Genomic DNA, 131,723 nt, shown 5'->3' with positions numbered 1-131,723 from the left:
GGTCACCGACAGAGCCGAGCCGAGCCGGGCCCGGGCCCGGGTCACGGATAGAACCGAGCCGAAGCCGACTCGGGCCCGGTCCCGTTGGGGGGAACGGAAAGCAGCGGGCTCGGGCCGCACCCGGAGCCCCCAGCACAGGAGCACTTCCGGCGCGGCAGCCAATCAGCGCTCAGAGCCCCACGTGATCGGCGCGCCAAGATGGCGCTGTCCGGGGCCGCGGCCCGCGGGGCGCTCTGGCGCCTCGGCCCCGCCGCCCTGAGCGGCCTCCGGGGCCGGACGGAGCCGCGGCTCCTCCTGGGCGCCTCCAGGTGAGCGGGGCAGCCACGAAACCCGCGGGGGTTCCCGGGGAGAGCCGCTCCCCACCAGCCCTGACCCCCCACACCGACACGGACCCACCGGGATCTCTCTCCTCACCCTCCGCGTCCCCCCACCCATCCCCCAACCCTCATTACCGCCCAGACCCCCCAAACCCATCACCTGCCGCGCTGCCCTGACGGGAATTCTGCGCTCAGACCCTCCATCCCCAACCCTCACCCCGGGGTGGGGGCGCAGCTCCCAGCTGTGCTCCCAGCTGCGCTCCCAGCTGCGCTTCCAGCTGCGCCCGCTCTCCTCCCGCGCCCTGGCGGCCGCCGTGGCCTCGGCTGCGCGGCGGGTGAACGATCGCTACGAGCGGTGCCTGCAGAGGAGCTTCCCCGGCTTCTACCTGCTGCACAGCACCTTCAAAAACGGTGAGTGCCCGAGAACGGGAGTCTGAGACACCGTGGGGTGGGACAGACAGGGATATCCCAAAACTGGGGAGTCCAAACATCTGGGTCCAAAACGTTTTGGAATGATTTATCTAAATAAAAGTGATGTCTGATATTGGTACTCAACAAAAGACTCTCTAAGAACTTAAAAAAAAAAACAAAAAACTGTGTGTTTATTCAGGGAATTCTCACTGCAAAATCACAGGTGGTCACAAAGTTTATTTATTTATTTATTAGCAAAGGATTCAAACAAATACATATTTATTATAACATCCCCCTGTCCTGTAATAATCACCTGGAATGGCTGTTAAGCATTGATTGGCTTCCTAAATTAAGTCTGGGGTTGTTTTTGTGGGGAGGGGCCTTAAATAAAAACCAGATTTTGGGATGGGGGCAGTGTCTGCACCCCTGTCCCTGCCTGGGGGGGATCAGCAGCTGAGGCAGCTCTGTCCCTGCAGGGATCCAGGCTCTTTTCCTGGAGGTGAAGGAGATCAGGAGGATCAGAGCCAAGATGTCCCAGCAGAGGCTGAGCACCCAGCAGCTGCCCTACAGGGAGATGGAGAGGCTGCGCCAGGTGGGAGCTGCCAGGGGGGCTGGGGGTGCCCTGGGGCGGCTCCCTGCCCAAAACCAGGGTGGGGCAGCTGCAGGCAGCTCAGGGATGGAGATTTTGGGGATTTTTGGGGTTTTAGGGGGTTTGGGGTGCCAGGTGCTGCCATAGCAGGAGATGGAGCAGCTGTGCCAGGTGAGATCTGCAGGGAGGGGATGGAAATCCTGTGAGGGTGTTCCCTGCCCAAAATCCCCTGAGGGTGTTCCCTGCCCAAAAATCCTCTGTGGGTGTTCCCTGCCTAAATTCTTCTGTGCCAAATTCCCTGCCAAAAATCCTCTGTGGGTGTTCCCTGCCTAAATTCTTCTGTGCCAAATTCCCTGCCAAAAATCCTCTGTGGGGGTTCCCTGCCCAAAATCCTTTGAGGGAGTTCCCTGCCAAAAATCCTCTGTGCCATATAGCTGGAGCCAGCTCAGGGATGGAGATTTTGGGGATTTTTGGGGTTTTAGGGGGTTTGGGGTGCCAGGTGCTGCCATAGCAGGAGATGGAGCAGCTGCCCCAGGTGAGATCTGCAGGGAGGGGATGGAAATCCTGTGAGGGTGTTCCCTGCCCAAAATCCTCTGTGGGTGTTCCCTGTCCAAAATCCTCTGTGGGTGTTCCCTGTCCAAAATCCTCTGTGGGTGTTCCCTGCCTAAATTCCTCTGTGCCAAATTCCCTGCCAAAAATCCTGTGTGGGTGTTCCCTGCCCAAAATCCTCTGTGGGGGTTCCCTGCCTAAATTCCTCTGGGGGTGTTCCCTGCCTAAATTCCTCTGTGCCAAATTCCCTGCCAAAAATCCTGTGTGGGTGTTCCCTGTCCAAAATCCCCTGAGGGTGTTCCCTGCCCAAAATTCTCTGTGCCATATTCCCTGCCAAAAAAAAACAGGGACTGGGAGCTGCAGCAAGCACAGGGATGGGGATTTTGGGGAGTTTTGGGTGCCAGGTGCTGCCATACCTGTGCCAGGTGAGCTCTGTGCTCTGCCAGCAAGGGGATGGAAATCCTCTGTGGGTGTTCCCTGCCCAAAATCCTCTGTGGGTGTTCCCTGTCTAAATTCCTCTGTGCCATATTCCTTGCCAAAATCCCCTGAGGGTGTTCCCTGCCCAAAATCCTCTGTGCCAAATTCACTGCCAAAAATCCTCTGGGGGTGTTCCCTGCCAAAAATCCTCTGGGGGTGTTCCCTGCCCAAAATTCTCTGTGCCAAATTCCCTGCCCAAAAAGCCTCTGTGGGTGTTCCCTGTCTAAATTCTTCTGTGCCATATTCCTTGCCAAAAATCCCCTGGGGGCGTTCCCTGCCAAAAAAACCAAGGTGTGGCAGCTGCAGCCAGCACAGGGATGGAGGTTTTGGGGATAATTTTTGGGGATTTTGGGGATGATTTTTGGGGATTTTGGGGATGATTTTTGGGGATTTTGGGGATAATTTTTGGGGATTTTGGGGATGATTTTTGGGGTTTTGGGTGGCAGTGCCACTGACTGCTCCCCCCTGCCGGGGCAGTTCCGCAGGGACGTGCTCAAGGCCCTTCCCATCGGGATCATCGCCATCCCCCCCTTTGCCAACTTCCTGGTCATTGTCCTGATGTGAGTACTGGGCTGGCCCCACCCTTGGGCTGCCTCAGTCCCCAGTTCTGGGGTTTCTAGGGGCAGGAGTCTCTCCCTGGAAGGAGAATCTGAGGGCTGGATTGGCAATCCCAGCTCCTGGGACTGGTGTCTGACCCAGAGAAATGGTGGAATCAGTTCAAATAATTTAATAAAATAAATAATAATGTTATTACTTAATAAAATAATAATAAATTATTGATACAGAATAATACTAATTAAAGGAAATCTGGGATTTTGCAGTTCTGCTGTCCATCCTGCCCTCAGTTAATGTCCTCATAGCTCAGAGGGGATGTGGGGAATGCAGATGTGCTGGAGGGCAGATGCTCTGGGATGGAGGGGATGAGGCTGAGGGGATGAGGATTGACCTCCAGGCCAGGCCAGAGCAGCAGGACAGGACCTGGGGGTGGACATGAGCTCAGGTGGGCAGGGAGGCCACAGGAATGTGGCTTGTGCCAGCCCCAGTGTGGCCACAGGGACAGGCCTGGATGTGGGGTCACTTCTGGGTCCCCAGTGCAGGACAGGGAGGGGCTGAGGGGGCTCAGGAGGGGCAGCCAGGTGGGGTCAGGCTGTGCTCCCAGAGGAAACAGCCTGGGGGGAGGTTTAGTTTGGATTTTGGGGAGAATTCCTCATGGGGTGTCCCCACCCTGGGGGGTTCACATCTCTGTGGGTGTGGCACTGGGGACACGGTCAGTGCTGGTCACCTCAGGCTTTTCCAGCCTTAATTTGGGAGTGAACTCCCTGAGGCCTGGGTTGAGCTGTGCTCCCCAGCTGAGCCTTTCCCTGCTCCCTGCCCTGAACCCCTCCTGTCCCAGGTACCTGTTCCCCAGGCAGCTGCTGATCCGGCACTTCTGGACGCCCCGGCAGCAGCAGCAGTTCCTGGAGGCCGACGGGCGGCGGCGCCGGGGCCGCTACCCCGGGGTGCTGCGGGGGCTGGCGCTGGCAGCGGGGGCCCTGCCCGGGCAGGGGGGGCAGGAGCAGCTGCAGCGGCTCTGTGACCAGGTGTGTGCCCCTAGAAACACCCCTCAGCTCTGTGACCAGGTGTGTGCCCCTAGAAACACCCCTCAGCTCTGTGCCCAGGTGTGTGCCCCTAGAAACACCCCTCAGCTCTGTGACCAGGTGTGTGCCCCAAAACCATCACTAGTGAGCTCTGTCACCAGGTGTGTGCCCCTAGAAACACCCCTAAGCTCTGTGACCAGGTGTGTGCCCCAAAACCATCACTAGTGAGCTCTGTCACCAGGTGTGTGCCCAGGTTTGTGCCCCCAGAACCATCCCTGGGGGCTGTGCCCAGCTCTGTCACCAGGTGTGTGCCCCTAAACCACCTCTGGGGGCTGGTGCTGGCAGTGGGGGCCCTGCCCGGGCAGGGGGGGCAGGAGCAGCTGCAGCAGCTCTGTGACCAGGTGTGTGCCCCTAAACCATCACTAGTGAGCTCTGTGCACAGGTGTGTGCCCCTAGAAACACCCCTGCTGAGCTCTGTGCACAGGTGTGTGTCCCCAAAACCATCCCTGGGGGCTGTGCCCAGCTCTGTGCCCAGGTGTGTGCCCCAAAACCATCCCTCAGCTCTGTGACCAGGTATATGCCCTCAGCATCACCCCTACTGAGCTCTGTGCCCAGCTCTGTGCCCAGGTGTGTGCCCCTAGAAACACCCCTGCTGAGCTCTGTGACCAGGTGTGTGCCCCTAGAAACACTCCTACTGAGTCTGTTCCCAGGTGTGTGCCCCTAAACCATCCCTCAGCTCTGTGCCCAGCTCTGTACCCAGGTGTGTGCCCCTAAACCATCCCTCAGCTCTGTGCCCAGGTGTGTGCCCAGCTCTGTGCCTCTCCCCACCCCTGGGGGCTGTGGCAGCTGCTGTCCCCTCCCAGAGGTGTCACCTGCCCTCCTGCTCGTCCCCAGGTGCAGGGGGGTGCCCATCCCCAGCTGGCCCAGCTCTTGGCTCTCAGGGGTTTGTTCTCTGGCTCGGTGCTGGCCCTCAGCAGGCTCCCAGCGCATCACGTGGTGAGTTCAGCTCAGCCCAGGTGCTCACCTGCCCCAGGTGAGTCCCCAAACCAGCCCAGGTGCTCACCTGCCCCAGGTGAGTCCCCAAACCAGCCCAGGTGCTCACCTGCCCCAGGTGAGTCCCAAACCAGCCCAGGTGCTCACCTGCCCCAGGTGAGTCCCAGACCAGCCCAGGTGCAGGTGAAAAGCTGCAGAGGTGCCCTGGGCTCATCCCCACAGTGTGGCAGCAGGTGAGGGGGGCTCAGGTGAGACCCCACCTGTGGCACCCCAGCACTGGGAGGGTGTGAATTCCCATTCTTCACTGGGAATGAATCCAGAGGAGGATTTGGTGGGAAGGCGGTGGGGGGGATTTCCCCATCCCTGGGGGAGCTCAGGGCCGGGTTGGACTGGGCTTGGTGGAAGTGCCTGAGGGGGTCCCAGCCTGGTCTGGGAGGGCTGGACAGTTCTGGGCGGGGCTGGGCAGTCCCAGCTCTGGTTTGGGCGGGGCTGGGCAGTTCTGGGAGGGGCTGGGCAGTCCCAGGTTTGTTCCGAGCGGGGCTGGGCAGTTTTGGGCGGGGCTGGACGTGTCACACGTGCCCTTGTCCCCGCAGCGGGCCCTGAGCCGGGTGCTGTTCCTCACCCCGTACCTGCCGGCCGCGCTGCTGCGGCCCCGCCTGCTGCAGCACGTGCTGGAGATCCAGCAGCTGGACCGGGCCCTGCAGCAGCTGGGGCTGGGGCAGCTCTCGGGGGAGGAGCTGCGAGCGGTGAGCACACACAGGCCGCGGGGCTGGGGCACTCAGCTGGCACCGGGGGAACCCCAACTGGCACCGGGGGAACCCCAAATGGCACTGAGGCTCCTCAGCTGGCACTGGGGGCACTCAGCTGGCACCGGGGGAACCCCAGCTGGCACTGGGGGCACTCAGCTGGCACTGGGGGCACCTGAGATGGCACTGGGGCACCTCAGCTGGCACTGGGGGCACTCAGCTGGCACCGGGGGCACTCAGCTGGCACTGGGGGCACCTGAGATGGCACTGGGGCACCTCAGCTGGTACTGGGGCACCTCAGCTGGTACTGGGGCACCTCAGCTGGCACTGGGGGCAGGGGGGTGGTGGCAGCTCCTCATTTCTGCTCCTTGGGGGTGGTGCTGGGGTTCTGTGTGTTCCTGACCCTGTGTGTCTGTCTGTCTGTCTGTGTGTTCCTGACCCTGTCTGTGTGTCTGTCTGGCTCCCCAGGCCTGTTACCTGCGTGGCCTGAGCTGCTCTCACCTGAGCCAGGCTGAGTGCAGAGCGTGGCTGGAGCAGTGGCTCAGACTCTCCTCTCAGCTCCAAGGTACCACAGCCAAAAACCTTCTCTGCCCACAGGGAGGGTCACTCCTGGGGAATTCGGGGCTGATCTTTGTCCCCATCCAGGCTCACCCCCCACACCTGTGCCCAGGTGTCCCCAATCTGTCCTGGGGGCAGATTGTCCCGGGGGAAGGGAAACAGGGGTGGGATGGAAATGTGGGGCCAGCATCCCAGTGCTCCCCAGTGTTCCCAGTCTGCCCAGAACCCCACCAGTGCCCATCCCAGTGCCACTCCCCTCCCAGCCCCAGCTCTCCCAGTGTTCCCAGTCTGCCCAGTGCCCCCCCCAGTGCCACTCCCCTCCCAGCCCCAGCTCTCCCAGCTCTCCCAGTGCCAGTCCCAGTTTCTCACCCTGCTCCTGTGCTCTTGCAGCTTCTGAAGCCTCCCTGCTGGCCCACAGCATGGTCCTGCTGTCCCTCAACTACAGGCAGCCCCCAGAGTGACACCTGTGTCCCCTGGTGTCCCTGAGCTGTGTCCCTCGCCTCAGCCTCGTGCCCAAGCTGGAATTCCAGCCTGGGGCTGCCAAAAATCCCAGCTGGGCTGAACTGGGCTGGGCTGGGCTGAACTGGGCTGAACTGGGCTGGGCTGAGCTGGGCTGGGCTGAGCTGGGCTGGGCTGAGCTGGGCTGAGCTGGGCTGGGCTGAGCTGGGCTGGGCTGAACTGGGCTGGGCTGAACTGGGCTGGGCTGAACTGGGCTGGGCTGGGCTGGGCTGAACTGGGCTGAACTGGGCTGAGCTGGGCTGGGCTGAGCTGGGCTGGGCTGAACTGGGCTGAGCTGGGCTGGGCTGAGCTGGGCTGGGCTGAGCTGGGCTGGGCTGGGCTGAGCTGAGTTGCCTGTTCCCTTCTTTGCAGCCTTTGGAGTGCTCAGGCACAGGCAGCAGAGGAGGTTTTATTGTTGCAGTAATTAACTGTGCTCGTTAATTAGGGGAGGGAGGAGCAGCCCCTGCCCTGGGGATGTTCCACATTCTGTTCTCTGCATCCTCCTGGGGGTTCCCCTGGGTTTTCTCACTCCTTGCTGGAGGTTTTTCCTTTCTTTTCTTTACTGGACAGTCTGAAATGTCACACCCTGCCCTGGGGGGTGGAGGAGCAGCCTCGAGTTCCCCCCAGATCCTTCCTGAGAGTTTTGGGGGGTCTCTGGGGTTTGGGGGGTGCAGGGTTAAGTGGGGGCCCCCCAAATTCAGCCTCTTTGTGGTTTTTTTTTTACTTTTTCTCCCCCTTCATTTCCCACTTCAGGGACTTTAGGGGTTAAACCCCACTCCTGCACGAGGAATTCCTGGCAAAGTGAATTTACCCCAGATGTGGGTGGTTGGTTAAATCCCAAAGGAATTGGGGGCTCCAGTGGCTTTGGGGGGGCACAGGGTGTGGGGACACCTGGAAAATTCCCTTTTGAAGCTTTTTTGGGGTACAAAGGGGTAGGAGCCCCCCCCTTCCTCACCTTTTGTGGAGTTCAGAGCCCCCCTGAGGAATTCAGCCCTTTTCAGCCACAACTCAAATCCAATTCAACCATTTGTTTTCTTTTTCCATTTACATATTCCCCTTAAATACAGCATTATTCAGGAGAAAGAGGGAAAAAATGGTATCAAAGAGAAGCTTTGGATTGACAAAATTTGGGAAAATAAAAATGAAAAATCCAGTGTGAGCTTGGAGGAATTTATGGGGACATCTGGATTTTGGGGGGCAGGGGGACTCAAGCTGGATCAACCAGAATCTGGTGTTAATGTGGATTAATAAAAGTTGTATTAAAATGCAAAGATACCAGAGTAACACTGAAATTGGGTAAGAGCAGAAAAAATTCTGGTGGTTCCTTTATTTTGGGGAAACACCCAAAAAACTGTGGGGGCTGCACTGGGGTCAGGTGTGGAGTCACCCCCTGCAGGACACGGGGAGGGGGAGCAGGGGGGCCCCGGGGTGAGAAATTCGGGAGGAAAAAGATTGTGACCCTCAGTCCGTGTCACCCCTGGGCCCTTTGTCACCTCTGGGTCCTTTGTCACCTCTCAATCCTGTGTCACCCCTCAGCCCCATGTCACCTCCCCAGCCCTGTCACCTCTCAGTCCTGTGTCACCTCTCAGTCCTGTGTCACCCCTGGGCCCTTTGTCACCCCTGGGCCCTTTGTCACCTCTCAATCCTGTGTCACCTGTGAGCCCCGTGTCACCTCTGGGCCCTTTGTCACCTCTCAATCCTGTGTCACCTGTGAGCCCCGTGTCACCCCTGGGCCCTTTGTCACCTCTGGGCCCTTTGTCACCTCTCAGCCATTTGTCACCTCTGGGTCTTTTGTCACCTTTCAATCCTGCATCACCTCTCAGTCCATGTCACTTCTGAGCCCTGTGTCACCTCCCAGCCCTGTCACCTCTCAGTCCCGTGTGTCACCCCTGAGCTCTGTGTCACCCCTCAGCCCCATGTCACCTCTCAGTCCTGTGTCACCCCTCAGCCCTTTGTCACTTCTGAGCCCAAGTCACCCCTCACCCCTGTGTCACCTGTGAGCCCTGTGTCACCCCTGTGTCACCCCTCAGCCCTGTGTCACCCCTGTGTCACCCCTGTGTCACCCCTCAGCCCTGTGTCACCTGTGAGCCCTGTGTCACCTCTGTGTCACCTCTGTGTCACCCCTCACCCCTGTGTCACCCCTGTGTCACCCCTCAGCCCTGTGTCACCCCTGTGTCACCCCTCAGCCGTTTGTCACCCGTGTCACAGGGCTGGGCGGGGCTGCCCCAGTGAGGTCGGTACCCCCGGGGGGTTTCTGGGCTCTGTTCCACCCTGGGGGCTCTGGGGGTTTTTTGGGGTGTTTGGGGGGGGTCTGTACCAGGCTGGGGGATGGGGAGCTGCCAGTGCCATGGGGGGGCTCTGCTGGGGTGGGGGTTGGGCACCCAGGGTGAATAATGTGAATAATAATGTGAATAATAATGTGAATAATGTGAATAATAATGTGAATAATGTGAATAATAATGTGAATAATGATTTCCTTTCCCTGGCTCAATCCCAGAGCCCAGCTGAGTGTTCCTGGGGGGGCTCTCCTGCAGTGCTGCCCCCTCTGTGGTGACACATTTTGGAGATCAGGGATGCTGCAAAAAAAACTTCTTCACCAGATACAACACACTCACCGTGCAGTTCTTCTCTACTTTATTCTTTTAATATATCTCTCAAAAATTGTTAATAAAATGAAAAAAAAAAGTCAAAGTGGCCAAATATCTGTGCAGTTCTTCAACATCATTCCCCAAGCAAAAAAAAAAAAAAAAAAAAAACAGAACAGAAACAGCAAAAAGAAACCTTGTCCATAAAACCATCTACACCCACCCCAAAGCCCCTCCAAAGTCCATCTCATTTAATTTAATCTAATTTATTCTAATCTTATCTATCACCTGTAATCTATCATATATAATATATATTATATATCATCTATCTTCTATAATTTATATATTATATATTATATTATATATTATGTTTTATATTATATTTTATATTTTATATTATATATTATATTTTATATATTATATTTTATCTTTATTATGTAAAATCTATCAGTCATCTATCATTTGCCATCTATCATCTATCGATCACCTATCATCTATCAATCATTTATTAATAATCTATCAGTTATCTACCTTCTCTAATAAAGTCACTGCCCCTGATGGAGCCACAAGGCCCCAAATTTTCTCAGAGCATCTCCAGGACAGGGAGCAGCTCCTGGGTCTTCAACCTATCTTTTAAAAACCGTCAATAAAATTAAAAAATATAAAGCGGCCAAGAATCTGTGCAGTTCTTCAACATCATTCCCCAAGCAAAAAAAAACAGAACAGAAAATAGGAAAAAGAAACCTCATCCCTAAAACCATCTACACCCACCCCAAAGTTCCCCCTAAATCCATCTCATTGAAACTAATCTAATAGAATCTAATAGAATCTAATCTAATAGAGGTTTAATTGGGCCAGAGGGTCCCAGCCCGTGGCGCCCCCCGCGGGCAGGGGGCCCGGGGCGCCGGCGGGGCCGCAGCCGGGCGGGGTCTCTCCGCTCTCCTCGGGCCACGCCGCCTCCAGGAACGCCGTGGCCATCAGGGTCTCATCCAAGCCCGGCTTGCTGGGGCTGGGCTCGGGCAGGAGCGGCTCCTGCGGCCAGCCCGGGGGCTGCCCCCGTGCCCTGGCCGGGTGCAGGGGCTGCGCCGGCAGCTGCAGGTGCCCGAGGGAGGAGAAATCTCCCTGCTCCGGGGCGGGATCCAGCAGAGCTTCCCAGTCAGCGCTGCCCTTCAGCTCCGCCAGCTCGGCCGGCTCCTCCCGGGCGCTGCCGGGCGCCCAAGGGGCCTCTGCGGCCGCGGGGCGGCTCCAGCCGTGGCCGCTCTCGAACTCCTCGAACTCCCGCAGCAGCCGCTGCAGCTCCGCGCCCACCTCGAGGCCGCTGCGGGCGGGGCCGCGCCGGGCTCCGGGCTGGGCTCGGCGGCCGGACCCCGCCGGGATGTGCTCCGGGGGCGTCCTGCGCCCTTTGGGGGTGCTGCTGCTCCTCAGCCACTCGGCGTACTGCGGGTGAAGCTTCCAAAAGGCGCCTCTGCCCGGCTCCCCCTTCTCCCGGGGCACCTTGACGAAGCGCTTGTTGATGCACAGGTTGTGCCGGATGGAGCTCTGGGTGCGAGACAGAGCAAAGCCCGGGGGTGAAATCCTGCCGGGCCCCGGGCAGCCCGGCGGGGCTCCAAACCTCCTCCTACCTGCCAGGTGGGATGAGCGCGGCGGAAATAGCAGAAGTTGTCGCTGATCCACTTGCAGATGGCAGCCAGGGTGAGCTTGGGCTCCTTGCTGGCTTCCATGGCCATGCAGATGAGCGTGGCGTAGGAATAGGGCGGCTTGAGGTGCGCGTTGTTCTTGTAGTCGATGTCCCCGGGCAGGGGAGGGGACAGGGGCAGGGTGGCGGTCACCGCGCTGGCGCCGGAGGCCGCGGGCGAGCGGGGAATGTCGATGTAGTGGCCGAGCTCCTCGGCGGTCAGCGGGAAGCCCGGGCACTGAAAATCCACCAGGCTCACCAGGTTCTCCCAGATGCTGCAGCGATCCTCGGGGTCCTGCGAGATCGGGGCCAGCCCGATGTGCTCGCCCGTGAGGTTGGCGAGCCACAGCAGGTCTGGCTCGCCACCAGGGCTCTCGTCCTGGCTGGAGCTCGATTGCTCCTGAGCGCTGAGCGCGGGGCTGGAGCACACCATGGGAGGCGATGGACGGGGCCGGAGCTGCGGGGAGAGGCACAGAGAGGGTTGAGGTTCTGAGAGCGCAGGGTTAAAATGTTTCTAAAACAAGGGAATTTTATACAGTGGATTCCGGGGGTGTAAAGAAAGGTTGGGTCTGGCCGGCCTGGGAAAGGGAACCGGACCCTCCAACCCCCGTGCTGGGCTGGCACTGCCCAGAGCGGGTTTAGCCACAGAAAGAATGAAAGAAATCGATCAACATCCCCTCCCGCCCTTAAACACCACAAATCCAGTCCTGCCATCCACCGAGCGAAGTTGTTTCTCGCACCAGCCACGGGAAGCAGGACGGGAACTCAGAGCCCATCACCCCGAGCCTAAAGACTCTAAAATCTCATCCATCCCTCTCCCATCCCTGCCACCAACTTCCCTGGGTTCGGTGCTGTTTGTTTTTGCCATCCCTCCCTCCCCCGGTCCCCGAACCAACCCGCAGCAGCGGCGAGTGCCGGCAGCGAGCCAAGCGCGGCGTCCCTCGGGGCGAGCTCCGGGCTTCGGGGGGCGCCGGGCGGGGGCAGCGGGGCTGGCTCGGGTGCGGGGGGGCGGCTTTGGAGCCAGGAGAGAGAGAAGGAGAGAGACAAGAGAGGGACGGAGCGGCCGGAGGGCGGCGGCGGCCGCTGGCCCGGCGGGAGCGGCGGAACCGGGGGCTCGCGGGGGACGCGGCCGTTTGGGGCGGGGGGCGCGCGGGCCGCCAATGCCAGGAACGGGCAATTCCTCGCCCGCTCGCCAAACGGGCTCCTTGGGCGCTCCTCGCGAGGGGGGCGGTGGCGAGGGGCAGCGCCCAGCCCGGGCATCCCTCGCCTTTCCTCACCCCACATTGCATTTCCTCATCTTTCCCCACCCGACATTGCATTTCCTTCACTTTCCTCAACCTCACATTGCATTTCCCCACCCGACATTGCATTTCCTCGCCCGACATTGCATTTCCTCAACTTTCCCCACCCGACATCGCATTTCCTCGCCCGACATTGCATTTCCTCATCTTTCCCCACCCGACATTGCATTTCCTTCACTTTCCTCACCCCACATTGCATTTCCTCACATTTCCTCGCCCGACATTCCATTTCCTCGCCCGACATTCCATTTCCTCACCTTTCCCCACCCGACATTGCATTTTCTCACCTCACATTCCATTTCCTCATCTTTCCTCGCCCGACATTGCATTTCCTTCACTTTCCTCACCTCACATTGCATTTCCCCACCCGACATTGCATTTTCTCACCTCACATTCCATTTCCTCGCCTTTCCTCACCCGACATTGCATTTCCTTCACTTTCCTCAACCTCACATTGCATTTCCTCACCCGACATTCCATTTCCTCGCATTTCCCTACCCGACATTGCATTTCCTGGCCATTCCAAACCATCCCTTGTCTTTCCTTGCCATGCTCCAACTTGGAGGCAGCCACAGCTCTCTCCGCCGGCTCTTTTGTGACTTTGCCCGATGTTTTCAGGTTTGTAGTGACAATGAAAAAACTCATTAGAGCCGAGAGGCTCCTGTGTCCTCTGGAGTGCGGCGCGGATAAGAGCTTGTACTTGGAAGGGGAAAATCAGTTTTTCTGTCCGGACCCCGTGGATTTGAGAGCAAGTTTTCAACTCGGGTAATTCAGAGACGAGCGAGGTGCTTTTGTTTCCTTTGTAAATCCACAGCGGCATCGTGTGGTTGTTGTGATGAGCTCTGGCAGCGCCCAGGTAAACCCGAGCGCTTTTCCTGCCCGGCACCATTCGTGTGAAGCTCCTTTGTGGATAAACTGATGAGATCGTGCTGGGGAAAAAGAAGAATTATCTCATTGTGGGCTGGGCAGTTTATAGGCTGAGAAAGGAAAGGGAATTTCTCTTTTTCCGGGATTTACCTGGCGCTGCCAGAACTCGTCACAACAACCACACGATGCCGCTGTGGATTTGCACAGGAAGCAAAAACACCTCGCTGGTCTCTGAATCACCCAAGCTGAAAACGTCCCTGTCCTCAAATCCCAGTCCTGCCTCCGAGTTGGAGTGAAACACTCATCTTAGAAAATGAGGATTTGAGTTACCTTGCTGAAAATAATTCAAAGTTAGAAGGGAGTAGTTATCTGAAACTTAAATAATTGATTGTCTCTCGTTTTATGTTTGCTTATGGGAAAAGATGAAACTAGTGAGAAACACAGACAGTGCAACCAGAAACTCATTCTCTGCACAATTGGACTGTCCCAGAAATCATTTATTAGAAAAGGTCAAGAGTTCAGGGTGAGGAAAACTCCCCTTACTTCCTCCTTGTAAGACCCCTCCCCACAAAAACGACCCCAGACTTAATTTAAGAAGCCAATCAATGCTTAACAGCCATTCCAGGTGATTATTACAGGACAGGGGGATGGGAGGGGCTGTTATTATCAATATGGATTTGTTTGAATCTTTGCTAATTAAATAAACTGTGATCACCTGTGATTTCTCACTGTGTGTTAGAGGATTACCTCACTGCTGAACAAACACTCACTTTGTAACTTTAAATTGTTGGAGAGTCTTTTGTCCGTCACAGTTGAGTGTCGGTATTAGACCAATACTCTTAATTTGGTAAATCAGGAGCGTTCATGCAGCGTGCTCGTTTTCCTGCTGCTCCTCATTAGCGCCATGGACTGAGCTCGTGGTGAGCAGGGAGTTCTGCACCCGATATCCAAATGTTACAGAAAAAAAAAAAATTACTTTTGTCACTTTTTCTCTTGAGTCTCTTCAGTTGGGGGCCAAATTTTTCTTAGTTTAAGAAGATTAACAGGGTGGAGCCTGGCAAATAAGACACCTTTATTTCAGTTTAAAGCGTTGCCCTCTCACCAACAGGGAGAGATAAATGTGAAAAAATAGCAAATACAAAAAAACCAAAACAAAACAGCGATTAATAATGAAACAGCAATAAACAAAAATACAAAGTCTCTAAGGCAAGAGACTCCCTTCCCCAGTAACTATGAAAACAAAGGAGCAGAGAGGTCTCTGCTGTGGCCAGGAGACAAAGACAAGGTGGTGGAGAGGCCATTTCACCTGACCATGAGGTGGAGAGAGAAAACAAAGGAAAATCACCACAGCAATGCAACCTCTGCCATTACAGAGCTCCCTGTTCCCCCAAATTAAACAGCAGGATGAAACAAAAACCTGCAGGACAAAACTCTCCCTCCAAAAAGAGAAGAACCCTTTTTTTTTGTCCAGAACGCTGCTGGGTTTTGTGCTCCTTGCCCCGGGTTGTCCCAGCAGTGACAATTCCGTGGGCAGCAGCTGGAACTTGTTGACACAAGGGGCTCCGATTTTCTCGGCAGGGCTGCCCCAGGTGGAGACAGTGAAAAAAAAAGGGAAGAAAATGTAGAAGAAAAATCTTTCCCGGCTCCAAAAACATTAGTTACCACAGCAACAGTGGCCAGAAAGGTATTATGGGATTCTCCAACACGCAGAGAGGAATAAAAGAGGGTTTGTGCCTCAGGCTGACTCGGCCTGGGGAACTTGCCCCGGGAAACTCTCCTGATCTGGGCAAGAACAAAAGACACCAACCCTGTCTTTACATAAGTGTCTCAGAGCCTCCTGACTGCTCCAGGATTATGGCACATGGCTGCCAGGATGACTCCTTAAGCCCTAAATCTTCTCCCTGTCCCTCCCTGAGGTGAGGCAGAGCAGGAGGTGTCACAGCAGGGTGACACCGTGGTGACCACGCCGTGCCCAGGCTCTGGACATGCAGCATCAGGATTCTGATTTTCAGCGTTGGGATCCTCGTGTTCAGCGTCAGGATTTGGTTTTTCAGCACCAGGATTTCCAGCTCGTGCTTCCCAGCACAGAGGAAACAGCTGGGATCCTTCATCTAATTCACATTTTCATGTTCAAGATGCAGCAAAGTGTCCTTTGGGACTCTGCTGAAAACAGGGGGCACAGCCTCCCACGATTTGCCTTGGCACCAAATTCCTGCCATTTTTGGCAATAAAACAGCTGATCCAGGGGCTAGAAATGCCTTCTCACAGATCCCACAGTCCTGATGGCCCTTGAGCTTCAGAAACACATCAAAACCTACCAATAAAAAACCACGTGCAAACAACAACAGCAGCAAAAAAAAAAACTCTGTAAAGCTGAAGACAAGAGAACAGTCGGGGTTCATGTGGAATTTGGGGAACAATGTTTGCAGCTCCTGGGCTAAGGCTGCCCTGAGGGCTTTGGAATTCACTCCCAGGGGAGCAGGAGGGATGGAAATCCAAGGCCCCTTCAGGGGAAATCACGGAGTTTGTTGAAGGCACGTGTACAGTTCAGGTGTCCAAGCCCTCGGCTGGAGCAGCAGCTTCCCAGAATTATCAGCTCAGCCAATTCACCTGGATAGAAAATCAGGTGGAAGGAGTTTCTGGGGTTTCAGCTGAGCCTGTGGGACTGCTCAGCCCTGTCACACCGAAGTGAGACAGGTACAAAAATACAGCCCAGGGATCCCAGCAGCTCCTCGGCTCAAGACACTAAATCCTGTCCTGATCCTGCTCAGGGTGGATGCAGCCATTTAAAGCAACAGTTTAATTTAAGATCTCTTGGGTAGCTGAGCCCACGTCAACGTGCACGTTGTCACAGCTTTGGTGCCAAAAGCCACAGAGCAGAAACCTGCAGAGGGGACAGAGGGACATTCCATGGCTGCTGCTGGGATTTCCCTCCTGGCTGTGGCCAGGATGCTGCCCAGCTGAAGAGGGACCCGCAGGGAAGATCAAGGTGAGCTCCTCCATCCCCAGAGCCTGCTTGGGAGCATCCAAGGGGTGGGAAATTTAGTGGGATTCTGAGAGCTTTCCCTCTTCCTGGCACCCATCAGTTAATGGTTCTGCTTCAGAGTGAAGGTTTAATCCCTGCTGCCGGGCTCAGCCAGGGTGTCCCTGCCCACAGCTCCTGTCCCAGCCCTGTCCTGTGTCCTGGAGCTGCTCCCAGCTGCTCTTCTGCTGGGAAAAGTCTCGGCATCCATTGGGATGTGCCCTGGGTAAATGGGGAGGGGGCCTGGGAAGGGCTCAGCCTCAGTGGGGGTGGGTCTGTGCTTCCTGCTGGTGCCTGGCACAGCAGCCCAGCTCTTCAGCTCCCCCACACACCTGGAGCCTTTCCCACCCCCAGCACCCCCGGATCCCCCAGGCTGGGGGACACACACCCACCTCTCAGACTCCCGAGTGTCCCCGTTCCTCCCACTGCTGCTCCCAGAGTGTCACAGCTCGCAGACACCCCCGGATGGAGCCGGGGCTTCCCGGGGGTCAGGGAGGGTGTGTCTGACAGGGACAGGGACAGGGACAGGGACAGTGAGAGTGACAGTGACAGTGATAGTGATAGTGATAGTGACAGAAACAGTGAGAGTGCCCCCTCTGTGTGTGACAGGGACAGTGACAGTGCCACTCTGTGTGTGACAGGGGCAGGGACAGGGACAGTGCCCATTCTGTGTGACAGTGAGAGTGACAGTGAAAGGGGCAGTGACAGGGACAGGGACAGTGCCCATTCTGTGTGACAGTAACAGTGATTGGGACAGTGAAAGTGCCAGTGTCCACTCTGTGTGTTATAGGGCCAGTGCCAGTGCCCGTGCCAGTGCCAGTGTCCCCACAGGGGCAGTGACAGTGACAGTGCCCCCTCTGTGTGACAGTGCCGGTGACAGTGACCCTCTGTGTCCCGCAGTGCCAGTGACAGTGTCAGTGCCAGTGCCAGTGTCTCGCTGTGTCCCGCAGTGCCAGTGACAGCCCCCTCGCCCCTCGCCCCTCGCCCCGGGAGCGCCAGGCGGGCGCGGGGCCGGGCCGGGCTCGCTGCCCCCGCCCGGCCGGATGACCGATGCCTGCGGAGGAGCAGAACGCGCCGCAGCTCCCACCGCCAGCCTGGATGCCTCCGACCCGGAGCTGCACTATGAGGAGGAGGAGGAGGAGGAGGATTCATCGTCGGGATCCTGGGAGCAGTCGGACAGCAGCAGCATCTTCTCGGATGACTCTGTGTACCCCTGCTACGAGCGGCCCCCGGAGGAGGCTGAGGGCGCTGGGCTCCTCAGCCTCTACCAGTGCTGTGCCAGGAACGATGCCAAGCTGGTGTGGGAGAGGCTGGAGCGTGGGGTGACCCGCAGCGAGGCCACAGAGGTGGACATCAACGGGAGGGTGAGTGCCTGGGTGAGCACCCCGCAGGGCAGAAAGAGGATTTTCCAGGGAGGGACAAATCCTGGGGGCTGGTGGTTGCTGAAGCAGGAGGGAGAGGGTGGGATGGAACCTTGCCTGCCCTCCCACCCTGTGCCTGCCTGGTTTGGGTTTGGGGACACTTTGGAGGAGCCACGGCTGGAAGCTTTGCTGAGTGCTGTTCCCTCTCCAGAACGCTCTGATGCTCGCCTGCTCCAAGGGCTTTGTGGACATCGTGCCACTGCTGCAGAAGTGTCCCTACATCGACATCAACCAGCAGGACAACGATGGGAACACAGCCCTGATGATGGCTGCCCAGGCAGGTCAGCACAGGCAGCACCCCTCGAAGGGAACTGACCCCCAAAACCCTAAAACCACTGCTGTGAAAGGGATGTGTGTGACATCAGCTGCATCCGCGGTTCACCCCAGCACTGATGGGAAACTGGTGTGAAAATGGAGATTCCTGCAGTGGTGCTGCCTCAAATGTGCCATGACCAGCAGCAGAGCTGGGCTGGAGCTGCTCCATGTGCTCCAGGAGTCACAGGGAGTCAAAAGGCTCCGAGCTCTGTGCAGGGCCCAAACCTCCAGTCTGGCTCTGATTCACCAGGAGGGGAAGGAGAAGTGGGGATCACCCTTGATTCCCATTGTCTCCTTGCTAGATTCATTATTTTATGGGATTTTTTTTTGCATTTTTGGACTCTCCTGTGCTCTCCACTAGAGCAGCTGGTTCATCAGCACCTTTCCCTCCATACCCAAACCAAAAATAAACCCAAACCCTTTCCATCCCCATCCCTTCAACCTTCTCCATCCGCATCCTCACGGGGTGCAGCTGCTCAATCCTTCACCCACCAGCCCCAGCCACGGTCCCTGCTGACTGTGGGAGCTCTAACACAGCTTCTCTCTGGCTGCTAAGGACACATCACCATTGTTAACTACCTCCTCAACTACTACCCTGCCCTGGAGCTGGAGCAGCGGGACCCGCGGGGGCTGACGGCGCTGATGAAGGCGGCGGTGCAGGGGAAGAGGGACTGTGTCACTGCCCTGCTGCTGGCGGGTGAGAGGCACCCCAAAATCCCTCGGGGTTCCTGGGAAGGGGTGGCACTGCTGGGGTGGTGGTGATGCCTCAGAGTAATACTTAACAGCCCCATGTCCTGGTTTGAAGGACAGGTGTCTGCCAACAAAGGCAGGAGCTTCTCTTTAAAATGGAGACTGTAAACCCCCTCCCTCCAAATTATTATAATTTTGAAATTAAGGGACTCTCAGGCAAAGATATGGGAATTAGGAATAACAGTTCTTCACTAGGAAAATTAAAATAGCAATGCAGTATTACACAGAACAATCCCAACACTGCCAGAGTCAGAATCCAAGCTGACACCCGTCAGTCAGTCAGGGTGTTGGCACAGTCCCATTCAATGGTGGCTGCATCCTCCTGCAGGGGCAGATGTGGTTCAGCTGGAGCAGTGCTCCTGGAGAAGGTGCAGTTTCCTCTGAAGCTCCAGGGATGATGTGGAAAGGTCTGGTTTTCCTCTGGAATCCAGTGGGAAGATGGATAACTTGCTGTCCCAAATCTCAGTTTTTATCTGGGTAGGAAAGGCTTGGCTCCTCCCCTGGCTGGAGCATCTCCCAGTGGGATGATGGAATTTTATCAGTCATGCCCTGGGACTCACTGGCCATTAACAGGAGATATCTCCTGGAGGGAGGATGGGCTGTGGGAAGATAAAGATGATTGCCCAGCTGGTTTAAAGATGCCCATTAGCAGATAATGTGTGCCAGGAGATCAGGGTCACTGCCCCAGCTGGTTTTAACATTTGGTGGCAGAATTTACATTTCTGTCCACACCACCCCAACACACCCCACTAATATTTCCACGATAAACCTGCAGGATCTGGATTTCTCTGCAGTGAGACACACCAGGCTTCACAAACCCCAGCTTTCACTCCCAGGCTATGGGATCTTTTTCCCACTGGACTGAACCAACTTTTTCCCACTGGACTTTTACCAACAGGAACAGAGCAGCCTGGCACTGCCTTTGGCTTTGATGCCTTGGAGTGGCTGCCTAGAACACAGGCTAGACAAGGTTAGGAGAAAAAAATGGGTATTCATTAAAGGCCTTCAATACATACACCTCGGGCAGTCAGAACCCTCCCAGAGGCCACACCCAAGGTGGATGATGGTCCTGAGTCTTTCAGACAGATATGAGTTTGGTCTATTTACATATCAGGGGTTAATCCTCTAATTAGTTTCAGGTAATGAAGTCATATTCCTCCAGTTTGCTCCCCCACAATTTACTTTTGTTTACACTTTTTGTGGCCTGAGGCTGGAAATGTCTTTGACAGTTCCTAGAGGAATTGTTTTGTCTGATCAAAACGTGAAGACAATTAACCAACACTCCATATGGAGCTTAGTTGTGCACTAACGCAGCACAGCATTTGAAAAACACAAAAGCCGAAATCCTCGCGTGTCACGGCGCTCTCTGCCGTCCCAGGAGCTGACCTGCAGGCCGTGGATGCCGTCAAGGGGAAGACAGCCCGGGAGTGGGCGACCTTCACCGGCCGCTTCGAGACCACCGTGCGCATCCGGACGCTGCTGCGGCGCCCGCGGGCCGAGCAGTTCGCAGCCCAGTACCAGCCCGAGTGGCCAGCGCTGGCCACGCTGGTGGCCAAAGCCCTGAGCCCCAAATCCAGGAGCAAGCGGCTGTCGGAGAAGATCCGCTCCATCTTCACCTTCAACATCCCCCGCGATCCCGCGGAGGACGGCGTGCTGGACCACATGGTGAGGATGACCACGTCCCTCGCCAGCCCTTTCGTGGCCACCGCTTGCCAAACCATCTGCCCCGACAGCCCGCCCGAGGTGGGCAAGCGCCGGCTCTCGGTGCCGGAGATCCTCGGGCGGCACGTGCGGGATGAAGGAGCCGAGTCGGAAACCTCCAGCGCCGGGGGATCCTCCTGCAATGGCCACGCCGTGCCCGAGCTGCGCTCGCCGCCCCGGCCGCCGCCCCGCCGCCTCCTGAGCCTCCTGCCGCTCTGGCTGCGCCGTGCCAACAGCGTCTTCCCCGGGGAGCCCGTCCCCAAAATCAAAGTGAGCAAAGCCTCGGGCGCGGCCGCCGGAGAGAAGAAGCCGCGTGTGAAGGACAAGCACCTGCTGCAGCCGCCGCAGTGGAGGTACAAGGTGCTGAAGGAGGAGAAGAAAGCGGCCGAGGAGGCCAAGACGGAGGAGAAGAAGAAGAAGAAAAAGAAAAAGAAAGGCTAAGGAGGGAGGTGTCGGTGTGGGGACAAGGTTCTGGCTGTGCCCTTGGGTCTGCCAGCGTTTCTGGCGCAGGGGTGGGTTTGTTCCCGGTGGATGGGAATGTCCGAGGGAGGAGGAGGATGTGGCACACACGCCCAGCTGAGACATCCCCGAGGGCTCACAGGCCCCTGCCTGGCCTCTTGTGGGTGGCCACCCTGGTGTGGTACATGCTGTGCTGGGCACTGATGTCCTGAGGCCCTGGACCAAGCTCCAGGAATGCCAGGGAGCTGTGGCACAAGTCCTTCCTATGTTTTTTTTTTGTTTGTTTGTTTGTTTTGGTTTGGTTTTTTTTTTTCTCTCCGGTCTTCCCAAGCTCTCAGCTCCACGGCGTGCATTGGAATGTGGCTGAGCAAATTAAAATGGAAGTGGTTGCCATGTTAACAGGACTGATTCCATGAATAAAGCTCGGGGTTGCTGTGGGGCTGGCAGGAATGCTCCCCCTTTGTGCCAGTGTCACATCCTCAGTGACATTCCTGTGCTCCTGTGTGGGGGACGGACGCACCGAGGCTCAGCACAGGGAGGCAGCTCCATGCTGTGGAAGGAGCCGCAGCTGCAGGCACGGCTGGACATCGAGCTTGGGATAACTGGGCTCATCCCCAGCGCCGCCAGTGCTGCAGCAGCAGCGTCCTGGTGCTCCCACATTCCAGGATCCCCTCACACCCAGCTCCATCCCAGGTGAAGCTGGGATGCTGGATCCTGCAGCACGGGCACAGTTTGGCTCCGGGAGGGCGATGAGCGCTCAGACCAAAACTTACCCAGGTCATAAATAATTACTGGCACATCCTCGCACCACCCTTTCCACAGGAGCCCCCTCTCGCCGCAGCTCTGCCCTTTGCGGGGCGCTGGGAGGTTTGGGCAGGGAAGGATTCCCGCGGGGAAGGAGCCGCAGCCTCCCCGCCTGCTCCCCTCGGTGCCGTGGCTCGCTCGGGCTCCCCGCAGATGAGCCGGGGGCGGGCGGCACACGGAGCGCGAGTGGCAGGAGCCGCGCCAGCCCCGCAGGGGGAGGCAGGGACGGGCTCCCCATCCCTCCTGCCACCCTGGGGACGGCTCGGTGAGACCCAAGGGACGGCTGGGTGCGCCGGGGAGGGACCTGCGGTGGTCCGGGGATGCCCCTTCCCCTCTGCGGGATGAAATCGCAGCGATGGTGAAGGGGAGTCTCACCAGGGCTGGCAGGGGACTGACTGATTCACCCCTGAGCCCCAGACGAGGGCTGGAAGCGGGGAGGAGCCTCCGGTGGGGTTGGTTTGCACATCCCATATCCCTGCAGTCAGTCCCACTCTGGAGGAATTCACTTCCCCACCGCGGCAGCGCCGCAGCTGAGCCCAGGGCTCCCACCCATCTCTGCCCAGGATTAGGATTTAGCAACTTCTAGAAATTTTGAAGCAGCGTTTCTCCCCTCAGTGATGATTATGATTTAAAAAGGAGGGTGATCTATTTCAAACACGGAGTTTCAGGCTCAAAGCAGCCAGCAGCAGCCCTTGCTGGAGAGCTGGCCTGCTCGCCTGCCCAGAATAAATAACTCCAGCAGGATGCCCTGTGTCTGCTCCATGGGAAGGATGCAAGAACCATCCAGGAATAACCCCGGGAGGGGCCGATCCGGCCGGATCACTGATGGTCAGGACGATAAGAGTGTGCAGGCACCGGCTTCCTCCCGGGCAGCTCGTATCTGATGGAACCTGCCCGTTTCCCCCGGGTCCGCACGGGCAAAGCCGCCTGTGAAGGTCCTTCATGTTTTATCCTGGTTTTGTGCTTTTGTTTGCTCAAACTTCCCAGATGGCGGCCGATAGCCGGGCGAGACTCGGCGGTGCCCGGCGCGGGGAGGCTCCGGGTGGGTTCAGGATGCGGCTGGTGATGCAAGGGCAGGGGGAGGTAAAGCGAGGAAAATCAGGAACGGGTCACCGTGCCAGGGATGGGGTTTGGGATGGCACCGGAGGGAGAAGCAGCTGGGAGCCCAAAAAACGGCGCTGAAAGTGGCAAAAGGGAAGCGGCGCTTCCTCTGCCGGGGTCCCGTGTGCTGGGGGCAGAGGGAAGTGCCCAGCCCGGCGTGGGAACGGCCCTGCCGGCGCTGTCCCAGCGCTGCCACCGCTCGGGGCTGTGGGGACAGCGGGGACAGCGGGGACGGGCAGCGCGAGGCTCCCAGTGAAGCCCTTTGGCCACCGTGCGCTGCTCCGTGGCCACTGAAAGGGCTCCACATCCCCATCACATCTCCATCCACTGCACCCCAGGGGAATCCTCTCCTGCCCTCCTGGTGCCTCCCTGGGGCTCCAAAAAACAATAAAGGGAATAAAAATCCATTCTATGTATTGAAGTACATTTGGGTCACGGATTTTTGTTACTCTATAAGGGTTACACAGTGGTGAAAGGACACAGTAACTGTTGAATGATGCAAGAAAGAACAAGAAAAGCAATTTATTGAAGGAAGATATGGCTTTAAATAAGTCACTTCGTGCATAACAAAATACAGACAGTCAGAGAAGGAGATATCTCTTGTCCCAGGATTTCTGATGGGTCCAGCAGGTATTTATTTTTTGTTCTAATTCTTTCTTTTGTGTTTACAATAAAGCAAGTGCTCCTAGCTTGAGAAAAATCCTAGCTGAGCCTGAGAAAGCTAAACTAGAAAAATCCTTTAAAATTCTCCCTGGGCGTGTAATGACCACAGATTTTCATACTTTTATAAGTTTGGTCCATTTTTGGGTGTAGCCCCAAGGGGGTTTATCTGCCTGAAATGTACCTAAAAGCTTTTCAATACATAGAAATGCTTTTTATTCCCTTAATTTTGCCTGGCCTCTGTTTTTAGGTAGCCCAAGAGGCATCACTTCACACAGCACCCTGGAATTGCTGCTCCAGCCTGGAATAACCAGGGCTCTGCCACAGAGAGCAGGAGCAGGAGGGGTGGTCAAGGAGGTCAAAATCATTCCCACAGCATCTCTCTAGAACATTCCCAGCCCTGCTCCATGCATGGTGGGATGCTCAGGGTGAAGTGGTGAGGCCATGGGATGGGGTTTCCCATGAAAACTGAGAAACTGGGTGGGAAAAACCTCGGTGAAGGACGAGGGAAAGCAACCAGGATGGAGCTGGGGCCCGGTGAGCAGGAGGAAGGGAGGCTGGTGGTGGCTGTGTGCTCAGCAATAGGAAATGCTTTATTAGCTGGGAGTGGTGGAGAGAAGCCAGGCAGGAAGAGGCAGTAATAAGAAACTTTTTTTTGACTTCTCCCACATCCAGAGCACAGAGCAGCTGCCAAACGGCTGCGTGGGACAAGGGGGTGGGCGAGCTGAGCCCCTGCTGCCAGGCCAGCCTGGGTGACAACCCACAGGGGGACAGGGGGAGCCCCCAGGGGGGCAGGATGGGCGGTGGGAGGGCAGCAGATCCATGAAGACCCTCGGAGCTGGGGCTCAGGGCACGGAGAGGAGCTGCCCCGGATCCGAGAGCGGGACTGTGGCCGGAGAGCCTCGCCAGGGCCGGGCAGTGCCGGGGGCTCCTGCAGGACCTGGATGCTGCAGGTGAGTGGGGAAGAGCTCGTGGGCTCTGGGCTTCCTCCTGGTTTACCCCCAAAATCAGGGTTTGGCCCCGTTTCCTTCGTGTTCCGAGGGGGGTTGGTTGACAGCAGGGTTTGAGGTGCTGGAGTTTGGGCACAGCTCAGGGCTCACATCAGTGTGGTGGTAGCAGGGTCTGGCCCCAGTTCCTTGCTAGAGAGCTGAAATAATAAGCAATTGGAACAGAACAGCTGGAATCGACATGGGAAATGGGGAATTGGGTGTATTTTGAAAAGGCAAGGGGGAAAGTGAGGGAAAGTTGGCTCAGCTAGCCAGGGCTGCAGCAGGGAGTGGGGTCCAGCAGGATGTGCCACCTCAGTGCCCCCCTGGGCACTGCCAAACTCCCCCTCTCGGAGCAGGGTGGGCAAGGGAAACCCAAATGGTGCCTGAAGAGGCTCCATGCCCAAAACCAGGCTGGGGAGAGCCCATGGAGCTCCTCTGGGGGGGTACAAGGCACAGTCCGTGCTCTGCAGGAGCCACAGGTGATGCCATCCCCACCCCAAGGTGAGCCTGGAGGGTTCTGCTGCTCCCTTGAGCAGGTTTTGCTGCTCTCTCTTGGTGTGTGGTGCTCATGCCATGGAAATGCCCATCAGTGAGAGGCTGCTGGATGTGTGACCCACCTGGAAAAGCTCCAGCTGTCCCTGAGAGCAGCCTGGAGCCCGGGGATCTGTGCCCACCATCCTCCAGCCCCGAGCAGCCCGGCTCACCTGGCTGGCAGGAGGGGCTGGGCTGTGTGGGAAAAGGCAGCACAGGGAACTGAGCCCTGGGCCACATCCCGTGCCTGAGCCCCACGTGAGCAGCAGAAACCACGGGGGAAGGAGGAAGAGCTGGGGTTGAGAGCTGGGCCAAGCTGTCCTGTGAGAGCAGGGCTCCCTGAACCGCCCCACACATCCCAGGTTGTGCTCAGCCACCCTTCCCTGAGCTCCTGTGGTCTCCTGCTCCATTTGCTTCTCTCCATGGGGGTGATGAGGAAATTCCCCTTCCCTGGGGTTTGTTCTTGCTCCAGACCCTGCAGCTCCCAGCAGCTCTGCCACCACCATGTCCCACCCCAGACGTTTCCCTCAGGGTTTTCCTTCTCCTGATGCTAAAATCCCAAAGGAGAGAATAGAGCACCAGCCAGCAGGGTAAGAGGCTGTGGATGGGGGGAGCTGCAGCTCCTGATGGCAAAGGAGGAGGGAAGGGACAGGGATGGGTTTGCCAGGACTGGTTTGTGCCATTACTGAGGAACCTGGGGTGTTTTTCCTGTGGGATGCCAGGAACAGCTCTGGATTTAGTTTTGCTCTCAATCCACGGGATGTTTCACACAGAGCAGAGTTCTGGGTGAGGCCCTGCCTGCTTTTGTATTTCGTGTCAAATGTCCTGCAGCTGTCTAATGGCTCAGGATTTTGTGGAAGTGGCTCCAAGGAGGGAATTCACCACCTGGGACACTCAGCCTCCCTGGTGCATCCTGGATCTCCCAGCAGTTCAAGGAGTGTGGTGCTTGGCAGCAGCCCAGCAGCCAGGAATCAGCAGCCCAGCCCCAGAGGGGCTGAGTTTAAAATAAAGAGGATCCAAATCCAGCTCTGGGGGAGTTGGGATTTTACAACAAAGCTGATCCTGGCTGGGGGTCGGATGGGTGAGCCTGGCATCGCTGCCCACACCAGCACCAAGGACCAGCCTCAGCACCCAGCACCCGACCACTGATTCCTCCCCTCCAGCAGCAACCCAGGAGTTATTTTGGGGAGGAAAAGCCCGATTCAGAGCAGGGCTGGAGCTGCCGGGGTCAGCCACGTCCCGAGGGCTGGGCTTGCGTGACTCCGCTTCCCCATCACGGCCAGAATCTAAACAATCTTGATTCCTGTCCCAGCAGCCCTGGGCTGGGCTCTTCAATTGCAGGAAACGGAGCCTTTGGCATGTTTGTGTCGGGAACACGAAGAATGAGCTGCGGAGGGGCCGTGAACGAGGCGGGGGGATCGCCGTGTTTGCCTTGGCAGAAACGTCTCTTTCACGAGGAGGAAAAAAAAAAAAAAAAAAGGAAGATTAAAAATAGCCAAACTTCCCCCAAAGGCTCAGCGAGGAATTTTTGGCTGTCCCAGCCCCTCTGTTTGTGTCATTGATAAGCTCCACATAAAAGCAGCCCCAGGACTGAGCCCCTGCCCGTGGCTCTGGTGCTGTTGGGGCTTTGAGCTCCACCCCACAATCAGGGTCCTGCCACACCTGGAATCTCCAGCAGGGCATCCTCAGGGCTGCCAGGCCCACGGGGGCCGTGGTTTTAGGGAGCAGGAGCAGTGGGAACAGCAAGAAATGCTGGTGTGTGATCACTGGGAAGAGGGAGGGAGGCTGCAGGGACACGGCCAGGCCTGGTTCCAGCCCATTCCTGAGCTCTGTGGGGCCACAGTGGCACCCCAAGCCATGGCAGGGGGGTCCCCCAAGCCTGGGAGGTCCTGGGATGTGTTCTCAGGAAGGGCTGTTCCCAGGATGTCCGGAGCCAAACTGCCCTGGGAGCAGCACATCCAACCTGACTGTGCCTGCCCCGAGCCCCCAGGGGTGGGGAGGAGCCCTGGGGGCACAGGGGCTGCTCTGACCCCCTGCCCTGACCCTCTGCTCTCTGCAGGATGATGCCCTGGGCAGCCTCTGGCCGGGTTCTGCTGCTGCTGCTGCTGCTGCTGCTCCTGTCCCTCAGCTTCGCCGCCGGTGAGTGCAGGTTAAAATGAACCCTCGGCTTTTTGGGAGCATCTCTGCCCAAAATAAAACCCTGGGCTCCTCAGAGACTGTGCTGTGCCTCTGTGGGAGGGTGACCCACCCCCCAGAGAGGATCTCAGCTTAATTAACTGTGGTTGATCAAAGCGCTTTGCTGTCACCGGAGGGGAGATGGGGAGGGGCTGGTGGCAGCACACACTGAAAAATGTGGGTTTCCCCAGGAGTGATGGTGATGATGATGATGGTGGGAGGCAGGAGGAGCTGCTCAGCATCCCAGGGGAGCCCCAGGTGACCTGGGGACAGATCCAGGCTGTGCTTTGGCAGGGAGGTCCAGGACGGCGTGGCTGTGCTGGGAGCAGCAGCAGAGTTACTGAGGGGATGAGTCCCCACCGAGTCCCTGCCCTGCCCAGGGGCCACCAACCCCAAACTGGCCCTGCCACCACCCCATGGCACTGGCACCAGGCGGTTTTTGGGGCAGGGGGACAGGAAGTGCAGGATGGCCACCACAGCCATCCCCCTGCTGTCCCTCACTGTCCCCTCACTGTCCCCTCACCACCGGATGTCTGGCTGCCCTCACGCTGAACTCACTGATTCCAGGAGGGATATTTTCTGTGCAAAAGGGCAGAGCTAAATTAGGGATTTGGGAGCGTGGCTGCCATCTGAGCCACTCCAGCACCACGGCTCAGGGAAGTGCCTTCAGGGAAGTCAGGAGAAACTCCAGGAAAGACCCTGGGTTTGGCACCCGGCTCCCAAAACACCCACAGGGAAGGCACTGCCTGAATTTGGGGTTCTTGATCCACCCCAGCTCCCAGGATCAGGCTCCCATAGGTCCCCAAGTCCCCGTGGGCAGGATGTGACCCTGTGTGCTGTAAACCAGTCCATCCCAGTCCATCCCAGTCCATCCCAGTGCATCCCACGGAGCCTCCTGGGGCTGTGGGAACAGGTGACACCCAGGTTCAGGGGAAGCCACTGATTTTCCAGGAGGTGTCAGGACGGGCTGAGCACCCACAGCAGCCTTCCCCTCCTTCTGTGATGGTCTCAGGCTGTCCAGTCTCAAAATTTGGTTCAGGAGTCTTTAGGACAATGTTCCTGTCCCCAAAGCCACCAAAGCTCCTGGGTGGGCAGTGGGGTGACCCCATGGAAGTGAGGTGACCCTGTGGGCAGTGGTGTGACCCTATGGCACAATGGGCAGTGGTGTGACCCCTGGGCAGTGTGGTGACCCCATGGCACAATGGGCAGTGTGGTGACCCCCTGGGCAGTGGGGATGACCCCGTGGGCAGTGTGGTGACCCCCTGGGCAGCGTGGTGACCCCATGGCACAATGGGCAGTGTGGTGACCCCATGGCACAATGGGCAGTGTGGTGACCCCATGGAAGTGAGGTGACCCTGTGGTCAGTGTGGTGACCCTGTGGCACAATGGGCAGTGGGGTGACCCCATGAGCAGTGTGGTGACCCCATGGCACAATGGGCAGTGGGGATGACCCCATGAGCAGTGTGGTGACCCCATGGCACAATGGGCAGTGGGGATGACCCCATGGGCAGTGGTGTGACCCCCTGGGCAGCGTGGTGACCCCGTGGCACAATGGGCAGTGTGGTGACCCCCTGGGCAGCATGGTGACCCCATGGGCAGTGTGGTGACCCCCTGGGCAGTGTGGTGACCCCATGGCACAATGGGCAGTGTGGTGACCCCATGGGCAGTGGGGTGACCCCATGGCACAATGGGCAGTGGGGTGACCCCGTGGCCAGTGTGGTGACCCCTGGGCAGCGTGGTGACCCCGTGGCACAACGTCCCCTCCCCGTGCCCGCAGAGGAGCTGCTGTGTGCCTGCGATGTGCCCCACTGCAGCCAGCCCAACTGCACGGGCAAGGTTTGCTTCGTCAGCAAGAGGAGGGAGGAGGGCACCATCACCCAGCACCGGGGCTGCTTCTCCCAGCACATCCTGGAGCACTGCCACACGCCCGTGACGGAGCAGTACGGCACGAGCTGCTGCCACTTCCACATGTGCAACGCCCAGCTGGAGATCTTCCTGCAAGGTACAGGAACAAACAGGGCTGGGATGAGCTGCCCACGGCTGTAACCCCATCCCAGAGTATAAGCAATGCCTTAACCCTTCCCCCCTGTCCCTATCCTATTGGCAAAACCGAATTCTCCTCCCTGACCCTTTCCTAAAAAAGACTGTTATCTAAGATCCTCTTTCTCTTTTTGCCCTGGGACCACCATGAAATAAATTACGAACTTTGAGAAAGGCAAGGAGCCTCTTTTGAACCTTTGTTTATCCCATGCTGTGCCTAACTCCTTCTTAGACACTAACACAGTAAATAGCTGGGAGGGAGTTACAGCAGCCCACGTGGCTGGAGATGTGTTTGAGGACATCCCTGTCCCCACTCTGCACCTGCAGAGCCACCAGGATGTCCTCAGGTGTCCCTTCTTGGGCCGATCCCAATGCAGGGATGCTTCCCCCCAAACCCCAGCCCTGCACCCTCCCAGGCCAGCCCTCATGCTTCCACCCCTTGCTTCCCTCCCCCAGGAGAAGATGCCCTGGTAAAGCCACCTTCCCTGCCCAACCTCCTCCTGATGATCCTGGTCCCGCTGCTGTCCCTGCTCGTCCTGGCGGCGCTCACGGCGCTCTTCTGCTGGAAGCTGGCGCGGCACCGCCACAAGCACAGCGACCTCGGCGACACAGACCTCATGCTGAAGGCGTCCATGCTGGGAGACAGCACCTTAGAGGTGGGGGAGCTCCGTGAGGGACCCCAAACATCCCCAAGGTGTGTGTGGGGGTGGCCCCGGTGCTGAGCCAAGCCGCTGTGTTTGCACAGGACCTGCTGAGCGATGACTGCACCACGGGCAGCGGGTCGGGGCTGCCCTTCCTCGTGCAGAGGACGGTGGCTCGGCAGATCACCCTCATGGAGTGCGTGGGTAAGGAGGCTGGCTGGGGTGGGGAAGGCTGCCCCAGTCACCCCCAGTGTCCTGGTTTGGAGGACAGGTGTCTGCCAACGAAGGCAGGAGCTTCTCTTTGAAATGGAGAATGTAAACCCCTCCCTCCTAATTATTATTATAATTTTGAAATTAAGGGGCTCTCAGGCAAAGAGATGGGAATTAGGAAGAACAGGTCTTTACTAGGAAAATTAAAATAGAAATGCAGTGTTACACAGAACAATCCCAACCCTGCCAGAGTCAGAATCCAAGCTGACACCCGTCAGTCAGTCAGGGTGTTGGCACAGTCCCATTCAATGGTGGCTGCATCCTCCTGCAGGGGCAGATGTGGTTCAGCTGGAGCAGTGCTCCTGGAGAAGGTGCAGTTTTCCTCTGAAGGTGCAGGGATGATGTGGAAAGGTCTGGTTTTCCTCTGGAATCCAGTGGGAAGATGGATAACTTGCTGTCCCAAATCTCAGTTTTTCTCTGGGTAGGAAAGGCTTGGCTCCTCCCCTGGCTGGAGCATCTCCCAGTGGGATGATGGAATTTTATCAGTCATGCCCTGGGACTCACTGGCCATTAACAGGAGATATCTCCTGGAGGGAGGATAAAGATGATTGCCCAGCTGGTTTAAAGCTGGCCCATTAGCAGATAATGTGTGCCAGGAGATCAGGGTCACTGCCCCAGCTGGTTTTTAACGCCTGGCCCATTAACAGGAGATATCTCCCGCAGAGATCAGGGTCAGTTGGTGGCTTCAAACCCAGGAGGGGCCCAACCATGCCAGCTTAACCCAGCAGCAACCCCAAGTTCTTCCCCTGTGCTGCTGCCTGGGGAGGGAGGGAGCAGCTGGGTGGGTCAGGGACCCTGTGCTGCTCCCTGGCTGCCCCACACGGGATCCAGGTGAGTCACCTGGCTCCTGGAGCACTGTGTGATGCTGTGCCACGGCTGTGCCAGGCAAGGGACGCTATGGGGAGGTGTGGCGAGGCGTGTGGCACGGGGAGAGCGTGGCCGTGAAGATCTTCTCCTCCCGGGACGAGCAGTCGTGGTTCCGCGAGACAGAGATCTACAACACCGTCCTCCTCCGGCACGACAACATCCTGGGTGAGCTGGGGCCAGGAGGGCTGGGAATGGGGTCAGACACCCCCTGGAAACTTGTCCCCTAAGATCAGAAATCCTTCCTTAGGATGAGTCATGACAAAGAAATGTTCACCCCCCCTGTAGACCCCCCTGTTATCTTTTAGAGTTTTTATTGGTCTTTAGCTCTTCTAGGTAATTGGTCACTTTTATCTAAAGCCTTAAAGTAATTGAGTAGCTTTCAATTTATAACTGTATTGGTTCACTTTTTAAGCCGCCTCAACCCTATAAAATGGAGAATGTAGACCTCCCTTTTCCAAATTATTATTAGTAATTATCAGCCCCATGTCCTGGTTTGGAGGACAGGTGTTCCAATAAAAGCAAGAGTTTCTCTTTAAAATGGAGAATGTAAACCCCCTCCCTCCAAATTATTATAAATTTGAAATTAAGGGACTCTCAGGCAAGGATAGGGGAATTAGGAATAACAGTTCTTTACTAGGAAAATTAAAATAGCAATGCAGTATTACACAGAACAATCCCAACCCTGCCAGAGTCAGAATCCAAGCTGACACGCGTCAGTCAGTCAGGGTGTTGGCACAGTCCCATTCAATGGTGGCTGCATCCTCCTGCAGGGGCAGATGTGGTTCAGCTGGAGCAGTGCTCCTGGAGAAGGTGCAGTTTCCTCTGAAGGTGCAGGGATGATGTGGAAAGGTCTGGTTTTCCTCTGGAATCCAGTGGGAAGAAGTTACCTTGGTGTCCAAAATGTCAGTTTTTATCTGGGTAGGAAAGGCTTGGCTCCTCCCCTGGCTGGAGCATCTCCCAGTGGGATGATGGAATTTTATCAGTCATGCCCTGGGACTCACTGGCCATTAACAGGAGATATCTCCTGGAGGGAGGATGGGCTGTGGGAAGATAAAGATGATTGCCCAGCTGGGTTAAAGATGGCCCATGAGCAGATAATGTGTGCCAGGAGATCAGGGGCACTGCCCCACCCCAGAGTTTTAACATTTGGTGGCAGAATTCACATTTCTGGCCACACCACCCCAGCACAAGCAGCCAGGAGATCAGTTCTGTCCTTGCTGTGCAGCCTGGGGCAGTCCATGACCCCTGGTGTCTGTCCCTGCCCAGGTTTCATCGCCTCTGACATGACATCCAGGAACTCCAGCACGCAGCTGTGGCTCATCACCCACTACCACGAGAACGGTTCTCTCTACGACTACCTGCAGAGAACAGCCCTGGACGTGGAGACCTGCCTGGGCTTGGCCTCCTCCATCATCTGTGGCCTCGTCCACCTCCACGTGGAGATTTTTGGCACACAAGGCAAACCTGCCATCGCCCACCGCGACCTGAAAAGCAGGAACATCCTGGTGAAGAGCAACCGGCAGTGCTGCATCGCAGACCTGGGTGAGACAGGGTGGCATGGGAACCCAGGGAGGTGGCACTTGGGGGTGTGGAACCCCAGGGGGACAGCACTCGGGGATGTGGTACCCTGGGGATGTGGTACCCTGGGGAATGTGGCACCCTGGGGATGTGGCACCCCAATTATGTGGCACCCCAAGAATGTGGTACCCCAGGGATGAGGTACCCCAATGATGTGACAGCCCAAGGATGTGGTACCCCAGGGATGAGGTACCCCAATGATGTGACAGCCCAAGGATGTGGTACCCCAGGGATGGGGTACCCCAATGATGTGGTATCCCAGGGATGAGGTATCCCAGGGATGAGGTACCCCAATGATGTGGTACCCCAGGCATGAGGTATCCCAGGGATGGGGTACCCCAATGATGTGGCACCCCAGGGATATGGTACCCCAGGGATGAGGTACCCCAATGATGTGGTACCACAAGGATGTGGCCACCCCAATGATGAGGTACCCCAGGAGTATGGTACCCCAGGCAATTGGTACCCCAATGATGAGGTACCCAGGGATGGGGTACCCCCAGTGATGTGACACCCCAGGGATGATGTACCCCAATGATGAAGTACCCCAGTGATGTGATATCCCAGTGATGAGGTACCCTAATGATATGGTACCCCAGGGAATTGGTACCCCAATGATGAAGTACCCCAGTGATGTGGTACCCAGGGATGTGATATCCCAATGATGAGGTACCCCAGGAGTATGGTACCCCAGGGAATTGGTACCCCAATGATGAGGTCCCCCATGGTGCTCCAGGGTGGTGGAACCCCACAGATGTGATGCTCCAGGAATGTGATATCCTGGGGTTGTAATATTCCAGGGTGATGGTGCCACAAGGCTGTGGTGTCCTGGGGTTTTGGTACCTCAGGGATGTTGAGCCACATGGATCCAGCACAGCACGGACCAGGAGCGGTATCCCAGCATTTTATAGCCGAATTGATGACCTAAAAAGTCACTCCAAATGACTCTGTGATCTGTCCCCCCAGGGCTGGCCGTCATGCACTCCCAGGGCAGCGACTACCTGGACATCGGCAACAACCCGCGGGTGGGCACCAAGCGCTACATGGCCCCGGAGGTGCTGAGCGAGCAGATCCGCACCGACTGCTTCGAGTCCTACAAGAAGACGGACATCTGGGCGTACGGGCTGGTGCTCTGGGAGATCACCCGGCGGACGGTGGTGAATGGTGAGCGGCTCCCGCTCTCCGCGCCCGTTCCCTCCTTCCCTCCTTTTCTTACTGCTTTTTTTTTTTTTTTTTTTTTCTTCCCTTTTCCTTCGCCCAGAAGATTAGCTGTAAATTATAAACACTGTAATCTAGTGTCAGCACCCGGCTCCCTGATTAAAGGGCCCATTAGACTCAATCAGTGCTTTGTTTGTTCAGCGCTGATTAGAAAACAAGCAGCTTCGAACGCTGCCTGGAAAGCGGCCACGGCCGGGACCTCCGGCCGCCGGGTTTGGCTCGGGAGCTCGGGACTGGGGCAAGGGGTAGGGTCCCCTAGTCACTGGGGATAAACCCGACTGGGGCAGCCTGGTCAGTGCTGCTCATCACGGCAAAGTCCATTAAAAATCATTAATTAAATGGTGGGCGCTGGCGGGCGGGGCGGAAGGTCCCCCCAGGCGCAGTCTGGCCGGAATAATCTCATTTACGGCCCCAGGGCTCCCTCAGATTACACATTTACTCCGAATTACCCCAGCCTTGCGCAGGAATGACCTTCAGCCGGCTGGGTTTAACCCTTGCAGGACCCCATGCTCTCCAGAACAGCTTCAGGGGATCAGGGATGGGGAACTCCAGGGGACCCCGAAGTTTTGGGGTGCAGGGAGCTGGTGGGGGCTCGAGGCTTCCCAGCGACATTAAATCCCACGGGGACACGGACATAGGCGAGCATTAAGCAGAGATTAGCTGGGCCAGCTGGCGGGTTGACCACCAGTTGCTGAGTGGAGGTGGCCACAGTGCCAAGGGCTGGTACCGGAGCTGGTATTGGTGGTGGGGCTGGCGCTGGGCTGGTGCCAGGGCTGCAGTTGGTGCTGGAGCCACCAGCGGTACCAGAGCCACGTGCCCGGGTGAGGGACATCCCAGCGGCCATTCCCCGAGTGCCACCAAAGGCAGGGAGCAGCTCGGGACCCTCCGGGCGGTCCCTGGTGTCAGGACCGGGGTGAACCCCCCGCTCTCCCCCGCCCCGCAGGCATCGTGGAGGAATATCGGCCGCCCTTCTTCGACGCCGTGCCCAGCGACCCCAGCTTCGAGGACATGAAGAAGGTGGTGTGCGTGGACCAGCAGACCCCCGTGATCCCCAACCGCCTCTTCTCCGACTCGGTGAGTCCCGGGGGCACCGACCCCTCCCAGCCAGAGCCGGACCTTTGCTACCCATTAAACCCTTTGGTTTATCCCTCTTTTTGTGCCTCCCAGGTTCTGTCGGCACTGGCGAAGATCATGAAGGAGTGCTGGTACCAGAGCCCCTCGGCTCGTCTCACCGCCCTGCGCATTAAAAAGACCTTGAAGAAGCTGAACAATCCCGCAGAAAAGCCAAAACCGGAGCAGTGAGCGCCGGGAACGGGACACCGGAGCCACTGGCGGGCGGCACCGGGGACGGGCTGGCTCCGGTCACAGAGGGGTTTGCTCACAGCTCCGCCTCTCCCACCCCTCCTTCGAGCCGGTTGAGTTTGTAAACACGGGAAAAAATAGGAAAGGAAAAAAAAAAAAAAAAAAGCCAGCAAAGGAGGAATCTTCCACCCGGCCATAAAAATATCCCCTGGATCCGTCACCCGACACCGGCGCGTCTCGACGGCAGCTGGTCGCCCACCCGGAGTCTTGGATGCCACGGCGAGGGGCACGATGGCAGAACCAGCCTGAGCTGCACCCCAAACCCTCGGGGAACCGATGGCAGAACCAGCCTGAGCTGCACCCCAAACCCTCGGGGAACCGATGGCAGAACCAGCCTGAGCTGCACCCCCAACCCTCGGGGAACCGATGGCAGAAGCAGCCTGGCTGCACCCCAAACCCTCGGGGAGCACCAACGGCAGAACCAGCCTGAGCTGCATCCCAAACCCTCGGGGAGCACCAACGGCAGAACCAGCCTGAGCTGCATCCCAAACCCTCGGGGCACCGATGGCAGAACCAGCCTGGCTGCACCCCCAACCGTCGGGGCACCGATGGCAGAACCAGCCTGAGCTGCACCCCCAGCGCAAGGGGCACCAACGGCAGAACCAGCCTGAGCTGCACCCCCAGCCCTCGGGGCATCGATGGCAGAACCAGCCTGAGCTGCACCCCAAACCCTCGGGGGGCACCGATGGCAGAACCAGCCTGAGCTGCACCCCCAGCCCTCGGGGCATCGATGGCAGAACCAGCCTGAGCTGCACCCCAAACCCTCGGGGGGCACCGATGGCAGAACCAGCCTGGCTGCACCCCAAACCCTCGGGGGGCACCGATGGCAGAACCAGCCTGAGCTGCACCCCAAACCCTCGGGGGGCACCGATGGCAGAACCAGCCTGGCTGCACCCCCAGCCCTCGGAGCACCCACCCAGCGCTGGCACCGTCGGCGGAGGAGCTGCCCAGACCCGTCCGCCGGCGCTGGCAGGAATTCCCCGGCAGAGCTGCGGTGCCCGGCGCGTTTCTCGCTGAAGGAGGGATGGGTTTCTCTGGCCCAAGGGCAGCATCCCCCCCGGCCAGCCCAGACCCGCACCCAGCCCAAAAATGAGGAGCGTCCAGCATGGCCTGAGTATTCCAGGATGGGGGTCCCGTGGTGATCCTTCCTTGCCAAGCAGCCAGCATTTTCCTTGCCAAAGAAGTGCCCTTTTTGGGTCTGTGCCAATATTTTGGTGTTTTCCGAGGTGTTTTGGCTCGGCTGGCTTCATCCCATGTTGCTCCCCGCCATCCCAAAATCCACCCCGTGCTTGGAGATGTTTGGACACGACCAGGATGGGACGTTCAGCAGAACCAGCTTTGCCACATAACTATTTAATTATTAAGATTTAATATATTTAATAAAGTGTAAAGCTATTTTATCACCTAAGAGCTGCCGAACCTCCCATGCTGGCACCACGGCAGGATGGGTCTGGGTGTTCCTGCATGGTTCAATTCATGGCTTCACCTCCACGTCTCCAGCAGCACCGTTGGATCCCATAACAAACCCAGCTCCAGCCTCGTGCCAACCCTCTCCCCGTGCCTGTGAGGGGCTGGGGCTGCTCCAGGGGGCACCAGTCCCCCAGCTCTGAGGGGTTTGCACAGCCAAAGCTCCCAGAGCTGGATAATGTTCAGGGGGTTCAGCTCCAAGGTGCTCTCAGCACATCTCAGCTGCTGCCTTGCTCTGCACCCAGTCACACACTGGAAGGAGCTGGGCAGCAAAGGGCAGCTGCAGCTTCTGGGCAGGGCATGGAGGGTCTTGGGTGCCTTGATCTGGGCTTGGAGGGCTCAGCCTGGGGCTTGGAGTGCCCTATCTGAGGTTGGGGATGCTCAGCCTGTGGTTTGGAGTGCCCTATCTGGGATTTGGGGTGCTCAGCCTGTGGTTTGGGGTGCCCTATCTGGGCTTTGGGGTGCTCAGCCTGTGGTTTGGGGTGCCCTACCCGGGGTTTGGGGTGCTCAGCCTGTGGTTTGGGGTGCCCTATCTGGGCTTTGGGGTGCTCAGCCTGTGGTTTGGGGTGCCCTATCCAGGGTTTCTAGTCCTGCTCTAGTCCTGGGTGCTCAGCCCAGGGAGGCTCGGTCCCTCCTGCCCCAAGAAGATGGCACACACACACGTCATGTCAAGCACACGCACACAAATCATGTTTGCACACACACATCATGCTTGCACACACACAAATCATGTTTGCACACACACAAATCATGTTTGCACACACACAAATCATGCTTGCACACACACAAACCATGTTTGCACACACACAAATCATGTTTGCACACACAAATCATGCACATGAACACACAAATCATGCTTGCACACACAAACCATGTTTGCACACACACAAATCATGTTTGCACACACACAAATCATGTTTGCACACACAAATCATGCACATGAACACACAAATCATGTTTGCACACACAAACCATGTTTGCACACATACAAATCATGTTTGCACACACACATCATGCTTGCACACACACAAACCATGTTTGCACACACACAAATCATGTTTGCACACACACAAATCATGTTTGCACACACAAATCATGCACATGAACACACAAATCATGCCCAAACTCACGGCCCATGTATTTAAACACGAGTCATGAATGCCTGCACACACATTATGGCTGAGCACACTCACATCACACACAAACACGGCCTGAACACACAGATCATGAACATATGACCACACAGCACTCATGATGCACACACACACCACACAGGTAGAGGATGCACACATAAACACATAAACACAACTCACACCTGAACACACATCACTCGTGCTCGCACAAACACGGCACAGGTGCCACACGCACCCACGAGAGCAGACAGGCACAGCACACACCACATGTGACTGAAAACACAACAATCACACTGGAAAACATGGAACAGGCTTGGACACACTCAGGCCTGTGCACACTCATCACACAGACAAAAGTCATACACACATCACACATATCTCTCACATTTATGACATACCTATCACACACATCACACAGATATCTCACATTTATCACACCCTTATCTCACATTTATCACCTATTATCTATTATCTATTTATACCTATGTCACATTTGTCACACACATATCACATAGTTATCACACACCTATCAAGCACATATCAGACACCTATCTCACATTTATCACACACTTATCACACGAGTATCACATACCCATATCACACTCCCATACCACACACCTATGAAACACCTGTCACGTTTATCACATATTTTTCACACACCTATGTCACATTTATCACATCACACACCTATGTCACGTTTATCACATATTTATCACACACCTATATCACATTTATCACATATTTATCACACACCTATGTCACATTCATCACACGTTTATCACACACCTATGTCACGTTTATCACATATTTATCACACACCTATGTCACATTTATCACATATTTATCTCACACTTATGTCACGTTTTATCACATACCCATCTCACATTTATCACATATTTATCACACACCTATCTCACGTTTATCACACACCTATGTCACGTTTATCACATATTTATCACACACCTATGTCACATTTATCACGTATTTATCACACACCCATCTCACGTTTATCACATATTTATGACACCCATATAATGCACCTATCACATACCCATCTCACGTTTATCACCTATTTATCACACACCTATCTCACGTTTATCACATATTTATGATCATTTATCACACTCCTATCCCACCCATCTCCCCGCTTATTTCACCATTGACGCCCCCAGCCCTGTCCCCTCCCCTGCCGTGTGCGCACGCGCGGCCCCGCCCCGCCCCTTGACCCCGCCCATTGCCCCAGGCTCCGCCCCCGGCCCCGCCCCCGCTCCCCCTCCCGCCGGCGCTGCGGCCGCTCCGCTCCGAGGCCGCGGCGCGTCCCCGCCATGGCCGCCCGGGCCCCCCGCTCCCCTCGGGCTCCTCCCGCCGCCGCCCGCCGCTCCCCGCCGCCCCCCTCCGCCCTGCTGCTCGCCCTGCTCCTGCTTCTGGCCGGGCCGCTCGGCGGGGCCCGCGGTGAGTGAGCGGCGGCGGCGCCGGACCCGGCCCGCACCGGGCATAACATGGCGGCGCCCCCGCCCCCGCCGTGAGGGGAACGGGGAGGGGTCGCGAGGGGAGCGGGGGAGGCGATGCTGGGGGCTGAGGGCAGCGCTGGGGAAGGGCCTGGGGCTGGGGGCGGCCGTGGGGCGGGATGTGGGCGGTGAGGCCGAGGGGAGATTTTAGCCGGGCTTGGGGGGGATAAAGGCGGTGAGGGAGGGCTGGGGGCGTGAGGGAGCCCTGAGGGGTTCGGGGGCGGGGAGACACAGGGGTGGGTGTTCCAGGGTGGCGAGAAGGGCTGGGGGTGCGGGGATCGTGGGCAGGAGGAGCCCCCAAGGCTGCGAGGAGCCCCCTGAGGGATTTGGGGCGTGGACAGAGCGGCGGATGGATGTTTTGGGGTGAAGCGAAGGATTCGGGGGTGGCATCCATGGGGTTAGGGGTCATGGAAGCAGGGGGGGCTCTGAGCGATGCGTGTTGGAGGTTTGGGGGTGTGTGGTTTGTGTGAACAGTCGCTTTTCCCCACGGAGGGGATGGGATGTGTCAGGGAGAGGCAGCAGAAATTGGGGCTGGGGGTTGGTCCCAGTGCCTGGGGATGCTCCGAAGAGCAGAGCTCTCTGTGCTCACCTTGGGAGGAGACCTGCTAGCCTTCAGCCTGGTTTCAGGGTACAGCCATGGAAATTGGGATTTATGGGCTTCTCACAGACTTGATGTTCTCAGAGGTGTTTTCGGGGCTTGTCACAGAGGCGTGGATCAGCCCGTGCTGGGAAGTGCCACCGTGTTGTCATGGAACTTCTGGAGTTTGTGGCCTCTTCCCACATCCCAGGGCTGAGCTGGGCAGCCCCCCGTGCCCCAGAGCTGTAATGTCTGTAACATCCAACCCTCTGCGATCTGCTCTGGGCTTTTAAGGAAACCTTTCCATACCTTGAGCTTCTGGAGTGAAACAACTGTAAATATTTGTTTGGAGGGAGGTGAGGGAGGAAAACCTCTTTGTGTCGGTTGTTTGTTCCGTGTTGATCCATTTCCTTCACCTGGTTCAGCTGCTCCTGGGGGAGCACTGAGGGGTCTCAGCTCTGGGTTTGGGACCAGCAAGAGGCCTCTGCTCCAGCCTTGGGGCAAACAGCAGATCTCAGCTGCAGTTTTAGGAAGAAAATCGTTTTGGGATCAACTCAGCCCTTTCCCCAGGGGTCAGGTGTCTCAGGGGGGCAGAGGATGAGCTGGTGGCCGTGCCTCTGGTGTCTGAGGATTCCCAGTTCAGTCCAGTCTGTGGCTATCAGGGTGATCAGTGTTGTGTAACTTAGGTGCCTGTTCTGACAGGTTCCACTGTGGAATATTTTTCTCCTCCCCAACCTCTCACCGTTTGTGTTCTGCATTCCCACCTGACCATCAGAGGGTAATAACTGTGTGTGTGTGTGTGTGTGTGTGTGTGTGTGTGTGCAGATCTGGGCTTGTTAGAGCACAGAAAATGGCTTCAAACCTCACCTGGGCAGCAGGTGAGGCTTTGCCTGTGAGTTCTGGGAATTTGGGAATAGAAATGTGCTTTTTGGGAGGGGAGTAGCTGTGTTTTGGTGTAACCTCAGGTAAAACCCAGCCTTGCAAGGGTGGTTCAGCTCCTCTGTGATAACTGGCAGAGCAGGATCAGATGAGACTCGTGGCATGGCTGTTCTCAGGCTTTCACTTAGGTAAAAACTGGTGTTTATTCAAAAAAAATCATAATTAATAAACAGGAAAGGACCAATTGACTGTACAAATCCCCTGGAAACTTGGTGACTCGCGGTGCCTTTGATTTTGGGCTCTATGAGTGACTATTGTTTCCGCTCAGTGTGTGCTGAAGGCTTTTATTCAGTGCAAGGTGTGAGCTCAGCCTGGCTTTGAGGGAGTTGGAATGAGGTGCAGGAGGGCAGGGAATCACCCTGGGAATTGTTCCCTGCTCCAGCAGCCATCATGCACGTTTGGTGTGCCCTGGCTATTGTGCTTCATACCGGAGATTCAACAGCTGCTTATTTCGGGAAAGGCTGCAAAAACATCTGAATTTCTGCAGTGCTGGGGAGCCAGAACCTCTGTCAGAAAATAGTGCAGACAGCACTCCTCCAGCCCCTTCCTTTAAAAAAAAAAAAAAAATTAATAATAATCAAGGCTCCTTTACAAAGGTGTGTTGCAGGTCGCTCACCCTGAGGAATAATTTTGGGACAGCAGATTTTATTATTAACACCTACTTCAAATATTTACCCAGTTAAATCAGGCAAATTCTCTAAGTTGTAGGATATAACTTTCCAAGAAAGCCTTTCTCTAACTGGAAATTAAAACCAGTGTCCAACAAGCATTCTTGAACTCGTGCAGCTCCTTGGCCAGACAGCTTGGGTTGTTTTTTTCTTTCCCCGGTTCGCTGCCAGGAGTGGATGCTCCGGAAATGGCTCTTGCGAAAGGAGCCGAGTCAAACGTCAGTTCTCTTAGCAGCAACCAAAGTTCACTGGGTGGTGACAGGGGGAATGTGTCCTGCCCTGGGCACAGAGGCAGAATTGCTTCTCAGTGAGAGTTTTACAGGGATGAAATGCTGGGTGGCAGCTCCTCTGTCTTCCTCCTTTAAGCCCCTGGCTCTCACCTGCCCTGTGCTTCTCTTGTGCACAAGAAAAAAAAAAAATTATTTATTTTCTGAAAAAAAAAAAAAAAAAAAAAAGAGCCTTCCCTGCACTTTAAATCCCCTTGATAGAGTCCTGCCTTTTGTGTGGAAGTACCTGTGGATTGCTGGCTGTGGGAATGTAGACCACATGTTAAACAATGGATTTCCACTCTGGAAAAGCCAATTTGCCTGAGAGAAGCCAGGATGGGTCTGAAGTCTTGGAAGCTTGATAAACCTGGGCATCAGGTGTGCAGGATGTTCTTCCCCAGCACCAGGGTATGTGGTCTGTTGGCTCCTGAACTGGTTTCCTGACAAGTTCAAACACAAAATAGGTGTCAGACCAGAGCCCAGAGAGGGAATGGGGAGCCCTGGGCTCGTGTTCTGGGTGGAAGAGCAACAGCAGAAACATCAAGGCTTCTTCTAATTAACCTCTTAATGATGAGACTCCTGTCAATTCCTTATTTACAATTCATTTAGGAGCTCTTTTGTGTTTCTTGAGTAGATGCAGGGAAAGTTCTGCACTTTAAAGACACGTTTTCCCTGCCTCTTCCTTTTTTTTTTTTTTTTTTTTTTTTTTCTTTTTTCCATTTCGTGTGTTTTCTAGTCAGCCGTGCTGCCTTCACGTCAGGTCCAGCCTGTGCCAGGGGACTGCAGCCAGCTCAGAGAAGTTGAGACTCTTACTTCCAACTTGAAATATCCCAGGATAATGTTTAGTTTCTGGATGACTTGCTTTAAAGTGCCTTGTTTTTCATAGTGCTTTGCAGCTAATTTTAACTCCATTTCGTGTAGCAGCAGTGGGTCAGTAGATACAAGCACCAGCAAAAAGCAAAAGAAAGATTTTTATTCCGAAATAGGAGGAGAAAATGAAGGGGAAATGAGATGGAGGGAAGGTGCTCAAGGTGGTGGTGCTGTATCTGTGGAAGGGCAGATCCATTCTCATTTCTCCAGCTCCTTAGGAAGGAAATGGGCAGTGACAGCATCCAGAGCTGGCCCAACATTTGATTTTGGAGGCAGTGGGTGCAGGTGAGCTGGCTCTGGGGACACCAGGAGTCACTTTGGACTCGAATGTATCCCTGCAAGGGATGGAGGGATCCCAGGTGTGGACCCCAAGAAGCACAGCAGTGGAGGTGAATGAGAATGAAGGGCCATCAGGATGATCCAGAGGGGTCCTTTTCCTGGAAGGAAAGGATGTCAGAATTGGGATGGATTGTCCAGCCTGGAGAACAGAAGCTTTGGGGTGACCTAGTTGTGGCCTTCCAGTGCTTGAAGGGACTCTGCAAGAAGGATGGAGAGGGGCTCTTTACAAGGGCCTGGAATGCCAGGACACAGGGAATGGCTTCCCACTGCCAGAGGGCAGGGTTAGATATTGGGAAGGAATTTCTCCCTGTGAGGGTGGGGAGGCCCTGGGATGGATTTCCTAGAGAAGCTGGAAGTGTCCAAGGCCAGGTTGGAGGGCTTGGAGCAGCCTGGGACAGTGGAAGGTCTCCCTGCCCATGGCAGTGGGGTGGAACAAGATGAGCTTTAAGGTCCCTCCCAGCACAAGGCATTCCAAGATTCCATGATTGTATAAAGGAAAATAAATCTTGTTTCTTTCAAGCCTTCATCAGATGGCTCAGTGTCCCCTCATCACTGCCTTTGGGAAAGGGAGCTGCTTGTTTCCTGGGGGCTCTGTTCCTTTATCCAGCTGAGCAAGGAGCACACAGGGACTCCTGGACACACCTCTGCTCCCTCACCACAAGGGAATGGATATTATTTCTAACCCTGTGTGATACAGGTTGCTCTTTATTTTGGCACAGCACAGAGCCAGACACTGACAGGTATTTCTTTCTTCCAAACTTGTTTACACATGTCCCTCTTCATTAAAGCATCCAAAGAAGCAGCAGAGCTACAAAGCCAATTGTTCCCCATTTCTGTTGCTAACATTAAGCTGCTGCAGCATGAAACTGGTGCTCCCAGAGTGGGGCTCATTAAGTTTGGTGCTGCACAAAAACACAAATCAACTGCAGCTCCTGCTCCAGAGCATTGGAAAGGCTCAAAGTCAGGGGAATCATTCTTCCAGCCTCGATTCAAACTGTTGAAAAAGAACAGCAGCTACAATCCCTGCAAAAATCTGTTTATCTGGTAAATACGTGGGTGGTTATTGGCAATTTTACCAATGATCATCTTCAGGTTAATTATCCTCATACATATTGATCAGGTAGAGTTCAGCCCTGAGAAAATGGCATCTTTCTTAGGCACAGCTTCAGGAGATGCTGGAAAATGTATTCCAAAAGGTGGTTAACACCATTGCATGAGATTCTGCTGTGAAACTTTCCCCTGTCTAGCTGCAGAGACATCTTGACACATGCAACTCTGTGTGAGAATAAATACGTGCAAAATGAGCTGGGAGAGTTGCTGGGGAAGGAGGAGAAATGTTCTGTGCCTGTCAGAGCTCAGTGTTTGAGTCTCCCTGGAGCACAGAGCTGGAATCTGCAGCCCCCCCACCTGTTTGTTGGGATCCATTTTGGTTGTTTTAATGGGGGATTTGGAGGGAGGGAGCCAGCCCTTGTTTTCCTTTTTCTGTGGTAGATGCAGGGGGATGTGGGATCCTTTCAGAGCTGGGGCTGTAACCCAGGAACCTCATGGGGAGCAAAAGCAGCTCTTGGGCCTGAAGGAGTCCAGCCCTGGGCTGGGATAGTCGAGGATGGAGGAGAGTTTATTTATTGGCAGTGACCTCTCAGGTTTTGGGGTAGAGCAGTGAGGCCTGGCCTCGGATCAAATCACAGCAAGCTTTGCTCCAACCTGCTCCATCTCTCCAGTGAGAACAAAGGCTCGTGCTCAGGAGCTGCAGCTGAACCTTGGGCTTGCCCAGGCAGTTCTGTGCAGGGCTGGGCTGGCTCTGCTGTCGGTGTGGGGAGCAGATCCAGCTCCAGCTCCACTCTCACCCTGCACAGCCACCTCCCTGGCCCAGCTCTGCCAGCTGCTCTTTGTTTCCCTTCACCCCTTCTATTTCCTTCAGCCCAGGCAGTTTCTTTATTAAGTAGATTATATGTTTGGCTCAATAGGAGCTTTTCTTCCCCAAGGAAAAAAGAATGCTGTTGGCATGAGAAATCCTTTTATCCACTCCTGTCTCCTGCTTTGCCCTGGCTGCTCTCGAGGAGAGACCAGTGGGGGGCTCAGCCTCCTTGGCCACCTTCTGTCCCCCACCCAAGGGCAAACAACAGCTGCTTTTTCCTGCATTCTCATAAGTTTCTGCTAGAAGAATTTGCCTTTCTGGTTAACCAAACTGGAGTTACTGGACCCACACGAGTTGCTCTGTAATTCTCCTTTTTGCCAGGAGCTTCCCAGTGAGCCCTGGTGCAGACAGGCCTCTCCTCCCTGGCACACACAGAAAATTGGAGAGTTCCTGCCTGCAGCCTGCAGGTTCTGGAATAATACCTGGAAATACCTGGAGAGCCCCTCAGGGGTCTCTGATGAGAGCTGGAGAGAAGGACAGTCACGTGCTGAAGGCTCCATTCTCTTTGTTCCAGCTGCTCTCCTACCGAGGGGATTTTTGAGGTGCAAACATAAGAATTGAAGTTTAAAAAGAGCAATTGTCTCAGAGGGGGAGCAGGGTGAGGTGAAGCCGTGGGGCATCCCCCTCCTTAGCAGGAAATTTTGGCTTTTTGCACAGAAGAGATAAGGATCTCACTCTGTCTCTGAGCTGGGGTTCTGGTATCATACCTTGCAGGTAAACTGATTTTTTTTGTTGTTGTTTTTTAATCCTACAAATGAGACTGAGCAGACATGAACCTGCTTCTCTGCTTTCCCTCTCAAAGGCATGCTCAGTTTCAGGCCAGATACTTCACTCAGAAGTTTACAAAACCAGTTTTATTAGTGCATTGAAGTGCTTTGTTTGCTTTGTAGCTTCTGGAAGCAAAACTGCCACAGCCTAAATCTTGGGATTGAGACCTCAAAAATGAGTCTAACAGGAACAAAGTTCAGTTTTGTTGTATCTAAATCAAACTGAAAAGAACCTACACAGTGAAATGTGTGTGGGTTAAATATTTTTAATTTCTACCTCGAGCTTTTGATAAGTAGTAAGGGAGATGCTTTAAAAGACTATTTCCTTTTAAGTAGACATGAAGGCAGGAATGTGCCCTGGGTGCTCTTTGCCATCTCAGATTTTCATAAAATCTCCTTTATCACCAGCCTTTGTTCCCCCAAGTCTATGTATTTTTCAGAATTGTCTTTTCTGCACTCTGCTGGCCAAGGGAAAACGCTGATCTTGGGGCTGATGGAAGTGAATGTTAGTGGAAGGGTTTTTTTCCTTTCATTATAACATTTCCTCTCAAAATATTCAGACTCCGTGGATGTTCTCCACTTTTCTCAACACACATCAGTCTGAGAGTCTTCCCTGTCTGTTTTCTGTCCCGTGTCCCTTTTCACTGCTCTGTGCTGAGCACCTGCTAATGAGCTCCATTTGCTGTGATGCTTTTTAAACGTGTCTCCTCAACAGCTCTTCAGCTTTTAATCACTGAGTTACAGAATCATGAAATATCCTGAGCTGGAAAGGGCCCACCAGGATCATCCGGGTCCTGTGCAGACACCCCAAAATCCCACCCTGGATCGGTGTCCAAAGGCTCCTCGGGGCTGTGCCCATTCCCTGGAGAGCCTGGGCAGTGCCCAGCACTCTGGGGGAGAACCTTTCCCTGATCTCCATCCCAAACCTCTCCTGACACTCGGCTCTTGTCAGTGGCTTTCCACTGCAGTTTTGAATCTGTCGATTCCAAACTAAGCAGCACCCACACTCAGCCCGTCTGAAACAGCTCACAACAACAGCTGGAAAAGGAGGAGCAGCGTCCAGAGAGAATTAAGTGAATAGTAATGCAATTACCCTGATTGATTTACCCAGGTCTCTGGGATAAGGGCTAATGGGTGTCTTCCTCCTAAATGAACCCTGAGTAAATCAGGAGCAGCTTGTTTTTCATTAAGCTTAGGGTAACATGGCCCCACACACAAGTGTTGAGGGTGACTTTGTGTGTGACTTTACACTGAGAGGATTTAGATCAGCCTGAGCAGAGTTAACTGTGGCACTTCTTCACACCCTCCCTACCTGAAAGCCCATTTCTGCAGCGGGTAAGGACATGTTTTGGATTCCCTCTGGGGAGGCTGGGAGAGCTGATGAAAGCTGGTGAAAACCCCGAGTGCTGTTAAACAAGCCCCACCCTTCTTCTTGACATTGTTGGATTCCTCTTTGTTCCCAAGGATGGCAATGGGATTTGCTTACAGTTTTTCAGGCAGCTTGAGAAAAGTACAATGACAGCTGGGAGGTGGAAAAATGTGGGAATCTGCCTCAGAGTTTCTCCTTCTCTTTATCCAAATAATCTTCGTGGGGAGCAGGCAAAAAGCCAGGAATTTATTTGACCCAAGGTAGTGTCTCAGATCAGGAAAGCAGTTATTAAAGAAGTGGCTGATCTAGCTGGGTGTAGCAGGCTTGGCTCGTGCAGTTTGTTGGGATTTGGGTTTGGTTTGGCATCTCCCAGCTGCTCCTGCTCTCCCTGAGCTGGGGTGGTCGTCCTGCAGCTCCAGGGACCTGGACAGTCAGCCCAGGTGGAATCAGGTCAGACACTTTGAGTCATTGCTGGGTTTGGGTTGAGTCTGACCCGAGGTTGGGCTGGGAGTGGATCTTGGTCAGATCTGGGTTTGCAGGGATGACTTGGGTCATGGCTGGTGGTGATTGCAACAGGGGCAGGCAAAGGGCTGCCTGGACAGGCACCTCCTGGAAAGGCTCCTGTGCCTCCACAGTCTGCTTCATGCCCAAATTGGATTCTTGCAGGTCTGGAACACTGAGTGTGACTGGTGCTGTTGGCAGAGCCGGTTCTGCCAGAGCTTGAGAACGGCCCTTCTGAAATGGAGAATTTAAAGGAGGTTTCCTCTCATTTGAGCTTTTGCTCTGCATGGGTTTTAAGGAGTTGATGCTGTTTTGGTTTCAGCTTTGACATGTCTGTGCTCTGACTGCAAACAAGCCAACTCCACGTGCGAGACGGACGGCGCCTGCATGGTGTCAGTGTTCAACCTGGACGGTGTCAAGCACCACGTCCGGACCTGCATTCCTGAGGCCAAGCTGATTCCTGCTGGGAAACCCTTCTACTGCCTGAGCTCAGAGGATCTGCGGAACACTCACTGCTGCTACTCCGATTTTTGCAACAAAATTGATTTAATGGTTCCCAGCGGTGAGTAGGGAGTCAGATAAATCATGTGTTTGAAGTGGGAGGAGAGGGAATTTGGAGTTCTCAGCCCTGTTTTCACTTCTTCCCTTCAGTTGCTGAACTTGAGCACTGGGTTTATTTCCTTCATCTGTAAAGTGGAAATAACAAACTACTTCAAATTCAAATGGGAATGCGTGTGTCGCCTTTGTCACTGAGCTGGCCCTGCCTTTATCAGCTGGTGTTGCTTCCCTTCCAAGACTCCAAATGTTTTCAGTGCTGAGCACAAGTAGAGGAACATTGCAGCAGCTTCAGAGCAAAGTGTGTGGGGAGGGAGGTTCAGAGCACATGCAGGGGAAGCAGCCCTGCCTCTGAGTGAGGCTGTGGGAAACTTCTCCTTCTCATCCCTGGGACAGAGAAGGCATGTGCTGCTCCCTCACACCTCCTACTTTCTGGTTTGGGCTGGTTTTTATGGGTGCTGTGAGGACTGCAGAGTCATTTTCCTTGGGAGCAGTGGGGAGGTCTTATCTGTGCTCACAACAACAAATAATTGTCTTCAGGTGCAAGTTCACTGGTTGCAGAGCAAATGGGCAAGAGGGAGCAGGGAGCCCTGGCCAGCTGGTTGAGTTCAAATGGAAGGTGGACTGCAGGCTGTTCTGGAAAATCAGCCCAGGACACTCTCCTGTCTAGAGGAGTGAATGAGCAGCCCATACTCCCTGATCCCACAAGTGCAGCTCCATCTTATTTTTGGGGTTTCAGCTGCATTTTGCCTGCCTGATGATCAGCCCCACCTTAACACTGTTGTTTGATGTGTCCCCAGGCTAAAATTATCCAGCTCTGAGAAAACAGTAAAACACAAGTCCTCAAAGGAATGATAATTTTCTCCAAATATTTTTTTCCTCCCAAGGACACCTGAAAGACAACGAGCCCCCATCCAGCTGGGGTCCTGTGGAGCTGGTGGCAGTGATTGCTGGGCCTGTGTTCCTTGTGTTTGTTGTGATGATCATTGTGGTGTTTGTGTTCCATCACCACCAACGAGTCTATCACAACCGCCAGCGCCTGGACATGGAGGACCCTTCTTGTGAAATGTGCCTTTCCAAGGACAAGACCTTGCAAGATCTGGTCTATGATCTCTCCACCTCAGGCTCTGGCTCAGGTATTGCAAGATGAGGGGATGACCAATGAGAACTTGCAGTTCTCTTTGGGCCACAGCCTCAGAGTCTGTTCAGAGATTTTGTCATGAGTCTGTTCAGGGGGTCCTCAGAGTCTATTTAGGGTCTGTCATGTGTCTGTTCAGAGAGTTTGTCATGATTCTGTTCAGGGGGTCTGTCTTGAATTACTTGAAGGGATGTTTAAATCCAGTCATGCAGTGGTCTCATATCTGTTCAAGTAAGAGCAATAGTTAAACTCCTCCTTAACTGCAAGAGGATACCTCAAACTGCTGCATCTATTCCCAGTTTAGCCTTGGAACAGGATTTGGGTTGGAAACAACCATTAACTGCTAACCTGTGTGGTGTTGGCTTTCAGAGGAGAATGCAGGATGTCACCTGCATCAAAGCTGTAGGAAAATGGGCAAGATTCCAGCAGATCAACATTTTATAGTGCAAATAGTGCATTTGCACAGCCCATTTCACCCCAAAGAACCCTTGGGTCTTCCCAGGTGGATGATGTGCAGTGTTTGCTTTTGTAGCACTTGAAAGGAATCCCCAGAATAGATGGAAAGTCGCTGTTTAGTGCTGGCTTTGAACTAGGAAGGTGGTTGGGTTAAAGAATACAAGGAATTTTGCAGCAGATGGAAACTGTAGGAAAATCCACAGAGTCACTGAATGTCACAACCTGATATTTGACCAGGGAATAAACCTTCAGCAGCACATCTGCTGCTATGTATAAAATATTTGAGATTTCTTCTGTGCATGTGGTGGGCAGGTGAGCTCATGCTTTCTGTAAGCAATGGCAGTGATGTTAGGACTACTTTCTTAAGAGAAATTTTATTGAGTTCCATTCTTTGCATATTGAGGCTGCAGTTCCTTTGATCTGTGGTGGAGCAGAAGTTCCCCAACTGCTCCATGCTGGATCTCTGCTTCAAAACAAAATGCAGAAGGAAAAAAAAAAAGGAAGGCAGAAAAAAAAAAGCAGAAAAAAACCCCTTCAGATGCTGCCCAGTCATGGCACATCCCACACAGGAGCTGCCACCATTTCCTGGTTTGGGTCTTGCTCAGACACCCAGCTCCCAAATTTGAGGACATTCTTTGGCCTCTGAGATTTCAGGATGTTTTCTGGTGCCACAGAGATGATTCCTTTGATTCTTGCCCGCAGGTTTGCCTCTGTTTGTGCAGCGGACCGTGGCTCGGACCATTGTCCTGCAGGAGATCATTGGCAAGGGTCGCTTTGGGGAGGTGTGGAGGGGCAGGTGGCGTGGAGGGGACGTGGCTGTGAAGATCTTCTCCTCCCGTGAGGAGCGCTCCTGGTTCAGGGAGGCAGAGATCTATCAGACAGTGATGCTGCGCCACGAGAACATCCTGGGCTTCATTGCTGCAGACAACAAAGGTGAGCACAGCCCTCCCCTCTTCAGTGCCTCACCACCCTTCCCAAGAGGTTTCTCTAGTACCCAATCTAAACCTTCAGCTTTAGGCCAGTTCCAGTGCCTCACCATCCTTCCCAAGGAGGTTTCTTTAGTACCCAATCTAAACTTTCAGCTTTAGGCCAGTTCCAGTGCCTCACCACCCTTCCCAAGGAGGTTTCTCTAGTACCCAATCTAAACCTTCAGCTTTAGGCCAGTTCTAGTTCCTGACCACCCTTCCCAAAGAGGTTTCTCCAATATCCAATCTAAACCTTCAGCTTTAGGCCGTTTCCTCTGGTCTTGTGGCTTGTTACCCCACCTGGCTCCATCCCCCTGTCAAGGAGTTGAGCAGAGTGAGAAGGTCCCCTCTGAACCTCTTTTCCTTTAGGTTGAGCCCTCCAGGTCCCTCAGCCACTCTTCAGAAATTCTCCAGACCCTTCCCCAGCTCCATATCTGGTCACCCTCCATCACCTCCACATCTTTCTTGTCATGGGAGACTAAAGCTGACTAAAGTCAACTACTCTGGGCCTCTACACTGCCCAAACTGACTCCAGGATTTGAGCTGTTGCTTCACCAGTGCCTGGTACAGGGGGAAGTCACTGCTCTGGTCCTGCTGGCCACACTGTGGCTGATTTGAGCCATTTCTTACTTGCCCCCATTGAGCTGCAGCCTTACACAGCAGCTCTGCTCTGTCCCAAAAATGTGTGGGGTGCTCTGCATTGCATCTGCCTGAGCTGCATGTGTTTCTGTTGCAGATAATGGGACATGGACTCAGCTGTGGCTTGTCTCTGACTACCACGAGCATGGCTCTCTCTTTGACTACCTGAATCGCTACACGGTGACTATCGAGGGCATGATCAAGCTGGCCCTGTCTGCTGCCAGTGGGCTGGCCCACCTGCACATGGAGATCGTGGGCACTCAGGGTAAAAGCTAAATTGGAATTCTTGAGGGGAGGATAAAGCAGGATTGCTGAAGGGAGCTGATGTGCTGTGCAGCAAACCCTGCCTGAGTCAGCCCGGTTTCATCTGGTGGTTATTGACCAGAAATAGAGCGATTGCTTTGGCTGGCTGTGAAGTGGGTTAACCTGGCGCTCGCTCCCAGGAGTTATATCACCATTTCACATCCCATCCTAAAATTGGCACTGCCTGGGTGGGATGTGAGCACAGGCAGAAGCAGAATCACAAACTCCTGACGTCGGTGCCTATGCTGGGATGTGGAGTTTACATCCCTCTTGAGGCCTCAGGGTGCCACTGCATCAGTGGCGCCTCCAGAACACGACTGGAGCCTTTCCCTGCTCCATTCCTTGTGAATCTAAACAGGAAAAAGTGTTGCAGCATTTAAATAAACCAGCCCTGCCTGGTTTAACCTGGCCCTGCAGCCAGGTTTAACACCCTGAAATCCACTGCTGCCTCTGCACCACTTCAACAGATGGATTTCCCCAGCTTGACCCTTGCTGCTCTTTATTTTGTTGTGCTAGGAAAACCTGGGATTGCTCACAGAGACCTGAAGTCCAAGAACATCCTGGTGAAGAAGAATGGCACGTGTGCCATCGCTGACCTGGGCCTGGCCGTGCGGCACGACTCGGTCACAGACACCATTGACATCGCCCCAAACCAAAGGGTTGGCACCAAACGGTAGGAAAAGGCATTTGGAGGTGTTGGAGTGACCAGAAATGCCTCAGCTGTGGCTTGAGCACTGTGGCTATAAGACTAGGAATGGTGAATGATACAGCAACACACAGCTTCCTTCTGAGGCAGAAAAGAAGCACTTTATTACAAATCCATCTTACATTTATGGACAGAATCATAGAACAAAGAACAATAACTCATTGGTCAAGAGAAAGCAGCACCCCTCGTCACATCTCTCACACACTGTTCTGTGATCAGCACCAGGTGTTAATCTCTGTTATCAGTTCTTTCTCTTCTTGTTTGTCTCTGAGAAAGCTTCCAGCCTGGGGAAGTCAGAGCTGGAATTTTCCCTGAGCCATCAGCAGTGTCGACAGAGCACTGGGGGAATTCTCTGAATTTGGCATTTCCCAGTGTCTCACAGGGTCAGTTTTGTGCCTGAGTTGATGTTCCAGGTGTCACCACGCTGGGACATGTGGGCCAGCCACGTAAACCTGGCACCAGGAGCTCATGTAATGACAACAAGCTTGGCCTCACCAGAGCCTTTGGGACCTTCTGTTGGGAGCCTGATGTAGTTTTGGGACATTTCTATCTCTTTTCCCAGCTTGCTGTTTTTCTTGAATTATTTTTTTCACTCTCTTAGATGACAGGGCCCGGTTCTGTTCTGATGGTGGCTGTGCCAAGCAGAGTTTTTTCTGCTGGGGAGTGCTGTGTGGAAAAACTGATCATTTACTGCCTTCCAGAGAATTCCCTCTCAGAATGAGAATGCTTTTCCTTTCTCTGTGCAGATACATGGCCCCAGAAGTCTTGGATGAAACCATCAACATGAAACATTTTGATTCATTTAAATGTGCTGATATCTACGCCTTGGGCTTGGTCTACTGGGAGATTGCCCGAAGGTGCAACGCAGGAGGTTTGTGTGCCTGGGCCAGTGGCTCCTCTTGCTCTGCCAACTTTGGGGTTCCATTGATCAGGTTTTTGGGGGAGAATAGAGGGAGAACAGAGAACACATGTCCCTTTGTGTTGTCACCAAGGGAGGTAACAGAAGTGACCCAAGATTGCTGCTAAGCCCAGCCCGAGTTGGGTCAGGGGTGTTGGTGCTCCCAGTGGTGGCTGCTGCTCCTTTGGATGGATTTTCAGGAAGTGGTGGTGCTGATGGGTGGGGGACTCCCCCAGGTCAGTGTGAATGTCTTGGCACGTGCAGCTGCAGCATCATCCCACGTGTGGCAGTCCCACTGCTGTGGAGGTTCAGTGACCCTGGTGCCTTGCTGGGAGGTGTTGATCCCAGCCTGCTGACTCCGTTCCAGTTTAGGCAGCTGCGTTTTATTTCCCTGAATTTTTTCTTGTTAACTCCAATTCCAGATTCTTCATTTCTGTTCTAAATAACTGCAAAGTGTTGACGCATCTCAGCAGTGAGTCATGGAGCCCAAGCCTCTCTCTGTCTGCCTTTAGCAAACACAGTGGTCCCTGTTCCCAGGAATTTCATTTTCCTGCTCTGCCTTTCAGGTATCCATGAGGAGTATCAGCTTCCCTACTACGACCTTGTCCCCTCTGACCCTTCCATTGAGGAGATGCGGAAGGTCGTGTGTGACCAGAAATTACGGCCAAACATCCCAAACTGGTGGCAGAGCTACGAGGTAAAGTCTGTTTCATCTCTCCTCTCCACTGAGGAAAGGCTGAGAGATTTGGGGTTGTCCAGCCTGCAGAACAGAAGCTTTGGGGTGACCTGATTGTGGCCTTCCAGTACTTGAAGAGAATCTGCAAGAGAGAGGGAGGGAGAATCTTTGCAAGGAGTACCAGGACAAGGGGGAATGGCTTTACACTGCCAGAGGGCAGGGTTAGGTTTTGGGAGGAAATTCTGCCTTGTGAGGGTAGGGAGGCCCTGGAATGGATTTCCCAGAGAAGCTGTGGCTGCTTCTTCCCTGGAAGTGTCCAAGGCCAGGCTGGAAGGGGCTTAGAGCAGCCTGGGCTAGTGGAAGGTGTCCCTGTCCATGGCAGGGCGTGGAATGGAGATGGGCTTCAGGGTCTGTTCCAACCCAGACCATTCCATGATGAGGTGACTCGTGTGAGGTGCACTCTGATTTTGGGCAGTGTGGAGGCTGTGTCAGTGCCTGGCACAGCTGCTCAGGGGAGGAGCAGAGCACTGACCTTTGCTGTTGTTTCTTGCCCAGGCACTACGGGTGATGGGCAAGATGATGCGGGAGTGCTGGTACGCCAACGGAGCGGCTCGGCTCACTGCCCTCCGCATTAAGAAAACCCTCTCCCAGCTCAGTGTCCAAGAAGATGTGAAAATTTAGGCTCTGAGCCTCAGCAGGAGGAAACTGCACAGGAGCTGCTGTGCTAGAGTAGACGTGTGATGGAGGCCTACCTCGTGTTTCAGCCCAACCTACTGCTACAACCAGACAGCGGGACCTGCAGGCTGCTAGGCAGGGGGACGGAGCCGACAGCACCGCTCTCTTCCCTGCTTGGGTATGAAACAATCCGAAACCTTTTGTGATCACCTCCTGAGAGCGTGGAGACTTGAGAGGGACTTCACCCGAGGGATCTCAGCCATGATCCTGACTCTTTGTTCCTTGAAAGGAAATCCCTGTAAAGTTCAGCGTGCGTTGAGCCCGGGTGCTCGGGGAAGGGAAAGGGAAGGTTTTTCTTGCCGTACTCTCGAGGATTTTTTCCAGGGACTGGCACGTTCATGCAGAAAAAAAGCTAAACAAATGGTGCTCTCTTCCAAGAGGCTGAGCCGGAACAGTTGATCAGCTTCACAAAAACCGTTCTCCCTCCTTTTCTTAAGCTTGAAAAAGTCCCAAGTGAGCGCCCTCGGCGCGCCGGTGTCTGCATGCGCGAGGTGCGCGTGTCCCCGTGCCTGCTCCGTCTCCGTGGCCGTGCTGTCTGCCCGTGGGTGGCTCATCTCTGTCCGTGCTTCCTGTGCATGTGCAAATCTCCAGTGTCCCGTTGGTGAGCTGTTTGCGCTGCTGCTCTCCGTGCTGAGTCGTGAGCGTCGTGGAGCTTGGACGGGCTGCAGGGCGGATCCCTGGCTCCCCCGTGGGCCACAGCGTCCCATCAGGCTGCCTCACTGCCACCCCTTCCCTTTTTTTAAGGTGAAACAAATAAGGAACTGAGAATTGCTCCTGGAATCCAGGTTTTTTTGTCTTGAGCCCCTGGGGTTTGTAGTTCTGGGTAGGGGGGAGCTGAGGTTTGTCAGAGATGGAGCAGGCGCTGCAGCCGGCACCTGGGGACATGCAGGATTCAGCTGGGGAAATGCAGGATTCCATTGGGGAAATGCAGGATTCCATTGGGGAAATGCAGGATTCAGCTGGAGGAATGCAGGATTCAGCTGGGGAAATGCAGGATTCAGCTGGAGGAATGCAGGATTCAGCTGGGGAAATGCAGGATTCCATTGGGGAAAATGCAGGATTCAGCTGGGGAAATGCAGGATTCAGCTGAGGAAATGCAGGATTCCATTGGGGAAAATGCAAGATTCAGGTGGGAACATGCTGGATTCAGCTGAAAGAATGCAGGATTCAGCTGGGGAAAATGCAGGATTCAGCTAGAGGAATGCAGGATTCAGCTAGAGGAATGCAGGATTCAGCTGGGGAAATGCAGGATTCAGTTCTCCTGGAAATACAATTCCCAACTCCACCACCCAGGCACATTTCTGGGGCCTGATGATGCAGTGCTGCAGGCTGGGGACAGAGTGGCTGGACAGTGGCCAGGCAGAAAGGGACCTGGAGGTACTGGTTGACAGCCAACTACACATGAGCCAGCAGAGTGCCCAAGTGGCCAAGAAGGCCAGTGGCACCTGGCCTGGATCAGGAGTGCTGTGGCCAGGAGCAGGGCAGTGATTCTTCCCCTGTGCTCAGCACTGGTTGGGCAGCACCTCGAGTGCTGTGTCCAGTTCTGGACCCCCCAGTTTAGGAAGGACATGGAGGGGCTGGAGTGTGTCCAGAGAAGGGCAACAAGGCTGGTGAGGGGTCTGGAACACAGGTCCTGTGAGGAACCACTGAGGGTTGTTTATCCTGGAAAAAGGAGGCCCAGGGGAGATCTCATCTCTACAGCTCCCTGAAAGTGGCTGCAGCCAGGTGGGGGTTGGGCTTTGCTCCCTGGAACCACTGACAGCAAAAGGACACAGCCCTAAGCTGTGCCAGGGGAAGTTCAGGTTGGACATCAGGAAAAAATTCCTCACTGAAAAAGTGATTGGGCACTGGAATCATCTGCTCAGGGAGGTGCTGGAGTCACCATCCCTGGACATGGTTGGAAAAGAGTGGCCACGGTCTCAGTGCTGTGGTTTAGCTGATGAGGAGGTGTTAGGTTAGGCCCTAGGTTGGATTTGGTGATCTCAAAGGTCTTTTCCAACCTGGCTCATTCTGTGCTCTGAGTTCTGGGAGTGCTCTGGGCAGGATCTGACAGCAGGTGTGGGTTGGGAAATCAACATCCATCTTTTTAATATAGGTGTATAAATATCTCCTAATGTGGAAGTGGCTGTGTGTCAGTGTGGGGTGGGGGGATCTGCATGGGTTTTCTTTTGATTCAGTGCCAGGTGAGGGAGAGGTGGGGTGACTACAGCAAATGTGGAAGTGAGGGCTGGGGCTGCCTTGGTGACTTTGGCAGTCAGGAAGAGCCCTGGTGTGGAGGTCAGGTCAGTGTCTGCAGTAGAGAACTCTGAAGCCATAACTTTTAACTGGAGTGGTTTTGATTATTATTTTTTTAATTATTATTGTTATTATTATTATTGTTGTTGTTTTCTGGGAGGGTCTGGATTTTAACTTTTTTGAATATTGTTAATTCTTTCTAAGTGCAGAAAAACAATCTCTAATTATTACCTCTTGACCTGTTGGTTTGTAAAGAAATCACTGCAAAAAAAAGAAAAAAAAAAGAAAAAAAAAAAGAACCAAATGCACAGCTCGATTTACACTGGAACTGTTTCTACTCTGACCTTGCTCCTGCTCTCTAAGGTGAGGTTTCATCTCTGCTCTGGCCACCAGGGTTAAGTTTCTTTCAATCCCTCTGTTCTTGCTGTCTGTGTCCCTGTCCATGTGTCCTTCTCCCCCCATTCCCTGTGTGTCCATGACCTTGTATAAAGTGAGGAGTGTGGTTTGGAATCATGTTAGGAGCCTTTTTGCACCCCCCAAGGAGTTTTTGGCAGTGTGGGAGCAGGGATGGGGATCCCAGCTTGTCCTGAGTTCCATCTCAGCCAGAGGTTCCCAGCTGTGTCCCTGAAATGCATTTGGAAGCTGAGGGGGACACGTGCAGGACCCCCAGGCCATTGAGCCAGGCCCAGGCTGCCCTGGGGTCTGGGGGAAGGACAGGGGACATCCCAGAGCTGCAGGAGCTGCAGGCTGAGCCCTCCCAGTCACTGCAGCTGCCCCACCGAGCCCTCAGCTCCACAACTTGCACTGAACTCACCCCTCCGACTGTAGCCACACTGCACCTGCCTCAAAAAACCAAACAGCTGCCGGCCAGCAGGGCTGGGACGGGGGAAGGAGGTCCTGGTGGGCAGGGCTTGAGGAGAAACCTCGTTCCAGAGAGGGGGAAGAGCCAGCGGGGTCGGCAGGAGCTGCCCATGTAGCATTCACACAGCACTTTGATACAAACCCCGCCCGGGGCCGTGCTCGCCCGGCTGATGGGGACGGGAATTGCTGCTGGCTCCGAAACAGCTCCGGGACACAGCAGCGCTGCAGGCGGCGGGGGGGAGCCGGTGCACGACAGGCAGGGCCCATCCGCGGTACGTGGCTGCAGGACAGAACTCTTGGTACTTCTCTGCCCCTTTGATTTGTTTGGTTTTGTACATTTTCTTAGCAAAGGACTGTAAGAAAATAGCCACTTAGCCACTTTACCTCTTCAGTATGCAAATGTACATACGGTGTAAGATAGGAAATCTTTTGTTTAATATAAAACCAGGCTGTCGATTTCTGCTGTACATTATTAAAAGTTTGTTTTATTCATGTGAGGTGTTGCAGTCTCACTTCACTGGGAGGGGTGGGAATTGCAGGGCACAGCTCAGTGCCTCAGAAAAGGACCATGGGGGGAAGGGGGGCTAAAAGAATCTCTTTAAGAATCCTGGTCAAAACATTTTAATGTTGAATTTTCTCATTTTTAGTGAAGATGCAGCTTCCAACACCCACCAAGCACTCGGGAGGTGCAGGTGAGACACAGAGGTGGCAGGTTGGATTTTCCACCCATGCAGGGATGAACAGCTGAACTAACTTGAGGCTCCCACTCTGGGGACAGGCACAGAGCAGGAGGGGTTGCAGAGAATAAATAAATAAAATAAGTAATAAATATTAATAATTAATATAATAATAATAATAAAATAAATAAAACCCCTTGAGATCCCCTCAGAGCATCCCTGGGGGTCTGGTGGGTACAGTTGGCATCTCCCTGGAGATCCCAAGTCTCCACGTGGACCCAGAGCTTCAAGGAAATATAAATCCCACAGCAAACTACCCTGTGCCCCTAAAAAATCCTATTTTTTTGCTTTTGTTTGCTCTGAGGGTAAATGGGCTGCGTGAACTGCCCCTGCTAATTCCTTAATTAGAGCCTCCTGCAAACGAGCCTGTTGTGAGCGGATCAAGGGGAAAATCTGCCGAGGCCTGGGGTCCCCCGGGCTCAGACAAGGTGGGGAGGGGGAGGCACCATCTGGGCTTGTCCTTCCTCGTTCCAGCTTTGTCTGAAGCTCCTGCTGTGGTCCCCAGGAAAATCCAGCCCCATCCTGGCAACGTGGGCAGCAGTGGGATGAGAACATGGGGAATTATTAAGTAAAACCTGTCTGCTCCTCTAGGAAATCAGCCCGGGGTGGCTGCAGCTGAGGGGCCAAGTCGTTACAGATTTTGGGAACACGGTGGGGTGTTCCTCTTCATTCCCAGCGGTTCGGTGACTCAGGATCGGTGTTGGGCTCCATCCCATCCTTTCCCCAGCCCGGAGCAGCTCTGCTCCTGCAGCAAACTTGGCCAGGCTGTGGGCGGGAGGTTTGGGTGGAACGCCAGCGGGATTGTTACGATCTTCATTTTTTTTGGCAAATTTTAAACAAACATTTGGGCAAAACTCTCAACTCCGGCTGGAAAATTCCCGCTGCCTCCCGCCGGGGCGCAACGAGGAGCTGCCGGAGCCGCGCGGTGTCCGCGGCCGCCTCCGGGAATTGTTCTTCCCTCCGTGTCCCGGCTCGGCGCGGCACAGGCCGTGCAGGAGCAGCTAAAATCCCTCGGGCTGCCCCGCTGGGAGCCGGGCCGGGGGCTGTGACCGCCCCTGCCCCAGCTCCTGCCTCCCGTTAAATCCCAAATGAGGTGGCGGCAGCTGTCGGGGGGCAGCAGAGCCCGGCATTGCTTCTGCTCCCGGAAAGTCACCGCTTTGTCCCCAATCATCCCTGGGAGCCTCTGGGTGACGTTCCCAGCAGCATCCCACCCTGAACGCTCGGGACACCGCCTCCCCCAGGGTCCTACTGCCCCACAGAAACACCCAGAGCGCCACGCTGAACCCCGCGCGGTCCCTGAGGCTGAGCCCACGCAGGAACCCCCCGCCCTGAGCAGGACCCTGCTCTGGACCCCCATCATGGACCCCCATTCTGGACCCCCAGAGGTCACCGAGCTGGACCGGAGGTGGAACCTCTCCCCTGGATCCCCACGGGATCCCTTCGCAGGAACCCGCATTGGGACCCCACCCATTGCACCCCTGCGCTGGACCCCCCCACCGGGCACCCACAGGGTCCCCGAGCAGGACCCTCACCCTGGACCCCCCACTGGATCTCCAAGGGGTCCCGAGCCGGACCCTCACCCTGGACCCCCCACTGGATCTCCACGTGTCCGGACTCAGGGCCGGGGCCGAGCGATGCCGGACACGGCCGGACACGGGGCGTGGTCCCTCTCCACCACTTTAACGCCCCAGTGGGTGCGGTTTGGCTCCAAAAGGGGCGCGTCCCGCGCCATCCCCGCCCCCAGGGTCCATATAGCGGCTCCCGGGACGGCCCGGCCCGGCCATGACCCTGCGGCGGCGGCGGCGGCGGCGGCTCCGGCCGAAGGAGGATGCGGCACCGGCGGCGGCCCCGGAGAGCCCCGGGCCCGCCGAGCTCTACCGAGCGCTGGCGGCGGCCGGCGGGACCCTGCCCCGCGTGCGCAAGGTAGGGCTGCGGGGGGAGCGCGGGGCCGCCCCGGTGCCCCCGGTTGTGCACCGGGACCGGAGGGGGAACCGGGGTAGCGGTAACGGGCTGGGGGGGAGCGGGGCTGCGCCGTGTCCCCGTCCCGTCCCGTCCTGCCCGGCCGCTGCTGCCCGCGCCCTGCGGCTCTGCTCCTCCGGCTCCTCCTGCCCCGGGGTCCGCCCAAGTTTCCTCGTGTCCCCATCCCGCCCCGGTGTCCCGATCCTGCCCCGGTGGCCGCCCCCAGGCTCTTGTCCTGCCCCAGCATCTCTTCTCCCCCGTCCCATCCTTCCGCAGCATCTTCCCAGTGTCCCCGTCCCGCTCCATGTTGTCCCCTCCAGGCGTCACATCCTGTCCCGGATCCTGCCCGTGTCCTGCCCCGGTTTTACCCCTGTACCCCCACCCTGGTTCTCCCCTCAAGCCCCACGTCCATGTTCAGTTTCCTCCTTCCAGGTATCGTCCTTATTCCCCTTCCCAGTGTCCCCCCAAGCCCCCACATCCTGTCCTGGTCCCTCTCCATGTCCTGCCCTGCAGCTTTCAGGGCGCAGGGCCAGACCCCCACCCCACAGGACGTGGCTCTGTCACTGGGACAGGCGTGACCCCACGGCCCTGTAGAAGGGAGAAGGGTACCCCAGCACCCCGGCTCTGGTAGGAGGCAGGTCACAGAGTGCCCCGGCTCTGGTTTGGTGGAATAGCCCCTGGAAAAGCCCCTCTGTGGTGGCGCTGGGACCGACACCGCCCTGCTGCTCCCCCCGGCCCCGTGGAGCTTCCTGAGCGCTGTGGGGAAGCGAGAGCGGAGCCGACATCCGGAGCAGAAGTGGCCTCCGGGCTGCTCTGCCACAGCCCAGATATGCACCATGGCCTGGCTCCTGCTCCCCAGCCAAGGCCACCTCCAGACGTGTCCCTGAGGGGTCTGGGACGTCACCTTCCCGTCCCTGTAGTGACGTGGGGCCCAGCGTGACAGGCAGCAACTTTCCCTTTGGCGAACACACCCAGTTCTGGTGGTTTTGCACCCGTGGGTGCGTTGGGGACCGTCAGTCACTGTCTGGTGACACCTGCGGGGCCGGTGGCACCCCTGTGGCAGAGCACACAGGGAACCCGGCTGCCACCAGGACGTGCCATGTGCCACTCTCAAGGGACAGCTCATGGTGGCAGGACTGCCAGAGCCCTGCAGCCTCAGAGGGGCATTTGGGGACAGCGCTGTCACCTCCTGCCCTGCAGTGAGGGTCCTGTCCTGCCCGGCCTGTCCCTCCACCCGCCCACGCCTCTGCGCCTGCCACAACAGCGACATTGTCCGGGCAGGGGGGGTGGATTTTACATGAAAAAACCCGACTGTGACCACAACAGGGCCCCTCTGTGCCCTGGGCGGGCGCGGCGCGGGTGACGTCGGCGCGTGGGGCGAGCTGGGGCGGCTCTGAGGGTCCCTTTGAGCCCATCAAAGCCCCGTTATGCCCGGCCAGCCGGGGGGCACCGCTGCTGCTTGGCACGGCGCTGCCCCGGGGGTGGTGCTGTGCTGTGGGACACGGCGTTCTGGCTGTGGTGGGGGATGTCCCCTCGGCTGTCCCCGCTGATGGCTCTTCCTTTGCCGCAGGACACGGGGCTCAAGTGGGCATCCCCGAGCCAGTCCCCAGAGGAGCACAGGTAGGGACTGGGGGCGCTGGAGTGGGGCTGGTTTTCTGTCCCAGAGGGCTGGAGCTTGGCCCTGGGATGTTGTTCCACTCTGGATACTCCAGGAGGGCTGGAAAGGAGGGGGTTTTTATGGGGGAACCTGCAGCAGGTGAGAGCAGTGAGGGGGTCACAGCTCCTGGTGGGCTCAGACACCCCCAGACCCTGTGGGGATCCTGCCTGGCACCCACAGGATCAACTGGCCAAGGCAAACTGGGGAGGTTCCCTGGGGTCAGGGGGGAAATCCCATCTCGGGGAGAGGTGTCCTGTCCTTGGGGACCCTGAAGCAGCATTTTGAGAAGAGCCCAAGGTTTGCACAGGCGGTTTTGGGTGTGCCTGGGGCTCTGCCTTGCCCCTGACCCCTGTGTCCCCCAGGAGGGTGGTGACTCTGGAGAAGAAGGCAGAGGAGTCTTTCGGCTTCGAGATCCAGGTGGGTGCTGAGCCGAGCTGAGCCTGGCCCTGCTCCCCACCCTTCCAACCCGCACCTTGCTTTGCATGGAGGGTATTTTTAAGTTGTCTCTGAGCTGGGGGTTATTTTTAGCGGTGACAGAGATGCCGTGTTACTGAACCTCCCCAGGGAGGAACCCTGGGCTGCAGCCACCAGGGCAAGACCCCTCTGGGGGGCTGCTGCCCCACCTCGCCCAGCAGCACTTAAACACTGTGATTGCTGCCCCGTGGCTGCTGCTGGGGGGCTCCTGGGGGTGTCCCCGTGCCCCTCACCAGACCCCCCATTCCAGACCTACGGGCTGCACCACCAGGACAGGAACAGCGTGGAGATGTTCACCTTCGTGTGCCGCGTGCACGACGGGAGCCCGGCCGAGGCCGCGGGGCTCAAGGCTGGTGAGCACATCCTGGGGGAGCCAGGGGGGGCCCCAGCAGTGGGGACAGCCCCCCTGAACCCGTGTGCACCCCCTGTGCTCTAGGGGACACCATCACGGGGGTGAACGGGCTCAACGTGGAGGGCATCCGGCACCGGGAGATCGTGGAGATCATCAAGAGCTCGGGGAATGTGCTGCGGTGAGCTGGGGGGTGCAGGGGGGCCCGGAGGCTGCAGCCCCCCAGGGCTGGGAGGGGACCCGGGAGGCTGCAGCCCCCCAGTGCTGACAGGAGGTCCAGGAGGCTGCAGCCCCCCAGTGCTGACAGGAGGTCTAGGAGGCTGCAGCCCCCCAGTGCTGACAGGAGGTCCAGGAGGCTGCAGCCCCCCAGGGCTGGGAGGGGGCCCGGAGGCTGCAGCCCCCCCAGTGCTGGGAGGGGGACTCGGGAGGCTGCAGCCCCCCAGGGCTGGGAGGGGTCCCCGGAGGCTGCAGCACCCCAGGGCTGACAGCTCTGACCCACAGGCTGGACACGCTCTACGGGACGTCCATCCGCAGGGCCGAGCTGGAGGCCCGGCTGCAGTACCTGAAGGTGAGCAGGGGCTGGGAGGGGTCGTGGGGGGTGGGGACCCCTCACCAGGGTCCTCACCAGGGTCCTCACCCCCTCACCCTCCCCCCACAGCAAACCCTCTATGAGAAGTGGGGGGAGTTCCGCTCGCTGATGGTGCAGGAGCAGCGGCTGGTGCGGGGTGAGTGGGGGCTGGGGGGGCTGGCGGGAGGGTTTTGGGGCCCCCCCTGACACCCCCGTGTCTCCCTTCAGGTGTGGTGGCCAAGGACCCCAGCATCTACGACACGCTGGAGTCCATCCGCTGGTGCCTGCAGGGGGAGGGGCTGCCGGGGGGCTCCTCCCGTGCCAGCGGCAGCGATGATTCCCTGTACCAGACCTGCGTCTTCGCCTCTTCCAGCTCCTTGGATGGGGACAAGGATGGGGACAAGGACAAGGATGAGGACAGCGGGGGTCCCGCGCCCCCCCCGCCGCGCCCCCGCCCCGCGCTGGCCCGCAGCGCCAGCCTCAAGTGTGCGGGGGGCCCGGGGGCTGCGGGGCGGCTCTGGGCTCGGGCCGGGGACCCTGGGGAGGGGGCGGCCGCCCCCCGCAAGAGCCGACACAGCAGCTTCCGCCGGCGGCTGCTCAAGTTCATCCCGGGTCTGAACCGGGCGCTGGAGGAGGAGGAGAGTCACCTTTAGCCGGCAGCCCCCCAGGACTATTTATTTATTTATTGCAAGGGGCTTCATTCCCCCGGCCCCCATCCCTGGGGGCTGCAGGAAGGAGGTTTGGGTTGGCCCCCCCGGGCCGTGGGGATCGTGACGCTGTGAGGGACGGACACAGCACCGACGGACAGACGTGAGGACCCTCCTGAAGCGGCTCACGGAGCTGTCGCTGCTCCCAGGAGGGGAGCACCGGGGGAGCCCCGCACTCCCCAGGCTGGGGGGCTCTGGGGGTCCCGCCCCTGCTCCCCCCGGGCTGTTGTACCGGGTCAGCGCTCGCCAATACAGAGACGATTTGCAGCGATGTGTGGCTGTGACTGAGCGGGGACGGAGCCCCAGGATGGGGGGGCTGAGCCCCCACGCTGCCCCCTTGAGCCAACTGATGTCACCGTGGACCCGAGTGAGCTCTCGGGGACCCCCCGTGCCCCCCGCCTGCTGCAGCCCCCGGTGCCGGCGGCCGCGTCCCGGCTCCGCGGGGCCCCGGCCAGGCCCTTCCTGCCCCGTTTCCTCCGGCAGCCGGCGGGAAGCGGGACCCACCCCGAGCCCTTCCGCCTGCGGGGGACACGGTGCCCACGCAGGACGGGCACTGGGGTCCCCGCACCACCTGCCTCAGTGTCCCCCAGAGCCACCGGAGCAGCATCCGGAGGATTGGGGGACACAAAGCCCCCCCAAGCGCTGCGGGGCTGCTGCAGCACGGTGTGTGCGGGGATTCCCTTCCACACGGGCTCCGTGGGGCACCGGGAGCCCCCAGCCCTCCGCTCCGTGTCTCGGTCGCCTCTCTGGCCGGGCTGTCTCATGTTTGGGGACTCCAGCTCCCGCCTTCCCCTCCCTGTCCCCCCAGGGGATCCTGGAGATCCGGGGGTGAGAACTGAGGGGGTCTGTGTGTCCCTGGAAGGGGGCTCAGCTGGCTCCCCGCACTTTCGTGCCCTGTCCCCGTTCCAGGACGGCTCCGTGCTGGACATTTATGGTCTGGCTCCCGTGGCCCCGGCGGGTCTCGGCATCCTCCCGCGTGCTGCCAGGGTCGGAGCACCCCGTTCCTGTCAAAGCCATCACGGGACCCCCCGTCGCAGCTGCCACCCCACGCTGAGCTTTTTATAGCCCCGACCTGGGGCTGCGTGTGCCTGGAAAGGGGCAGGTGGCCGTGGGACAGCGGGGTCACGCGTGGCACCGGCTGAGCTGGGCAGGGCCGGGGGGCCGAGGCGGCGGGGTTGGGGCCGGGAACGCCCCGGAGCAGCCTGTCATTACCGATAAATATAGGCCCGGGGCAGGGAGCCAGCGCCAGCCGTGGGCACCGGCTGATCGCCGGTCACGGGCACCCTGCGAGCCCCAACGCCCACCCTGGGGCTCGGCAAGGGCTGCCTGGGGCCCATCGCATCCCCGGGTCCCCACCCGGGTGTCAGGGTGGAGCTTTTGTGAACAGGGGTCCCCCCCTGCACCCCCGTGGCCTTGCGGGGTGGCTGAGCTCGGGTTTCCTCCCCCGAATCCGCCGCAGTCCCCACGACCTCTCCCGGGGTACAGCTAATCCCGGGTGCGGGGGCTGCCGGTGTCACCCTCCTGTCCCCGGTAACGCCGCCACCGAGCGAGGACACGGGGGGCTGCAGCCACCGCGCTCCGCGCCCCCGGGGGCTTTGAGACCCCCGGCAGCTCTGGGACCCCCCAGTCTGACTGTCCCGGGTGTCGCAACACCCTCGTCGCGTGTTGCAGGGACCCCCGCAGGTCCCGCCGGGCCCGGGGGATCCCTCTGGGGGAGACCCCGGCGGTGCCGCGGGATCCCCGAGACGTCAGTGACCATGTGTGACGTCAGCGGGCATGTGTGATGTCACGGAACCCCGTCGGGGGCGGGTGAGAAGCGGGGCCGGAGTGAGGTAACGGCCACGGGAGGAGACAGCGACGGTGCCTCCACCACCTCCGGTACCCCCAGCGCCCTCCGGGCCCCTCCGGTATCCGCCTGCCCCCGTTCCCTCTGATCCTCACGGGGCCGGGCGTTCCGTGAGGCCAGGCGGGGTCCCGGTACCGGCGATCCCGGCAGCCCCGGGGCCCCAGGGTGGCTCCAGTCCCCGGTGGGACCGGGCCGGGGTCTCTGTCGCTGCAGGGGCACTGTCGAGGCAGCACTAACGGCGCTGCCAACCCAGGGCACAGCGGGACAGGTCCCCGAGACCCCCGGTTGTCCCCAGGAGCGAATACCGGCGGGTACCGCAAGGAACCGACCTGGTACCGAAGCCTATGGGCTTGGTACCAGAAGATACCGAGGGAGTACCGGGGTGGTACCGGCTGGGAAGCTGCGGGGCGCTACCGGAGGGTACCACGGGAGGTACTGGGGTGCTACCGAATGGCACCGGGATGGTACCGGAGGGCATTGAGGCGGTACCGGCGTGGCACCGAAGGGTCCTGCGGAGTTCTGGGTCCCTTCCGCTCACCCTTCGCTGTCCCGCGGGCCCGGGCCGGCCCCGCACGGGCTGAGCTCATCTTTCCAGCCCGCGGGCGCTGTTCCCGGCGCCGGCGCCCGCCAGCAGCCGCCGCTCTTTCCATCGCCCCGGCCAGGGGCTCCCCGCGGGGACCGGGCGGGGGCGGGACCCCGCGTCACTCCCCCCGCACCCGGCACCGAGCGGGAGGAGACCGGGGGTACCGGAGCCCCTGAGCACCGGAGATAGCCCGATGGGCATAGCGGCACCGGGGGTACGGGTGTACCGGGGAGAGCGGCATCGGGGGGACACCGGGAGTGGACACCGAGGGGGCTCCGGGGATGCCAACACTGAGGGGACACCGGGGATAACGGTACCGGAGATACAGGCACCGAGAGGGCACCGAGAATGGGGGCACCAGGGTACCGGCACCGAGGGGACACCGGGGATACCGGCACCGAGAGGCTACCGGGGATACCGGCACCGAGAGGCTACCGGGGATGGCGACTTAAGTGATGCCAGCACCGAGGGGGCATCGGGGGTGGGCGCACCGGAGTACCAGCAAGGAGGGGACACCGGAAACAGCGGCAGCAAGAGCGCACCGGGGAGGGAGGCACCGGGGGACGCCCGGGGTAGCAGCAGCGAGGAGACACCGCGGATGCCGAAGGGGCACCGGCCCTGGGGACACCGGGGATACCCCTGACACCGGGGCCTCCCTCCCCCCCTCCGGCGGCCCCCGGAGCCCCGGGGGGGATATGTGGGGAAGCGAGGGGCGCCCGAGCTATTTTTAGCCGGGGCCGCGGGGGTATTTTTAGCCGGGGCCGCGGGTGCGTCAATGGAACCCCGCGTGCGTCACGGCCGCGCCCCCGCCGGGGCCGCCCCCCCCGTGCGTCACCGGCCCCGCGCCGCCCCGCGCGTCACCGAGTGCTTAAGAGAAAGTAGTGGCGGGGCCGGAGCCCGGCGGAGCCCGCGGAGCGGCCGTGGCAGGAGCAGGAACCGGAGCGCCGCCGCGCCGGCACCCGGGTACGGGCGGCACCGGGATGCGGGGAGCAGGCGGGGGGCACCGGGGGCAGGGGGTGGCGATGGCAGCGGGGGCGGAATGCGCGCACCGGGAGGTGCAACGGCGTGGAGTGTCCCAGTGGCACCGGGGGAACGGGAGTCGTTGTCCCGGGAGGGATTGATCGGGAGTGTCAGATGTCGCCAAGGATTTCTGGGTCGGGCATCCCGGTGGCACCGGTGCAGCGGGGATCCTGCAAGGTGGATGTGGTGGGGTGGTCCTGTAGCACCACGGGCAACCGGGTCGCGCGTCCCGGTGGCGACGGGGCTCGCGTGTCCGAAGGGCGCCGTGGGAGGAACTCCCGGTGCCACCGGCGAGAGTCGGGGGTCTCAGTGGAAGGGACCGGGCGGTGTGCGCTGTGCGGGACTGTCCCTTGTGGGTATCCTGTGGCACCGGGGGGAACCGAGTGGGCGTCCCGCGTGGCGCTGGGAGGTGCACGGGATGGGGCGTCCCGGTGGCACCGGGAGGAACTGGATCAGGAGTCCCGGCAGCACCGGGAAGAGCCGGGGGTCGCGCAAAGAGAGAGGTCCCGGGAAAAGCCCGACACCACCCACTCCTCCGTGAGGAGCTGCGCAGCACCGGGAGCCGCTACTTGGGCCACGGGGGACCGGGCTGGTTCCCCCATCGCGGCACCCCAACAGGGGCCAGTGCATGTGCAGGAAATCCCCATCTCTGGGGGTTGCGGGGGGCAGAGTCACCCCATCCCGGGCATCACCCCGGGATCCCGGAGCAGAGTGGTCACGGAACCGCAGTGGGCACAGCGGGGCAGGCAGGAGCATGCGGGCAGCGCCGGGAACCCGGCCTGGCGAGCAGGGACGTGCGGGCAGCACCAGGACCGGGCAGTGGAGACAGGGATGTGCAGGACGCAGACAATCCCCCGCTGCCCACGTGGGGCTGGCAGCAGCCGCTGCGGCATTACCGGGCAGCAGGTGCCGGCAGGGATGTGGGCAGCGTTAGCCACCCCCGGTGCCACCGGCTGCTCTCGCCCGCCCGCGGCCCCGGGGCCCGGTGCCAGCGGCTGCCACCCGCCCGTGCAGGCAGCAGCCTCCGGGCTGGGCACAGGCAGCTGCCTGCGCTCCCAAAGGAGGAATCTGCAAATAGAGCCCGGCCGTGGGCAGCGCGGGGGCTGCTGCGGGAATCTGTGCCCGGTCCCTGGGGGCACAGAGCAGAGGGGACCCCAAGTGCTGTCAGCGAGTGGGTGAGAGAAAAAGGATTCAGACAAGCGGGACCGCAGGATGGGTCGAGGCTTTGCATCTGCCAGGATTCTCACGTAGCCCAGAAAAACTCCCACTGGCAGAGACAGTGCCCCCCGGGGCCGTGTCCCCAGCACAGCCTCAGGTCCCCTCGGCTTCATTCGGGGACAGGAGGCAGCTGAGGGGTCACTGTCCCCTCTGAACCCACAGGGACACCAGCAGGAGGCTGAGGGCTGGTGCCCTCCCGTGGGTGCCAGAGCTGGACCCACGCTGGGTATTTTTAAACCCAGCTCCTGGCTGGTGTCGGCTTTCTTGGTGCCCGAGAGAGCTGCCCAGATTTGGCTGGGGGAATCCGGGGGCTCTGGCTGCAGGGCCGTGCCAGCACCGTGGCCGGGGGCCAGTGCAGCGTGACCTTTAAAGGTCTGCGAGATGAATTACATTATCATCTTGCCATTGGGGTCACTTCTGGCTTGGCTTTCAGCTGGATATGGGGCTCTTAGGTCTCACCAGATCCGTGCACAGCCCCGGGGATCTCCAGGGGCAGAGGGTGGGCTTCTCTCCCCCTCATCTCCCTGCACTGACGTTCCCAAAAAGCCCCAAAAGGGACTACGGGGGGAAGTGGGATCCTCAGATCCTAGTTCAGCCCCGACTCTGGCTTCTCTTGGCCAGCCCTAGGGCTTGGGAATCCGCTGGCCACATTCCTCCCTCCTTCCCTTTCGGGGGCTTTTGCTAAGCCAGCGTTTTGGGGAATGTCCTTTGCACCCATTGGCTGCGCCGTGACCTTTCCCAGGGGCAGCGGTGGCCGCCACCAGGCAGCCGGTGGCTATGGGGGTCCCGTTCCAGCACAAAGAGAATTCCGGGGAATTTCCCATGGTTCCCACCCCGTCTCCATCCTCTGCCCGGATGAGGGGCGGTATCGGGGTCCCCTCTGACGCCCCTCTCTCCCCGCAGAGATGCCCTGCATCCAGGCACAGTGCAGCACCACGGGCGCCGGCCCCTGCGAGCGCTGCCCGGCCGAGCTGCTCAGCCCCGAGGGCGGCCGATTCCCCATGGAAGTGGCTGGAGCCGACCTGGCGGCCGCCCCCGCCCTGCCCAGCTTCAGCACCTTCATGGAGAGCTACGCCGGCGAGTTCGACGCCTTCCTCTACCAGCTGCCAGCGAGCGGCCAGACCAGCGCCGCCACCGCCTTCAAGCTGGAGGACTTCCAGGTGTACGGCTGCTACCCCAGCGCCTTCGGTGGGCAGCCGGACGAGACGCTGTCCTCCAGCGGCTCGGACTGCTACGGGAGCCCCTGCTCCATCCCCTCGCCCGCCACGCCGGGCTTCCAGCCCCCGCAAGCCCCCGGCTGGGAGGGCTCCTTCGGGCCGTACTCACCGCTGCCGAACTACGAGGGTGGGCAGCCCTGGGCTGAGCCAGCCAAGGGCGGGGGGTCGCAGCCCCCCTTCTTCGCCTTCGGCCCCCCAGCCCCCAGCCCTGCTGGGTCCCCTGCAAGCCTGAAGGGGCAGCCGGGCCTCTCTCCCCGCATGGACCCACGGCTGCTGGACACGGACGCGTTCCCCACGAGCCAAGGTCCTCCCAGGGGGTTCGCGGGGCTGCCCCTGGCCCCCAGCTCGCCGCTGCTGGAGGGGCCGGCGCTGGCGCCCAGCAAAGTGCGCGGCCCCGGGGCGGGCGAGGGCCGCTGCGCCGTCTGCGGGGACAACGCCTCCTGCCAGCACTACGGCGTGCGCACCTGCGAGGGCTGCAAGGGCTTCTTCAAGGTAAGGGGGCCCCCCGCGTCATCAGGTGTGCCGGGATGTTCCCACAGTGCTTTGCGGCGGCAGGAGGATGCTGCGGGGTGCCCCGGGGAGGGGCAGGGCAGGGAGCGCGGTTGGAGCCCTCCCCACGGACATGGAGCCGGATGCTGGGCTGGAGCGGGAGGCAGGGGAGGACAGAAGGGCTTTTGTTTGGAGCCCGGCGCCCCGGGCTGAGCTCGGCCGCTCCTTCCCCACCCGCAGCGCACAGTGCAGAAGAATGCCAAGTACATCTGCCTGGCCAACAAGGATTGCCCTGTGGACAAGCGGCGCAGGAACCGCTGCCAGTTCTGCCGCTTCCAGAAGTGCCTGGCCGTGGGCATGGTCAAAGAAGGTACCAGGGTCCCATCCCGGGTAGGGGGTACCCGGCAGGAGTGGGGAGACCCCACTCTGCAGCCTCTCTGGCTGCACTGGGGACAGACACTCACTGCAAACCCCAATCACAGTGGTCCGGACTGACAGCCTGAAGGGGCGGCGGGGCCGTCTCCCCTCCAAGCCCAAGCAGCCGCCAGACGCGTCCCCAGTCAGCCTCATCACCTCGCTGGTGCGGGCACACATCGACTCCATCCCCAGCGCCACCAAGCTCGACTACTCCAAGGTAGGGTCTGCTGCCACTCCATGCCCTGCCCAGGGCTGTGCCAGGGCTGGGATCAGATCCTGGCCATCCCTGTCCTAGTTCCTCTCCCATCCCCAACCCATCCCATCCCGTCCCATCCCAGATCCTGATCCTGTCCCCATCCCAGTTCCTGATCCAACCTTGTCCCTGCTCCTGATCCAACCTTTGTCAGTTCCTGACCTGTCCCCATCTCAGATCCTGATCCCATCCCAGTTCCTCACCCGTCTTCATCCCAGATCCTAATCCCACCCCAATCCCTGATCCACCCCTGTCCTAGCTCCTGGCCCATGCCCATCCCAGTGCTGACCCATTGCTGTCCCAGTTCCAGGAGTCAGCACCGTGCCCGTTTGAGAAGGAGGACTCAGTGGACGTGCAGCAGTTCTATGACCTGCTCACTGGCTCCATGGACGTCATCCGCAAGTGGGCTGAGAAGATCCAGGGATTCACCGAGCTGCCCAAGGAGGACCAGGACCTTCTGCTGGAGTCAGCCTTCCTGGAGCTCTTCATCCTGCGCCTGGCCTACCGGTGAGCCCTGGGGCAGCGCGGAGTGGGGGAGCCCGAGGTGTGCTGGGGGTGACACCTGGATTGGTGGCACCTGGGTTGGTGACACCTGGATTGGTGGCACCTGGGTTGGTGACGCCTCAATTTCTGCTGGCAGCTCTAAGCCAGAGGAAGGGAAACTCATCTTCTGCAACGGGGTGGTGCTGCACCGGCAGCAGTGCGTGCGTGGCTTCGGGGAGTGGATTGACGCCATCCTCGAGTTCTCCCAGAGCCTGCACCGCATGAGCGTCGACGTCCCCTCCTTCTCCTGCCTTGCTGCCCTCGTCATCATCACAGGTGAGACCCCCCAGCTCCAGGCCCGTTGCTGTCCCCATCCCCACCTTGTGTCTGCCACCACGTCCCACACCCTGCGTGTTTCCCAGACCGGCACGGGCTGAAGGAGCCCAAGCGGGTGGAGGAGCTGCAGAACCGCATCGTGGGCTGCCTCAAGGACCACGTGGCAGCTGCAGGGGCTGAGCCCGGGCGCTCCAGCTGCCTCTCCAAGCTGCTGGGGAAGCTGCCAGAGCTGCGCAGCCTCTGCACCCAGGGCCTCCAGCGCATCTTCTACCTCAAGCTGGAGGACCTGGTGCCGCCACCGCCCATCGTGGACAAGATCTTCATGGACACTCTGCCTTTCTGAGTCCCGGGCAAGGGGCTGCCATGAGGCCCTGACCTGCCTGGAGACAGCTGGGACCCGCCCTGGGCAACCCTGGTTCAGTCCGAGGATGCCTGGGAACACCTGGGCATGCCTGGGTAACCCCTGGGATGCCTGGAACATCCCCTGGTACCCCTAGATCAACCTTGGGATGTTTGGGACCCCCCTGGGTGACCCTCAGAATGCCCAGAAACTACTTGGGCATCTCTGGATCACTCCCAGGATGCCTGGAACCCCTCTGGTCACTCCTGGATCAGTCCTGGGATGCCCAGGACCTCCCTGTGGACTCCTGAATGACCTCTGGGACACCTGGGACCCCCCTGGGCCATCCCCAAGATTTTATGTACACCCCTGGATCATCCTCAGAATGCCTGGAACCCCCCCTCGAGTCACCCACAGGATGCCTGGGACCCCCTGGGCACCTCTAGATCACTCCTGGGATGCCTGGGACCACCCCTGCATCACTCCAGGGATGCCTGGGATCCCCTTTGGATCACTCCCAGGGTATCTGGATCCCCCCTCAGATGCCTGAGTCTTCTTGGGGGCACCCTTGCAGGTGCCTCATGTGCCTTCACGGCCCAGGGCACAGCGACAGAGCAGCCCCGGTGCCGTCTGCCCCGGGGGCATCGCCGGCGCGGTGCCTCCTTCCCCTGTAAAAACGCCCCTGATGTAAATAGCGCCGGCCGGGTCCTGTACAGAGTGGGGGGCGCGGCTGAGGGGTGGCTCCGGCCCCCTCAACCTCGGCCCCTTCCCCTTTATATATATTTTTCTGGGTTTCCCTCTTTTTGGCCACTTTCTGTATATAAACTTGTACGTACAGTGAGAGCCGCTGGGTGGGACCTTTGTCCCTTGTGTTCCCCTTTAATTAATTAATATTCGGGGATTGGGAAGCGGGGACAGAGCAAAGGGGCGGGGGGCAGCTGGGGAGCTGGAAACGCTGGAGACGGGGAAAAACGGGATGCTGGAGCTGGGGAGAGCGGGGGTGTTGGAGCTGGGGGCAGCCAGAACTCCGGGGAAGGGGAGAGCCGGAGGGGTGGAGCTGGGAATGAACAGGACACTGGAGCTGGGACAGCCGGAGCTGGGCACCGGAGCTGGGGACAGCGGGGGCTCGGACAGCGTCCGAGAGCTGGGGGCAGCTGGGACGCTTGGGCTGCATAAAAACAGGATGAAGGAGCTGGGGAGAAAACAGTCCCGGGGAGATGGAGCCGGGGACAGCTGGAGCTCCAGAGCCAGAGCTGTGGACAGCCGGGCTGGTGGATCTGGGGACAGCTGGGGACAGCCGGAGCTGGGGACAGCCGGGGCTCTAGAGCTGGGGAATGCCGGAGCCGGGGACAGCCGGGGCTCTAGAGCCGGGGACAGCCGGAGCCGGGGACAGCCGGGGCTCTAGAGCCGGGACAGCCGGAGCCGGGGACAGCCGGGGCTCTAGAGCCGGGGACAGCCGGAGCCGGGGACAGTCGGAGCCGGGGACAGTCGGAGCCGGGGACAGCCGGCGCTCCAGAGCCGCACGTTGCCCACGCCGCTGCCCTTGAACCGTCACTCACCCCCGCGGCGGCGGCTGCCGCGGCCCCGCACCTGTCGCCTGCCTGATTTATCCTCCCCAAAATAACCGGGAAGCGTGACCGTGTCCCCCGCTCGTGTTCCTGGGGAACGTGGCCATCGGCAGGGCCAGCCCTGGCGGGCGGGGCGGGGGGGGGTGATGGCGTTTGGGGTCCCGATCCCAGGAGCTGGGGACAGAGTTCCAAGGCACGGGGGGTGACACGCGAGGCTGATGTGTCCCCCGGCTTTTTCCCTTCCTCCTGCTGGGGACAGCCTGGCCCCGGAGCAAACATCAGCGGGGACACCCAGGGCCGATGCGGAACAAGGGCCACATTGAGGAGCGGGGCCGGGGGCGCCCCGCAGTGACACACAACAAGGGTCCCTCTGTCCCCCCCGCCGCCGCCCCCGCCTCGGGGACAGCGCTGACGCACGGCGGGGCCGCCAGCGGGAGTCGGGGTGGGCACCAGCGGAGCTGCACACAGTGGGCACGGGGGGCACGGGGTTGGCACCCGGCCCGGCCCGGCCCGGCCCGGCCCGGCTCGGCTCGGCTCGGCTCGGCTCGGCTCGGCTCTGCTCCGGTAGTGCCGCAGGTCTCTGTCCCCTCCCCACAGCTCAGGGCTGTCCTCTGCCCACCTTGTCCCCATCTCTGTCCCCGTTCCCTTGGCAGGGGCTACTGCAGGAGGGACAGGAACTCTCCCAAATAAAAACAGCTCCGGCCACGCCGGCGCTCCCGGGGCTGCACGGCACAGCCACGGCTGTCTCGGTGTGTGACACGCCATGGCCACATTCCTGCTGCTGCTTACACCAAGCCGTGTGTCCCCACGGCAGCCTGCGCCAGATCCACGTCCGCATTCCCTATGTCCCCCATGTCTGTGCATCCATGCATCTCTCCGTCCCCATGTCCATCCATCCCCCATTCCTGTGTCCCCATGTCCACACATCCCCCATTCCTTTGTCCCCCAAGTCCCCACATCCCTATTTCCACTGCACCCTGTGCCTTGTGTCCCCATATCCACATCTCCCATGTCCGTCCATATCCCCATATCCAGCCATCTCACTGTCCCTTTGTCTCCTAGTCTTCATGTCCCTTTATTCAGTATCCCTTGTGTCCCCCACATCTCTGTGTCACGCTGTCCCTTTGTCTGTCCTGTGTCCCCCTTTCCTTATTTCCCCATGGCCCCACCATCCCATATCCTTGTGTCCCTTCTGTCCCCCATCAGGTGTCCCTCGTGCCCCTGTGGTCCCCTCGGCCCTGTGGCCCGTGTCCCCAGCGTGTCCCCGCCGTTGTCGCCTTGTCCCCGCGGGGTCAGCGGGGGACACCGCCCCGCCCCGCTGCAGTACCGCCGCGGGGCCTCCGGCACAGGGGGCGCCATAGAGCCGGGGAGCCGCTCTGGGCTGCGACATTGCAGCTCTATGGCCCCTTGGGAACGAACCAGGCCGGGGAGAGGGGAATGCGCGGACTCGGAATGGCGATTCCACCCTCGGCGAAACCCCGAGGATGGGAACGACACCAGAGGGGCAAAATGTGAAAGGAATCAAGTTCAGAGTGATGAAACACGGTGGTCATGGCAGGAAGGGCCGCTACGATGGCCGGTGGTGTGTTCTGACCCCCCCGCGCAGATGGGATGATCCACTTCCCTGCTCCGTGCCGTCAGATGGTCGGGCCCGGGCGGTGAGTGGGGTCCGGGCCGGGGCCGGGGTGAGGGGCCAGGGACCGAGGGGGATCCGGGGCCTCGAGCCTGGGGAGAACCTGGGGCGCTCCGTGGGAGACTGAGGTGGGCTCGGGCCGGGACGTCTGGACCTGTGGGGTGTGTTAGGGGCCCAACCGGGACGCCCCGGGCCCCTGTGAGGCGGGGGTGGGCCCGTACCGGGACACCTGTGGGCTGTTGGATTCCTGAGGGGAGCTGACCAGGGCATTTGGGTCCCTCTGGGGTATTGCGGAGCCCAGACAGGACTCCTGTGTGCTGTCCTGTGTGCCAGGCTGGGACACCTGCCCGGTGTGTGAGGGGACCAGGCCATGTCTGGGTTTCTCTGGGTTGTTAGAGACTCAAACCAGGACATCTGGGTCCCTGTGGGACACTGCGGGGCCTGTACGGGGACCACGGAGCCCTTGTGAGGTGGGCGGGCATGTACTGGGGTGTGAGGAAACCAGACCGGGATATTTGGGTCCCTGTGGAGGAGTCCCGCCCGTCCTGGCACAGCTGGATCCCTGTGGGGATCCCCGAGCTTCTGCGAGGTGTGTGGGGAGGTGGGATGTGAGGGACTTAAACCAAGACATGTGGGTTTCTGTGGGGCTAAGAGGGGCCTGGAACACTGTGGCATGTGGGGGACTCAAATCAGGACATCTGGCCAGGAGTGCCACACAGGTTTTTGTGGGGGTCTGGAACACCAGCAGCAACCAACACCCCCTGCCCACCCTCCTGTGCCCCCAGCAGCCGCTGCTGTGCCCCCGCCGGCGCCGCCCCCGCCATGAACTGCCGCGCCGAGGTGCTGGAGGTGTCGGTGGAGGGGCGGCAGGTGGAGGAGGCCATGCTGGCCGTGCTCCACACCATCCTGCTGCACCGCAGCACCGGCAAGTTCCACTACAAGAAGGAGGGCACCTACTCCATCGGCACCGTGGGCACCCAGGACGTGGACTGCGACTTCATCGACTTCGCCTACGTCCGCGTCTCCTCTGAGGAGCTCGACCGGGCGCTCCGCAAAGCTGTCGGGGAGTTCAAGGTAAGGGGGCAGCAGGGATGAAAATGGCAGCATTAAGGGGAAGCCATGCAAGGAGCAGCTGAGGGTGTTAGATCTGTTCAGCTGAAGAGATTCATCAGCTTCATCCCTAGGGCAGCTGTGATCTCTGCTTCCTGGGACAGTGACAGCACCCAAGGGAACAGGTAGAGTTGTGTCAGGGAAGGGGTAGGCTGGATATTGGGAAAAGATTCTTCCCCCAGAGGGTGATTGGGCACTGGGACATCTCCCCAGGAGTTTGTCACGGCCCCAAGGCTGCCAGAGCATTTGGACAACGCTCTGAGGCACAGGTGGAGTTGTTGGGGTGTCCTGTGCAGGGTCAGGAGTTTGACTGGATGGTCCTTGGGGGATCTTTTCCAACTCAGGATGTTCTGTGGTTCTGTAAAAGCCAGTGGGTTGTGGCCAGGAGGGGTCAGTCAGTCCCTGTTCCCCCGTGAACCACGCGGTGTCACGCAGGACGCGCTGCGCGGCTCCGGCTCCGACGGCATGGGGCAGATCTCCCTGGAGTTCTACCAGAAGAAGAAGTCCCGGTGGCCCTTCTCGGACGAGTGCATCCCCTGGGAGCTCTGGACCATCAAGGTGAACGTGGTGAACCTGGCGAACGAGCAGGAGCGGCAGATCTGCCGCGAGAAGGTGGGCGAGAAGCTCTGCGAGAAGATCATCAACATCGTGGAGGTGATGAACCGCCACGAGTACCTGCCCAAGATGCCCACGCAGTCCGAGGTGGACAACGTCTTCGACACCAGCCTGAAGGACGTGCAGCCCTACCTGTACAAGATCTCCTACCAGATCACGGACTCCCTGGGCACCTCAGTCACCACCACCATGCGCCGGCTCATCAAGGACACGCTGGCGCTGTAGGGCTGGTGTCACCCAGGCAGGGCCACCACTGCCCGTGGTGCGTTTGGGACAGTAGCTCTGCTTGGATCCCTTCACCTCCAGAAAGCCTCTGGGTGGAGCTTGGCTTGGCCTAGCCTGTAATTTAGGGGTTGCTGCTCCTTGGTTTATGCCGTGGGGTTTTGTCCATCCTGGAGAACTGGTTCAGTGGCTCCGGCCTGGCTGATGACTGGGGTGAGTCCTCAGGGCACGTGTGGCACCAGCTCCAGGTGGTGCTGGGGCCTGGCAGAGGGTGCTGGGGGTCAGGGTGACACCTGAACCCCACCCCTCTGCAGCACACTTGCTGCCACACAGCCAGTGCTGGCCGTGTCCCTTATCACCACCTGTCCCCTGGTGTCACCTCTGTCCCTGGGGGGCCAGAGCTGCCCCAAAAATAAAGTTTCTTCTTTCACATGGAGCCTGGTTATGTCCTGGCTGTGAGGGCCAAGGGAGGGGGAAAGTGGATGCTGAGGCTGAGCTGGTGGTCCCCATCACATCCAAAACCAAGGGGCTGAACTGGGGTCCCCACTGCACCCCCATGCTGTGAAGCTGAGCTGAGGGTCTCCATGGTCTCTCAGACCATAGGGTTGAGCATGGGGGTGCTGTGGGTCTCCTGAGCCATGGGGCTGAGCTGGGGGTCCCCATTGCACCCTAGTGCCATGGGGCTGAGTGGCTGCAGTGGGGAGAGGCAGAATGGGCCGTTGGGCAGCCCCAGCTGCCCCCCAAGGCACCGAGGGAGGGAGCTGGGGTGACTCCCCCTTCCTTGCACCCCTACAGGGGGTTCCAGAGTGGAGCAAAACTGCTGCCCCTTGCCGGGGGGGGGCACCCAGCACCAGCGAGCGTGAGCGGGGCCATGGGAGGGAGGGATAAGACTGTCCCTGACATCACTTAAACCCTCCCCGTCTGTCACCCACACACTCGGCTCCCGGGAGGAAGAGGAGGAGGAGGAGGAGGGGGACATGAACACTACCCGTGAGGACACGGGGGTGAGCGAGGCTGCCCAGATCGCCGTGGTGCTGGTGCTCTGCCTCGCTGTCACCTTTGCCATCCTCTTCCTCGGCTGCAAGCTGCTGCTGAAGGCTGAGAGCCTGGCAGCCTCCTGGGCCCAGGGCGAGCGCCGCCTGTCCGAGCCGGACGGGGACGCCGAGGGCACGTAGGGACCGGCCGGAGCCTCACGGATGGACAGATGGACGTGTGGATGGCCAGGCACAGCTGGAGGTGGATGGACAGCAGTGTCCTTGCCTGTAGCATCTCCAAGGACAGCGCTGGGGGTTGCGTGTAGGTAGATGTCACTGAGTGCATGTAGAGATTGGGCAGGGAGAGCCCAAGGGGTGGACAGATGGACGGACGGATGGACGGACACGGATCCACATGGATGGACACGGCCGGGCAGCAGAGTCCTTGCCTGCAGCATCTCCAGTGACCCTCAGGAACGGAGCAAGATGTGCACTGGGATCCTGCCCTGAGCACTGGGGACTCGTGGCTGGATATCACTGAGGGCAGGTGGGACCTGCCTCAGCCTGGCAGACAGACAGACAGACGGATGATGGATGGATGGACATGGCTGGATATGGATGGACACGGCTGGACAGCAGCATCTTTGCCCACAGCATCTCCGAGGGTCCCCCAGGACGGAGCAGGGGGCTCGTGTGGGTGGATTACAAGGTCCCAGGTCAGTGGCAGCACTGGGGGGGCTGAGGTCGGGCTGGATCCCACCCTGGGCGCGGCAGTGCTGGTAATCCCCCCAAGAGGATTAGGGGAAACTTTTATTCCGTGTTTCAGGGCTAATCCCTGGGCTGGTGGGGCTCAGTGAGGGAGGCCAGGCCCTTGTGCCACTGCTGGGGGTCTGGGGTCGCATCCTGCCCCTCCCAGCCCCTCATCCCCCCCATGGCCACATTCTACCCCCACAAGCCCTTTCTGCCCTCCTGGCCCCATCCCATTCCCCTCCACTCCCTTTGGGACCTCATCCTGCTCCTCCTGCAGCCCCTCCCAGCCTCAAATCTATTCCCAGTCCCCCACAGCCACCAAAAGTGGGGTAAAGTGGGACCACCCCACACTGGAGAATGCAGGGGGCTCCCAGTTCCTCCCCATAGCAGGTCCCCCCTCTCCTTAATCCCACAGCTTTAACAGCAAAGCCCTGCCAAATGTCTGGTCCCTGCACATCTCTGTGTCCCCTCCCTGTCCCCCCCAGACTCGTGGGCTGTCTCTGTGCCCCCACCACGCTCCCCCAAATCAAGCACTGGCCATGTAAAAGACTCCATATATTTCACATGTACAAAAAGTCACTGCAGGGGGATGGGCAGGGGGGTCCTGGGTTGGGGGGCACCATCCTGCCCCTCTCCCAGTGCCCCCCCAGCCTGGCTTTGGTCCCTTTTTTTTTTTGGCACTTAGTGTTCACATCAGTGGTCAAAGTGTCGAGCGCGGGGCGGGGGGGGCCCCGTGGTCCCTGTAGTGGGGGTGGGGGCTCTGGGGCAGTGAGCCCCCCGGGGATAAGGGGACCCCGATGGGGAGGGGGCACCCCACAGATCAGCTCCTGATGCTGGGGCCCCACCACAGATGGATTTGGCCTCTGCCTTGAGTGGGCAGGGGGTGCTCTGGGTGCAGGGTCTCCCCGGGCACAGGGATGTTACCCGTGAGCATGGTGGCACGAGGACATTTTGGCCCTGTTCCCACATGGTGTCAGGGCAGGACAGAGCCTCTCTGGGCACCTGGGGGGCAGAGGGGGGAGAGGAGAGGAAACTGAGGCAGCCCCAGGCCTCCCCTGCCCCCCGGTCGGGCTCCTCAGCCTTGCTCGGCTACAGGCGGATCCACCTTCGGGCTGTGGGATGGAAGGGACAGTCAGGGACAAACACAGGGACACCTGGCCTGGCCTCAGGGGGTGCCCAGGTGACCCCCCCAGAGTGCAGGCAGCACAGGGTGAGTCCTCCAGGCACTGAGATCCTCACTCTGGACTCCAGTAGGGCACTGGGACCATATTCTGGCATCCAGTTTTGCGCTGGGATCCTCCCCAGAACCCAGTACTGTCCTGGGACCTTGTACTGGGACCCAGTAGTGCACTGGGATACCAGCCTGGGATCCAATACTGTGCTGGGATCCCATCTTGAGACCCAATAGTGCACTGGGATCCTGCCCTGGGATCCAGTGATGCACTCTGGGATCCAGTATTGCAGCAGGATCTGTGCCAGGACTCCGTGCTGGGTAGCAGCATTTCACTGGGATCCAGTGCCAGGACCTGGCCTTGCACCCAGATCCAGCCTTATGTTGGGATCCTGTGCTGGGATCCAGCCTTGAACTGGGACCCAGTGCTGAGACTCAGCCTTGCAGTAGGATCCTGTGCCAGAATCCAGCTATGCACTAGGATCTTGTGCAGGGATCTTGTGCTGGCACCCAGCCTTGCACTGGGATCTTGTGCTGGCATCCAGCTCTCTGTTGGGATACTGTGCTGTGATCCTGTGCTGGGATCGAGCCTTGCACTGGGATCCTGTGCTGGAATCCAGCTCTCTGTTGGGATCCTGTGCTGGGATCCAGCTCTGTGCTGGGAATCCTGTGCTGAGATCCTTTACTGGGATCCAGCCTTGCACTGGGATCCTGTGCTGGGATCCAGCCTTGCACTGGGATCCTGTGCTGGGATCCTGTGCTGAGATCCAGCCTTGCACTGGGATCCTGTGCTGGGATCCAGCCTTGCACTGGGATCCTGTGCTGGGATCCTGTGCTGAGATCCAGCCTTGCACTGGGATCCTGTGCTGAGATCCAGCCTTGAACTGGGATCCAGCCTTGCACTGGGATCCTGTGCTGGGATCCTGTGCTGAGATCCAGCCTTGCACTGGGATCCTGTGTTGGGATCCTGTGCTGAGATCCAGCCTTGCACTGGGATCCTGTGCTGAGATCCAGCCTTGCACTGGGATCCTGTGCTGGGATCCTGTGCTGAGATCCAGCCTTGCATTAAGACCCTGCCCCGATCCAAAGGACCGGGGCACACCGAACACCCTGGGGTGACAACATGCAGGGAGGGGACGTGCAGAAGGGGGCATGCGGGGTCAGGGGGAACCCAGCGGGATCCAGGTGGGATCCAAGGGGATCCAGGCATGCAGGTGGTACCTGGGATCTTAACAGCTGGACTCGTCGTGGTGGGACGGGTCGCAGAAGAAGCGGGAGCCCCGCTTGGCCGTGCGGGCAGTGAAGGGGACGCTCTTCAGCGCTGCGGGGGGACGGGCAGGGCACGGGGGGACAGGGACACGTCAGCCCCCGTGGCTGGCAGGGCCAGGGCAGGGGCCAGGGAGCGAGGGGGCCGTACCAGTGATGATGTCCTCGATGGTGCCATCCTTGCCCTCGTACATGGGCCGGTGGTCCTTGGCCTGGCGCCGCCGCAGCTCGGCGATGAGCTCCTGCTGCTGCCACTTGTTCCGCTGTGAGGGAGGGTCCAGGTTGGGGACACGGGTTCTGTCCGTGCCCCCTGTCCCCAGCCCACCCTGTGCCTGCCTCCACTAACCTTCTCCTGCTTCTTAGCCTCCTGTGCCAGCAGCTTCTCCCGCATCACCTCCTCCTGCTTCTTCCGTGTCTCGTTCTCCTGCTCCGCATCCTGCCACACAGGTGGGGGGATTCAGGTTTCCCCCACCGTGGAGTGACTCACCTGCCATGTCTCCCCTCCCAGCCCCACCTCACCTTGTAAGAGTGGATGAATCGGACAAAGACCGGGAAGAAGACGGACGGGGGGGTCGTCTTGGGGCTCTCGCCGAAATACCGCACCACGGTGTTGTAGGCATCCTGGCACAGGAGCAGGGGTCAGGCACGGGCAGTGTCCAGCACAGGGGGAGTGCAAGGCATGGTGGGCATCATGTGCGGGCAAAGCAAGGCAGGAGTGCACAAGGAGTGTGCAGAGCAAGGTGTGTGTGACAAGGAATGCACACAGAGAATGCAAAGGAAGGCAGGAGTGCACAAGGAGTGTGCAGAGCAAGGTGTGGATGTGCAAGTCTGCACAAAGACTGCATAGAGCACAGTGTGGATGACAAGGAATGACATGGGGCATGCAAGGGAAAGCAGAAGTCCAAGAGGAATGTGCAGAGTAAGGTGGGTGACCAGGTGCGCATGAGGAGTATACAGAGCAAGGTGTGGATGATCAGCTCTGCACAAGGATTGTACAGAGCAAGGTGTGGATGATCAGCTGTGCAAGAGGAATGTGCAGAACAAGGTGTGGATGACCAAATGTGCATAAGAAATGTGGAGGGCAAGGTGTGAATGATCAGCTGTGCACAAATACCAGGTAAGACAAGGTGTGGAAGACCAGGTATGTATGAGGAACATGCAGAGCAAGGTGTGGCTGACCAGCTGTGCACAAGGACCATGCAAGACAAGCTGTGGATGAGCAGCTGTGCACCAGGAGCACGCAGAGCAAGGTGTGGATGATCAGATGTGCATGAGGAACATACAGAGCAAGGTGTGGATGAACAGATATGCATGAGGAGTGTACAGAGCAAGGTGTGGATGAGCAGCTGTGCACCAGGAGCACGCAGAGCAAGGTGTGGATGATCAGATGTGCATGAAGAACATACAGAGCAAGGTGTGGCTGACCAGCTGTGCACAAGGACCATGCAAGACAAGCTGTGGACGAGCAGCTGTGCACCAGGAGCACGCAGAGCGAGCCGTGGCCGGGCAGGCGTGCCCGTGGTCGGTGCCAGGCCGGGCACGAGCCGCCCTCACCTCGGCCGTGCGCGCGTCGCGCTGCAGCCGCTCCAGCTGCCCCTCGCTGCCGCCCAGGAAGCCGCGCAGCACCGCGCTCTCGTGCTGCCCGCACTCCCGCCGCAGCAGCTCCATCCCCCGGCCCAGCTCCTTCACGTCCAGCAGCACGTTCTCCAGGGACACTGCAGGGACACGGGACGGGTCAGTGGCTGCGTGGGGCCGGGACAGGGAGGTGGGGCTGTGGGCACAGGTTGAGGGGCACCTGCTGCAGCTTTCTCCACAAAATGCAGCTCCTGCCAGAAGGTCGCCAGCTCTGGGTACTTCTCCCGCACCGTCAGCGCGATGAAGTGCAGCAGAGTCATCTTCCTGTCGGTTGACTTGGTGTCCAGGAGCTGCAGGAGGATTTGGGGAGGGGGTCAGGGCTGTGGGATGGGAACCTCGGGGTCCCAGGGAGCCGGGGAGGGGCTGCCCACCAGGTCCAGGCTCTGCAGTTTGAAGCCGTAGACTGCACCGCGTTTGCTGCTGTTCATGTAGTTGCCCAGCGCCAGGATGATCTGCAGGGGCCAAAGCAGCAGGATTGAAGGGTCAGGAGGGAGTGAGACCCCACAGGATCCCCCTCACCCAGCTACAGTGAGGCTGGAGTGAAGGACCCCCACCCAGCCTGTCCTCAATCCCCACCTCCAACATGTGCTTCAGCTTCTGGGATGACTTGACAGAGGCCGAGGCTGCGATGATGGCGTTGAGTTGCTGCAGGGGGGCAGGACAGGGGGCTCAGCTGGGGTTCAGGGTGCAGAGACCCCCCTGGCAGGTCTTTATCCCCCTCCCCAGCTCCGTACCGGCGTCAGCATCTGGATGTTCTCGGCGAAGTTGCCGAGGAAGGCCATGATGGCCATGCGCTGTGGCAGCCTCTCCACCTTGCTGAACTGCAGCATGAACCTGTCCTCGTCCGCCAGCTCCTCCAGCGGCTTCCGCTCGCGCTCGTACTGGCGCAGCGCCTTCGCCTCCGCCTCCGTGGGCAGGAACCGCATCAGGCACTCCACAAAATCCACCGGCAGCGTCGCCAGGTCAAACCTGCCCCGCACCGCAGTGTCGGGAGCGGCTCCTTCCCAGCCGTGCTGGGATCCCAGCCTGGCTCCCTGAATCGCATCCAGAGCCCCTGCAGCCTGCCTGCACCTCCTGAGCCCCCAGTCCTCTGCACTCCAACAAGCCCTTCTGCATCTTGCCTGGCTCTCCTGTCCATCCCCCTCCCCCTGGCCAGACCCCCTGCAACCCAAAAAGCCCCTCTGCATTCCATAGAGTCTCTCTGCACCCTGCCTGGCACCCCTGAACCCCAAACACCTCCTGCTGCACCTCTGCCAAGACCCCCTGTTCTCTTCCTAGATCCCCTGAACCCCAAGCAGCCACCCTGCCCCCCAGCCAAACCATCTGCACCCCAGCCATCCTTCTTGACCTGCCTGTCCCTCCTGCATCCCAACCAGGCCTGCTGCACTCTGCCTGCACCCTCTGGACCCCAACAAGTCCCCCTGCACCCCAAGCAGTGCTGCTGTACCCTGTCTGGCCGCCCTGAACCCCAACCAGACCACCCCCAGCTAAACCCTGCACAACCCAGCCAGTCCCCTTGAACCCAGCCAGGTCCCTCTGCACCCCAGCTGGCTCCCCTGTGTCCCAGCTGTTCCCACTGTACCCTGTCTGAAACCCCATCCAGAGCCCCTGCACTCTGAGCCACTAGAACCTCAGCCAGACAACCTGTCCTCTGTCCAAGCCCCCTGCACCCCAACTAGCCCGTCTACACCTTGTGTGGCCGCCCTGCACCCCAACCAACCCCCCTGCACCCCTACCATCCCCCTTAAACCCTGCCTACCCCCTTTCTGACCCTCCCTGCCCCGTTGCTGTCCCTCCAGCCCGGGCCGTACGTGTGGATGGCCCGGCAGATCTCGTCGGCGCTGCGCCCGGCCTTGCGCAGGGTGATGGCCAAGTTCTTGGCTCGGTTGGCTTCCAGCAGCGTCACCTTGGTGGCCACTTTCTGCGCCGCCTTGCTCTTGGCACACACCAGGTCCAGCGCCGGGCCCTGCGCCTTGGTCTTGAACAGCTCCTCAAAACGCTCCAGGTCCAGGTCCTGGGGGCATGAGGGGGGTCAGAAGTTGGGGTGGGGGTGCCCAGGTGGGGAGGGGTCCTGGGCTCACCTCCAGCACGCGCTCGTCGTCCAGCTCGCTGAACACCGTGCCGCTGATCTGGCTGGGCTTCAGCGCCGTCCAGTTGAACACGGGCAGCCGGAATTTGGTCTTGATGGGCTTCTTGATCCGGATGGCTGCCAGCGGGGTGGGAGCCAGCTCAGCACCCCCAGGGCACAGGGACATGTCCTGAGCCCACCCTGAGCCACCTGAGCCTGCTGTCATCAAGCCCTGGGCCACCCCATCCCCTGGGTGGGTGTTCCTTGAGGATTGCAACGCCTGGTGCCTGCAACCCTTCCCTGTCCCTTGTCCCTGTCCCCACAGTTCCTATGTCCTCTCTGTCCCCATGGTCCCCACATCCTTTTTGTCCCTGTCCCCACTGTCCCTGCACTGTCCCAGTCCCCACATCTCCCTGTCCCTCTCCTTACAGTGCCCACACCCTCCGTGTCCCCTGTCCCCGTCCCGTGGTCCCCCCTCATCCCCACGTACCTGAGAGCCCAACCGTGAGGGCGATGGAGGGTGAAGCCCCGGGCAGCGGCGGGGCCGGGGGACATTTCCCTGTGAAGCCATCAGAGGGTGAGACCCCAATTCTGGGCACCACCGAGCCTCGGGGGTGTCCCAGCACCAGGGACCTCCCTGTTTTGGGGGTCAGCCAGCTCTGAGATGCCCCAGTTTGGGGTGTCCCCAGGGGCTTCCCCTCCTCACCTGGGAGCGGGGGCGCGGGAGGCGGCAGAGGGGGAGGCGGAGGGGGCGGGGGGGGCGCAGCCTCCACCGGGGGCAGCACCGGGAGCCGCAGGGGCTCCTCCGGGGGCTCTGCCGGCGGAGGCGGGGCGGGCTCGGCGCCGGGCAGCGCGGGCGGCTCGGAGCCGTAGTGCCGCCGGAAAGCCTCGTCCTTCTCCTTGATCATCCTGCGCAGCGTGTGCACCTGGTGGCTCGTGTGCTCGTAGGTCTCCTGGGGACAGCGAGCGTCAGCCCGGGGGGGTCGGGACCCTTCCCCACTCCCTGCAGCCCCTACACCCCCCCCCCAGCACACCTTGACCACCTCCAGCTCCTTCTCTCGCTGCAGCAGCTGCTTCTCCAGCTCTGCCACCCGCATCATGTTCTCGTTCTCCAGGTCCAGCAGCTTCTCTGTTAGCTGGGGAGAGGGACACGGCTGTGACAGCAGCTCAGGGACCCCCCGGTGTCACCACTGATCTCCTGGGACCCAGCAAGGAACATCCCTGCATCTCCCCGTGCTCACATACATGGGACAGGTGCTCCTCCAGCTCCTCCACCTTCTCCAGGGCCACGTTCTTGGTCTCAGCATCCTCCAGCAGCCCCCCCACGTCGAAGACATTGTCCAGGTACGCCTGGATCTGCACCTGCAGCTTCTCGCTCTCCGTGTGCCTCGACTTCTGTGGGCACGAAGGGGCGTCAAGGATGGGGGACCCCCGGAGCAGTTCCCCTGACCCTCGACCCCCCCATACCTGCAGGAACTCCTCCAGCCCCAGTTTGGTGAATTCATACTGGAGATGGACACGGAAGTTCATGTCCTCCACCGAGTGCACCACGATGTTGATGAACTGCATGCAGGCCACCTGCAGGCAGGGCTGGTGTCACCAAGAGTTCTCCTGCCCCCCAGAGAGCCTCCCCCTCGCCCAGGACAGGGTGTCCCACCATGAAGTCGATGCTGCTGTCCTCGTTGCGGAAATATTCCATCAGCCGCTCGAAGCGGTGCTTCTCCTTGCACACCTGAGCAGGCAGAAACGGGGTTACCCTGGCATGGCCCCCCCAGCCACTGACCCCCCTTCCCCATCCCATCTCCTGGACTCCACTTCCCTAATCCCAGTCTGGTCCTGGTGCTCCCAGACCCCCCATTCCTCCTCTTCCCTGATCCCTCCATCTCTGCACCCCAGACTCCCCATCCCACCCTGGCCCTGGGGATCCTGGTGCCCCCATCCCAGCCTGGCCCTGGGGACCCTGGTGCCCCCATCTCAGCTTCTCTTGGGGATCCTGGTGCCCCCATCCCAGCTTCTCTTGGGCTTTCCCTCATCCCACATTGGTCCCAGTTCCTCCATTCCCAGTCCAGTCTAATTCTGGTGCCCCATTCCCCCCATCTGAGGCTGTTCCTGTCTCCCCCGGTCAATCCCCATCCCAACCTGGTCCTGTCTCCCCCCATCCCAGCCCAGACCTGCTGTTCCCACTCCCCTCATACCTCCTTGAAGTTGTCAAAGGCCGCGAGGATGATCTCATGGCCTCCCCTCACCAGGCAGACAGCCGCCAGCAGCTCCAGCACCAGCGCCTTCATCCTGGGCACAGCATCACCATCATCAGCAGTGTCACCCCCAGGCAGCTCCAGGACCCCTGTCCCACCCTGCCAGACCCTCCCTTTACCTCGGGTTCTTGTTATTGAGGCTCAGGGCAATCTCATTGACAGCGTGTGGGTGAGACATGACCAAGTTGAAGCCGTACTGTGGGGATGGGAATAAACAGTGTCAGCTGTGGTGGCAGTGGTGACAGCAGTGTCCCCACCGTGCGGTGACAGTACCTGGTAGTTCATGATGGCCCGAAGACACATGATGCAGAGGTGGACGTCATCCTTCTGGCTCACCAGGCGCGAGTTTTTCAGTGCCCTGCGGCTGGGCAGCGTCCCATAGCTGCAGGACAGAGCACACAGTGAACGGGACTGTCACTGGGGTTGGGAACTGAGGGGCAGCGTGGGGACAGCGTGGGGACAGCGTGGGGACAGCCAGGATTCCAGAGGGGCACAGGCAGAAGCGGTCAGAGGGCAACAGGGACAGAGTCTGCAGACGTGGAGCACTGGGCTGGCCCCGGACACCGGTACTTACCGAGGGCGAGCGGCGAGGTGGGCACGGAGGAGAGAGAGAGAGAGCACAGCCAGAGAGGGGGACCCCGGCCCTGGAAGCAGAGACGGGGTGCATTACCCCGGGGCACGGGGCAGAGCAGAGCAGGGTGAGCGGAGCTGCAGAGGACAGGCAGAGTGACACGGTGCCAGGGCGGGCACGGCGCGCAGGGCAGGGCAGGACGCAGCACGCGTGGCACGAGCCACGGCACAGCCACAGCCAGGGCGAGGCACAGCCTGAGCTCCAGGCACTGCGTTTGTGCCGTGCAGCTGATGTGCTGGCACAGCACAGAGCGCTGAGTGGCACCGGGCACGATGGCACAAGCCGGGGCAGGACAGTGCTTGGCACGGCACACACCGTGGCACACAGCACACAGCATGGCACACACCATGGCACACAGCACACAGCATGGCACATGGCACACACCAGACAAACAGCACACACCATGGCACACAACACACAGCATGGCACACAGCACGCACCATGGCACACGGCACACACCACAACACACAGCACACAGCACGGCACACAGCACAGCACACAGCACAGAGCCCACAGCATGGCACACGGCACATACCACAACACACAGCACACAGCATGGCACACAGCACACAGCATGGCACACAGCACGGCACACAGCACAGCAGGCAGCAAGATGCAGCACTGTGAGCAGCCAGAGCCCTGGAGCAGGACGTACCCCCATGGCAGGACGTCCCCCGCAGCGGGACATCCCCCGGGCACGTACCGTAGGGCGGTCTGGCGGGCAGAGCGGGCCAGGCTGCTGGCAAAGGGGGCGGGCAGGGAGCTGGGGTGCTGCAGATCCTCGATGGACCTGCTCCAGGCACGCAGCTTCTCCAGTGCGCCATCCTCGCCGCCTTCCAGGCCCTCAAAATCCAACCTGGTGCGGGGACACGCGCGCAGCAGGGGGCACAGGGCTTTGGCAGGGGGCACAGGGCTTGGCTGGGGGCACATTGCTCTGGCAGGGGGCACAGGGCTCTGGCAGGGGGCACAGGGCTTGGCTGGGGGCACATTGCTCTGGCAGGGGGCACAGGGCTCTGGCAGGAGGCACATTGCTGTGGCAAGGGGCACATGGCACTGGCAGGGGGCACACAGCTCTGGCAAGGGGCACAGGGCTCTGGAAATGGGCACAGGGCTCTGGCAAGGGGCACAGGGCTCTGGCAAGGGGCACAGGGCTCTGCAAGGGGGCACAGGGCTCTGGCAGGAGGCACAGGGCTCTGGCAGGGGGCACAGGGCTCTGGCAAGGGGCACATGGCTTTGGCAAGGGGCACAGGGCTCTGGCAGGGGGCACAGGGCTCTGGCAAGGGGCACATTGCTTTGGCAAGGGGCACACAGCTCTGGCAAGGGGCACAGGGCTCTGGCATTGGGCACATTGCTCTGGCAGGGGGCACACAGCTCTGGCAAGGGGCACAGGGCTCTGGCAAGGGGCACAGGGCTTTGGCAGGGGGCACAGGGCTCTGGCAAGGGGCACACAGCTCTGGCAAGGGGGCACATTGCTCTGGCAAGGGGCACACAGCTCTGGCAGGGGGCACAGGACTCTGGCAGGGGGCACAGGGCTTTGGCAAAGGGCACACAGCTCTGGCAAGGGGCATATGGCTCTGGCAGGGGGCACATTGCTTTGGCAAGGGGCACACAGCTCTGGCAGGAGGCACAGGGCTCTGGCAGGGGGCACACAGCTCTGGCAAGGGGCACAGGGCTCTGGCAAGGGGCACAGGGCTCTGGCAAGGGGCACACAGCTCTGGCAAGGGGCACACGGTTCCGGCACAGATGCAAGCACTGAGGCAGGTGGAGTTGCAGGGTGGGGAGAGGCACGAGGGTGGCTCTCGAATCCCCAGAGCAGGCAGGAAGGGTTTGAAAATCCCGCGTCCCTCAGAACCCCGGTGCAGACAGGACCCTGCCTTAGCGATGATAAGGACTGAGCAGTATCAGGCGTCACCAGCAGGGAGCTGCCGCGGCCACCAGGAACCTCCCTCCACACTCCCCAAGGACTCCCCGGGTCCCCCCTCACCCCAGGGACCCCCGACCCCACTCACATGACGGCGCACTGGGCGAAGGACAGGTAGTTCACCAGCACGTCCAGCCCTTTGTTCTCATCATTGAGGAACTCCCGCACCCACCTGCAGCACAGGTACCCATCAGAGCCCGCAGGAGTCGGGGATCCCCCCAGCACAACCCCTTCCACCACGGAGACCCCTGTCCTGGCACACGGAGGGTGAGGGGACGGTGGGGGCACCCCGGGGCTGCAGTGGTGGTTGCGGCCCCTCTGTTATCACCGGTGCCAGCGGCAGCGCGGGGTTATCAGAGGAGCGCAGGGCAGGGAGGGAAACAGAGATGGGTGCTGCCAACCTCCACCCTGGGACCCTCGCGGGGAAAGGAGGGGATTCGGGATGCCCCGAGCCTTGGGACGGTGGTGGGGTGCACTTGTGAGGAGCAAGGTGGGGGTGCAGGGGGTGGGGGATTCACCCAGGAGCACTGGGGGTCCCCGGGCCTGCCCACAGCCGTGCGTCAGGGAGCCGCGGGGGCCGCAGCCGCCCCTTTCCTGCCGCCGCCAGCCCCTCGCTTCAGCCCGTTTCCTGTCTCCGGCTGCTGCTATTTTGGGTCCGTGGGCAGGGACGAGCGGGGCCGGCGGCGGGGAACAGCCGGCACGTGCACGAGCCACCCCGGGCACGAACGAGCCACCCCGGGCACGAACGAGCCACCCCGGGCACGAATGACCCATCCCGGGCACGACTTTGCCAGCGGGCACCCGCCGCCGATGTCCCCAACACCCCCGGGACGGCCCCGTCCCGCCCGACGCCCCTCGGGGGCATCCCGGGTGTCACCGGCTCGGTGATGGTGCGGACCGAGCCCTCCGGTCGGTCGGGAGGAGCCGGCCAGGATCTGGCCACGCTGCCTCGTTCAGGGCGTCATCGCCGGCCCATCCGCCCCGGCATCCGCCCCCGGGAGCTGCCCGCGGGCCGGGGCAGGAACCGGCCCAGTTCCTGCAGCGCCTCCGGCTTCCCCTGCAGCTGTGCGGGGCTGGTGACGGGACCCTGCAGTCCTCCCGGGACCCCACACCCCATCCGGAACCCTGCAGCCCCAGCCTGGACTCCACAACCCCTCCAGGGACCCCAAAACCCCTCCCGGGGACCCCATAACCCCTCCCCGGGACCCCACACTCACCCAATGTGGTTCGTCCTCAGGCTGATCTCCAGCTCACGCAGAACCTTGGTCGACTCCTGCACCCTCCTCCTGAACTTCTGGGGGCAGAGCAAGGCTGAGCTGTGCTCCCCCAGGCTCCCCAGACCCCCAAAGGCTCCCCCGAACCCCCAGCCCCTCACCTTCCGTGTGACACCCGGCTCCAGGAAGCTGCGCAGCTTCTGGATGTAGGCATGGGGTGGGCTCTTCACCTGGAACCGCTCCTGGGGGGCACAGAAGGGTGTTGGTGACACTGGGACAGCAGCACAGTCCCCTCCCCAGAGCCCCCATGGACACCCAGCCCCACCTGGTCACAGATGAGGTCCCACTTCTTCTCGTTGTCGTACTGGCGCAGGAGCCGGGCTTTGTCTGGGGGCAGGTTCATGGAGCTCTGGGGATAGAGGGGTGTCACCCTGGGGGACATGAGGACAGTGCCCCCCAAGGGGCACCCAGACCCATGGTACAGCCTGGGTCCCCCCTAAGAGCACCCATGACACAGCCAGAGTCCCTGGCTCCAGGGTGCACCAGCAGGCACAGATGTGGCACAGGGACAGCAGTGCCACTGGGGCCACATGCCAGCCACAAAGCAGCACCAAATCTCCCCATCCCTGACACATCCTTCCTGTCTGCACCCGCTTCCGCCACAGAACCGCAGCCTCCGCTCCAGACCATGGCACGAGGCCAGCGCCGGTGCCAGCTCCCCAGGACACTGGACATGAGGCCAGTCCCAGTGCCAGCTCCCCAGGACACTGGACATGAGGCCAGCCCCGGTGCCAGCTCCCCAGGACACTGGACATGAGGCCAGTCCCGGTGCCAGCTCCCCAGAACACTGGACATGAGGCCAGCCCCAGTGCCAGCTCCCCAGGACACTGGACATGAGGCCAGTCCCGGTGCCAGCTCCCCAGAACACTGGACATGAGGCCAGCCCCAGTGCCAGCTCCCCAGAACACTGGACATGAGGCCAGCCCCGGTGCCAGCTCCCCAGGACACTGGACATGAGGCCAGCGCCGGTGCCAGCTCCCCAGGACACTGGACATGAGGCCAGTCCCGGTGCCAGCTCCCCAGGACACTGGACATGAGGCCAGGCCTGGTGCCAGCTCCCCAGGACACTGGACATGAGGCCAGTCCCGGTGCCAGCTCCCCAGGACACTGGACATGAGGCCAGGCCTGGTGCCAGCTCCCCAGGACACTGGACATGAGGCCAGTCCTGGTGCCAGCTCCCCAGGACACTGGACATGAGGCCAGTCCCGGTGCCAGCTCCCCAGGACACTGGACATGAGGCCAGTCCCAGTGCCAGCTCCCCAGGACACCGGACACAAGGCTCAGCACTGGTGGCTACTCACTGGGACACTGGGCACGAGTCCCAGCACAGGTGGCTGCTCACTGGGACACCGGGCACAAGGCCAGGCTCTGGTGCTGGGTCACTGGGAAGGGCCGGGGGGGGACCCCAGGATCCTCAGTGAGGGATGTGGCACAGGACAAAAGGGGTGCCACAGTGGGCACCAGGGGTGCCGGAGGGCCGTGGGACTGGGACTGCTCTGGTGGGCAGTGCCACGCCAGGGAGAGAAGCCAGCCCGGGTGGGTGATGCCATCGTGCTGGGGGATGTGACCCTGGTGGGAGATGCCACCCCAGTGACGCAGCTCCGGGTAGCCCCATTTTCAGGAGCCGTCACCACGGCTGCTCCACCCACCCCATGTCAGCTAAAGTTAGCCCTCCCCTGCTTACCCCGATCCCACGGAGCCGCAGGAAACCGGGACAGAGCCTGGGCGAGGCCAAGCACCCCTGGGCAAGCGATCCCGCGGGACCCGCAGATTCCCACGAGCCTGAGCACCGGCACGGAGCCGCCAGAACTGCCCCACAAAGGGGCACCATCCCCTTCCCAGAGCGCTCTGGTTATTCCCCCGTGCCCACCAGTAAAATACCGGGCCTTCCTGGGAATGGAGGTGGAAAGGACGCGCAGAGACCCCGGGTGGGGTCGAGGGGCACCCGCGGGGGGCTTTGAAGCGCAGCCGCCCGTCCCGGCGTTCCCGCCGCTTCGTTTCCTGCCTTTGTGGTGGGAGCGCGGCCGCTCCCGGCCGGGCGCTTCCTCCGCCGTCGGCCCCACCGGGAGCCTCCATGGCTATCCCGGGGCTGAATCCCACCGGGAAACGGCGGTACCGGAGCTGGACCCGTCCCGGGGCTGGGGGGCTCCGGGGCGGATCCTCGCCTCCGGGGGCCGCCGAGCTCTATCACATGACGGAATATTTTCCACCCCCGGCAGCAGCCGGGACGGCACCGGGCACCGCCGCGGGGACATTTTAGGGGGAGTGGGAGGCTGCAAACTGACCCCCCCCGGCACCGGTGTCGCCCGACAGGACGTGTCCCCCCGGCACAGGCCCCGCGGAGAGCGGCGGCCGCATCCGCCCCGCGTGGGATGCGGAACGGGCAGCGCCGCCCCGGGCGGGAGCCGCTCGCCAGCGGCGGGACGCGCCCACGCCGGGGGTACCGGTGCCCCCCGTTGCCCCCGATTTCGGCTTCCAGAGCCCCGTGGGACCACACTCGGCATTTCCTGCCCGGCTGCGGCTTCCGCTCCCACCGGGATGGCGCGGCCGGTTGCCGGGGGCTACCGGTGTCACCCAGCCGTGGTGTCCCCGCGGTGTCCCCCCACCAAAACAAAGCCGGCGCCGAGGAGGGGCCACCGGGACGGCTCGTGGGCGACCCAAGCGCCGGTGGGACGCCTCCGCGATGTTGGTGGTCCCGGTGGTACCGGGGGCACTGCCGAGCCACGTCCCGGTGCCGCGGGGTGGCCACCGCCCCGGCTGTGACAGCGGAGCGGGGACCGCGCAGGGCACCCGCGCCCACCGGGAACCACGGCATCCACCGGGAAACCGGGACCCCCCGCACTTAGCGGGGAATCCCAGCCCTGCGGTCCCCCGCACCCACGGAGAAACCCAACTCCAGCCCCGCTCGCTGCCCCGACGGGACTTTCCCGGCTCACGAAGTCCCCGAGCCTCGGGGGCCCCCGCGGTGGCACCGGGAGTGGCGTCACCCCCGGGGCTGTCCCGGGTGGGGAGTTCCCCGCGGTCCGCGGCCGCTGCCCATCCCCGCGGGCACCGGCACCCCTGCCCGCCCCTGGCGGCTCCGGAGAGCGCACCGGGAGGAGTCCCGGGTAGGGATGAACCGGGGGGCTCAGCGGGAACACCGACGGAGCGAACAGGCAAGCACATCGGGAACGGAGGGCGAGCATCGGGAACAGAGGAGCGCGGCGGGGGTCGGCCTCTCACCAACACCAGGGCGAAGCGCTCCTCCAGCTCGCAGGGCTCCGGCATCGGCATCTTGCCCGGGGCGAACAGCCCGGCTCCCCCCGGGGCCGCCGGAGATCCCGGGCCCCGGGGCAGCGCCTCCCCGTCCGCGCTCTCCACGTTCCCCATCCCCGGCCCAGGCACCGGGGGGCGGTGGGGGAGGTTCAGCCCGTCGTGTCCGGCGCTGCCGCCGCCTCCCGGTCCCGCCCCGCCCGCCCCGCCCGGTCCCGCCCCAGCGCTGCACGTCCGCGGCGGCGCCACCAGGGGGCGCCCTCCAGAGCGGCGGAGCCACCGGAGGGCGCCCGACCGCCGGCGGGGAACCGGGCGCTCTGATTGGCCGGGCCGAGACAACGCTGACCAATCAGCGCGGCGCTCGCGCGCGGGGGCGGGCGCTGCTCGCCCAACGGCGGCGCTCGGGCGCGGCCCCGGCCGTGACGGCGGCTGGAGACAAGCCCCGCCCCGAGCGCTGACGAAAGCCAATAGCATGAGGCGGAAGGCGGGACTGTGAGGGGGTTCGGCCAATGAGCGGCGGGGGCGTGGCGCAGAGCTCGCGGCCTGGCACGGACGGCGGACGCGGCGCAGGTGCGGGCGGGGCGGGCCCGGGGCGGCCCCGGGGGAGCCGCGGGGGTCCCGGGGCGGCTGCGGACCCCCGGCACTCCCCACAGCATCCCCCGAACTCACCCCGTGCGGCCCGGAGGGTCCCGCCCCCACCAGGCCCGGCGGTGGTGTCGGGGGTGGGGGGGGGTGCGCACGGGCTCGGCCCCGGCGGTCTGCGCTCGGTTCTAACGGGAGGAACGGGGGGGATCGGGGGGGATCGGGGCGGCGGAGGGGGGAGGAGCGGCGGGGGGGGGTGCGGGAAGCGGCGGGTAAAGGTCGCTTGGAGCTGAGCAGGGGCGGCAGCGGCGAAAGCGAAAGCGGCGCTGGGGGCGGGGAGCGCGGCCCGGGGTCCAGGCCCGGCCCCGGTTCTGCTGCCGGCCCGGGACCGGCACCGGCACCGGCACCCAGCGAGCTCTGCCGAATGGAGCCGGCTGTCACTGGGGCCGGAGCGGTGTCGCCCCCGGGGGGCTGTCACGCCCCTGTCACCCCGTCTGTCACACACACCCCCGCCGCCACACCCCGGCCGGGACTGTCCCCACGGCCGCACCTCCTGCCTTGCCTTGCCCGCTGACCTGCGCCTTCCCCTGCGCCTGGTGGCGGCAGCAGTTCAGAACCGGCCCGTGTCCCTGTCCCTGGGTTGTGACCTGTGCCCCTCTAGGCTGTGCTGGTGTGGCAGGATGGGGCCCCTCTCCTGCACCCTCCCCTTGATGCCCCCATCCTGTGCCCCGTCGGGCTGTTCCGTCCCCTCCATCCCTTGGGGACAGCTGGCTCGTGCCACTGGCTGGGCAGGTCGGGCTCCAGCAGGTGCCAGAGGGGACAGAGCCGGCCGAGCCGGCTGGACGAGGAGGAGGAGGGCGAGGAAGAGGAGAAGGAGAAGGAGGAGGCCCTGCTGGGAGCCTCCTGCTGCCAGAGCCACCTCTGGGGACGTCATTACGAGCACTAATAGTCACCTGGCACAAAGACGTTTCCAGCTGCCAGCAGCGCTCCCAGGGCACCGGGAGCTCTTCAGGGGCTCCCCCGGCCTCACAACAGCCCTGCTGCAGGATCCCTGAGGGCTCCCCTGGCCTTGCAACAGCCCTGCAACACCCCAGGGACCCCCTGGCCTTGCAACAGCCAGCAGTGCTTGCACCAGCTGGACAAAGAAGGCTCTGGAGCACCGGCAGCTCCTGGGCTCGCACTCACTCAGCTCCTGGGGGAAGTTTGGGAGCTTTGGGTGGGCTCCAGATCCATCCTGATCCCACTTCCCCTCGCAGCTTGCAGCCCTGTGGAGCGGCCTCGGGCCCATCCCAGCCCGGCACCATGAACGTCTTCGACCGCAGCATCAACTTTGATGCCCTCTTCAAGTTCTCCCACATGTGAGTGACACACAGGCAGGGCAGGGGGTTCGGGGGGCTGTGCCAGCCCTCCCTGCCCCCCTCACCACCCCCTCCTCACCCACAGCTCGGCCTCCACCCAGGAGCACCTGAAGAGGGTCTATGGCAGCTTTGCCCTCTGCATGTTCGTGGCAGCTGCGGGCGCCTACGTCAACGTGGTGACCCACCTTTTCCAGGTGAGGAAGGGGCCACAGGTGGCACCCCCAGCCCTGCACCACCCAGGTGAGACAATGCCCAACCTTCCATCTGCCTCTCCCTCTCCCAGTTTGGGCTCCTGACTGGCCTGGGCGCACTGGGGCTGATGGTTTGGCTCACGGCCACCCCACACAGCCGTGAGACCGAGCAGAAGCGGCTGGGGATGCTGGTTGGCTTCGCCTTCCTCACAGGTAGGTGGGCACTGGGGCTACCCCACATCCCACAGGACCCCAAATCCTGCAGAGGGTCCAGATGAAGCCCCCCCAGAATAGCTCTGGTGACACCCAGTTCTATCCTTGCAGGCATCAATCTGGGACCCCTCCTGCAAATGTGCATCTCCATCAACCCCAGGTAGGAGACACCCCCACAGACCCTGTACCCCTCCTCCAGCTGCCTTGCAGATCCTGTTCCCCCCCCCAGTGCCCCCCAGCTGAGCCCAAAACCCTCTTTGCCCCCAGCATCATCCCCACTGCCTTCCTGGGCACTGCCACCATCTTCGCCTGCTTCTCCCTGAGCGCCCTGTACGCCCGGCGCCGCAGCTACCTCTACCTAGGAGGTGAGAGGGGCTTTGGGGAGGACTCTGGGGGGGGGTCAGGGACTCCCCAGACCTGGCCCTGACTCCCTGCCCTCACCCTGCAGGTTTCCTGCTCTCCGGCCTCACCCTGATTCTTCTCTCCTCCCTGATTAACGCCTTTGTGAGATCCACCTGGCTCTTCACGGTCAGTCTCCTTCCACCCACCCTCCCACCTGCTGAGGATGGACAGACAGACAGGTGACACCAGCAGGGGACTGTCCCCACCTCATGCTCCTCCTTCCCCCCCCCGCAGGCCAACCTGTACGTGGCGCTGATGATCATGTGTGGCTTCGTGCTCTTCGACACGCAGCTCATCATTGAGAAGGCGGAGAGCGGGGACAAGGATTACATCTGGTGAGTGCTGGGGACACGGGGGAGGGTGACACAGGGGAAGGGTGGCCCCCTCTGAGCATCCATCCCTCCCTCCCTCCCTCAGGCACTGCGTTGATCTCTTCCTCGACTTTGTCAACATCTTCCGGGAGCTCCTGATGATCCTGGGCATGTCCGAGGTGGGTGAGGGTCCCTGGGCAGGGCAGGGCAGGGGGACAGAGCTGCCTCGTGGCGTGGGAGGACAGCGGGACAGAGCCCATGGTGACCGTGGCCACTTTGCTCTTGCAGAACAAGAAGAAGGAGAAGAAGTGAAGCGGCTCTGGGCCGAGGCGGAGCCACCCCTGTGTCCCCATGTCCCCTCCCGTCCCTCTCTGTCATTAAAGGGGCTGCGCTTTGCTGCCGAGGAAGCAGCCAGAAGCTTTCGCACCTCGTGGGTTTTTCTCTCGTTCAGCTTTTTTTTTTTTTTTTCTCGATTAAAAACCAGCCAATTTGTGGATCCTGCTGGAGTTTGGCTCCCCCTGGTTTCCCCCCTGGAGTGGTCACCCACGTGTCCTCTTTCCTTGGAGGTTTGTCCCCAGCCCCACCTGGGGTGTTGCCCTTCCCCGGGAGGCCCTAAAACCAAAACCAGCCCCCGGGGGATTGTTGGTGGGACCCCTCCCCTCAGCCAAATTCATTGGTGGAGCCTCCCCTCCAGCACCAGTGCCAAGAAACGAAAGTGTGCTGGGAGGGGGCCGTGGGGACATGGCATTCCCAGCGCTCCCAGCCCCGCCATCTCCGCTCTTTGTACACCGGGATGATTCAATAAATCGCTCAGACTCCAGACTCTCGTTCCCCTTTTTCCATCCCCTTTGTCCGTCTGTCCTTCTCACCCTCCCTGGGGCGCGGGGACACAGCGGCTGCACCAGCACGTATATAAATAACCCAGGCTGGGGGGGCGGCTTTATTGAGTTAAAAACCCATCGGCAGGGGGGCTGTACAGGGCCATAGCACCATCGGAGAGAGCCGGGAGAGGGAGCGACAGCACGCGGGACACTCCCAATCCAGGCAGCACCCTCAGAGCAGGAGCGGGGAGCAGCGGGGACGGGGTGGAAGACGTGGGAGCGGCGCCGGGGCGGCTCAGCCCTGGCTGCCGCAGGAGGAGAGGCTGTCGTAGAGCGAGTCGCTGAGGGACTCGGAGTGCTCCAGCCCGGCGGGGCCGTGCCCCCCGTCCCGGGAACGAGCCTCCGTGCTGCCCTCGTCCCCCACGTCCGAGGCGCTGGGGGTCCGGCTGCTGCTCGTGCTCAGGGCAGGGGGCAGAGGTGGGGGGGCCTCTGGGGATGCCCCCCGATGCCCTGCTGGGCTGCACACGGGGGCCTGGGGAGGGACAGCGTGGGCAGGGGGGGTTGCCTGTGCTGATGACAGCCAGATCTGTCACTCCCCCTGTGGCAGGGAGCCTCTGTGCCCCCCCAATCCACCAAAACATTAGAGGGTCACCTTGAATCCCCCCCAGCGCACATGAGGATGTGGCAAATGATGACAGAACTCTGGTGAGTTCTCTCCCCATGGCTTCTCCATCCCCACAGCATGGGCAGGAGGGTCTGGGGTCCCTCAGCCGGGGTTTTGGGGTCCTTTGTGTCCTTACTCTGGAGTTTTGGCAACCCCACACCAAGGTTTTGTGGTAGTCCAGGATTTGGGGGGTCCCATAACCTGCCCTTACCTGCACAGGCCGATGCAGCCCCTCCAGCCCCCCGGGGGGGCACACGAAGGGGTCAGCAGCACCGCAGGCTTTGGCGTTGGGGAAGGTCCAGTTCTTGCTCTGCTGGACACGCCGCGGCTTCCTGGCGTCATCCCCGGTGTCTGTGCGAACAGCGAGGGGCAGCGCTGACCTGCAGGGCGCCCACGCCCCCATCTCCCCACCCTGGGGCCCCGTTGCACTTTAAAGAGGGTGACACGGAGGGGGGACACCCACCTTGGGGGGCAGCGCGGTGGCCGTGCGAGCTGGGGGGCGCCGGGAGGCGGCAGCTCGGAGCGCTGCGGTGTTTTCCAGGCGCCAGCAGCTCCTCGGCGCTGGGCACCTCCCGCTCCAGCGTGCGGGCCTTGCGCGGCACTTTGGTGACAGCGGCCGGCACGGCCCCGGGCAGCGGCTCGGGGCGGCCCCGCGGTTTGGGGGTGCTCTTGGCGGGGACCCCCCCGTAGTCGGGGGGAGGGAAGGTCCCGATCCCGCTGTCCAGTGTCCGCGTCAGAGACCCGCAGGCTGCGGCACAAGGGGAAGGGTCAGTCCCCTCTGGTGCCCCCTCTCCGCCCTAACCTCCCCATCAGCCCCTCACCAGCGAAATGCTGCGTCGTCCCCGACTCGGACAAGCTCTCGTCGGACGGCAGCTCATCCCGGAGCCCCACGTCGGGCACCTGCGGGGATGAAAGGCTGAACGGCTGCGGGGTCCCTCTGCAGCGGGGGTCTGGGGGCTGCGGGGGGTCCTCACCTTGTCCGAGGGCTCCCGCAGGTGTCCCACGATGCCGTTGCGGGGTGGGCGGCAGAGCCGCGGTTCTTTGGCGTCGGGGGGGACCCTCCGGAGGTCACAAAGCTCCCGCTTGTGCTCCAGGCGGGTCTCGTAGGGGACGTCCTTCCCGTCCACCCTGGGGGGAGGCGGCGATCAGGGGGACACCCCACCCTCACACCCACCCCGAGGGGACCCAGGTGGGAGCTGACCTGTCCAGCAGCTGCTGCATGAAGGTCTCGGCCGTCACCTCCTGGTACATGACGGGCAGGGGGCCGGGGCCTCGCGGGGGCCCGCGGGGACGCCCCTTCTCCAGCGCCAGCCCCTGCAGGAACGCGTGCTCCTCCCGCAGCGCCTTCCGCAGATCCTCCGCCTTCTCCATCAGCTTCGAGATGTTGAGGCTCTCGGCCTCCAGCTTTCGGGCGGCCAACTTGACCTCTCGGCGAAGGGGCGCGGGGGTCCCAGCCCACTCTCGCCCGCGCCCGCCGTCCCCGCGCCGGCTCAGCGCCGGCAATTTGCTGCGCCGCAGCCCGAACCAGCTCGCCAGCCCGGCCGCCTTGCCCTTGGCCTCGGCGCCCGGCGCCCGCTCCTGCCCCTGCAGCCGCAGCACGTTCTCCTCGATGCCTTTCATCACCTTCTCCTCGATGGCCGAGTGCCCCGCGGCGCTCGCCGCCGGCCCCGCGGGCTCGGGCTCTGCGGGGGTTTTGTGGGGACCCCCGCCCGCCTTGGCGCCCGCGGGCTCCTCGCCCCGCGGTGCCCCGGCTTTGCCCGCCTTGGTGGGCAGCTTGGTGGGGCTGCCGTGAGGGCTGCGGGAGGTTTTGGCAGGGGGCGTGGGGGGATTCCGCGAGGGGGCGCGGCCGGTGCCGGGGCGCCCCTTGCCCCCCGCCTTGCCGGGGTCGCCCATGGAGCCGGAGGAGTAGCAGCGGGCCAGGGGCTCGGCGCCGTGCGCTGGCTCGGGGTGCTTCAGGCTGCCCCCCAAGTTCGCCCGGGGCGGAGGGCGCAGCTCGGCCCCATGGCCCCGCTCGGGCCGCCCCGGGCCCGGCGGCTCGCGGCCCTCAGCCCCCCGCAGCTTGCCCAGGGCGGCCAGGCGCTCCTTGAAGGGCAGGTAGCCCGGCTCGGGGGGCTTCTTGCCAGGCCGGCGGCAGGGGGCCGAGCCCCCCGCGGCACGGCGAGAGCTGGGGGGGGACGCGGCCGCTCGCTCCCCGCCGGCCGCGGGTCCCGGTGGCGCCGGGGGCTGCTCGACCGCCTCGAAGGTGCGGGGGTGGGGGAAGGCGGGGGGGTCGGTGGAGCCGGGATCTGGGGGCGCATCGGGGGATGGGCGGCGGCTGAGCGCCGGCGAGGCCTCGGGGCGGCACGGGATCTTGGAGGGGTGGGCGAGCTGGGGGCTGAGGCGCAGCCCCCCGGGGGAGGGCGGCAGTTTGAGCACCTTGCTGGGGGAGGGCAGGGGGTTGGGGACCCCCCCAGGTGACAGCGGGGTGAAGCCCCCCTCGGGGCTCTCCTCGCCCGGCGTGTAGAGTCCCAGGAAGGCGGGGTGCTCCCCGCGCCGCTGCCGGGGGGGTCCCCCGGGGGCTTCGCCATTGCGCCGGCAGCAGCCCCCCCCCTCACCTCGCAGCAGCCGCTCGGCCAAGGCGCTGAGCAGAGCCCCCCGCGGCGGCCCCCCCTCCTCTGGCGAGGAGCAGGGGCTGCCCTCGGTGCCCCGCCAGCCCCCCGCAGCCCCCGGCCCCCGCAGTGGGCAGGGGGGCCAAGCCAGGGCGGCGCAGGGCTCGGGGGAGCCGGGGGAGGCCGGGGGCGGCCCCAGCAGCGGGTCTGTCTCCTCCAGCTTGCGCAGCACCTCCAGGATTTGGGCTTTCTTTTTGAAGAAGGGGGACAGGGCATCCAGGGGTGGGGCGCCAGGGCTGAGGCCAGGGCTGCCCGATGGCACTGGTGGCAGCACCTGTGGGGACAGGGCACAGTCACCCTGTGAGCAGCTGGCACTGAGCCCCTGGTACCAAAGGGGGACACTCTGGAAACACAGAGGACACAACAGGCTTTGGGATGGGGACCCGATTGGGACGGGGACATCTGAGGCTTTTGGAGCCAGAGACATCACAGATGGAGGGGCTCAGGGAGGTGGACACCATGGACCTGGAGAGGTGACACCACAGAGACCACAGGGACAGGGACCCTGTTGAAAGTAGGAAGTCATAGGCACATGGATGAGGACACCACAGATCCAGGGAGGGGAAGAGGAAAGGACACCGTGGGCCTGGGAAACCACGTGCCACAGGCCTGGTGACACCACACACTGGGAAAAGACAATGGGGAAGGGGGTGACACAGCCCAGAGAGGGGACACTGGGACAGGAAGGGGTTGGGAGCACCAGTACCCACCTCGGGCAGGGACAGACAGAGGCCAGGGAGCAGCGGGGGGGGCTGTTGCTCAGCAGAGCCTGGCTGGGGGGTGACAGGGACATCTGGGGGTACTGGCACCGGGTGCAGCGGCAGCTGGAGAGGAAAGATGCTGGGTTAAGCTCTGGGGGGACCCTGCCCCATGCCAGCCCCCAGCCCCAATGCACACCTGGGGGAGGGACCCAGTGGAGAGCTGCAGCTTCTGCTGGAACAGGTCGCTCAGCACCTGGTTCTGCCTCTCCAGCTCGAAGACACGTTTCTTCAGCTTGATGCACTCCTCACGCAGGTCCTGGCAGGGGTGTGGGGGGTCAGGTAGGACCCACAGAGCCCCTCAGCATTGTCCCAGCCCCCTGACACCCTCCTGATACCCACCTTCTGGTTGAGCAGTGCCTGCACCACGTGGTTGGCAACCTGGGGAGGAGAGGGGAGATCTGAGGTGGGGCACAGGGCACCCCCAGTCTCATGGCCCTGCACACACGTGTGCACATGTGTGCTTTGTGTGTGGCTGCTCTCCAGTACCTCGTCCAGGCAGCGTTCATACGTCTCCCTCTGGTTCTCATTGGCCTGGGCCAGGGCTGAGTTCTCTGCCTGGAACAGAGCAGGGACAGCTCAGGGGACACAGTGGACATCCCCGAGGCACCAAGCAGACCCTCTGTGTCCTGGTGGGACTCAGGGCCACACATGGCAGGAAGGGGCTGCCACAGGAGCAGTGGCACACAAGGGCCACGGAAAGCTGGGAGTGCAACCCAGCACCAGTGTCCAGCCTGTGGGCTCCATGGCACGGCTGGCTCTGGGCACTGGCTGCACGGTGGCACCAGCCACAGCTGCTCCCGTGTCCCATTCCCACATACCTCCAGCTCCCGCAGGCGCTGCAGCAGCTCGTGGCTGGTGCCCGTCTCGCCCAGCGCTGCCGGGCTCCCGGCCCCCGGCGCCTCGGCCACGCTCTCCGACATCTCTGCTGCGGGGGACACGCATCACCACGGGGTCCCTGCTGGCCTGAGGCACCCCCAGGCCCTGCACAGCCCGGCCCTCTCTTACCTGGCTTCGGATGTCCCCAGCCCCGTCCCTGTGCGCTGTCACCTGCCAGGGAGAGCTGCGCTGAGGAGGGGGATGGAGCCCCCAAAGACCCCGAGGGCCGAGTCCTGACCCCCCCAAGAGCCGCAGGGACCCCGCCTGCTGCCCACCTCCTTCCCGCCGGTACAGGGGAAGCTGATCGGCCCCGGGATGCACAGCACGCCCGGGACCGGGACCAGGAGCAGCCCCGGGGCACCGGGATGTGCAGCACCACTGGGACTGGAACCGGCATCAGCCCCGGGGCACCGGTGTGCTCCAAGGACCGGGACCGTCACCAGCACAGGGTCACGAGGATGCGCAGGACCACTGGCACCGGAATCGGTACTGGCCCCGGGGCACCGGGCTGTGCAGCGCCTCCGGGTACCGGGCTGTGCAGCACCGCCGGGGCTGACCCCGGCCCCGGGACACCGGGATGCGCGGCCCTGGCGCACGCGACCCTCAGCGTTCAGACGGGCCCCCCCAGTGCCGCACACCCCCCGCTCCACCCCGGGCTCCCCCCCGCCGCCGGTGCCACTGCGTCCCTGCGCTGAGCCCCGGCCCCGGCCCCGGCCCCGGCCCGTACTCACGCCCGGGGCTCCCGGTGGCGCCGCCGGTGTCGGCTCAGAGCGGCCCTGGGGCCGGTCCCGGCGGCGGCGGCGCTTCCATCCCGGCCCGGCCCGGCCGCGCTATTGTTGGGAGGCGGCGGCGGCGGCTCCGCCTTCCCTCCGCGGCCGGGGCGGAGCCGGGATGGAGCCACCGCCTCCCCCGGTGCGCGGCTCCGCCAGCGGCAGCCACGGGGAACCGGCAGCGGCGGCACCGGCGCACCGGGAATCACCCCGGGAATCACCCCGGGACAGGAAGCACCGGGGATCCCCCCGCCCCGCGGCACCGGGCAGCGCCGAGGGACAGGGCAGAGCACACCGGGATCCCCGCAGGGCATCCCGCACCCTCCGCAGGGACTGCCCGGAGCGCGGGGACCCCTCGGGGAGCCCCCCGGGGCTGCAGACCCGCAGCCCAGCCGTGACCCCCGGCCGTGACCCCCGCCCCCCGCCCCTCGAGGGTGAGGTTCGGGGTTTTGGGGTTCACACGGGGCCACGCGTCCCCGGTTCACCCGGACCCCACGGCGGGGAGAGGGGGGCTCGGCAGAACGAGGGAGAGCGGAGGGGACGAGAGAAGGGTCTGGGGGTGATGCGGGGGATAAGAAGAGGGTCTGGGGGTGATGGAGGGACAAGGGGAAGGTCTAGGGCGCACGGGAAGACCTCGTACATGCTGTCCCCGTCCTCTGCAGCCCGTGGGGCGAACCCACGCGGGTCCCTGTGGTCCCCATTGTCCCTGAGGTGCCCGTGGGCCCCTCGCCTGCCCCCCGCGCAGGAAGCGGCCCCGGGGCCGGCGGCTCCGGCTGCGTCACGGGGGGAAGTGAGGCTCTGTCTGGAGGGGAAGAGCAGCCCGCGGCCCCCCCAAGCCCCCGGCGGGGACAGCCGGGGGGGCCCCGACAGATGGACAGCGAGGCCATCCCCTCCCCCAGCGTGGGGCCCCGCGGGGGCAGCGAGAGGGTCCCTGTGGGGAGGGGGACACGGCTCCGACACAGCCAGGACCACCCGGAGCCCGTGTCCCCTCCCCAGCACCCCCCAGTCACTCGGTCCCCGCTGCTGTGGGGACACGGCGTGGGGACACGGCACGTGCCCAAACCGCAGCCCAGGACGTGCCAGCGTGGCTGTGACGGGCTGGCCCTGGCCTGCCCCACACCAGGGTCCCCATGCCGAGCCCAGGGACAGGGGGTGACAGTCCCGAGTGTCCCCAGCCCTGCTGAGCTGTTCTGGGGGCAGCCAGGACACACTGGGGACAATCCAGGGACAGGGGGTGACAGCCCCGAGTGTCCCCAGCCCTGCTGAGCTGTTCTGGGGGCAGCCAGGACACACTGGGGACAGTCCAGGGACAGCCAGGATGCAGCAGGGACAGCAAGGACACCCTGGGGACAGCCGGGATACACCGGGGACAAGTGGGATGTGCTAGAGAAACAGCCTCGGGGTGCAGGGACACATCGAGGACAGCTGGGACTTGCCAGGGACACGCAGGGACAGCCAGGGATGCGGTGGGGACACTGGGATCAGTCAGGATGTGGTGGGGACAGCAGAGACACACACAGGGGACAGCTGGGGTGTACTGGGGACACTGGGGACCGGCGGGTGGGAGGAAAGGCAGTGAGGGACACCCCAGGGACACCCAGGATGCAGTGGGGACACTGAGGACACCGCAGGGACAGTCAGGATGCAGTCAGAACATGCCAGGAACAGTCAGGATGCAGCGGGGACACCAGGAACACCCCAGGGAGAGTCAGGATGCACTGGGGACACTGGGGACACCCCAGGGACAGCCGGAATGCACTGGGGACACCCCAGGGACAGCCGGGGTGCAGTGGGGACACTGAGGGACACCCCAGGGACAGCCGGGGTGCAGTGGGGACACTGGGGACACCCCAGGGACAGGCAGGATGCAGCGGGGACACCTCAGAGACAGGCGGGATGCTCCGGGGACAGCGGTGACACCCCAGGATGCACCGGGGACAGCGGGGAGAGCCGAGGACACAACGGGCACGCACGGGGGGGCACCGGGGACATGCGGAACGCCACCGACCGGGCCGCCCCCGCCGTTCCCCCGGGCTCAACCCTCCCACGGCACCATCCGGTGCCCCCCCACCACCACCTCCCGACCCCCCGGTCCCCCCGCCTGCCCCTCGCCCAGGAGCGGCCGGACTCACCGGGGGCTGTGGCGGGGCCAGGGCCGGGGCCGGGGCGGCATGGCCGGGGCTGGGACCGGGACCGGGGCGGGACCGGCGGCGGCGGTGACGTCATGGCTCCACCGGGCCGGCCCCGCCCTGCGCCCCCGCCGCCGCCAATCCGCGCCCCGGGCACCCCCCCCACCGAGCCCCCCCTTCCCGTGATCCCCGGTGCCGCCCGGCACCGAGCCGGTACCGCCGCCCCTCCCTCGGTACCGAGCACCCCATCGCGGCTGCCCCGGGATGCGACCGGCCCGCCCCGGAGCCCCTCGGGCTCATTTGCTTTCCCCCCCAACCCAAATAAAGGGTGACCCCCAAAGGGGATCCCCCAGCAGCACGGTCCCCCCTCCCCGGAGGACACTCCCCCACCCCCCCCCAGTCCTCGGGCTCAGCCACACGACACGGGGACACCGAGACCCATCTCCATCACTTTATTGTGGGGGACCCCGCGGGATGGAACCTCTGTCCCCCCAAAACACGCCACGGCCACATCATCCCCCCCAGGGCACATCGGGGCGTGGTGAAGGATTCCACAACTCCAGCGATTCCCCTCCCCAGCCTCCCGTGGCTCCATCCCCACAGAGGACACGAAGATCTGGAGATCCCGTCTGGGGTTTCAGGGTCCAGGAATCAGCGGAGGAGCCAGAGCTGCAGCTCATCCTGGCACTGGAGCAGGATTCCACACACGAGTGGCCCCAAATCCCAGGCTGAGGGTCCCCTGGGCGTGGGGACCCCGGTGCTGGGGGCTCAGCTCACGGCCCCCGGCTCCAGGCTCCCGTTGGCCGGGGTGGACGAGGCCGTTTCCTCCGGCTGCTGCTCATCCCGGGGCCCTGGCTGGAACGGGAGGTGACTCTGCAGGGGACAGGACAGGACAGGGATGGGGTGTTTGCCGTGGTGGGACAGCCTGGGACAGTGTTGCTCCCACACGAATTGGTCACTCCACGGGATGGGAGCACCAACAGACCGGGAGACATTTCCTCTGGGCTCCTGTTTGAAACCAACAGCTACAGCAAACTGGGGGTCTTCAGTCAGAGCCTGGGCTGTGCCCCCACACCCCAAAACTGGGCTTTCACCCCAGGAGACGTGACAGGAGAGGGAAGCCCCAGGCTCCAGGCAGGACAACAGCAGCAAATTTCAGTTACTCCAGTGAAAAGTAACATTCCAAGGAAGAAACGAGAACTCCTGACCCGGGAAACAACTCCCCTAAAACCCCCCAGCTGGGATTAAGAGGTTTCAACAGCAGGCAACCCCCCACCCAGGCACCCCCAGCGTCCCAGACTTTCATCCCCAGGACAAGGGTGGCACTGAGCCACCCACAAAGCCACCTCTGGCTGCCACCCCACCCTGGCACTGCTAATGCCATCCAGACCATGGGCACACCCAGCCTCTGGAGCAGCTGTGGAGCCCCCCGGGCCTGTTGGGAGGAAGAGGAGGGGATTCCTGCTGGGAAAAGCCCATCCCGGAGTGGGGAGGGACAGTTCCCCCAGCCCTACCTGTGCAGGGCCCTCGGCAGGAGGGACGAGCGGGGTGGAGGAGGAGCTGCCCCTGTCCGGCTCCTCCAGCGCCAGGATGTCGATGGGAGCCTCGGCCATGTCCCTCAGGGACGGATCGAGGGTCACAGAAGGGTCAAAGAGCAGAGGGGAGGGGGGGCACTGCATCCCATCACCCACCACGTCCAGGTCCTGGCAGGGAGAACAGCGGTGGTGCATCAGGAGGGGTCTGAGCAGACTGCAATCCTCTGAAGCAGCAGGGAAGGGAGGAGGAGGAGGAGTGGGCACCGTGCCAGTGGGGCCCCCAGCCAGCAGCCAGAACACACCCCAGGAACCCCCTCCTCCTTTCTCCTGGAATGCCATGAGCAGCTGGCACTGCTGAGGACAAGGTGTGGGACACACCACCTGGAGCCCAGCGTGACGTGTTGTCCCCAAGGTGTCCCTCCAGCACCTGGAATGGCTTTGACAGGGTCCAGTCACACCCTTCTGAGCAATCCCAGCTCTCCTGGATGTCACACATTCCTGGGGACCCCCAAAGCAATCCCTGCTCCCCAGGATGTCACTCACATTCCTGGGGACCCCCAAAGCAATCCCTGCTCCCCAGGATGTCACACACATTCCTGGGGACCCCCAAAGCAATCCCTGCTCCCCAGGATGTCACTCACATTCCTGGGGACCCCCAAAGCAATCCCTGCTCCCCAGGATGTCACACACATTCCTGGGGACCCCCAAAGCAATCCCTGCTCCCCAGGATGTCACTCACATTCCTGGGGACCCCCAAAGCAATCCCTGCTCTCCTGGATGTCACACACTTTCCTGGGGACCCCCAAAGCAATCCCTGCTCTCCTGGATGTCACACACATTCCTGGGGACCCCCAAAGCAATCCCTGCTCTCCAGGATGTCACACACTTTCCTGGGGACCCCCAAAGCAATCCCTGCTCTCCTGGATGTCACACACATTCCTGGGGACCCCCAAAGCAATCCCTGCTCTCCTGGATGTCACACACATTCCAGAGGACACCTGGAACACCCCCACCCTCTCCTGGGATGTCACACCTCCTTGGCTTGCCCTGACACCACAGATGGGGATGGACAGGCTCTGAGGACTCCTCCATCTGCCCTCCCTGAGGAGAGGCTGGGATTCAGGAGAGGCTGGGGTTTGTTTTGGCTCCCGAGGGGGTTTGACACAGGGCAAGATTCCCGTGACTCACGAGCGGCGCTTCCCCAGCCTGGCACGACGTGAGACACAACACAGATGCCCCCGGCAGCTTCCAGAGATCTGCAGCTCCAGAGGGAGCTCAAAACCCTCTCAAAGGACAGGATGAGGGAAAACAGCCCTGTTTTTCCTTCCTAACCCAAAAAATCCACCTTCTATTTGCACAGAGAGGGGCTGGGATCTGATCTGAGCACCCTGCTTGCTCTCCCAGCTCCTGCTGCTGCAATTCCTCCTCCATCACCAAACTCCAGAGCAGATCTGAGGTTTGTCTCCCAACACCAGTGCTCAGCAAGCTCAGGAACAAACACTGAGGGGACACCTCGCAGCTCCCATGGATCCTGGGGCTTTGCTTTTGCCTCAACACATTCCTGAGGCTCTCAAGTGTGTTGGCTGAAATGCACCATGATGCCACAATAATCTGGGGATTAAAATCGTCGTGTTTTCCTCATGCCAGAGAAAATGGGGCTGTGGGGGGAAAATCCTCTTTTGAAGAGGCCCCTAAAGGGATTTCAATGAGCACAGCCATCCCAAAGGAGCAGCCACCAGCTCTGGAATAGCTCCCAAACCTTCTGCATTCCTGCATTTGCACAGAATTCCCAGGATGCTCTGGATTGGGAGGGGATGTAAAGATCACCCAGTTCCACACCTGCTATGGGCAGGGACACCTTCTACTACCCCAGGCTGCTCCAAACCCTGTCCAGCTTGGCTTTGGACACTTCCAGGGATGGGGCAGCCCGTTTTTCTGGGCACCCTGTGCCAGGGCCTCCCCATCCTCACAGGAATTCTTTCCCAATATCCCATCTAACCCTGCCTCTGGCAGCAGAAGCCATTTCCCCTTGTGTTGACACTCCATTCTTTGTCCCAAGTCCCTCTCCAGCTCTCTGCAGGCTCTGGAAGGGGCTCTAAGGTGTCACTGGATCCTTCTCCTCTCCAAGTTGGACATCCCCATCTCTCCCAGCCTGACTCCAGAGCTGCTCCAGCCCTCAGAGCATCTCCTCTGCCCTTGCTCCAGCAGCTCTTCCTGTGCTGAGGATCCCAGACCTGGATGCAGCATCCTAGGAGGGCTCTCAGGTGGGCAGAGGAGCAGCTTCTCCCACTTACATCACTGAATTCCAGGGGCAAACTCTCGGTGGGCTGGAGCTCAGCAGCACTCAGGTACAGATCCGTGGGAGCAGCTCCCAGCTCCTGGGGCACAGCCAGGACCTGCTCTGGGACGTACATCTGGGGGGGCAGCCGGAGGTGCAGGGGGCAGCAGGGCTCCTCAGACAGGCTCACAGGCACAGGCTTGTTGCAGGGAACTTCCTCTGAGCCCTGGCATGGCTTGAACAGAGTCTGGTTTGTATCCTGGCAGATATCTGGGAGGAGGAGGTCAAGGAAAGCAGCAGAGGTACAGCCAGACACACATCCAGAGGGATGAATGCTGAGAAATGCTCCCAATTCTCCCACAAGTGATGTTAAACCCACCCTCATTTCTTCCAGATCAGGAATCCAGAGTCTAGAGCTGCACCCCAACTGCCCAGGGATGTGGGTGACATAATTTCCATGATGGAAAACTGGGACAACAGCCACAGCCCCCCCCACACCGTGGGGGCTGGGAGATGTGGCTGGATCCCTGGAAACCACTCACAGATACTCAGCTGGATGTCACAAAGGCACAGGATTAACTTTTGTTTGCAGACATCCATGGAAAATGATCAGCTCCAGCCCCACAGGCAGGGAGATCCCAGCACACACAATGCCTTTTCCACAGCCAGGAGCTCAGTTATGGTATTTCTATCTTCCCACTGCATTTTCCTTCCCAGTGGAAAACCTGTTCCTGCCAGAGGTGTAAATGGGATTTCCTGCCTTTAATCCCAAACAGAAACTGTGCTTCAATTGCATCACACTTGCAGAGTGATCCAGAAGCAGAGGAGCTGCAGATCAAAACCCAGCCTGCTCTGGACCCATCACCTTTCCTCCTCTTCCCACTCCTTCCTCCTCTTCCCACACCCATTCTCTTCTTCTAAGCTCTATTCTGATCCCATCCTCCTCTGCCAACCCCTTCCAACTCCACCCTCTTCCGACTCCATTCCTCCTCTTTCAATCTCTTTTTCTTCTTCCCACCCCTTCCTTCCTCTTTTTTTTAAACCCTCATTCACTTTTTCCAGCCTCTTCTTCCAATCCCTTCCTCCTCTTCTGATCCCCATCCTTTTCTTCCAACCCCTTCCTCCTCCCTTTCTCCTCTTCCATCCAGGATCATCCCAACTGCAATTTTCTCACACACACTAGTGTGGGGGTGGGGGAAATCCCAAACCCACATAAAATTGGGAGAAGACACCAAGTTTAAGCCAGTCTCTTAAGCTGTCTAGGTTTGAGATTCACCCTTCCCTCCTCTCCTCCCTACTCCAAGGATTTCTCAGGAATCCACTTCCCAGCAGGCTGTGGAGAGCATAATCCAGGCTGGCAGCAGTGGCAGAGCCCAGCCCAAGAGAGAAGGACCTTGGACACCCAAAGGAAGATGTGGTGAGGGAACAGGGGTGGGGAAGGCAGATTTTCATCTCCTGGAGCAACTCCCAGCTCCAGCACCGACTTTACTGGTAGCCAAAAGCACAGATTGCCAAGAGGACAAAAATCCCAGGCTCCATCTGGAGCCTCCCAGCCTTTCCCCATCCCTTTAGTGCCCTGTCACAAACAATCCAGCTCCTGGAAGCAAACAGAGCCCAAGAGCCTCCCGAAAAGCCGCAGATGTTATCAGATGTTATCAGCTGCCCGAGGAAAAGCTTGTTTGTGTCAGTGAGAGTCAGCTGAGAGCTGCTGCCAGACCCAGCTCTTCCCCTCCCTCCTGGGAGCGCCAGCTGCCAACAGCAGCTCCCCCGCCTGTTTTATGGGATTTCTCCTGTCTTTATTTTGAGGTCTGTGGTGGTTAGAGAGAAACAAAGGCAGCTTCCAGCTCCTGCTCCCTGTGCAGGGCTGGGGGAGTCTGACAACTCCAGGGACAAAGCAAACCCACAGGCTCTCAAAAATCCAGAATCTCCCAGGAAATCTGAAAGCTCCTCAAGACCCAAGGGCTCCCAAAAACTCACGAGCTCCTGCAGACCCAGGAGCTCCCTCAAACCCAGGAACTCTGATTAACCCAAGAGCTCACACAAACTCAGCACATCCCACAAATCCAAGATCTCCCACAGATCCAGAAGCTCCTCCTCACCCAGCCCTGGGACTCAGATCCAGAACTTGTCCTGACTCACCCCACTGCTCCCTCCTGCAGCTCCAGCCTGATCCAAATGTGGACACATCCACCCACTCCCACGAGAAGGGATGGAGCAGACGCACCCAGGGCAATACTGGGGTCATGGATCCCATATTGGGGGTCATCCCTGAGCTGAGGGATCCCAGTGGAACTTTCAGTGCTGGCTCTCCAATAGCTGAGGCTGATTTGGGAAGTGGAACTGGCTGTTCACACACACACAAAACCTTTTTAAGGGTCACAGAGACTGAGCTGGGTCACAGCACCTCCAAACAGAACAACCCTCAGGCTCAGAACAACCCTCCCAAAAATCCCCAAGGCTGTGCTCTGGTGTGTGTGTCCTCAGCTGAGGGTAGGCTCTGCTCCCAGGGAACAAGGGACAGGACAAGAGGGAAGAGCCTTAAACTTTGCCAGGGGAGGTTCTGGAATTGTTGCAATCATCAGCAGGAATTTCTTCCATGGAAAGGGTGGTCTGACACTGGAAGAGCAGCTCAGGGAGGTGGTTGGAATCCCTATCCCTGGAGGGGACCCATGCACATCCCTCACAGCTCAGGCCTGCCTGGGTTCTCTGCTTCCAAATGAACTGCCCACCGTGTTTGGATGCTCTGGAGCCAGGAGGCCTCAGCAGGCCCAGCCCTGAGCCCAGCCCTTTGTTGCTCCCACACGAATTGGCTGTTCCATGGGATGGGAGCACCAACAGACCGGGAGACGTTTCCTCTGGGCTCCTGTTTGAAACCAACGGCTACAGCAAACCGATGGCCTTGATTCAGGGCCAGAGAGGGAGAAGGGAGGCACAGCCAGGGGGAAAACGGCTGGAAAATGCTGAGGAGGAGTGTCAGGATGAAAGGATACGTGTGAGGCAGTGCCGGGTCATGGGGAGGGACGGGTTGGAGCATCGCACGTCATCAACAAAGGCCAAGCAGCGCTGGCTGGAGCGGGTGGTGTGTGCCTGAAATCACAGAATGGTTTGGGTTGGACAGACCCTAAAGCTCCTTCAGACCCTGCTCCCATGGGCAAGGACACCTTCCACTATCCCACATTGCTCTAAGCCACATCTGACCTGGCCTTGGGCACTTCCAGGGATGGAGCAGCCACAGCTTCTCTGGGCACTCTGTGCCAGCATCTCACAGGGAGGAATTTGTTTCCAGTATCCCACCTAAACCTCTCAATCCCTTGTGTCCTATTTAAAACTCCCTCTCCCTCTTTTTATTAAGTCTCCTTTAGGCACTGAAATGGACTCACTCAGACTCAGGAGCTCCCACAGACCCAAGAACTCCCAAAAACCTGAGAGCCTTGGCAAACCCATTTGCTTCCATAATCCACGAGTTCCTACAGACCCAGGTGCTCCCAAAAATCCTCCAGCCTCCAAATTCCCTGAGCACCCTTTTCTTCAGGCTGAGCCCACCCAGCTCCCTCATCTCCTCAGGAGATTTCCAGACCCTTCTTGTGCTCCAGTCCCTTCCCCAGCTCTATTTCCTTCTCTGGACTTAACCCTCAATGTTTTTGTTGCTGTGAGGAGCCTAAAACTGACTCCAGCATTCAAAGTGTGGACACATATTACTCCTACAGACCCGAGGGCTCCTGCAGACACAGAAGCTAACAGAGATCTAGAAGATCCCACAAACCCAAGAGCTTCCACAGACCCAGAAGCTCCCACAGATCCAGAAGATCCCACAAACCCAAGAGCTCCCACAGATCCAGAAGATCCCACAAACCCAAGAGCTCCCACAGATCCAGAACATCCCACAAACCCAAGAGCTCCCACAGACCCAGAAGATCCCAAAACCCAAGAGATCCCACAGATCCAGAAGATCCCACAAACCCAAGAGCTCCCAGAGATCCAGAAGATCCCACAAACCCAAGAGCTCCCAGAGACCCAGAAGATCCCACAAACCCAAGACCTCCCACAGATCCAGAAGATCCCACAAACCCAAGAGCTCCCATAAAACCCAACAAACCCAGGAGAGCAGCTGCCCTTGCAGGAAGGGTGCTCCATGGGACAATCTACATGGGTCTGGGGTCCCTCCCAGGCAGACCCAAGAGGAGAGACCCCTGCAGGGTGTCCCCACGGACCTGCTGGGCGGCGCCGTCGGTGGCCAGGACCCTGCGCTCGCGGAGCTGCCGGTGCAGCAGAGCCTCCACCCCGTAGCGCTGCCGGTAGCGCCGGAGGCACTTGAGCCTCTTCAGGTTCTCCCTCTCCTTGGCCATCAGCCCCTCTGGCCCTGTCAGCAGGCTGCTCCCTGCAGGAAGAAAGGAAGAGTCAGGAATCTCCAACTACCTGCTCATTTTTTTCGCAGTGAGGGCTTTGAGGGCTCCATCCAGAAGCGCAGCTTTGGGTGACGCCTGGCGGTGCAGGTTCCATCCCAAAATTTATCCTGACCTCTCCAGGAACACTTGAACCCACAGAATATTTTTAAAACCTCCTTTAAAAATAATTCAGCCACTCCCGTCCATTGTGATTTCAGCAGCAGAATAGAAACTTGTCAAATTCCAGGTCACTCCTGTGCGAGTTCTGGAAGGTTCCCGCCAGCATTCCTGGTGTAATTACAGGGCAGAGCTCAGGATCTGCTTTTCTCTGACTCGTTTGCTAAAAAGAGTTCTGCAAAATTGGTATGTACCAAACTCCTGGTTATTTTTACTTGAGCCTGAGCTGAATTATGGCGTTTTCCAGGATGAGCTATTAAAGGATGATGCTGGAAAAAAAGAGTCCTTTGCACTGCAATACTTGGGATCAGTTACACAACTCGGTTTTGCCTCTGTTGAACTGGGAATTCCTGCTTCCAAGAGCATATTCTGCACAGGGAGAATGCCAGCAGAGGCAGAGGGAAAGCTGCATCACTTCTAAGGAGGAATATGCCAGTACAGCAGCACTGGTGTTACTGGAACCAGCTCCTGTCCACAACAAGGGCCTTATGAACGAATATATTTTTTGTTCGTGAAAGGAAAAAACAGGAAATCCCCGTACAAAATAAGCACTTTTGTCTCAGAATTAACATTACAGCTCATTTCCTGCCAACGTTGCAAACTCTGAAGAGCAAAGAAATGCACAAGCTTTGTAACTCCAGTGATATGGATCTCTGGGCACAGGACCAGCACAGAATCATGGAATCACACAGGCTGGAAGAGCTCTCCAGGATCAGAGTCCAACCTGTGACTGATCCCTACCTTGTCAACCAGACCAGAGCACTCAGTGCAATGTCCAGCTGTTCCCTGAACACCTCTGGGAATGGGAACTCCACCACCTCCCTGGGCAGTTCCAATGCCTGACAACCTTTTCCACACAGAAATCCTCCTGATGTCCAACCCAAACCTTCCCTGGCACAGTTTGAGGCCATTTCCTCTTGTCTCACTGTTCCTGGGACCACAGCCTGACCCCCACTTGGCTGCACCCTCCTGTCAGGGAGTTAGAGAATGAGATGGTCCCACCTGAACTCCTTTTTCTCCAGGCTCAGCCCCTCCCCAGCTCCCTCAGTTCTCCCAGACCCATTTTCCTTGCTCCAGGCACTTCCCCAGCCCCTCAACCAAACACCTGCTGAGTGCCTACACTCTGCTCTGAAATTTGCCTCTAGAAAGGCCCAAACCCTCATTTTTTGGCAGATTTCTGCGCACACCCTCAGTCAGGAGGTCTGTGCTCACCGATGGCCTCGTGCTCTCCCTTCCTGCTGTGCAGGAACCGGCGTTTCTTCTCCTTCAGCAGGTGCTGGAGGCGCTTGAACTGGTCGATGTAGAGGGACTGGAGGCGGATCAGCTTCTCCCGCATGATCAGAGCCACCTCCTCGGCCGTGTACACCCCAGCGTGCCTGCAAACCCACAACCAGGCTCTGCTCAGGAGGCTCCCTGCAGAATGACCCCCAAAAAGGGTGTGGGGGCCCCTCAGGGTTGATCCCTGAAGGGTCTGGGGATCCCATGGGGTTTTTCTGCTGAAGAAATGGGATGAGTACTCAAAGGGTGTGGGGCTTTCTCAGGGCTGTTCTCCAAAAGGGTGTGAGGGTCTCTCAAGGCTGAACCCCCAAAGGTGTGGGGATCCCTCAAGGTTGATCCCCATCAGGGTGTGGGGATCCCCAAGGGCTGATCCCCCTCAGGGCGTGGGGATCCCTCAAGGTTGATTCCCCTTAGGGTGTGGGGGTCCCTCAGGCCTGATCCCCCTCGGAGTGTGGGGGTCCCATGGGGCTGCTGTCCCAAAGGGTGTGGGGATCTCTCAAGGATGTACCCCCAAAGGTTGGGGGGAATTCTTACAGGATTATTCTTCCAAAGACTTTGGGGTTGCCTCAGGCTGATCCCCCAAAGGACGTGGGAGACCCTGAAGGCTTCACTCTCTGAATCTGTGGGGCTCTCTCAGGATTACTGTTATGTGGGGGTCCCTCTGGGCTGTTCCCTGCACAAACAACACTGATGTGACTGGGAACACTCTGGGTTACACCATCAACAAGCTACTCAATTACAGGCTTTTTTTTAAGAGATGGGATCGCTCAGATGCTGCCAAAGGATCCACTCCACTCTGGAAGAGAATGAGCAGCAAGTGCTTCCCAGAAAACCACAGCTCCAGGACCTGAGAGTATCCACAGCCAACAAACCACATGGGCACAAATCCATGAAAAATCAGTGATACCATCATGTTTTTAACACAATCACTGTCCCCTGGAGCCACAGTGGGCCCAGAACATGGAACATGTGTGTAGCAGGCAGCAGTCACCATGGAATCCCAGAATCCCAGAGGTTGAAAAAGCTCTCCAGGATTGAATCCAACATGTGACCAATCCCTACCAGAGCCCTGAGTGCCACATCCAGTCATTCCTTGGATACCTCCAGGGTATCCAGAGCAATTCCAATGCCTGACAACTCTTTCCATGAAGGATTTCCTCCTGATGTCCAACCTGAACCTCCCCTGACACAGACTGAGGCATTTCCCCTTGTCCTGTCCCTTGTTTCCTGGGAGTAGAGCCTGACCCCCACTTGGCTGCAGCCTCCTGTCAGGTAGTTGTGAAAATCCAAAAGTTCAAAATCCAAAAGTTCCCCCTTGAGCCTTTTCTCCTGGCTGAGCCCCAACAAAATGTGAGATGGATTTAACTGCCCAGCCTACTTGAGGGGATCCTCCTGGTCGCTGTCGATGCTGTCGGCTTCGCTGTCGGGGTCCCCACGCCACGTCTGCTCCACGGTCACAGGGTCCTGCTCACAGTCACTCCAGCTGTCCTCGTCTGCAGGACACAGCACAGCAGTCACAGGACACTGTCCCACACCCCAGGATGGCCACAGACACCCTGGAGCTCGGCCCCATGGAGCTGAGCCAGCTCTGCCTCACAGCAAGAGGGAATTCTCCCCCCAGAACTCTGAGTGAGGGACATGGAGCAGCAAACAACAGGAAAACTCCCAGCTTGGAACAGCCAGAACACACAGGGAATGATGCTGCAGCCCTCCCATGAACAACCAGGAATTCCAGTGGTACTATGTAGCAGCCCCACTAATATTTCCACGATAAACCTGCAGGATCTGGATTTCTCTGCAGTGAGACACACCAGGCTTTACAAACCCCAGCTTTCACTCCCAGGCTATGGGATCTTTTTCCCACTGGACTGAACCAACTTTTCCCCACTGGACTTTTACCAACAGGAACAGAGCAGCCTGGCACTGCCCTTGGCTTTGATGCCTTGGAGTGGCTGCCTAGAACAGAGGCTAGACAAGGTTAGGAGAATAAAGTGGGTATTCATTAAAGGCCTTCAATACATACACCTCGGGCAGTCAGAACCCTCCCAGAGGCCACACCCAAGGTGGATGATGGTCATGAGTCTTTCAGACAGATATGAATTTGGTCTATTTGCATATCAGGGGTCAATCCTCCAATCAGTTACAGGTAGTGAAGTCACATTCCCCCAGTTTACTCCCCCTCACTTTTGTTTACACTTTTCAGGGCCTGAGGCTGGAGGGTGTCCTTGAGTTCCAGGCCTAGAGGAATTATTTTGTCTGACCAAAACACAAAGACAGCTAACCAACACTCCATATGGAGTTTAGAGCTATGCACTAATGCAATACAGGATTTGAAAACATGAAAGCTAAAATCCTAATTAATGGATGAGATTGAGTCCTTACCCAACATGCAGCTGGCCTATGCACTAATTGATTTGAATACAGGATTTGAAAACACTAAAGCCAAAAAATCCTACAGCGTGAGGGTGAGTGCTTACCCAGCATGCAGCTGGCCTATGCACTAATTCATTTGAATACAGGATTTGAAAACATAAAATCTAAAACCCTACAGAGTGAGGGTGAGTGCTTACCCAACATGCAGCTGGCCTGTGCACTAACTGATTTGAAGGATCTGAAGTACAGGATTTGACAACACAAAAGCCAAAACCCTACAGCACGAGGGTGAGTCCTTACCCAGGATGCGACTGGCCTGTGCACTAATTGATCTGAAGTACAGGATTTGAAAACACAAAAGCCAAAACCCTATAGCACAAGGTTGAGTCCTTACCCAGCATACAGCTAGCCTATGCACTAACTGATTTGAGTATAGGATTTGGAAACACAAAATCCAAAACCCTACAGCATGAGGGTGAATCCTTACCCAGCATGCAGCTGGCCTATGCACTAACTGATTTGAAGGATCTGAAGTACAGGATTTGACAACACAAAATCCAAAACCCTACGGCGTGAGGGTGAGTCCTTACCCAGCATACAGCTGGCCTATGCACTAATTGATCTGAAGTACAGGATTTGGAAACACAAAAGCCAAAACCCTACAGCACGAGGGTGAGTCCTTACCCAGCATACAGCTGGCCTATGCACTAACTGATTTGAGTACAGGATTTGGAAACACAAAATCCAAAACCCTACAGCACGAGGGTGAGTCCTTACCCAGCATACAGCTGGCCTATGCACTAACTGATTTGAGTACAGGATTTGGAAACACAAAATCCAAAACCCTACAGCACGAGGGTGAGTCCTTACCCAGCATACAGCTGGCCTATGCACTAACTGATCTGAAGTACAGGATTTGGAAACACAAAAGCCAAAACCCTACAGCACGAGGGTGAGTCCTTACCCAGGATGCGACTGGCCTGTGCACTAATTGATCTGAAGTACAGGATTTGAAAACACAAAAGCCAAAACCCTATAGCACAAGGTTGAGTCCTTACCCAGCATACAGCTGGCCTATGCACTAATTGATCTGAAGTACAGGATTTGGAAACACAAAAGCCAAAACCCTACAGCACGAGGGTGAATCCTTACCCAGCATGCAGCTGGCCTATGCACTAACTGATTTGAAGGATCTGAAGTACAGGATTTGACAACACAAAATCCAAAACCCTACGGCGTGAGGGTGAGTCCTTACCCAGCATACAGCTGGCCTATGCACTAATTGATCTGAAGTACAGGATTTGGAAACACAAAAGCCAAAACCCTACAGCACGAGGGTGAGTCCTTACCCAGCATACAGCTGGCCTATGCACTAACTGATTTGAGTACAGGATTTGGAAACACAAAATCCAAAACCCTACAGCACGAGGGTGAGTCCTTACCCAGCATACAGCTGGCCTATGCACTAACTGATTTGAGTACAGGATTTGGAAACACAAAATCCAAAACCCTACAGCACGAGGGTGAGTCCTTACCCAGCATACAGCTGGCCTATGCACTAACTGATCTGAAGTACAGGATTTGGAAACACAAAAGCCAAAACCCTACAGCACGAGGGTGAGTCCTTACCCAGCATACAGCTGGCCTGTACACTAACTGATTTGAGTACAGAATTTGGAAACACAAAATCCAAAACCCTACAGCACGAGGGTGAGTGCTTACCCAGGATGCGGCTGGCCTCGCTGCGGCTGCTCTCGCTGCTCTGGCAGCCCAGCTCTGCCCGGGCGTAGGAGCTCAGCTGGCACAGCAGGGTCTCGCCCACGGGCCCGGGGTTGGATTTCTTCACCTGAGCCTGCAGCGCCAGCGCGTTCCGCCGGGCGTGCTCGGCACAGAACGAGGTGCTGCAGGACAAGGCACGGCTCAGCACAGGCAAGGAATCATGGAATAACTTGAGAGGGAAAACCTAAAAGCTGATCTGAGCACCCCACCCCCAGCCTGACCCTGCTCCTGCAATCCTGTGGGCAGCCAGGCTGGAAGGATCTGCTGATCCTGGAGGGAATCTTTGCCGATGACTTGCAGCAGTTCTGGTTACCAAGGAGTGGGAGCATCCATGTCTGCCCAATCAGTTTGGGGAATATAAAAGAGTGGCTTAGCTGGCCACAGCTACAGACAGCTGTAGTTTGAGTTGGAGCATAAGATCCAGAGTCTGCTGGAGTAAAAGCAGAAGGCTGCTGGCTGTGCTGTGAGGAGGAAGGGACATGTGGCTGTGTGAGGGACAGTCAGGGTAAGGTGGCCAGGAAAGGGACAGCTTGGGGTTAGCCAGTCATGTAGAGTGCAAGAAGCAGTCAGAGCTGTCTGTAAGAAAAGGGATCAGTACTGTATGAAGCTGCCTATGAGAAAAGGAGCCAGAAAACGAGGAGGCAGAGCCACTCACCCATCCTTCTTCTCAGGTTTGGGAGCAGCATTGGGACAACGCTTCCCATTCTTTGTGGACACATAGCTGCACTGTTTGAAGGGAGCATTCCTGTCCTCGAGGATGTGCTTGATGCAGAATTCCTGCCCTTCCAGGCGGGGCTGGGAGCAGGGCCGGGGGGCAAAGGCACAGGCCAGGGGCTCCTGTGGCCGTGGCACCGGGGTCAGGCGGCCTCGGCTCGTTGGCAACACGTGAATCCGGATCCTGTTCATGCTGATGCTGCAAGAGAGATGCAGAGCAAGGTAAGGGAACGGAATAAAACGCTGATAAAATAAAAAGCAGCAGTGGGAAAGAATTTGAATAAAAGTCTAACCCCTTCAGCAGAAGATGAGGCTGCTCCTAAGGAGGTAATTCCCAATAATGTTCGAAGGAACTGCTAGCCCTGCAGAAATCTGTGGGGGATCCTCTTCTCCCAGTGCACCCCCAGTGTATCTCCTCGCTGCTCCCAGTGCCCATCGTTGCCTCTATCCCGACATATCCCGGTGATTCGTCCTGCCCTGCTACCGGTGCTCACCCACGCCTCCGTACCGGTGCATCCCCGCTGCCCATCCAGCCTGAACCGTTCTATCCCGGTCTTTTCTGGGACTCATCTCGGTCTATTTCCGCCTCTAGTCCGGTGTCCCCGAGTGCGTACCCTGGTCTATCCCTGGCTTTATCCCGATCCCATCCTGATCTATTTCAGCCTCTCTCCCGGTGCCCATCCCGGTCTATTCCCGCTTCTATCCCGGTGTTCCTCAGTGCGTACCCCGGTCTATCCCCGGCTTTATCCCGGTGCCCATCCCGCTCTATCCCAGCCTCTCTCCCGGTGCCCATCCCGGTATATTCCCGGCTTTATCCCGGTCCATCCCAGCCTCTCTCCCGGTGCCCATCCCGGTCCGTCCCGGCGCCCCTCCGCCCGCGCACGTGCTCTGCCGCCGCGCTCCCGCGCATGCGCGCTCCCGCAGCCCCGGCGCCGCCATTTTGTCCGCGGGCGGCGGGCGTGAGGGGCACCCCTGAGGGGCGCCCAGGCAGCGCTGCCGGAGCGCAGAGCAGGAGGAAACCCGCCCCCGGCACGGTTCAGGACGGAGGAGCCCTGGAGAAGCACTCGGGGGCCGCGCTGAGGGGTAGATCGGGCCGCATTGCGAGCAGGAGGCGCCGCCGCCATCTTACCTCTGTGCCGCCGCGGCCTCCGCGCTGCTGCGCCGTGCACCCGCCCCGCCTCCTCACTGGCCCGGCCACCCGCCAATCAGCGCCGAGCGCGAGGGCGTTCCCGCGCGGGACTGGCTGAGCTCACTGTCAATCATGCAGGGAGCGCCCACGCCTCCCTGTGGTCACGTGGGTGCGGCGCGGCGGGAACGCGACACGTGGGCGCGGTGGGACCGGGAGAGGGGATATCCCGGGATAGACACCGGGGGGGATTCCCGGGCCAGGAACCGGGAGAGGGGATATCCCGGGATAGACACCGGGGGGGATTCCCGGGCCAGGAACCGGGAGAGGGGATATCCCGGGATAGACACCGGAGAGCGGGTTCCCGATAGGACACCAGGGAAGGGGATATCCCGGGGCAGACACCCGGGGGGGATTCCCGGGCCAGGGCTGGAGGGGGAGGTCTCAGGACAGACCCCGGGGTTTGGCTCCAGGTCAGGAGACACTCGTGGTAGGACCTGCTTGGTCCCAGAGCACCACCAGGGCCACCCTGGTATCACTCGGTCCCCTCCCAGTTTCCCCAGCCGGCCACAGCCTCAACATCCCGGGAGGAGCCTCCTCCAAGAGGGACTCTGAAAAAGGGAAGGGAACCAAGGGATGGGCCTTGGCCAAAGCCTGAAATCTAAGAATTGGTCCCAAAACAGGATCAAATCGATCCCCAAATCCTTTGAGGGGGTTTGGCAGTAGCAATTTCTCCTAAAATCAAGCTCAACATGGAACAAGAATTTCCCAAAATCATCCAGAGACCATCCATTTATTGAAGGTCAGAAAAATGAAGTCTAAAAAGAAAGGAAATAGGGCTTTCCCAAATATTCAACCCAAACCCTGGCAGATCCCTTGGCCGTAGGCTGAGGTTCCAGGAGAAGCTGCTTCCAGCTCAGCTGGGAACAGCCATATGCCAATGTGATTCCCTGAAGCGCTGCCCTGGGCATGGTGCCTACAGGACCAGCCTGGCACTTTCTCATCGCACATCCCACCGGGAATGTGCCCCACTGAAACCCCCACTGTGCCCCAAGGGTTTCCAGGGGAAATCCTGGGATCGGCAGGAAGGGAGCAAGGGATGGAGACTGGATCCCAAACCAGAACAGGTGCAGGGGCAAGGAAACAGAACCCATGGGAGGGAGAACAGCTCCCATCACCTGGATTCCCTCAGCCTCCAATGTCCCTCCATCTCCCAAGAACTCAACACCAATGCCTCAAATGGAACGCCCCCAAGGCCCCCCAAGCCTCAGAATTAAAAGGAACCAAACCACTAAGATATAAGTTAATGCTTAAATTATTTGTAAAACATCTTAAATTTTCTGTGACATATTTTAAATATCCCCCATGTTCCCCAGAGGGGGGTCAAAGCCCAACACTAACTGGGAGCCTATGGGGGAAAGGGAGGAATAGAGAAAGGGTTCCTTATCCTTTCACAGCTTTAACAACTAAATATCAATAATAAAAGTTATATTATAATAAAATAAGTTCTTCGTGAGGCAGTGGAGATCAAAAAGCCCTTAGAAAAGCCCTGCAGGTTTGGGCTTGGGCTCCAGACTCAGTAGTAAAAAGGGGGTTATTTGGGGAGGGGAGGCAGCGGGGGGGGCGGTTCCGAGGGCAGGGGGGGCGGTCGGGGCTTGTCCGTGTTGGTGGCAGCTCTGGAGCCGCTGGAAGCCCGGGGGTTCAGGAGCTCGTACGAGTGGAATTCGAAGGCGGGGGGCTGGGTGGGCTGCATGCCCTGCGCGCTCAGCAGCGAGTGCAGCATGTTCACCGTGTCCTGATAGTCACTGGCCTGGCTGACGTTGTGCCCGTTGGCCCCTGAAGGCCCCTTGTCCGATTTGTGGGCGCCCCGAGCTTTGCTGGGCTGGGATAAATCCGAGCTGTGCCCGGGGAGATGGGCAGCCCCGGGAAGGTGGGCGTACGGGAACGGCACTCCGGGGCCTTTGGAGACTTTGCCCACCTTGGGCTGGTGCTCGTGGGGCATGGCCGGGGGCTCCTCAGGCAGGGGTCTTTTACGGGTGGGGGCGAGGGGCCCGTAGCCCTTGTGGGGGGCAGCGGTGGCACCAGGCTGGGCGCCGTGTTTGGAGTCCCCCGGGCGCTTGGCCGCGGTGCTGGGGCCGGCGCCGAGCTGGGCGTGCAAGTGTTTGTGCGAGTGGTGGTTGTGGTGGTGATGGTGGTGGTTGGATGAGTGGCCCTTGTGCTTCTCTTTGTACTCCCGGCTCTTCCCTCCGCTCTCATCTGCGGAGCTGTGTCTGTCTCCGGGACCTGGCACCTTAATCCTCATCTTGATCTCCTCCTGCTTGGAGGGGATCGGCCTCTCCCCGCCTCCCCCCACCGCCGGCATCCTCATCTTGAGAGCTTTGTCACCCTTGTCGGCGCCGGGCGGGCGCTCGGGGTTCTCCGGCCCCGCCATGGGGATTTTCAGGACGATTGGGGAGGGGTTGCTGTCCTGCTGCCCTTCCCTCTCCCGCTGCTGCTGCACCAGGAGGTTCTGTGCGGCGTAGGCATACTGGGAGCGCACGTTTGCCTCCATGTTTTCCAGCTGCCGCTTCTGTGCCGCCAGTTCCTCGGCGTGCTTGGCCCGGTATTCCTTGAGGGACACCTTGGCTGAGGGTGCGTTCTTGGTGCTCTGCTTGGGGTAGGCAGCACCATCCTGCTGTGGGTGCTCGGCAGCAGCCGAGGCGCTCTCACTAGTCCTGTGGATGTCCAGCTTGGCCGGGGGATGCCAGTGGTCGGCCTGGGATGCATCGGCAGCGCTCGGCTCCCCGGGGGAATCGGCCGAGGCGGGCAGCGCCGGCCCCGCCCCGGCCGTGGAGGATGTCGACATGCTCATGAGCCCTGCGATGTTCATGTCCGAGCTGTTGTTCCTGGAGATCATGTTGAGGATTGTCTGCTCTGACAGGCTCTCGTCATCGCCGTGGTCATCGGGCTTGGATTTCCTGGCTGCTTGAGAGGCCTGGAAATAAACAAATCAACGGGTGTTTACTTGGGGTGTCGCTGGAGCTGGTTTAATCCAAGCAGCTCACCAGGATAGTACAAGGTCTTCTTTAGAGACAGATCCACTTTGCTCCCATCCCTCCTTGTGGGAAAATTCCCAACCCCTGCAAGCAGGGCTGCTAATGCAGCTGGAAAACCAAAGTTCTGTACAAGTTAATTCACAACAGATGAACTCGAGCACCACAAGCACCACAGTGTCCCAATTCCACACACAACTCCCTCCCTTGCTGTGCTGCACAGTGATACCCCACGGAATCACAGCCCATGTCCGAGGTTCTTACCCGCCAGTTCCGGATCCGCTTCAGTCGGCTGGGAGTTTTCTCAAGGATTTGCAGGAATTCATGAGTCAGTTCTGCAGAGACACAAACCCAAGCGGGAGGGTCAGAGCAGCCCCAGTTCATCAAGACAACCCCCTCATCTGCCAGATGGAGTTACTGTGGGATGGAGCTGCACCAGGAAGGGAATTCTGACAACTGGAATCACTGACCCATTCAAACTCATTTCTCTGTGGTGCTAGAGAAGCTGCTGCTGCCCTGGAAAACCTCAGCAAGCCCTGAACTCCTGGAGCCCATGAAGCGGTGTTGGAACATCAGACCCAGGACCAGCGATGCCAAAATAATCCAAGAGCCTTTTGCAGGGTAAAAAAAAACCTCACTCCCAAACTTACCATCTAAGAGCTCCAGAGTTACAGTGCCATCAACGTATTCCCACCAGTGCTTCCCGTCCGTGGAGACTGGGATCTCCCAGTTGGACCACTTACAGGCCAGGTGGATACAGACGCAGGCCACAACGGGCGGGGTGTACTGCAGGCTGAAGGTGGTCAGGTGCAGGCTGACGTCACCGGGAGAGAAAACAAAAAGCCATCAACTCCCACGCCTGAGCTGCAGATCCACGCGGGAAATGGGGGGATGTGGCCCTCTGGACCTCCCCAGAAGGAACCCTGGGCACAGCAGCTCCATCCCGCTCCAGCACAGCGGGGCGTCGCGACCGCTTCGCTTGTTGGGGCCTGCTTGGCTACAGGGAATTTGGGTTTTATTCCACCAGTTTTTGTTAAGAGAGGTTCATTTGGGAGCTTCCAGCTGGGGATCTGCCAGCCTTGCCTGTGCTCTGAAGAAAAACTCATCCCTGTTTTGCTACAGGAAATTTGGGATGTTCTCCAAAGGAGGAAAAGAAGTGCTGAGGTCACCTGTCCGCCTCTGCTCTGAGGAAAAACTCATCCTTGTTTTACAACAGGAAATTTGGGATGTCCTCCACCAATTTCCCTGTTTATGCCTGTGTTGATGCAGGAAATTCAGGATTCCCCTCCAAGGGGGGAAAGTCACTGGGGACCAGCCCCACCTCTGCTCTTGAAAAAAAATTTGTACAGTTTTTTGCTCATCCCTATTTTGCTACAGCAAAGTTGGGATTTTCCTCCATCTCTGTTCATTCTTGGTTTGCTACAGGAAATCTGGGATTTTCAATGATGAAAGTCAGTTCTGGGGTCACCTGCCAGCCCCACCTCTGCCCTGGGGAGAAGCTTCTAAGCAAAACTCCTAGATGGCATTCAAGGAGCAATCCTGCCATTTTCAGCTTTAGGAAGGGTCTGGAAGGTCTAGGAAAACTTTCCCAAAGGATTTTTAGGAATACACTTTATGCTGGAATGACTCAGGAGAACCTGAGCCAGGTGATCTATCAAATATTTTCATTAATAAATTGTTTTTCCACGTGGCCATGAGTGGTGGGAAGTGTGGGCAGCACCAGGAGAACTGAGGGGCTACGAGGATCCTGCAGGAACACCAGAGCTTAAGGAAACACAGAAGCAAGTCTTGAGTGGGGGATTTGCCCACTCCTGAATGAAACCTTTGGGAATTCTGAAACCAAGTCCCCACATGGCACCATCTCCTCACCATCCTGTTCAATATTTTCCCATCAGTGAAAAGTGGAGAGGCTGAAGTTTGGCATCTACAGCAAAAAATCCTCAAGTTTCACGGATACTGGGTTTATCCAGGAAGTCAAACCCAGAAAATTCAAAGCCTTGGCAGAGCAAACTCAAGGATAACAAAGAGCCTCAACTCTACCCTGTAACAATGCCAGAACAAAACCAAAGGGAACACAAGGATAAATCCAGCTCATCCCAGAACCAGCTCTCTCAGGCAAAACCAAGACTCTTCTTCACACTTTCTGCCTGGATTTCCCTCAATTACAGCTTTAACTCCTAATCCCATGGCTTTGAAATTCTTGCTGCAGGGCTAAAACAGGTTGCAGGGCTGTGTTTACCCAAACAGCACCAACACCACATTCCTGAGGCCGGAAATCCACAGGGCGCCCTTTGGAGCCCGAAACACCTTCAACAAACAGTGAAGGTGAGCAGGGAACACCTCCCAGGTGGAAAGGGAAACCACGTGCCCAGGCATTCCCAGACAGAGCCTGGAGGCATCTCCAGCCCTGCAGCTTCACCTCTGTTGGCAGCTAAACCACTTTTCCCTCCATAATTTCCCAAAAACTCAGTGTTTTTCATGCCCACAATTTTGTCTGTCCCAAAACATTAACTCCACGATTTGTCTGAAGCTGATAATCCAGGAAATTAAACTTAGAAATAATCCCAACAAAAGTGCTGGCATCAGGCTGGTAGTGAAAATTTAGAGAAAGAATCCAGGGCTGATTTTTCCTTCCCAGGGAAAATTTAGGGATAAAACAACCCAAATGAAGAACTCAGGACTGATTTTAATTTTCAGGTAAAACTTAGAGGCAAAACAACCCATAAAAAAAACTTGGGGTTGATTTATTTTCATTTATGCCCCAAATCAGCCTTTTTTGGGGTACAAACCATATTCACAGACAATTTCCACAGCATTTTGTTGAGTGAAAACTCTCCAACACCCAGGAATAAGCAAGGAAAAAATTATATATTAATTTTCTCCTCCATCTTTTTGGGTTGTTGTTTTTTTTTAAACTTTCACAACTAAATTGCTATCAAAGAAGCAGTGAAGCTCCTGAGTATCCCATTTGCCTTGTTTTCCAGCTCATTTTGCCCAGCAGCTGGCTGGAAAAATGGCTGGAACCCTTTCTTAAGGCTCTTCCTTTGGTATTTCCAGCTGCTCCCAAGTTGAGTGATGCCCCTGGGGCCACAGGCAGCAGATAAACCATCAATCAATGATAAAATTATAAAATTATAAAATAATAACCTGTTTGTAGCCATGAAATAGGAAGTTTGTGCTAAGTCCTTGCTGGCTGCAAGAAAAAAAAAAAAAAGGAAAAATCAGGATGTTATTTGCACATTTTCATGTTATCATATTTTAATGCAAGAACCATGGGCCACCCACAGATTGTCCAGCAGGCCACAGCCACAAGGATTTTGGGAACTGCTGTTCACTGAGAGCTTTGTGTGGTTCAGAAGAGCCAGAACCATTTAAAGCCTCTATTTTGAGAATCAGAGGGATGGATCAACTCCTCTGGGAGGAAATAGGAGAATTTGGATTGTTCAGGCTGGAAAAGTCTCTGGGGTGACCCCACTGTGACCTTTCAGGTTCCAAGAGAGCTGAAGTGGGACTCTGGATGGGAGGAAAGGGGAATGGTTTGTCACTTGAAAAGGTGAGATTTAGATGGGATATTGGGAAGAAATTCCTCCCTGACTGTCCAGAGAAGCCATGGCTGCCCCATCCCTAGAAATAACCAAGGCCAGGCTGGAACAACCTGGGCAAGTGGAAGTTGTCCTTGCCCCCCCAACCCAACCCAATCCATCCCAGGGTTCTGGGAAGCTCTGGAGCAATCCCAGCTGGACACTCCCCCACATTTTCCTCCCAATTGCCTCTCACCTCGGACAAGCTGAGTGCACTTCACCACATGGGTGTGAGGATGGTCAATAGTGATCTCAAACCCTGGAAGGACACAGACAAAGAACCATCAGAACCAGCAGCACAGCCCTGGATCCACATTTCCTGCACCCCTTCCCTCCTACAGCCCTGCCTGGAGCCAGGCAGGAATAGAGGAGCCCTTTTTTCCTGTATCCAGAAGCCTCAAGTTCTCCAGCTACAAACCCAGAAGGTCTCTCTGGTGCTGCCAGACCTCCCAGCTTCTGAAAGGCCTCACTGGAAACAAAACAACTATTAAGGATTTTAAAAATAGCATGACAAAGCCTCTTGAAGCAGCTGGGAGGAAGGCAAAGACAATGGCATCTGCTCCAAGGGATTTCTCTCACCCAAAAAGCTGAGAGGAAGCAGATTGTTTTCCCTTTGAATGGGTCTAAAGCATTGAGGACAACTGAGTTTAATCCTTGCTCCCACTTCCTCCTCAGTTTGGGAATTATGTTTGAAAGGGGAAAAAAGAATTCCAATTGGTCCATGTGCACAGCAGATCTGTAGAATGGTCTGGGAGAACTGGGGTGTTTAAAAAGGCCTCTGGAGAACTGAGAGGTTGCAAACTGGGCTTGGTTTAGCCACAGCCTTGTAGCCACGACACCTCTGCCCCTACTGAAGGAGGGACACAGGGTGTCTGCTCTGAATCCAGTCAGGAATAACAAATCCTGCTTTTTTGAAAGGTAAATCTACCTACAAACTGCCTCTGAAACAGAATATTTGTTAGTGAACACAACTTTTAACAAGACATTTGATAAAGAAACAGGGCACCAGCTCCACCAGCCACAGCCCTATGTGGAGACTCCTACTTCCAAAAATACCCAGCAACTGATCCTGCTTTGTTGAGTTATGGGTATTTTCCCCCCATGTAATTATTTGACCAAAATATTCACTTTTAACCAATTTTTTAAGACATCTCTCAGTACAAACTGCTTCCTGCAACAGAATTGGAGCATTATAGCCTGGAATTGGATGGTCTTTAAGGTCCCCTCAAATCCAAACCATGAATTCCATGATTCTACAGCTGAGCCAGAAAGCACAACCCAGGACAAGGGCTGGTGTCCAAGTAGCACAAATCCTGCTTTGGTTTTTTTTAGGGAAAAAAAAACAAAACAAAACAAAAAAAACCCCAAGAGACAAACCACACTTAAATCAGCATTGAGCCTGGCACAAGTTACACCTGAAAAATTGATGTTAAAACAGGAGTTGGACTGAAAAACAGGGTTTGTTGTGTGGACTCTGTGGAAGGGGTGAGGCTCTCCAGCCTGTGGAATTCTCCTGGCTCTGGGATTCGTGTGGCAGTCCGGCCGCTCCGAGGAACTTACCCAGGGTCTGTAGGATTATGCTCTCTAGAATGACCAGGTCTTGGGCTTGTTGCAGGTAAGCCTGGGGTTGAGAGGACAGGCAGGTTACTCATGGAGAGGCACTTGGATCAAGCCTGCACATTCCTAACACCCTTCTGTCCGGAGCAAAACTGGGAACCTCCCTGCACGGGGGGACTGGCACAGATTCCCTGAAGTGTTCAAGGCCAGGCTGGATGGAGCTCAGAGCAAGCAGGGATACTGCAAAATGTCCCTGCCCACAGCAGGTGAGTGGAATGGGATGGGATTTAAGGTCCTTCCAACCCAAACCATCTGGAGATTCCAAGAAAGAGGGATCAGAGTGTTTGGGGGGGCCCTGGGTGCTGGTCCCCCCACACGAGCAATGCAGGAATCAGTTGCTTTTCCTGCCTTTTTTTTTTTTTAATTTTCTTTGAGTTTCCGTGGAAAAAGCTGTCCCTTCCAGCAGTACTCACTGCTCAGCTCCAGGTACAAGGGGCTGTCTGGAGAGATGAGGGATCTGCAATGTTTTTAACCCACTCAGAGGTGTCAGGACAAACTTCTCCTCTGCTCCACACCCTCCTCAGCAGCACTCCAGGAACACTGGCACAGAGCACACCTGGATCCAGGTGTGCAGCAGAGGAGAAAAGGCTTTGCACAGAGCAGAGAAGCCCAACTCTCTGCAGCAGGAGAGTTTGGATTGAGAAGCTGCCCCTGAGCACCTCGGGAGGGTCAAAGAGCTGCTGAAGCCGCACAATTCCAGAGGCCATTCCCGCTCCTTGGGGCTCCAGAGCTCACAGCACATCCCAAGGCTCCATCCCCACACTTACCTCACTCTTGGTGTCCAGCAGAGGCTCCTGGGGGTGCAGACAGGCATGTGCCACCTTGATGACATGCTCCAGCTTCCGGGGCTGCTCCTCCACCTTGGCTGCCAGGAAAAGCGCTGCTGGCACCACCGACTGTGGAGAAAAATGCTCTGTTTACTTAAAAAGCCACTAAAATCAAGATTAAAGCAAATAGATCAGGTGGGTTCTCAATATTCCTTCAGGGAATAAAGGCTGTTCAAGTCTGGCCACCACCAGGAGAGAGAAAAGGGTCCCTCTCCCTTCCCAAACTTCCTCCCAAGCTGGATCCCCTGCCCATGCAGCACCAGGAGTGGATTTGGGGGGTTCCCAGCACTCCCCACCCCCCCAGAGCCCAGCACTTACATTCCTGTGGAACTGGGTGAAGGACTGCACCATGTAGAAGCGATGCATGTACACAATGGCTGTGTTGATGGTGAGCTGGGAGCTGGGAACGGGGTTAAGGAAAAGCAGAGAGACCCCCAGGCAGGCCTAGGGGAGCCACTGGAACAGACCTCACACACCAACAGCACCAGGATGGGACAGGCTCTCCTCATTCCTGCATCCCAGCACAGCTCTCCCCGCTCCTGAAACAGGCTCTCCTCGATCCCAGAACAGGCTCAGCGCTCCCCATTCCCAAGCCAAGCCTTCCTGACACCCCAGGAGAGCTCTCCCTGCTCCCCAAATGGGGTCACCTCCATCCCAAACAGGCCCAGCTCTTCCTGCTCCCTGGACGGTCCTTTCAGACAACCTGGCACAGCTCTCCAAGCTTGCAAAATCCTTTTTGTAATTTCTTTAGTCCTAAAACA

General features: G+C 59.2%; 13 protein-coding genes and 2 non-coding genes across 32 annotated transcripts in view; 8 read left to right on the top strand and 7 right to left on the bottom strand.

Annotated features, from left to right (window-relative positions):
- The first annotated feature begins 162 nt into the window (after positions 1-162).
- Positions 163-7,868, top strand: LETMD1 (LETM1 domain containing 1). 6 transcript variants are annotated; one of them, XR_008842671.1, is made up of 10 exons: positions 163-308; positions 553-728; positions 1,205-1,320; positions 2,821-2,903; positions 3,737-3,923; positions 4,213-4,224; positions 4,815-4,953; positions 5,507-5,659; positions 6,128-6,224; positions 6,608-6,921. XR_008842671.1 is itself a non-coding variant. In XM_056515078.1 (10 exons), exons 1-10 carry the CDS (start codon positions 199-201, stop codon positions 6,676-6,678), a joined length of 1,107 nt encoding a protein of 368 aa, XP_056371053.1. In that variant the 5' UTR covers positions 163-198; the 3' UTR covers positions 6,679-7,868. The 6 variants fall into 6 exon arrangements, 5 of the variants coding, with proteins under 5 accessions (XP_056371053.1, XP_056371055.1, XP_056371056.1 ...); XM_056515078.1 differs by having other exon boundaries at positions 4,815-4,916; positions 6,608-7,868; XM_056515080.1 differs by lacking the exons at positions 4,213-4,224; positions 6,128-6,224; positions 6,608-6,921 and adding exons at positions 4,363-4,404; positions 4,456-4,547 and having other exon boundaries at positions 4,815-4,916; positions 5,507-5,599.
- Positions 7,869-10,134: 2,266 nt separating this feature from the next.
- On the bottom strand, positions 10,135-12,390 carry LOC130265842 (forkhead box protein J1-like). The gene is made up of 4 exons (XM_056515156.1): positions 12,384-12,390; positions 11,872-11,987; positions 10,923-11,432; positions 10,135-10,839 (listed from the first exon to the last, which is right to left on the bottom strand). Exons 1-4 carry the CDS (start codon positions 12,388-12,390, stop codon positions 10,135-10,137), a joined length of 1,338 nt encoding a protein of 445 aa, XP_056371131.1.
- Positions 12,391-17,208: 4,818 nt separating this feature from the next.
- ANKRD33 (ankyrin repeat domain 33) lies at positions 17,209-20,793 on the top strand. Its single transcript, XM_056515077.1, has 4 exons — positions 17,209-17,529; positions 17,738-17,867; positions 18,458-18,598; positions 20,030-20,793. Exons 1-4 carry the CDS (start codon positions 17,209-17,211, stop codon positions 20,791-20,793), a joined length of 1,356 nt encoding a protein of 451 aa, XP_056371052.1.
- A 3,128-nt stretch (positions 20,794-23,921) lies between these two features.
- ACVRL1 (activin A receptor like type 1) lies at positions 23,922-36,455 on the top strand. The gene is made up of 10 exons (XM_056515073.1): positions 23,922-24,329; positions 26,956-27,035; positions 28,849-29,073; positions 29,568-29,767; positions 29,857-29,956; positions 30,908-31,054; positions 32,156-32,431; positions 33,434-33,631; positions 34,629-34,759; positions 34,853-36,455. Exons 1-10 carry the CDS (start codon positions 24,199-24,201, stop codon positions 34,985-34,987), a joined length of 1,623 nt encoding a protein of 540 aa, XP_056371048.1. The 5' UTR covers positions 23,922-24,198; the 3' UTR covers positions 34,988-36,455.
- A 2,464-nt stretch (positions 36,456-38,919) lies between these two features.
- On the top strand, positions 38,920-58,028 carry ACVR1B (activin A receptor type 1B). The gene is made up of 9 exons (XM_056515074.1): positions 38,920-39,099; positions 47,692-47,931; positions 48,812-49,060; positions 50,221-50,451; positions 51,220-51,387; positions 51,942-52,098; positions 52,878-53,002; positions 53,596-53,726; positions 54,261-58,028. Exons 1-9 carry the CDS (start codon positions 38,973-38,975, stop codon positions 54,384-54,386), a joined length of 1,554 nt encoding a protein of 517 aa, XP_056371049.1. The 5' UTR covers positions 38,920-38,972; the 3' UTR covers positions 54,387-58,028.
- Positions 58,029-60,055: 2,027 nt separating this feature from the next.
- On the top strand, positions 60,056-64,258 carry TAMALIN (trafficking regulator and scaffold protein tamalin). The gene is made up of 8 exons (XM_056515083.1): positions 60,056-60,196; positions 61,803-61,852; positions 62,252-62,306; positions 62,614-62,716; positions 62,800-62,893; positions 63,214-63,280; positions 63,371-63,437; positions 63,509-64,258. The coding sequence occupies exons 1-8, from the start codon at positions 60,056-60,058 to the stop codon at positions 63,931-63,933; spliced, it is 1,002 nt and encodes a 333-aa protein (XP_056371058.1). The 3' UTR covers positions 63,934-64,258.
- Positions 64,259-67,199: 2,941 nt separating this feature from the next.
- NR4A1 (nuclear receptor subfamily 4 group A member 1) lies at positions 67,200-73,032 on the top strand. Its single transcript, XM_056515072.1, has 7 exons — positions 67,200-67,379; positions 69,558-70,363; positions 70,601-70,730; positions 70,843-70,994; positions 71,335-71,537; positions 71,671-71,849; positions 71,936-73,032. Exons 2-7 carry the CDS (start codon positions 69,560-69,562, stop codon positions 72,190-72,192), a joined length of 1,725 nt encoding a protein of 574 aa, XP_056371047.1. The 5' UTR covers positions 67,200-67,379; positions 69,558-69,559; the 3' UTR covers positions 72,193-73,032.
- A 2,118-nt stretch (positions 73,033-75,150) lies between these two features.
- Positions 75,151-77,773, top strand: ATG101 (autophagy related 101). Of its 3 annotated transcripts, none has more exons than XM_056515085.1 (3): positions 75,151-75,415; positions 76,176-76,464; positions 76,936-77,773. In XM_056515085.1, exons 1-3 carry the CDS (start codon positions 75,369-75,371, stop codon positions 77,338-77,340), a joined length of 741 nt encoding a protein of 246 aa, XP_056371060.1. In that variant the 5' UTR covers positions 75,151-75,368; the 3' UTR covers positions 77,341-77,773. The 3 variants fall into 3 exon arrangements, with proteins under 3 accessions (XP_056371060.1, XP_056371061.1, XP_056371062.1); XM_056515086.1 differs by having other exon boundaries at positions 75,162-75,415; positions 76,179-76,464; XM_056515087.1 differs by lacking the exon at positions 75,151-75,415 and adding an exon at positions 75,420-75,518 and having other exon boundaries at positions 76,179-76,464.
- A 1,828-nt stretch (positions 77,774-79,601) lies between these two features.
- FMNL3 (formin like 3) lies at positions 79,602-95,008 on the bottom strand. 5 transcript variants are annotated; one of them, XM_056515061.1, is made up of 27 exons: positions 94,505-95,008; positions 91,548-91,631; positions 91,384-91,464; positions 91,226-91,302; positions 90,097-90,180; positions 88,791-88,943; positions 87,730-87,838; positions 87,576-87,652; positions 87,397-87,490; positions 86,859-86,933; positions 86,669-86,779; positions 86,447-86,596; positions 86,236-86,337; positions 85,908-86,154; positions 85,692-85,760; positions 85,215-85,339; positions 84,945-85,147; positions 83,868-84,102; positions 83,710-83,778; positions 83,505-83,585; positions 83,294-83,423; positions 83,053-83,213; positions 82,018-82,119; positions 81,845-81,934; positions 81,650-81,761; positions 81,454-81,553; positions 79,602-80,173 (listed from the first exon to the last, which is right to left on the bottom strand). In XM_056515061.1, exons 1-26 carry the CDS (start codon positions 95,006-95,008, stop codon positions 81,462-81,464), a joined length of 3,417 nt encoding a protein of 1,138 aa, XP_056371036.1. In that variant the 3' UTR covers positions 79,602-80,173; positions 81,454-81,461. The 5 variants fall into 5 exon arrangements, with proteins under 5 accessions (XP_056371036.1, XP_056371034.1, XP_056371035.1 ...); XM_056515059.1 differs by having other exon boundaries at positions 91,226-91,464; XM_056515060.1 differs by having other exon boundaries at positions 86,447-86,593; positions 91,226-91,464.
- A 10-nt stretch (positions 95,009-95,018) lies between these two features.
- Positions 95,019-98,411, top strand: TMBIM6 (transmembrane BAX inhibitor motif containing 6). The gene is made up of 10 exons (XM_056515084.1): positions 95,019-95,104; positions 96,373-96,474; positions 96,560-96,668; positions 96,758-96,878; positions 96,990-97,038; positions 97,146-97,243; positions 97,327-97,406; positions 97,515-97,615; positions 97,698-97,770; positions 97,880-98,411. Exons 2-10 carry the CDS (start codon positions 96,419-96,421, stop codon positions 97,901-97,903), a joined length of 711 nt encoding a protein of 236 aa, XP_056371059.1. The 5' UTR covers positions 95,019-95,104; positions 96,373-96,418; the 3' UTR covers positions 97,904-98,411.
- An 89-nt stretch (positions 98,412-98,500) lies between these two features.
- NCKAP5L (NCK associated protein 5 like) lies at positions 98,501-106,338 on the bottom strand. 6 transcript variants are annotated; one of them, XM_056515067.1, is made up of 13 exons: positions 106,264-106,338; positions 103,491-103,532; positions 103,304-103,410; positions 102,972-103,040; positions 102,825-102,863; positions 102,622-102,741; positions 102,435-102,548; positions 100,278-101,998; positions 100,051-100,204; positions 99,898-99,976; positions 99,540-99,824; positions 99,288-99,427; positions 98,501-98,944 (listed from the first exon to the last, which is right to left on the bottom strand). In XM_056515067.1, the coding sequence occupies exons 3-13, from the start codon at positions 103,403-103,405 to the stop codon at positions 98,708-98,710; spliced, it is 3,060 nt and encodes a 1,019-aa protein (XP_056371042.1). In that variant the 5' UTR covers positions 103,406-103,410; positions 103,491-103,532; positions 106,264-106,338; the 3' UTR covers positions 98,501-98,707. The 6 variants fall into 6 exon arrangements, with proteins under 6 accessions (XP_056371042.1, XP_056371039.1, XP_056371041.1 ...); XM_056515064.1 differs by having other exon boundaries at positions 103,304-103,407; XM_056515066.1 differs by lacking the exon at positions 106,264-106,338 and adding an exon at positions 104,089-104,243 and having other exon boundaries at positions 103,304-103,407.
- Positions 106,339-106,697: 359 nt separating this feature from the next.
- KANSL2 (KAT8 regulatory NSL complex subunit 2) lies at positions 106,698-121,966 on the bottom strand. 2 transcript variants are annotated; one of them, XM_056515075.1, is made up of 10 exons: positions 121,909-121,966; positions 120,721-120,978; positions 120,009-120,187; positions 117,292-117,406; positions 115,848-116,011; positions 114,285-114,451; positions 113,064-113,160; positions 110,090-110,343; positions 107,775-107,963; positions 106,698-107,133 (listed from the first exon to the last, which is right to left on the bottom strand). In XM_056515075.1, exons 2-10 carry the CDS (start codon positions 120,969-120,971, stop codon positions 107,029-107,031), a joined length of 1,521 nt encoding a protein of 506 aa, XP_056371050.1. In that variant the 5' UTR covers positions 120,972-120,978; positions 121,909-121,966; the 3' UTR covers positions 106,698-107,028. The 2 variants fall into 2 exon arrangements, with proteins under 2 accessions (XP_056371050.1, XP_056371051.1); XM_056515076.1 differs by having other exon boundaries at positions 121,073-121,912.
- LOC130265931 (small nucleolar RNA SNORA2/SNORA34 family) lies at positions 107,192-107,319 on the bottom strand. The gene has a single exon (XR_008842727.1). It is a non-coding gene; the product is annotated as a small nucleolar RNA SNORA2/SNORA34 family (small nucleolar RNA).
- Positions 112,860-112,987, bottom strand: LOC130265930 (small nucleolar RNA SNORA2/SNORA34 family). Its single transcript, XR_008842726.1, has one exon. It is a non-coding gene; the product is annotated as a small nucleolar RNA SNORA2/SNORA34 family (small nucleolar RNA).
- Positions 121,967-123,202: 1,236 nt separating the features above from the next.
- CCNT1 (cyclin T1) overlaps positions 123,203-131,723 on the bottom strand; it is a 9,451-nt gene continuing 930 nt past the window's right edge. Inside the window, exons 2-9 of the mRNA XM_056515057.1 lie at positions 131,281-131,362; positions 130,903-131,031; positions 130,079-130,139; positions 128,715-128,777; positions 128,085-128,130; positions 125,588-125,751; positions 125,202-125,272; positions 123,203-124,879 (exon numbers count right to left, since the gene is read on the bottom strand). Coding sequence (XP_056371032.1) covers positions 123,500-124,879; positions 125,202-125,272; positions 125,588-125,751; positions 128,085-128,130; positions 128,715-128,777; positions 130,079-130,139; positions 130,903-131,031; positions 131,281-131,362 — 1,996 coding nt within the window. The 3' untranslated portion in view covers positions 123,203-123,499. The remainder of the gene's footprint in view (positions 124,880-125,201; positions 125,273-125,587; positions 125,752-128,084; positions 128,131-128,714; positions 128,778-130,078; positions 130,140-130,902; positions 131,032-131,280; positions 131,363-131,723) is intronic.

The sequence above is a fragment of the Oenanthe melanoleuca genome, linkage group LGE22, assembly GCF_029582105.1.
Source record: "Oenanthe melanoleuca isolate GR-GAL-2019-014 linkage group LGE22, OMel1.0, whole genome shotgun sequence".
Taxonomy (NCBI): Eukaryota; Metazoa; Chordata; class Aves; order Passeriformes; family Muscicapidae; genus Oenanthe; species Oenanthe melanoleuca.
This window is presented reverse-complemented; position numbering and strand designations above follow the sequence as displayed.

Excerpts from the sequence above, each read along its gene's own strand:
- LETMD1 (XM_056515078.1), top strand. The coding sequence starts at position 199 with ATGGCGCTGTCCGGGGCCGCGGCCCGCGGGGCGCTCTGGCGCCTCGGC. Across the intron at positions 2,904-3,736 it reads TTCCTGGTCATTGTCCTGAT|GTACCTGTTCCCCAGGCAGC; the intron begins GTGAGTACTGGG and ends CTCCTGTCCCAG. Across the intron at positions 5,660-6,127 it reads CGGGGGAGGAGCTGCGAGCG|GCCTGTTACCTGCGTGGCCT; the intron begins GTGAGCACACAC and ends CTGGCTCCCCAG.
- LOC130265842 (XM_056515156.1), bottom strand. Across the intron at positions 11,433-11,871 it reads GGCACTCGCCGCTGCTGCGG|CTCCGGCCCCGTCCATCGCC; the intron begins GTTGGTTCGGGG and ends CTCTCCCCGCAG. Across the intron at positions 10,840-10,922 it reads GCGCTCATCCCACCTGGCAG|AGCTCCATCCGGCACAACCT; the intron begins GTAGGAGGAGGT and ends TCTCGCACCCAG.
- ANKRD33 (XM_056515077.1), top strand. The coding sequence starts at position 17,209 with ATGACCGATGCCTGCGGAGGAGCAGAACGCGCCGCAGCTCCCACCGCC. Across the intron at positions 17,530-17,737 it reads AGGTGGACATCAACGGGAGG|AACGCTCTGATGCTCGCCTG; the intron begins GTGAGTGCCTGG and ends TTCCCTCTCCAG. Across the intron at positions 18,599-20,029 it reads CACTGCCCTGCTGCTGGCGG|GAGCTGACCTGCAGGCCGTG; the intron begins GTGAGAGGCACC and ends CTGCCGTCCCAG.
- ACVRL1 (XM_056515073.1), top strand. The coding sequence starts at position 24,199 with ATGAAGACCCTCGGAGCTGGGGCTCAGGGCACGGAGAGGAGCTGCCCC. Across the intron at positions 29,074-29,567 it reads GCTGGAGATCTTCCTGCAAG|GAGAAGATGCCCTGGTAAAG; the intron begins GTACAGGAACAA and ends TCCCTCCCCCAG. Across the intron at positions 32,432-33,433 it reads GTGCTGCATCGCAGACCTGG|GGCTGGCCGTCATGCACTCC; the intron begins GTGAGACAGGGT and ends CTGTCCCCCCAG.
- ACVR1B (XM_056515074.1), top strand. The coding sequence starts at position 38,973 with ATGGCCGCCCGGGCCCCCCGCTCCCCTCGGGCTCCTCCCGCCGCCGCC. Across the intron at positions 39,100-47,691 it reads GCCGCTCGGCGGGGCCCGCG|CTTTGACATGTCTGTGCTCT; the intron begins GTGAGTGAGCGG and ends TTTTGGTTTCAG. Across the intron at positions 52,099-52,877 it reads CAAAGGGTTGGCACCAAACG|ATACATGGCCCCAGAAGTCT; the intron begins GTAGGAAAAGGC and ends TTCTCTGTGCAG.
- TAMALIN (XM_056515083.1), top strand. The coding sequence starts at position 60,056 with ATGACCCTGCGGCGGCGGCGGCGGCGGCGGCTCCGGCCGAAGGAGGAT. Across the intron at positions 62,717-62,799 it reads GGCCGCGGGGCTCAAGGCTG|GGGACACCATCACGGGGGTG; the intron begins GTGAGCACATCC and ends CCTGTGCTCTAG. Across the intron at positions 63,281-63,370 it reads CCCGGCTGCAGTACCTGAAG|CAAACCCTCTATGAGAAGTG; the intron begins GTGAGCAGGGGC and ends CTCCCCCCACAG.
- NR4A1 (XM_056515072.1), top strand. The coding sequence starts at position 69,560 with ATGCCCTGCATCCAGGCACAGTGCAGCACCACGGGCGCCGGCCCCTGC. Across the intron at positions 70,364-70,600 it reads GCTGCAAGGGCTTCTTCAAG|CGCACAGTGCAGAAGAATGC; the intron begins GTAAGGGGGCCC and ends CCCCACCCGCAG. Across the intron at positions 70,731-70,842 it reads CGTGGGCATGGTCAAAGAAG|TGGTCCGGACTGACAGCCTG; the intron begins GTACCAGGGTCC and ends CCCCAATCACAG.
- ATG101 (XM_056515085.1), top strand. The coding sequence starts at position 75,369 with ATGATCCACTTCCCTGCTCCGTGCCGTCAGATGGTCGGGCCCGGGCG. Across the intron at positions 75,416-76,175 it reads CAGATGGTCGGGCCCGGGCG|CAGCCGCTGCTGTGCCCCCG; the intron begins GTGAGTGGGGTC and ends CTGTGCCCCCAG. Across the intron at positions 76,465-76,935 it reads AAGCTGTCGGGGAGTTCAAG|GACGCGCTGCGCGGCTCCGG; the intron begins GTAAGGGGGCAG and ends GGTGTCACGCAG.
- FMNL3 (XM_056515059.1), bottom strand. The coding sequence starts at position 95,008 with ATGCTATTGGCTTTCGTCAGCGCTCGGGGCGGGGCTTGTCTCCAGCCG. Across the intron at positions 83,214-83,293 it reads TGTGGAGAAAGCTGCAGCAG|TGTCCCTGGAGAACGTGCTG; the intron begins GTGCCCCTCAAC and ends GTGTCCCTGCAG. Across the intron at positions 81,554-81,649 it reads CATCGAGGACATCATCACTG|CGCTGAAGAGCGTCCCCTTC; the intron begins GTACGGCCCCCT and ends GTCCCCCCGCAG.
- TMBIM6 (XM_056515084.1), top strand. The coding sequence starts at position 96,419 with ATGAACGTCTTCGACCGCAGCATCAACTTTGATGCCCTCTTCAAGTTC. Across the intron at positions 97,039-97,145 it reads TGCATCTCCATCAACCCCAG|CATCATCCCCACTGCCTTCC; the intron begins GTAGGAGACACC and ends CTTTGCCCCCAG. Across the intron at positions 97,244-97,326 it reads CAGCTACCTCTACCTAGGAG|GTTTCCTGCTCTCCGGCCTC; the intron begins GTGAGAGGGGCT and ends CTCACCCTGCAG.
- NCKAP5L (XM_056515067.1), bottom strand. The coding sequence starts at position 103,405 with ATGTCGGAGAGCGTGGCCGAGGCGCCGGGGGCCGGGAGCCCGGCAGCG. Across the intron at positions 102,864-102,971 it reads ATGAACGCTGCCTGGACGAG|GTTGCCAACCACGTGGTGCA; the intron begins GTACTGGAGAGC and ends TCTCCTCCCCAG. Across the intron at positions 99,825-99,897 it reads GACGACGCAGCATTTCGCTG|CCTGCGGGTCTCTGACGCGG; the intron begins GTGAGGGGCTGA and ends CTTGTGCCGCAG.
- KANSL2 (XM_056515075.1), bottom strand. The coding sequence starts at position 120,971 with ATGAACAGGATCCGGATTCACGTGTTGCCAACGAGCCGAGGCCGCCTG. Across the intron at positions 116,012-117,291 it reads GACCAGGAGGATCCCCTCAA|GCACGCTGGGGTGTACACGG; the intron begins GTAGGCTGGGCA and ends GTGGGTTTGCAG. Across the intron at positions 107,964-110,089 it reads TGCCCCTGGAATTCAGTGAT|GACCTGGACGTGGTGGGTGA; the intron begins GTAAGTGGGAGA and ends TCTCCCTGCCAG.